General features: G+C 28.8%; 2 protein-coding genes across 2 annotated transcripts; one reads left to right on the forward strand and one right to left on the reverse strand.

Annotated features, from left to right (window-relative positions):
- The first annotated feature begins 12,005 nt into the window (after positions 1-12,005).
- Positions 12,006-109,128, forward strand: LOC123291118 (trissin receptor-like). Its single transcript, XM_044871583.1, has 6 exons — positions 12,006-12,195; positions 57,002-57,146; positions 67,559-67,718; positions 76,886-77,368; positions 91,515-91,761; positions 108,851-109,128. Exons 1-6 carry the CDS (start codon positions 12,006-12,008, stop codon positions 109,126-109,128), a joined length of 1,503 nt encoding a protein of 500 aa, XP_044727518.1.
- Positions 109,129-132,510: 23,382 nt separating this feature from the next.
- Positions 132,511-133,454, reverse strand: LOC123291126. The gene is made up of 3 exons (XM_044871595.1): positions 133,245-133,454; positions 132,954-133,185; positions 132,511-132,854 (listed from the first exon to the last, which is right to left on the reverse strand). Exons 1-3 carry the CDS (start codon positions 133,452-133,454, stop codon positions 132,511-132,513), a joined length of 786 nt encoding a protein of 261 aa, XP_044727530.1.
- Positions 133,455-144,179: the final 10,725 nt, after the last annotated feature.

Raw genomic sequence — 144,179 nt, forward strand, 5'->3', positions numbered from 1 at the left:
CCATACGTAGAGTCGGATATACAATCTTTAAATGAGAAATATTGGACCCATTCATCTTGAGAGCAATCTCGGTAACGAGGATTCGATGGCAGCTTCAATCGGTAACGAGGCTTGTATCACAGCTTGAACAGAATCCTACATTTTCATTTGCCAATAACAGAAATTCTTTCTTTCAGTTGATGGATTATTCTGCAAGAGGTGGTAGACGACTAACCTAGAAGTACTAGGACAAAAATTATTTCAGCCATCTTACGACGGCTGCGAACAAAAGACTGTCTCATTATTTTTTAAGGACACAGTATTTGTAAAATAAGCAATAACAATTTAAAAAAAAAAAAAAAAACAAGTGGTCATTAAACGCAAATTGTGAAGAAAACAATAATTATTCTCTACCAGGCATTTTCATATTTAGATTTTTATTATTTAAGCTTCAAGTGAGAGAGAACTTTTTAATTTTTTTTTTGTGGTAAAAATGTCTACATAAATGTTAATAATTTTTTTTTTAGTAAATTACTTCAATACAATATTGTATAATGAGAAGTGTATATTACGCGATTGAATCAGCAAGTCATTGAGATTTTTTCAACTTATATACTTATTTAATTATAATTACTTCTCTAACATTGTTAATTGTTTTCTGAACCATTTTGTCATTATCATAAATCAATATTTTCTCGATAAATGACGTAGCTACATTTAATATAGCATATTTTAATAAATGATTTCTATCAGAATTTTATTTTCGACTCTAACTGTACAAGTGAAAAATAAATTCATACAAAGTAATAATCATAAAGAAGTGTGCTGATTTCATATCCCCTATTGCAATTAACGAAGATTTATCTCGGATATAAGGTCACGTCCAATAAAAAAATTTTTAAAGACCCTTCTATTCGCTGTTTTCTTTATCTCTCTCATAGTTTCTTTCTCGTATTTAGTATACATCTGAATAGAGAGCACACTGTTCATTCTCTATGTCTTTGAGTCTATCTATTGTAAAAAGTATAAAACATTTATGGGGGTTGATTGACAAATCGTTATACACAGGATAGTAGAGATTAGATTGGCTTTAGAAATATAATATTAAACAAAGCTATAAATAAAATCAGAATTGTTTAATAAATTAATTTTTTTTATAGTTTACACAATCAAAAACAACTATTTAATCTTGGATTTCCGTCTATTATATTCCCATGTAGGCACTTTAAGGTTTTGGTACTTTTTATTTAAGATTAATTACGGTTTCCCACAAAATGCCAATGGAATAGCTGAAAAAAATTTTTTTAGGACGCTCAAAATGTTTGAAAACTATCAAAATTTTTGTCGATTTTAGTAATTTAAAAAAAAATTTACTTGAATTAAAAGTCCATTAATATTCATGTCCCTCAAAAACATGTCCTTAAAGTACTCGGAAATTTAAAAAAGTTCTGAGCAACCTTTAAATATCAAAATATCGACTTTTAGGGTCTTATTATTATTTTTAAAGGGCTCAATTATTTTTAATATTTTAAAGGTTTTCATTATTTTTATTGTACAAAAAATCTGTTTTCGACGATTTGTTTTCAAAAAATATTTCTTAAAATTTTGGAAGGGACTCTTAAAACATATATCCGTAGGAAAAACATATTTCCGTTGGAGAATCGAAAAAAAAATGTAAATGCAATGAAGCGAAAGTTTGTTGCAGTAAGTACAAAAAAAAAATTGTTCACTATTTTCTACTACGATTTTTTTCCTTCTACATATTTCACTTAACCGAAAGACAACGCATAGACTAAGCTGGTGGACGTAGAAACATACAATTTACACCAATTCCTGTGTGGAAATGAAAGGAAAGGCAGTATAGGAAGCATATATGTAATTTTAATTTCTGTATATATTCGTGAAGAGCTACCAATTTCAAATATTTCTTCGTTTAGAGCAATAACATACATTTTTTCCCTTATAAATAGTTATGTAAATGTATTTTTAATATAATATATATATATATATATATATATATATATATATATATATATATATATATATACATATATCTTGCAATTCGACCGAGCTTCTTCTTTTACGTAAGGGCAATATTCTAATGTAATATTCTAAATCTTTTAAAAACATACTCATTGGTGCGTCTGTATGTAATAGTGTAACTTTAGTGTAACTTTTGAACTATGAGGTCGAATTCTTATAATACATTTTTACGGGATGATGATTTTTACTACATTACACCACGCCCTTACTTAGTCCCTACTATACGTAGCGTGAAATTGAGGCTGAACTGAGCTCAGCTGCTGAAATCCGGAACCAGGCCGAAGGCAAAAGCCCTTTGACCCTTCTTTGGGGGAATATACGTACGTTGCATATTCCCATATTATTATATATTATGAGTGTATCTTAATGGGTGTGAGTACATAATTGCGAGGATGATATTTCTAAGGCTGAAATACCTTGAAATTACTTCTGCTTCCATTTTGCTCTCGGTTAAGGGTGACATATCAGTCTCCACTCTCTCAAAACGAAATAGTGAAAAGTATAACAAATCACTATTTTGTAGTAACTATTCACAATTTCCTAGTGAGAAGTATACCACCATGAAATGGTGATATTCTTTTCACTAGCGAATAGTCACTATTTTCACAATTCCAAACTTAAGAGAGAGAAAAAACTAAAGAGAGTATTACAGACTTTACTACATACTCTAAATACAGACTCTATTGCATACCGTATTGCAAGTGAAATGAGCCTGGATGTCGAAGATCGAAATCAGGTTGAAAAACCCATTTTATGTCTACGCCTTTTGAGAATCAAGGGGACTATGAAAAAAATTGGTGAGGATGTTTTTTTCCAGTGAAGTGAACGAATCGTTGCTAGTATATTTTAAATATATATAATGTATAGCTTATATTTGAAGAACCTAAGGGTACTTCTTTATCGTCACTTATTTACATATTATTAGATACTACAAATATTCTTGTTAAAAGCTATATATACCAGAAAACTTTCTCAACTACTAGGAAAACTTATACGAATCTTACTTGTATACTTATTTGAAAAAATCGAAATAATAATTATAAGAGGTTAAAAAACTAAATTGAATATTTAAAGAAGCAACCATAAGATTTTGATACTTAAGTACTAGCTATGTCGTTAAAAGTTAAGTAAGTATGCGTCGGGTGTTGATAAAAGCCTTAAAGATAAATTTATACTAGAAACTTGGAGTTCCATCACAGTTTCAGCGCTAAGATGTTACTCTTAATGCTAGTAGCTCTAGTGGGAAATAGGATAATTAATACGGAGGATTGTTCAATCTCCTAGTTCATCCAGACTCTATTGCATACCGTATTGCAAGTGAAATGAGCCTGGATGTCGAAGATCGAAATCAGGTTGAAAAACCCATTTTATGTCTACGCCTTTTGAGAATCAAGGGGACTATGAAAAAAATTGGTGAGGATGTTTTTTTCCAGTGAAGTGAACGAATCGTTGCTAGTATATTTTAAATATATATAATGTATAGCTTATATTTGAAGAACCTAAGGGTACTTCTTTATCGTCACTTATTTACATATTATTAGATACTACAAATATTCTTGTTAAAAGCTATATATACCAGAAAACTTTCTCAACTACTAGGAAAACTTATACGAATCTTACTTGTATACTTATTTGAAAAAATCGAAATAATAATTATAAGAGGTTAAAAAACTAAATTGAATATTTAAAGAAGCAACCATAAGATTTTGATACTTAAGTACTAGCTATGTCGTTAAAAGTTAAGTAAGTATGCGTCGGGTGTTGATAAAAGCCTTAAAGATAAATTTATACTAGAAACTTGGAGTTCCATCACAGTTTCAGCGCTAAGATGTTACTCTTAATGCTAGTAGCTCTAGTGGGAAATAGGATAATTAATACGGAGGATTGTTCAATCTCCTAGTTCATCTTGACTGTCAGATACACTTCAGAATATAAGAGATGAAAATTGCAATATTTTTAACTCTTTATCAAAAAATTTGACTATCGATATAAATATCGAGAGTGTTATGGTTTTGAATTGAATGTAGTTTAATGCCATCTAAGTTGTAGTTAATTTGAATGTATTCTGATTTGCTAATCTTAACAAGGGACAGAACTAAGAACGTCATTAAAGAATTCGAAAACGTATCTGATCTTCAAAGCATAAAGAAAATATTCAATGTATATATTATAAAACCAGATCAGGAAATTTTTTTACCCCAATTTACCATTATAGCGGAACGATAATAGTAGTGATAGTAGAAAATAAATAGCAATTGGGGTAACGGCTTGACTAATTTGTTTAAATTCAATTGACTTTAAAAAAAATTGATTTTCAGAACAAAGATCAAGACAGGAAAAAATTCTATTGTCAAAAAACAAAATGATATATCTATTAATCTATAATAATCTGGAATATCTTCTAGGTACTATACTTCTACTACATTCATAGAGAGAGTAAGATTCATGGCCGCAGAGAGACTATAAAATATATTATAGAAGCTACGTATATGTTATTTTATCAAAATAAAATAGAATTATCGCTAAATCCAGTAGAAACAACACGTTTGTTATTATTAAAAAAAAAATTCAAAATGTTATCACATGAGATTTAAAAAATTTTTGTTTACTTTTTACATGGATTATCACAAAGAGCGTTCATTACAAAGCCACAGCTCATATACCATCATAAAAATATGTGTTATTAAAACATACACATTTTTATTCAATTGGAAATTAAATGTTTTTCGTGTTGTTTTCATAGTTCAGTAGACATAAAACTATCATAAAACATTGATTATTAAATTAAAAAATTAATAATATAATTTTACAAATAATAAAATCCAACTTCAAAAAATTATAAAATCATTTATCATAGAAGATTTATGTATATTTCAAAATTCTACTTTTTTATTAATTTTTTCAACCTTTATTCTTTTTTGAGTTTTTATTTTGCACTAAGTAATGTAAGCACATCTTTGTGAGTCTTAATGAAAATGTCCTCTTATACGTAGCCCTCTTATAGGTATGACTCTTTGTTCGAATTGAAATAAGGACACTATGAAAACCTACCCCCACAGAAATACAGTAGAAGAAATACAGTAGAAATAAATAAAATAAATAATTTTAAAAAAATCGAAAACTCAACTGCGTTAAATAAAATCTGAAAATGAAAGCAACCAGTCAAGCAGTTTACTTAATATTTTAATAGTTTCGACCCATTTTTTGGAAGAATTGAGCCTATCCAGATTTTAATGGGCACAGTCTGTTAAAGTCGCTATGTAAACTATAATGGGTTTGGTTTTTTCTTTTCAGATTTTATTTAATGCAGTTGGGCTTCTGATTTTTTTAATTATTTATTTTATTTTAGGCTTATTATACTAAATTGAAACCTTTTATACCAAATTATTATTCCTAATTAAAGTTAGGCTTATAACTTATATATTTTTGTAATCCCCTTTTAATTTCCTTTATTTGATACCCTACTCGATAGGTTTGGTTAAATTTTTTTATAAACATATTTCTATTTCGCCCAAAAATCTGACATTTTGTCTTTTTTTCAAACAACTACCTAACGACACTTGAGTTTTTAAGACGAATATATCACGATATCTTAACTGTCGAAATCCATCGAGCCGTTTGGAATATACGAGATATTAAAGAAATTTAATAGTCGAATTGATAAATTTCTTTTTGAGTTTTTCGTTAATTTATATAGAAGACTGCTTGAAATTTTAATTGTTTGTAATCCAAAATCATAAATGATCGGATAACTTCATTTTAATTTTTTATCTATGTCCTATTAGTACGGGAAGGTAGTCTAATACCCAGAATCAACACGAAATATTTTTATCGAGAGTTAAAAATATTTAACTCTTGATGTAGAGGTGTGAACCATGGTATATGAAGTACGACCTGCTCTATTCAACATGTAATTTAACTTTGAAACCCTACACCATTCTCTTTCAGGCAGTCACGCTTGTAAGCATCCGTAGACTTATTTGTATAAGTAATACTTCGCTTACCTAATTTTTGGTAGCCCATTAAAAACAAGAACATTGTAGTAGTACTATGGTATGATGTATCAATGGTACATTATGTTATTAGATTCAATATACAACACGTATTTGAAACTTTACCCTTAAAATTTATCCTGTTTTTCAAAACTAGAATAAGATAACAGCTTACTCCAATATATAACCAATATTCAATGTTTTTTAGATATAAAGATATATTTTGGGTGCATCATTTTTCAGTTTTTATCTTAAAGCGAGATAAAAACGTATCTCATTTTTGGTCAAAATGTGATACTTTCTGACCTTTTTTTAGGCTTCGTGATAAACACTTTCATATTCATACTTTCAATTAGCTTTTAAGGTGCAGAGATGTCCTCAATATGTTTGTTATTGTGACACATTTGTGTTTCGTTTGAAAACTCAAGTATCTATGTTGAATTCAATTAGTGTATATGGCTGAGTAGAAAAAAGCGTAGCTATTTCGAAAATAGAAAGTAAATTGAAAATAAAATCTTATATTTGAAACTTCCTCTCTTTCAAGCCAAAACTGATATTGTTTTGAGCCTTCTACGAGGCTGAAGTGTGACAATAAGGCACGCTGGCCTGTTATTCTGTTAGGCTATCCAAATTTTTTTGCTGACTTTGACTTAAAGACAATCGTGAATTTTTATAATTTCAAGATTTTTGGTATTAAGGATACATACACGGACCAGAAAACTATTTTGTCTATCAAGCTATAACAGTACTTTAACCTACTGATCTGAATAAGAAATGTATATAATTACTTCCTGTTTTTTACTTAATTCATTCCAAGAAATTTGTTAATTATTTCCATTATTATCCGAAAAAATGAAATATATATCAGTATTGTCATGCTGTGTTTATCATTGATTCTGAGTAAAATCGATAGTCATTATTACAATTCATACAATACCATACCATTCATTATTACATTAAGAATATTATTTTCTATAAAATGTAAACTTTACAAAACACGATAATTGAAATTATTCAATAAAGCTCTATGTCTCTAACAACATATCAACATACCTACAGTAAGCAGCTGTGAGAGTAAATATAATATAACTCTCAATTGAGTTTTTTTTAATTTCTAAATAAACAAATGATTTGTGATATTCTACTATTGAGTGGCTGTAGAATAGTTTGAGATAGTACCGAAGTATTGAAAAATATCCAAAGTTTGCGTAAACGAAAATTAAGGGTTAATTATATATTAAAAATAATATATATAATAACTAGCAAATATCACGTTCTAACCCCCACTTATCCTCCCTTTTTTGCCCATGATACACTCGCTGACACTGTTACTTTCTATGGATCTAATCATTAAATTAACCTGATTTTGATACTTTTTGGATCAAAATTACCCCATTCACCGAATTTCATCAAATTCTAAAATAAATTGCAAAAAATCGAGAAATTTTTTTTATCTCCAATTTTGATAAAACTCAGTATATAAAGTAATTTTGACCCAAAATTACTGACTAAAATCGACCCAAATATTGCGATATCTTTGAAACTCGGCATCCAATCATTAAATTAACCTTAGTTTTATACTTTTTGAATCAAAATTATCTGATCCACTGAGTTTCATCAAATTCAAAACAAAATTTTTTGACTCGGGTTTCTATGATAGCCCATATTATAAAAAAAAGATGTATTCAATGACTAGTTCATTTCATTTATCGTGTGTATGTTAAAAACACACGATATCGTGTGTATGTTAGTAATCATAGACAAAGAGGAATCACACCTATACACAAATATGCCTCCATTTTAACGTTGGGGGTTAGTTTTCGGTGGCATATCAAACATAGAGGTCCTGATCCTAATTGGTTACTTACTAAAAACAAAGAAGACGTAATTAGTGTGAGATGATTTAATTTGCACTTGCTGTTGACAGTTATAAAAGAGATTGATATAGACATAATAACATTCATTGCCTTTTTATTTTTATTCTCTTATCATAAAAAAATAATATTTTACTCAATAAAAGACAATGATGTTAATAAAAAAATTGTATTTTGTAATGCCTAGAAAATCACCAAAATAAATCCGTATACAGATTTGTTATAAATAATGTCTAATAGATGGAATTTTAAATCGAATAAATTATGCCATTTACTTTTTAAAATAACATTGTGGAGTTTATAGGTTCCTGTTCGAAACTGCAGTTCTGTTATAAATGATCCAACAACATATTTAAAAAATATTTCAACCGAAATATTCAATAGTATCCTCTTATCAATCAGACATAAAAGTTTGCAAAATTTTATTAATATTACAAACCTTGGAACCGTAATATGGGACTGCATTGTAGAAGCCTTCATACAAATTGGATCAGATATTCGAAAGCTGAGAAATACTTACATAACACACTGCTTCAGATCAGACAAATTGCGAGTACTTTCTAAATCTAGGCAGCTATTATACCGACGCGACAGTCCTCTTAAGCCAAAAAGCAAGAATTAGAATTGATCTCTTAGCTAACAATGCATTATATCACGTCATTTATCAAAAGGTATAATCGCACGACTACCGCGATTATAAATACCAGCGAAATATTTCGTTAAAACTAACCTACTAAAATAAAACATATATTTTAATAAAATAAATAATTAAAACAATTAAAAACTCATCTACGTTATATAAAATCTGAAAAGAAAGAAAAAAAAGTCCAGTAGTTTACATAGCGACACATTGCGAAGATTTTAGTCGGTCTAGATTTTAATGGACTCCGACTGTTAAAGTTGCTATGTTAACTAAAAAAGTCGCTAAAAACTGGATTTGTTTTTTTGTTTTCAGATTTTATTTAATGCAGTTGGTTTTTAATTTTTAAAATATTTATTTCATTTTAGACTTTTGGCAGCCCATTTCAGTACACTAAAAAAACCCTCTTATTATAAAATATTAAAATATTTTTAAGAAATTCATTATTCCTTATTAAATTTAAACATATAACTGGTACATATGTCATATTTTTGTAATTCCTATTTAATTTTCTTTATTTTGATATCCTTCTCGATAGATTTGGTTAATTTTTTTCTAAATTAAGGTATTACTATTTCGCTCCCCAAATCCGCCATTTTTCTTCAAACACCCATCTAAGAACACTTGGGTTTTTGGGACAAATATAATGATGACTTAAATGTTGAAATCCATTGAGCCGTTTGGAAGATACGAGGTAATAAAGAAATTTGCAAACAAATATACATACACGTGCATATTTGATATGCGCGAAAAACATAACCGCCCTTTTACAGTCGGGTGAAACTATTATGACTTAGTTTTTCTAATTTTATTGTATTCGCGCAGTTGTGTCGCGGGATTACAATTTTGTTTTTTTTTAAATTTGTCTCTAAATTTGTAATTTCTATACCTTGCATAAATTAATATCCTTTGAGTCTTTGATTTTTGTATACAGAGGTTAAAATCTCATAATTATTGTACATAAATAGTACTTTATTAAGCATAAAAAACTTATAAAACTTAATAACGTTTGTTCAAATTATCTTACAATGTAGCCAGTCTTCCTTAAAAGATATAACATGTGTTTTTTATTTGAAACATTTAATTTTATCATCAAATCCTTTAATTTAATTTAATTTAATAATCAAAATTTAATTTAATCATCAAATGAGTTTAAATAAATAGGCTCTTGTTTTTGTTTTTTTTCGGCTATAAAAAAATTGAAATTATTTTTACATTAATTTTATACAAATACTGTCTTTGCAACAAAAACCCTGGTTGTTTCTATAAAATCGCATTAAGGAATATATAAAATAGCCATTCTTAGGTCCTTAAGTCCTGAAAAACAACTCCGATTTCGATGATATTTTTAAATTCGATGATAAAAAGTTTTTGGTCTGAAGGTCATACTGTAACCCTTTGCGAAACAAAAGCTTGCCCAATTTATTTTTCCCTGCAAAGAGTGTTTAAAGAGAGGAGAAAAATCATTTTTTACTTTGGTAAAACAAATATATATTTCTACGAAGCAAGTGTTTTCAAAATTTAAAACATATAGAGGAGATATTCCTACCTTTTAAAATACTGATTCTTGGAATTGTCTAGTGAAGCCAAGTCGTAGCTCTGCTTTTTTCAATACTACTCGTAAGATCGTGCTTTTTCGATTAGTGGGAAATTATTTGGAATTCGAAATGTTAATTTTTTTAATTGTCTTTCTGTATTTCACAAGAATTATTTTAAATAATTTTTTCTTCTACAACCTGGTTGATTATAAAAAAATTGTCATTTTACCGTTGGGAAAATTACCTCAGAGATCAATCAGTCCATAAAACAGACATAAACAGGTGAAATAATTATAAAAAAAACAGCAGTGGTTAATGGTATAACTAGAACCTGAAAAGAGTGGGCGTTGTTGACAACTATATTCACCGATTCATTTGGACACCCAATGATTTCTTAAAAAATCAACGCAATTCCATTTACGTGAGACCAAAAATTACTCCCAAATTGGTTCTAGCTGGGCTCTTAGGACGTTTGGAACGCTCGGTAGATTTTACTAATAGACGTAAACCTAATTATAATTAGACAGCTAAGAATAATTTTGTATTTCAAGAATCTTTTGATTGGGCTTTTCATAATTCTAGAAAAAAGTTTCCTAGGTTAAGTTTAAGTTCCCATTTTTATTATCTAAATCAAAAACACAATGATAAGCGTAATTTTTTTGTATTCTTTATAAGATTGTGAGTTCATCCTTCGCTCTATTGAATTTTAAAAAGCTTTGATACAGAAAAAATACGAAGAAAATCAAGTACCTATAGGTCGTTGTTTTTCTTTTGTTAAATATTTATTCTTCAAGCATTATCTCGTACGCTGTGGAATGAATAAAAACATTTAAGAAAAAGAAGGTAAATGCTTTTAAGATAATTTATATATGCATGACGTCATAAATAGCTTTGCCTTATATAAACTCATAAAATATTCACAATTTTTTGTGATCCATTGTATCCATGCAATAAATGGGATTGGAAATTTTATTAAAGGTCATTTAAAGCAGCGTTTGAATAAAAAGCTCATTTAAGTTTTTTATGTTACTACAAAATTTAATCAATCAAAATTTTATGTGCAGACAAAAAAACCATATAGAAAACTACCTGTCACTGCATACGATTAGATGTATGAGATATTCAATTGAAAACTGTAATCGATAAATACTATGTCGTAATTATACTTTTTACGAATTGAAAATATTTTGTGGGAGTTCCTTTATTTTGTAAATTTCGTCATTCAGCCAACCTAAATTAATCCTGCTAAAATCTACCCAAGCTGAGCTATTAGTGATTTAACAATGATTAGTTAAGCTGCAAGTTCTATATGTGAATCAAATTACCTTGGGTTGATATTTTGCAGATAAGCATAGAAAAGTTTGATTTATTTGATATACATGGTGGCTTTTTTTAAGTTGACATGTTGACTTTTGAAATTTGTTCTTTATGGTCCGTTTTGATCAAATAGATGCTTAACATATGTGATATTCGCACGAGTGATTTTGTACAAAACTTAATTTACAAAGAAAGGGATATCAATAAAACTTGATTTATATGTGTTAGTTTTTATAATAGTATGAATAGCCTAATAGATTTTTTGTTTGTAGTTATTTTGCATTAAGACACTTCTTCCACTATGATAAAACACATCCACTCTCTAAGTAGTGTTTTATTGGAATTTGATTTGAGGAATGTATTTTTTATTAATTCATTAATTAATTAGTAAGAGTGGTATAATTATCTCGTAAATTGGGCCTCAGATCCAAATTTGGTACAGAAAGTTCTGCAGTCAATAATAGAACACCCTATATTTCATGCTGTCAAATTACCTACTGAAAAGAGGCAACTGAGTTCACTTTAGTAGTTTTGATTTATGAACGAACAGAATAAAATAGACTATAATATTTTTTTTTTCAGATTCAACCAGTAGTGACCACACAAGCGCAACAGTGGAATTATGGATGATGGTACCAGATTAAATTTATCATTTAGTTTTACAAATGAGACGCAATACATTTTTCATGATGACGATCTAACAGGGCTAGATGGTGATGGTTCCGAAGAAGAAGATTATATATTTGATCGTACTGGAATACGTGTTTTATTCATTACATTGTATTCGTTAGTATTTTGTTGCTGTTTTTTCGGTAAGTTAAGAATAAACAAGAATTGCATTTCTATTTAAAAAGACATCTGAATGTAGTGTCGGCCATTTGTTATGGAGTTTTTAAATTACAAATATAACACTAGTTTTATTTTCTCTCATAAAGAAGTATTTTCTCTCATACTGTGTGAAGGTATTGCTAGATTTTGGTTAAATTTGATTTAAAAAAAGATTATGAAACACTTAACAAGGTCATTTAATGTACTTCGACCTTAAATTCTTTCAAAAATGACAAAACAAAATGGTAACAATGATATAAATGTTTCCTCATAAAAATTTTGAAATTGTGTCTTCTTGGCTTAAGCAAGGCTTTCTTAATCACAAACTTTTGATTTCCAAATAATTAATAATGCGTTTAAACTTAATTTCGCTTAAATATTTTAAAACGTAAAAATTTAAAGAAATAAATAAATAGATTGCTTTCCTTTAGTAAATTCAATTTTTCCAAGATCAAGGAAAAAGTAACTTTTTCTGAGTTATTCTTATGTTTCCATTTTTCTACATTCCATTTATATTAATAATTTATTTGTATACACATTTTTATTCGATTATTATTTTTCAAAGCATTGTGTAGTTCAAATGAAAATCGTTATTACCTTGACACATGAAAACCTTTATTTCCAACACATAAAATGGGTTTGACATTGACACAGGACTAAGTGCTCTACAGCTGCTTACTGTCTGATCTCTGATGAAAAATATAAAAAATCTGGTAAAAAATATTGAAAACATTAAATTCATTTTTTTATTTGTCTCTGTCTCTTCTAGGGGTGGCTTTTAGGGTGGCTTGGAACTACATTTAGTTGCTTCTTGCCCTCAAATTCATTATCAAGGACTTAAAAAACCGCAGAGAGACAATTTCTGAGGTAAAAATCAGAATTTTGGAAATTTTTTATCGTCGAAACCTCTAGGGGTAGTTTTAATGGGGTTGAAACCATCCTCAATTGCTTTTTGACCTTGAATTTTTGAACAGCGAACCTGAAGCTCCTCAAGAGACGATTTCTGAGGCAAAATCTTGAATTTAATAAAGTTTTTGTCTATCACTTCCAGGGGTAGTTTTAATGGGCTTGCAACCGTATTCAGTTGCTTTTTCCCCTTGAATTCATGATCTGTGACCTCAAAAACACTCGGGAGATATCTTTCGAGGTGAAAGATTGATTTATTTTCACTTTTACTATTTAGAGTGCTTTGGGGGTGGAAAAACTACCCTAATTTTCTCAGTTTTTTTTTTTTGTAATGCCAAGATTAGTGCGGCTGAATGTTCCTAAAGGTCTAAGGAACACGTACACAAAAAATTTTTGAAATCGGAGCTGTTCCACCACTTTTCCACCTTTGATGTTATTTTCCGGCTTATTTATTGCACTTTATTTTCTACCCAGTGGACACAGAATGAATCTAACATGTCTCATTATTTTTTGGTTTTTTTAAAAATATGTATTTAACAATTCTTAGCATCAACAAATTTTTGGAAAACTCCTGCCCGATTAACACTTCTGTCCGATTTTATTTATTATTTCATCTGCAAAATGCTACATTATCAGCACGTAGTATGGGCTGTATTTTATTTTCAAAAATTTAGGTTCTTTACCAAAAAATTTATGTATATAATTTATATATAAGCTGTTTTATAACTAGTGTACTATGGAATGTAAAACTATTAGTAATTTATTAAATATTTCAAATATTTCCTAAATTATGAATAAAGTTATGTATTCAAATAAACTTACAAAAAAATTACCAATTCGAAAAATTCATGTCACACATACATAACTGATATTCCCATATAATACAATTTACGATTTACGAAAAAATAAACAACAGTTGGTTATTTTTTTATAAGAAATATTTTTTACTTTTAAACTTTTGTTCTATCTCTAACGGTTTACAAGATGGGTCCTACGGACCCAAGACCCAATTGACCTATGTTGCTCATTTACGAACTCGTTCTACTTTTTACATCCAGAGTACGCTGTAAAAATTTCAGCTTGATATCTTTTTTCATTTTTGATTTATCGATTTGACAGACGGGCGGACGGACGAACATTCGAAAATAAACTAATTAGGTAATTTTATGAACACCTATACCAAAATTTTGTTCTTAACATCAATATTTTTAAGCGTTACACACTTGGGACTAAACTTAGTATACCTTGCATATTACATATATGCATGGTATAATAACGATAATATGATAGTATCTACATCTTAAATGCGATACTCTGTATTAACTACACGAACAATATTAACGATTTCGCCCTATCTATCTAATGTTATAGACTATTTTGGTTCTAAAGTCCAGAATCATAATCTGATCTAAGCCAATTTAAAATTAACTATTATTACATTTAGCATCTCAATTTGGCTATTCAACTATTTGAATCAGAAATTCCCGCAATAAAATAGAGTAGAACATGATAGTATAAAATCGAAATAAATGTAGCGTTAGGTGATCAACCTGGTATAAAAGATTCACAAATGTATGTCAATATCTTTCTAAAGTTAACATACAGATGATATGAATTTATCTATACAACATATATACCTAATACACTGGTATAGTATTCTATATGTACCTAAGTAAATTGATTTGAAAACTTTTGGCATGATGTCTTTCATAATACTTTTTCATCTGCAAGATGAGGATTTCATCGAACCATTTCATAAAAAAAAAAGTAATCTTAAATATGTTTCATTTTTTTTCTTAATTTCAAATTCCAATACAATTTTTCACAACAATCTATCATGTATGTAAATAAAATATGTAGAAACTTATAACGGGTGATTAAATAAAAAATAAATAGGGTCATTCAAATTGAGTTCACCTTATATGTAATTTCGTGTGTTATTTGATAGCACATAAAATCGACCTCCTATCGGACGTAGTTTCAAGTCCTAACTCATAATTGGATGTGATTTTTAAATCAGATAGATATTTGAAAAAAAATTATCTTTCGTTTATCTTTTTACAAATTTTTCATTTAGGGAAATCTTTTCATTTAGGGAATTTAATTCCCTAAATGCGACTTGCAACATCAAATTCTATTAGTAGGCAACATGAAATCCTAGTTCAACTATCGAGTTGAGTTAGGGGTTGATAGAACACTAAACATTATTTGTTAGGCGAATTCGGCTTGTAAAAAAAAGGACATTTACAAATAATCTTTAAGGTGGGTGGTACAGCTGGTTTCAATGTCCCTATAAATTTTTTATTTGAAATAAAAACAAAACATTATGATATAGTATGTTGTTTTTTAATTCCCGAGCGCTCTCTTTTTATATTTTTCCTCACAAATAACATATGTATGTTTTGACATGTTCTTCTTCAGTAGGTACTAGCTTCTTATTGGCAATTTGCTATGTGTACCCTCTACAAGTTTTTCTGTAACATATGGTAAGCTTTATATTGATGAAAATGAAATCGCGGAAAAGACTACTCCCGCTAGACGTCCTTCTTGGTTTAAGGATTTCGATGATAAATTACGAAGATCAGCGATATATATGCGAGTGTGCCATCATGCCGTTATGCAATAAGCCATGCTTGGGGTGTTGCGAGTCAAAATTTCAATTTATCTCAGAAACCGTTTAGGTAATATTCCATATATATATATTGCGGGAGGGAACGTATCTTTTATGATGTATCTAGAATATACATGCTGTCAATAATTTTTTGAGAAATTTTCATTATTTTGACGTTATCTACCAGTTGATGAAATCCTTCCGCTGTTTTAACTTGAATCATTCTGTATAAGTTAGTATAAAAAGTTATATCTTAACAATTTCATGATATTTTTGTCGATTATTATAATGTTTGTACGCGAATATTTGCTGGTCATAAAAAGCCGTACTTTAAAAAAATATTTTAATAATAATGGCATTCAGGAACATAAAAATTCATACGAAAAGAAGTTTTAAATGAAAAATGTTTATTAAAAGGAAAATATTTTTCCACTGAATAAGTCTTTAAAGTTTTAAAACTTTATGTTACATGATAAAATGAGCGTTAACAGATTAACTCTTGACGCCGATGAAGAAAAAAGAAACATTGGTTTTTGTAATAAAAATCGTAATGTATAAGGAAACTAACCAGTTTGTACAGTTTGAAATATTCGTTGATTTAAATGTATAATAGCTGTCTATAAAATCACCGCTGTTTTAACTTGAATCATCTTGTATAAGTTAGTATAAAAAGTTATATCATTACAATTTCATGATATTTTTTTCGATTATTATGTTTGTACGCGAATATTGGCTGGTCATAAAAAGCCGTACTTAAAAATATTTTAATAATAATGGCATTCAGGAACATAAAATTTCATACGAAAAGAAGTTTTAATTGAAAAGATAAACTCTTGACGCCGTTGAGGAAAAAAGAAACATTGGTTTTCGTAATAAAAATCGTAATGCATAAGGAAACAAACCAGTTTGTTCAGTTTGAAATATTCCGAACGCTCGCATTGATTTGAATGTATAATAGCTGTCTATAAAATCATGAAGGCAATATTGAATATATAACTGAATTTTATAGAATCTATCACCGAATTTGAGAATTTTGGGAACTTTTACCATCTATCAAATGTATCGTGAAATTAGTATATTAGTAAAGAGAATATTTGGAGTACTACAACGATTCAAGAGAGAAAAAATCAACCAAAAACACAGACTAACAATTTTGTTTATTATTTGTATATGTCTTTAGCCATATATTACCATAAAATTTGTGTTGCATCATTGATAAGATAAAATGCATACAAACTTCCATTGAAAAGTTGAAAAACAGATACATGGATCGGCCGCGTAACGTTAGTAAAAGGTCAGAAAAACCGTTGCGCATTGGACCAACCCTAATATAAGTTCCCGATGGGCCGCTTACCGTCCGTACGCCCCTGTTAGCCATACACGTCAGTTCACGCTGACTACTATGAATTATTTCATATTTGAAAATATGTTTGGTTTAAATGTGAACAAATGAGACGATAGTGAGTCGATTGTTTTTTTTTCTACGCTACAAGGCAGCGGTAGTAAAAGTTATTTACGGGAGATTTCAATTATTCATTCGGTTAACGTATTTTTATTTTTTTATGAGAAATGGGACTATAATGCGTCAATTGTCGTCAAGGTCAGACTTTTGCTATAGTCGAGGTTGATCCATCAATTTTCCACGCCACAAGAAAGTCATAGCTTGAAACTTTTAACAAAGAATTTTGTAATAAACGACTGGGTTGAGTGGCTCATTGTAAATTCACTGAATGCCATTTTGTTCAAAAAGCACGTTGAGAGGCAATACGAGGTCGTAAAATTACCTTTATATATAATTTATTTTTATCATTATCTCGAGTAATAAGTCTGAATAATAAAACACAAAAAATCATCAAAATTATTTCTTTCCTTCAGTTCACTCCATATATTTTACCTTCTGTATATGTGCCTACCTACCCTCATTCTCAAAACAATAATTTAAAAAAACAAAAAATGAATTAGATTTTTTATTTAAAACGTTTTTTTTTGTATCTATTCATTAAAATTTTTATGATTTTTTTTATAAATAAAAACTCATACAAATTAAATTTGATTTAAAATAAATTTGATTTAAATTTGATTTAGTATAGGCATGGCCTTTATGCTTTACATTACTACCAAGCTTTGCGGAAGTTCCAGAAATATTAATTTTGTTACAGTTTAGAGAAAACTTTGAGACAAACACATTAACGGCCATGGAAAATTATGGTATACATAGTAAAATATTATGGTTTGAATGTTAAAAACTAATGGAATTGGAAGTACACCAACACCAGCTGGTATCTGGTACGATTTTCTGTGTCCAGAAAATATTTATACAAATGCGTGTATCATCAAACACACATAATATACGCAGTCCACAGTCTAGAAAGAAGCCATGGTATACATGACCTTGAAGGGAAACGGGAAAATAATTCGGATAAAGAATAGATCCGGGATACTGCTCTGAACAAGAAATATATATTCCGATACGCATGAATTACTTAGCAGCGAAATGTTCAACAATATCAATTTTTTATAAGATATTCCACGTCTGTATTTCCAATATAGAGATAGTAGAATTAGCTCTAAGATCATAAATGTTTTGGTAACTTCAAAAATCGAAAAAACGTTCAGATGAATATAAGTGAGTGAAAAAATACTTACTATCTACAATCGGCTAGGTTTTAAAAACACAAAAATTGAATTTGGTTCGAAAAACAAAATCAATTTCCAAGCCCTATCTTTGTAAAAAAGCACGCAAAATTGTACGATCACTGAAAATAGTACCTACAAAAGAGTACCTAAAACTTTTTTCAGGGATAGACGGATGCATAGGAACATATGTAATTGGTAAGAGAGGAATCGGTATACCAAACCAGTGACTATCACAGCTCGTGCCAATACTTATAAATAAACCATAACAATTTTCAATTGACGGTAATTCAAGAAGACAGTTTGTTGTGGTCGTACTCTTTGTCTGTATGACTATTTTCTACCATGAAGATATCCCGACTAGAAATTTTCACGTGCTCCCACTTGGGACCCAGCTTGGTTGCCCAATTGGGAACCCAAATTGGGCTGTAACGCAGAAACTTATTTGGGGCCCGTTGGGGCATTCCCTATTGGTTCCCGATTGGGCAGTCCCTATAGGTTCCCGAATGTGCAAGCCCTATGGGTTCCCAATCGAATAATCCCGGTCTGTTCCGGCTTAATTTACCTTATTGTAAATCATTTGCCCCTTGTTAATCAATACAATCATGATGTAGCCTATAGCTTCAAATTAAAAATATACTGGAAATTATTAAGCAAATTTTTTTATTTATAAATTTATAAAAATACAATAGATCCAGTCAATAGAATGATCATTTTTTTAAACGAAGAAGACGATGGCCATCCCAATCTCGAGCACCTTGTATCACTGCTGTCATTGCCTTCAAAATTTCTTTATCGTCTAGTGGGTTTTCGGGACTGGAAGCTAGTTTTTTAATAAAGACATCTGTAATAATTTAAAAAAAAAATTATTAATGAAAGAACTATTTTTTTTAATAATTACAATATAACTTGTGATCGAAATTTTTACCTTGTATACTTGAATAAAAACTAGTGCGGAGTTGTTTCACATCTTCTGGTTCGTAGACGACCAAGTTCACATTTTACATAACCTCAAAATGTTCCTTACACATATGTCAAAATAATAAAATTCAATTAAACGTAAATGCACTTAAAAAATTTTATGATATAGTATGATGCTGAATTTTTATAAATTAAAATAACAAAAAAAAATTATAAAAAATCACTTATTTTCGATTCATACTCGATCATTTGTTAATCACAGTGTTTTATTATGTCAAATAAAAAACTTCTCGTAGCGCCATCTGGTGAAATGTTTTAAATAAATAAAACGCGGAAAATTCAAAAATGAACAACTGATACTTTTGATGCAAATAGAAGGGAAATAGGAATAACAGAATAATATTAAGAGAAAAAAATAGATTATGTAAAAAACGAAAAGTTTATAAATACTCAAAGTACAGAGTTAAAAGTGAAGTAAAGCGTTTTGAATTAAAACTTTTTTAGGGAAATTATATTTTTTTAAATTCATAACTATTTACTTACTATAAAAAAATAACTTAAACAAAAAAAATTAATTGAAAAATTATGATTGTTTTTAATAAAGTAGGAAATTTTTTAGATCAATTAACTGTACTAAGATTAAGAACATATATATTTGCTTTATTCAAAGCAATCAAATTTTTCAAAATCCGGTAAAAATAGAGTAAAGATTATTTAATTTTTACATCGGGCTATCCCAACGTGTTCCCAACCAGGTCCCACTCAAACAATTAAACCGTTGTGTTTATCATTTAATTTAATTTGGGCTTTCCCAATAAGTTACCAAATAGGCCCCAGTTGGGAAAAACTATTTAAAATCGCCTATTTTTACATTGGGCTATCCCAAAAGGTTCCCAATTGGATCCCAATTGGGATAGATCTATTTTAATTTAATTTGGGCTTTCCCAATAAGTTACCAAATAGGCCCCAGTTGGGAAAAACTATTATAAAATCACCTATTTTTACATTGGGCTATCCCAAAAGGTTCCCAATCGGATCCCAATTGGGATAGACCTATTGGGCCATGCCCCAACAAATCCCAAGCGGGCCCCAATATAAGTACTGGGACAATTTCTAGTCGGGATATTAGTTTTGTGATTGTAGTAATTTTTCAATATCAAATACTTTTTGATTAGTCAGATATAATTACTTTTGGCTCTGACTGTGTGAGAATGAGTTAATTATTCATTTGAATAACAATTTTTTAATTTAATTGTTGAATGAAACCAAGTAGAAATTTAATTTTTGTGGTGGAATTTTATCACATAAAAAAAAAAAAAAAAAAAAATTTAAAAAATTATATGGTTCCATTGTTCTATCCCGACGAAAAATGTCATTGATTATATCAAATGAAGAATTTATTGATTGTATTTATATAATTTATATACATTCGAAGAGCGGTAGGAATATCTCAAGAATGTAAAACAATTTTTTTCCTTAGCGACAACATTTTGATATTCAGAATAATAGGGTACTTTCGGTTGTGAAAAATAAAAGTTCAAATTTATGTAAAAATATACTTAAATGTTCTTATTTCGAGGCATAAAAGCACATTTTTCTTTTATAATATTAAAATTAAAAATCGTAATTTTTAAATTGTATATCACGTGACCTAAAATGTGGGCAAGCCCTGATGTGATTTCATATCGGCATGAACCACAGACCATCAGTTAGTTCAGTGTAGATAGCTGGGTATAATATATCCATAGATAACAAATATTTATTTTTGTTATAATTAGTTGTCTTTGAATATATCTGTCAAACTTATCTGTTATTTCGTATAATGATACCGATATTACGTCACCAAATTGGATGCCCGCGTTTTTGATAATTTAAAAAAGATTTATAATTTAATTTAAGTTTTTAGCAAGAAAGCGTGTGTATTTTTCCAAAATAAATTTTTGCTGGCTTTTTATAAGCAAAATCAACATTTTGGAGTAGGTACTTTTTCAAATATAGTCGAATACCCTATTATAACCATTTCTATAGATTTTAAACCGGTGAACACGAAAATCTTAATTAAATTTTCATAAAGTAAAGCACTTCCCTCCCGCCATCTCCACCCTTCACTTTGTGGTAGTACTTTGTAATATGTATAACCCAAATTCAATTAAAGTTTCATGTTCAGAATGACTCGTTGAGAAACTGGTATTGTATACATATAGATGAGAGATATGAAAATTGAAATCTCTGCGTGAGTTACCTTTGCTTTAAGCAACAAAATCAGTTCATCGAATAATTTTTGCAGATCAAAAAGCTTCATGCGTTTTGAACAATTATACAATTATATGTTTGGGTATAAAAGAATCGAAATTTCGCAGTTACATACCCTCTTTCTAACTAACATGCCGAACTACAATACAAGTTTTCATGTTGATATTGATGGTTTGAGTAAAAAAATCAACGCATAGATAAACTTTTTCTTATGTAAAATGTCATTGCACAATTATTTTATGCAAAATACTCAAGAACTTTCAGAGGTATGGGTTAAAATCTTATGGAATACTTAATAAACTACATCATTCGTGGGAAATTTGATCGAAACTCTCTTAAAAAAATTTATTTAGATCGTTTCTTATTACACTGGATATCTTGGTAGCGGCTAGGCTGTTTCAATTAATAAAAACTATAACCATACTAACTTGAAAACTGTATCATTTTCTTCGAAATTCTATTTTTATATATTTAATATTATACCTGTTATCTTGGTATACCTTTTAACCTTTAATTTATAACAGTCAACCTCTCATCCTGTTAATTTAATTTAATAGCTTATAAAAAATTTAAGGAATTTATGATAAGCAAAATACAAAAATGAAAAGTCGTACCTAACTTGATAGTTGTATCAGCTTAGAGAATTTTTTTCAGCAAATGATACAACAATATTAGTAATAGTCATATAATTTCACTATTTACATATATTTCAATAATTTTATACAGGATGCTTTATGATTGACTGCAACCCACTTGACATCCTGAATTAGCTGAAAAAAAAAAGAAACAAAAAGCTCTTGACCAAATTTCGATCTGGTGAAAAATTTTTCTATTCACAGACTAATGAAAGTCAATAGGTTTAGTAAGTGTCACTTAATAATATGAACGAAAAGTATGGAAAAATGTAGCACAGCTGTATCCACAGTCGTAAGAAAACAAATACAGTAATTTGACTTATGCTAACCTGGAGTCTAGCTGTATATTTTAACGTAAAGTTTCGAGCAAAAACCGTGAGTAAAAATAACGGCCATTTGAAAAGGTAAGGTAAAACTGTGATATACACAGCTATCCACTGATTTTTTATGCGAATTTTGTAACCAAGAAAGATCTGACAAGCAAAATGTCGACGTAAGAGTGGAAACTCCAGGGTTATTGATACGATGATTGTTTTCAGTACGAAAGTTTCTTTGACGTGTAAGAAGTTATATTACCTTTTGGTGTCATTCCATCATCAGCTCAAAACACATAGCGTCGATTTTACGTTATGTTTCAGAAGAAATTCACTTAATATTACTAAAAATGTTAATTTAGTCTTGGGTACTACCAACTAAAACAGTGAATAAATGGTTTTTCATTTCATGAATGTACATAAACAGGCGACTAAATGTAAATCTTTCAGTTTATAGGTTTTTTAGGGACGCGTTACCATAAAGGTTACTATTTTTTTCTACTGTTTTAAACGAATTATTTTTTTATCACACAAGACAAACACATTTTTATGACATTAATTTATGAGTTTGTATGATAAGATAGAGCATAAACATTTACTCGCTATTATTTTTTTTTTTTTAAATTCGTCGTAACAAATTATTATCATTTTCATAGCGATACAAAAAATATAATTCGATGTATGTAGAAGTCATAGACTTTTTATTTTTTGTTATGATAATTCTTGTAAAAGTACAGAATGATTCTCTAACAGAGCATGCAAAGGTAAAATATGCAGAAAATCACGGGCGGCCTTCTTAAACAAATAATTTAATAAGATAATTTCCTGTTTGATATTTAACAGTTAGTCCTTGATGCATATTTATTCCAGTTTAATGATCTAACGATCGTAGATATGTCCAACTATAGCTTCAAATAATGGAATGGATTATAAAATACGATTTTAAGTTTTTTGTGTCCGAGTAAGGTTTAATTGTCAATATCTGGATGACCGAGCTTTGCTCGGTTATTCGCCAATAGATGTCAGCAAGAGTCATATTTTTCACTTTAGACTACTCAAACGCCTCCTTTTTGTTATGTTATAATTTGCATTGTATTTCATTAACTACGTTATACACCAATAGATGTCTGATGAATTTTTCATGAAAAGACGGATAAAATGACATTTCTGATAAATGAAACCTAGCTAGATCGACTTATCGCCCCAAAAAACCCCTACATACTCATTTTCATGAAAATCGTTGGAGCCATTTCCAAGATCCTTGATATATATATATATATATATATATATATATATATATATATATATATATATATATATACAAGAATTGCTCGTTTAAATATATAAGATAATAATATATGTCGATGACGAAGATATCAATTGAAGACGGAACAGCTTATAAGATCAGCAAATCAACTTTATTTTCTGGATTTTAGATCCAGTAATCTCCATTTAAAATATTTCATAAATCAAGCTGAAGTCATTTTTATCTCTTTCTACAATTTTCAACACCTCTCAGGTTTCTCAAAATTTCTAAATAATCGATTTTTCAAATAGCCTCCCGATATTTTACTTATCCTTAGGCATTTTTTTTATTATTTTCTACCTGTTTGGAAAAACCGCTAACAAGAAAATCCTCTGGAAACCTCCTGTTTTTTTTAAATTAACTCAACCAACTTTCGATTTCCAAGTTTTGTCTAAAAAAACTATTTCATTTTTGCTAGTTAATGTAAAATTCGACGTACTATTTTTTTAGCCAAAATTTTTATTAAAACTTATAAGGAAAATTTTTTGTCCACATATGAAATTTTTATTTACTGTAAAATTTGATTTAAGCAATACAATCAGTTTCAGCCATCCTTAGATTAAAGAACTTTTTAGCTTCCATATTCATGACAACATGGGACATTTTTATTTACAGGGACATTGCCTTCAATTTTTAATGTCTTCTAGAATATTTACTTTTTCTATTAATCCAGAAATCCTGAATATTTGCTTTTTCCACTGATTACCGTCACTTTTATATACTGATCTGGGTCATTGAAAATTAGTCCTGTTATTAGCACAATTTGACAATCACTGTTGTAAAAGTGGAAATTTACATACTGCGACAAAATTTCCTGGAAATTACACCAGAACAAAATAACGACGTTAAAATTCATATTTTTAATAAAAGAGTACTTCATAAAAGACTTCCTTCTAAGAGAAAAAATTTTGAGTACATTTTAAAGAAATAATTGTAAGTACTACCTACTGGAAAAACTTTATTATAAAGCTTATTGAACTAAATATATTGAGTTAAAAAAAAAGAGTGTGTGTACTTATGTACACGCGTTAGAAGTTATACTTCTTTGGCGTATGAAAAAAATTTAAAATAAGTCAAATGCAGTAGTAATCGACAATAAATATTAAAATCAATCAAAAAGATTTTGTTAAAGATTTGTCAAGTAATCTGTAATATAAATTAAAAAGAGATGATTAAAATTATTCGATTCGATTCACAAAATGATAAAATATTATTATCTAAAGTAATAAATAATAAATAATAAATAATTAAATTTTATTATTATTTGATTATTTGTTAGAAAAATAATAAGTTCTTTAGAAATATATCTATATATTATACTTACAAAATTAACCTCTAATATTTGAAAACACTGTAACTATACACTGTACTGTAACTATATTCAGTGTTGATATATTTTTTTATTATTTCAATTCTGTGGCTAACTTCATCATGTCGTTCGTGCGCGCGCAGCTCACAAATTCACTCTCATCCAAACGCGCCAAAAGAAGTATAACTTCAAAAATAAGCTACATATATTTTTAAAATTAATAACAAATTTCTATCACCAAACAAAACTAATTAAAGCTGTCTTTTATTATTTTCAACCCTAACTAATATAAAGACATTAATTTCTATACTTGAAAAAATTTAACGTAAGAAAAGTCATTCATATTAAACCTGAAAAATTATATTTTGAAAATAACGCGCCCACGTGGTAAAAGAAAATCTTTAGAAATATTTCTTTATTCATTTTCATTTGAGTTTTTTCTAAAAATAAATTATAATATAAAATTATAATTTTTTAAATTTATTTCATGAAGTCAGCACCTTCAAATATTTTAGTTATATCCCTATATATTATAAATGTGAAATTAAGAATGTTTGTTTGTTTGTTTGTTATGCTTTCACGCAAAAACTAGCGAATGAATTTGACTGTACATTAATAGAGCTCATACATCAAAATAACACATAAGCTATAATTCATAAAGATATAAAAAAAAAAATAATATTAATAATAATTAAATTTATTCTGACATTTTACTGCTCCATCTATGATCATCATAAATTAAAGATTTCTTTAACAATTAAAAATAGTAAATATAAAACATGTTCATTGCCATCTTTTCTGAAATATTCAATAAATTAAGTTTATTTTACACTTATAATAAAAATGGAAAACGTGCATATATTTTAGCTGTGGATAAGTGAGTTCAAGATAGGCGGAGGGTATGTTTTACACATTTAAGCCCAGTGAAGCGGGCGGGTATCAAGCTAGTAATTTATAAAATAAAGAGTTAGTTAAATATCATTTGAAAAGTTTTACTAAAATAATTTTAAACGAAAAGCGAAAGTGGTCAAGGTCTCTGTGGTATAAGTGGTCAATATATATTATGTGGTCGGCTTGAAAGGTATGGAAGTTTTTAGAAAACCTCAATGAGTTACGGTTACATTTATTACTGAAGAATACATGGTATGTGTTCCTTAGACTTAGACAGAGTACCAGTATTTTTAAGCGTTACAAACCTGGGACTAAACTTAGTATATCTTAGTATATTTCATATACATGGTATAAAAAAACAGATTACTTTTATACTTCACCTCTCCGAACACGAAAAAAAAACAATTGTTTTTTGCTTGGTACATATTTTTAAATTGTATCATTTGTTTTGTTCAAATATTTATACAACAAACAAATTGCTTACCTTTTGTTTTAATCAATCACAAAACTTTTCTTTTTATAATTTGAAACTTTTTTTTTTCTAAAAATGTTACCACCAGACCAACCACAGATAAATCTGTTTCTTTTTTTATCATTATTTATTATTCAAATGGTTGCGTGTAAAATTATAGGTAAACATGAAATTGAATATTTTCTTGTTTTTGGGTAATTTATATTTTGTAGAGGAGGGAGACATATTTATTATGATTGTACAATTCTCGTGGTTATGAAATATATTCTTGTTATAATCAATGTATTAAGGAATAGGGAATATTCATGTATTTTTTTATATTTTGAATTCATTGTTTACACCGTTATAACAATATAAAAAAATATAAATACTGCTTAAAATTGCTGTATTTAAGTGTAAAAAAGTATTTAAAATACATTATAATTATGAGATATTTAAACGCAGTTTTTTGGCGCTCTCTGTTGATGACGTGTAAGTACGTGATCTGTCAAATGGTGACAGTTCAATGTATAATTTACATTTAAAAAAATGAATTTACAACACAGAATTTACACTCGTTATTATTAAGTTTTCGAATAAAAAGCCGTAGAATAGTATAATTTAATGAAATACCATATAAACTGTAAGAAATTAATATCATATAGTATGTCAACAAATTTGACAAACCCGTACTTTGATGTCACGTCCGTATAAAAATTTGAATTTCCGTTTTAGAAATTTTTAAATGCCCTCACTGAATTTGTACTTTTATTAATTAATTTTTAGTAATTAAAAAGATATTAATTACTAAAACAATCGTTTAGTTGAAATGTCCAGTCATTATAATATTCCCTATTAAGTACATTAAAAAAATTCATAAAATAAATTGTGACTTACAATTATTACAAAAGATTACTGATCTTTAACTTCTCAGTATAGAAATGTTATTGTAATGAGTCCGAAAATAAAAATCGAAATTTTTAATATATTTTTGCCTTTCCTAGTCCTGAAAATGTATCAAGACCAAGTTTACCAATGTATCAAGACTACATGTTAATTATGAGGTATATGTGTTTTGAGACATTTTTTTATTCGCGATATCAATTCGTGAATGAAATATCATAGCGATCTCGATTTTGTATTAATCGTTGCGTAATGCGGCGCAGAAACTGAAAATTTTCTGTTAATATCAAGAGACTGGAAACTTTGATAATTAATAAAGTTGTAAAAAATTACTTAAATAAAAATTTATCCTCTGAACATTTAAAGAACTGAATTTTACAATCTTGTATAATTAAATCGTGTTGAATGTGTACGTGTACACTATAAGTGTCGCACTTACACGAAAAGCTTGTTTAAATAATTATTTTAATTTTGTCATTTTTTTAAATATAACTTGAGACTAACATCATGAATCTTGATTAATTTGAATTTTGTAACAACCATGAACGTATTTACAATTTTTTTTTAAACTTTTTTGTTCGTGTAGGTAATTATTGCAAATAAACACTGGGTATCATAACTTATCTTAATATATATATTTCTTGTGTGCGTGTGTATGTAATTGAACTCCTCCTAGACGGCTGAACCGATTTTGATGAAATTTTTTGTGTGTGTTCGTGGAGATTCGAGAATGGTTTAGATTTAGATTCAATTTGGTCCAGTACAACTGTTTTTGAGGGCTCCGTACCAAAAAAATGAAATTTCATTAAATGGTGGGAGCGCATATAAATCATATCACATTATGTATACTATGTGTACTATGTATTTTTAATAGTATTCAGGTATTGTCAATAGGCATTTATTAGAGCCATATGCGAGCGCAGCGAGCTCTACTATCAAAGGTCAGGCCAAAGGTCGAAGGTCAGGCCACTCCAATAAATAGGAGTTAAATTGGGGTTTAGCGGGATGGGTTTAGCGGACAGGCTAAACGTAGTATAGGTATTCATGAATTGGAGTTACGTTTTTACGGGACAACGTCCGTCGGGGCCGCTAGTTATTATATATATTTCTTGTGTATAAATGTTAATCACTGAACTCTTCCTAGTCGGATGGATCGATTTTGTTGAAATTTTGTACGTGTATAAAACTAATACCCGAGCTTATACGTAATGCAAAATGACTTAGAAAACAATTGAGTAATGAGTAAACAATTGCGGTTGCAAACAAATATGCTGAACTCTAAATAAATAAACAACTTACGACAATAGAAAAATATTTTAGGCAGCAAAACCTAAATAAAATAATTATAAAAAAGTAAATTAAGTTATGCCTATAAAAAAAAGGCCACAGTTTTCATTTGGTAAGGTTTTCATTTTTATTCATTTACTCGTTTTATTTTAACAAACTTAATTTTGACAAACTTTTATCTGACATTTATTTTCTTGTTGTTTATTTATAACCACTCATTTAATGTCATATAATTTGGAATGTTTTACATAGCCTCTAATCGTTGATCCGGTTCATTAATAGGGAAAGGTGGCCTTTAATGACCCCCCTAAGAAAGAATGTTAGGTTCCTTCGAAACCTAACGATTTTCGAAAAAATGTTTTTATTAATTAATGTTAGTTTTTTTATGAGGATCAATTTTCTAATTTAAAGTATTATTTGGCTCCAAACAGAGCAAGATGTCCCCCATCAAACTCGGCAACTTTTATTTTATTACAAAACGAGATATTAATCATAATAGATTTCGACATATGACAAAATGGTCCACCCTGTATATAAAAGTTTCTTTTTCATTCAAGGTTTCATTCATTTCAAGGTGAACATTACTTTCATTCACAATGCCAACAATGATAATTACTAAGCACAATTTATATATACGTGACTGTGTCATTTTATTTTAAGGATACGATGTAAATATGGTATTTAATACCACCAACAAGAGCTCAATTGAATTACTGAGAATAAAATTATATTTTATATTTATTCTGTTCATTTCAAATTCAATTTTTAAGCCCCTGCCATTAATAAGTTCGTGTATGACAAGAAAATATAATCACTGTTTGAGGGTTTTTGCCAAGTGGGTGTTAAATATTACATCAACCGAGCCTCGAACCATTCACTCAAATCTGTAACTGTTATGTCTAATGTTGAATTTTTGAATGAATACGAAGTCATTAAATTAATATTATAAGAACTCTTTGTCTTATAATTTACCGGTAATGAAAACCAAATACTTTATATTGCATTTGTGTTATATTGCATAAACTTATTGAAAACATGAATAACATGTAGCTGCAATTGCTTATATTTTTTGTAAGCAACTGTCAAACTTTAGTATTCGAATTTCATAAATGCAAGAACAATTAATTACAATGTATAATCATTTCAACCCTCAGAAACTTCAATGTATAAAATATTAAAAAAAAGTCATGGGGACTGAAGACGGAAGTAAAAACTTAATACTTTGGAAAAACTGTGTTTTTTTTTTAAAATTTTTTATTTAATCTATATATAAGTGGTACCCCTTTGAAAAAATCGAGAAAACGCAAACAAAATTTTGTTTTTTAAGGTGTATGGGGCAATTTTGATCCAAAAAGTATAAAAATCAAGTTAATTTAATGATTGGATGCAGAGTTTTTGGGATATCGCAATATTTGCATCGATTTTAGTCCGTATCTCAAAAACTATTAAACCAGTCATCAAATGCACCCGATTTTTGAAGTTTTTGGGTCAAAATTACCTTATATACTGAGTTTTATCGAAATTGGAGATAAAAAAATGTCTCGATTTTTTGGAATTTTTTTTAAGGGGTAATGAACTGGTATGTTAAAATATTAAACAATTGGATCGAAGATTATTTTACCTAACTTATTTTGCATATTAATAAATTTTAGCCGTATTGGTACGTTGGCTGCCTCGTGTATATGAAATTTTTTATATCTGGACTGTTTTTCAATATTTAAAAAATTCATCCCTCTGAAATAGGAAGAAACGTTAGTTTGTAACAGGATTTGAGAAACTAAGACAAGCATTGAAGAATTTTGGTCCTATATAAAAAAAGTAATATTTTTCCAAAATAAAAGAAAATGCGGTGGAAAGGTTAAACAAAAATTTTTCTTTAGAAACCATGACAATGTGACGTCCCACACTATAATTAAATATACCATCTGATAAAATGATAAAAATAGCTGTATTTTATCATAATTATTGTTTGCTTCGAAAATGTTATTGTTCACAATTAGGTAAATAATTTGTTTAAACAACCAAACCTTTATTATTTATTTATATAATTAGTGATAATTAATAATTTTATTTAATTTCATAAGTATATCTATTTAATTTGCATACTTATTTTGATATAATATTGCTGTACGTGTTATTGTGACATTGATGATACAAGGGTCATTTATTAAATTATTATTATTATTATGTGGTTTGTTTGTTATGCATTATCGTTATTATTCTGTTCAAAATGTTGATCTTCATAATGTTTGGGAATATTAAATAGATCCTGTGGGAGGAATTTAACATATAAAATCAATATAAGATTTGACCTTAAACATTTTTAATTAAAACATTATTTTACCGAAAAAGAACTATCGAAAAGTTAACATCAAAATAGATACATAAGTATCCAGGGCCAAAACGGGGGTACATAGCGCCATTAAATATATCGGGGTCGGCTCTAACAATTTTGATGAAAATTCGTATACTGATAATATTTAATATAAGAGTAAGTCAAAATTTTTTAAAACTCATTAGTCTCCCAGATGATACAGGCGTATTTCGCATAAGTAACTGATTAATCTCCAAAATCAACATTTTGCTCTATCACATTCAAATTTTATCCAATTTTGATAAACAAAGTATGTAATCCTACGAAATTTAGGTCATACTTGTCAAATTTGTCCTCAAAATTAACCTAGCTCTAATAGGTTTCAAGAACGTGGAGTCCTGGTTCCGCAAGTAGCCACATAAGTGGTAGCTATCACAGCTGAAAGGGATGACTTAATCAAAATCTTGTGTTATCAAAAATAACGAATTTTTTAACTTAATGACGTCATCAGAATCCAAAAAATTTACTTTTTCTCTATCACATCCAAATTTTACCCAATTTTCATAAACCAAGTATGCAATCCTACTAAATTTGGATCATACTTTTCAAATTTGTGATCAAAATTAACCTAGCTCTAATAGGCTTCAAGAATGTGGAGTCCTGGTACCGGAATTAGCCACATAAGTGATAGCTAGCGAAAAACTGACATCACAGCTGAAAAGAATGACCAAAAATTAGTGGGTTTTAAAAAAAATTCCATTAAGATCTAATCAAATTTGTCTGTGATATCAAAAAAATCGAATTGTTTAACTTATGTCGTCATCAGAATCCAAAAAATTAATTTTGTCCTATCACATACAAATTTTATCCAATTTTGATAAACGATATGGGATCCTACTACATTTGGGTTAAACTTTTTAAATTTGTGATCAAAATTAACCTAGCTCTAATAGGTTTCAAGAATGTACTGGAGTCCTGGTTCCGGAATGAAGCACAGTTGTGATAGCTTTTGAAAAACTGGTATATAAAAGAATGGCCCAAAATAAGGGGGTTCCAATAAAATCGGATAAAATTTGCCTGTGTTAACAAAAATATCGATTTTTTTAACTTATCGATGTCATCAGAATCAAACAAATTTAAATAAAAAAAATAAAATATATTTTGATGAAGACGATCGGTGTGAATTTTTCGTTTACTGGTACGACCGTCCGTTTCACTTCTGGTTAGACCTCAAACTGTATTTTACTAACCTGTATTATGCCAAAAAATTTCAATTTTATTTAATTAATCTAGATATTTTCGAAATTAAAAACAGGTAAGGATTAAGAATGCCTTATCTCGATATAGATACTGCGGATCGAACCAGTACTTTGCCAAACAGTACTTCTGAATATTGTATAGGTTTTACTTTTTTCCTGTTTCGTCGCCTATATTTGATGAAACATTACAATTTTACATATACTCTTCTTGAAATACAGCGTAAAAAATGCCTGGTCACTTTAATTAACAATAAATCAATATTTACATGCCGATAGGGCGTTATCATTGCTGAAAATGATGGTTATTTTTGTCAGAACAAAAGAAATTTAATATGACAGATGATTGAACTGTTTTTTTTTCCACAAAATTATAACAACGGCGCTCAGGAAATATAACCATGCCCATTTGATGATTAATACATCATACAGATGTATATCTTGACAATGTATCACGCATTCGTTATTTTAGTAAATAGTTGTAGAATAGAAACACTTTCAATAAATAGTACGACCAACGTTGATAAAAGTCTCTTACAGTGTCCTTCCACCTCACTGAAGTTAATCTTTTTTTAAAAAGATTTTCATTTACATATTTTTTTAAACAATAGTAAACAATACTTTTTGACTACTTACAAACTTTTTGTCCTTAGCAGTGAATGTCAGTCTCAAATAATCGCTCAATAATATAATATATTGTAAAATTAATTCTTAATGTATACTAAAGCAAAATATCAATAAACAATGAAAAATAAAGGTTCCACTAAAGGAAAGTTCCACATTACTCCGAAAAGTATACCCATTTGGCATGCCGGGAACAACATTATACGTATAATTCTTATGGAATGTTGAATGAATGTTCAAACCTTGATCCATAATTTTTATTTTTTTTCGGAACAGAATTCCTTATAGCACGTAGCAAGTTTGGCGAATGATTTGAGAAAAAATTTCATATTTGGCGAAAAATGTTCAATATTTATACTGCTACTTTTTTCAAATTCAAAATTTAATGGCGATTCAACTGGTAAAGACCCGGGATACATTATTATAGATATAATATATATTACATGGCTATTATTACCTTTACGTCAATGAATCAATTTATAACTGAGGATATGGTTGGCTTTTACTTCAAAAAGTAATTGCTCACAACGAATCTTTTTTTTTGGAATCAATAATAATAATTATTAAAGTAAATTAATATAGGATGAACTACTAATGGAATATCTCAATTCTTCGCCTTATCCAACTCCGCTGCGCAGTTGAGACAACTGAAAATCAATTTGAATCAAAAATACATTTTCCCAGTGAAGCAATTCAAAAGTATAATCCGATATTGTAAAAGTCTAGAATACTTTTAATGACTGACATAAACGCTCAGCCAATATTTCTGAAAATTCGGTACAATATCTACAAGTAATAGTATTCGTTTTTGATCCTATAGTTGTTCAAAATATTTCTAAATGTTTTAATTTATGCATGGGGCATTTTGGCCTAATAATATTACTAAAACATGTGTATCCGAGCACTTCTTCATAACTTTGGTATTAACTTCCAATTTGCTTAAATGGAAAATCAAGACAAGAGTTGTATCAAAAAACAACAATGACTATGGTTACTGTCAAATATAGTTTTGGTCTTGCTTTTGCAAATCACTACATTGAATAATCGGATATAGTTTGATTGGTTTTTGACTCGAAAACGTGCGGAAAGATAAAATGCGAACGTTTCATATTAAAAGCTTTTTACAATAAATTAATCATAGTAACCTCAATTAAATTAATACCAAATATAATTGATGTTAAAAATTCCAATTCAATTAGTCTTTTTCAATGTATTACACCTGTTTTTAATTGAAAATATAATACAATATTTATTAAATCATATTGGAAGCAATATTAATTATTCATTTCAACTATAAATAACAACATTCTAGATAAATTATGCCAATTACCACCTCGTTCATGTATGGTACCTGCTTCTTTCCACTTCCACCAGCTGTGCTCTTGATTGTATGTGTGATGTGGTAGCTCGCGATATTTTTCCCATTAATAAAATAACGATATAATTTAAACAATTCAACATTGTTTTAAATCCACATTATTCCTGCCTGTACCCATAATTATCGAGATCATGTTTATTTGTACGGTAAGAAATTCAATAATAATTTTTCTCAAAATTACACGTTAAAATTGGCCATTCGCAGAAAAATCATTCCAGTTCGGTCCAGTGTTTTTTATGAGTGACAAACTAGACTTGATACCATGACAAAATTTGAAAGTGAAACTAAAAATGATTAAAAAACGAAGAATTTAATTAGGAATTTTAAACGTTCATATATTGCATACTAGTAAATATTTTTAAAACCCATTTCACTTTTCAATTCGTGAAGTGAGAATTCTTCATCTGAAGTGATAAAAAAAATTTAGCCCGATCCCCTATTATTCCCTTTTATAAAATGGTTTCAAATTGGTATCTACTACACAGCTTGCTTGCTACGATGTTTATACTTCGCATGACATAAGTTTATCTTCAGGCAAAGTCCCGAGCAATGACCGGTAGCAACCGAGAATGGAATTTCCGCTAACAATATTATACCATGTAGAAAAGTAATATGATTTATTATAAGAGTATATTTCAATTCGCTATTTTCAAGCGAAGGATCTGAAAATTTAAAAAATACTACCGTATTTTTTCATATTAATTTCCCGGACTTGAAAAAATTACCCTGAACTTGAATTTGAAAGATATTCAATTATATAAGGTTTGAGTACCATAACTATGGTGCCATGATTTGATGATGGAATATTGTTGAATAAAGTACAATAAAACGAAAAATAAGAGTACCAATTTTGAACTTGGTTTTCGGGCAATTTATGACTAAAGTGAAATTTGAAACCATATATTACAAGACCATTTTATTGTTGAATCAGTTAGTTCACTTGGAAACCACAGGAACCAAATTTTTAATTTCAAACAACTATTCTTCTGCAAAAAATAATCAAATTTGAAAATTCGCAATACTAAAAAAATTTTATCATCCCTTGCTGCTTTGCACAGAGGGTTGAAACGTTATCCCTAAATTTTATATGAAGTTTAGAAGCATACCAAAATTATAAAAATTATTTTACTTACAACAAATTCGCTAAAGCCGCAGGAAAGTAACACAGACTTTAGCCATACGACTTATTTATAGTTACTTTAAGAACATGTTGATACAGTATCAATGTACCTATTGTAGATACTACTAGCAAAGACACCTCAGCAGTGATTTTTGAAAATCTTTCTGTAAAAATAAGGTTGCTAATAAAGATTTAAAAAAAGTATTTCGAACTTTAAGTTTATAGTATTGTTCAGGAAGCCTCTAAACTGCTTTATGCATTTTTAACCTTTTAACATCGTTATATTAGCTTCACCTGTATCTATCTATGTTTGTATGTTTGTATGTAACTCTCTAATATCATATCCATGCATAGGACATCATCAGTTTTATACATTTTTTATATCTACTACCAATAACCATACTATACATATATACTTAGAACAAGAAACAAGCGTGTTTTTAGTTTTTTAAATTTCATTTTTTAGAGTTGATTTTACTTTGATATAACTACTAGTACCTAATAGGGCATTCTACTATATTTGAAAAATTACATCAAAATTTAGATTTTGCAATAAAAAGCCACCAAAAATTTATTTCGGAAAAATACACACGCTTTCTTGCCAAAAACTTAAATTAAATTTTAAAGCGTTTTTAAACTGTCAAAAACGCGGGCATGCAATTAGGTGACGTAATATCGGTATCATTTTACGAAATAACACAGATAAGTATGACAGATATATTCATAGACAACTAATTATAATAAGTATAAATTTTTATTATCTATGGATATATTAAACCCAGCTGTCTACACTGAACTAACTGATGGTCTATGGTTCATACCGATATGACATCACATCAGGGCTTGTCCGCGTTTTAGGTCACGTGATATACAGTTTAAAAATTACGATTTTTAATTTTAATATTATAAAAGAAAAATGTGCTTTTATGACTCGAAATCAGAATATATATATATATTTATAATCAGAAAATATATATTTACATAAATTTTAACTTTTTTCCAATTTCATATCTTATTTTTCACTACCGAAAGTACCCTATTGTACTAAATTAATTCATACGACTATTAATTAAAAATATAGGATTATTTTACAATGTGACTATTTGTTCCAAAAATAAATGTTCTATTTTCTTTGTACTAACATAATTATTAATTATTGAAAATCATTCACCTTAGTTTGATGCTTATAAGTGTATAAATTTCCTTCAAGGCTTGTTACTTATATGTTAATATTTGCTTTTGTTGTACACATATCTTATGTATACCTACATTTATTGTGTAGGAATATTATTTAGTACATAGAATGTTAAACTCACTGATCTAAATGATTGACACTATGGTGATGACAGTAAACAAAAGCTTTTCATGTTTATTGTATTTAATAATTATTAATTCAATGTTTTAGCATTAACCAAATTTAATTGCGATTTTCAATTGTCTTACACATTCATATATATTTAATTTATTACTTATAAGGTAAATATTTAACGAATAGGTATATTAAAATTAAAAATATGTCTGTGTATACAATAAAAAGGTGTGAAAGATTTCATAGAATTACATAGAATTGAGATGAAGAATTCTGAAGAAGTAGGTTGTGGGAGACACTCTAAAAATTCAGATTTATGGCTATCATTTCAGCTACCAGATCAGTATGTAGTGTGTATCAAGTGATGACTATTAAGAAGTTTTTGGACCGATATTACTATATTTAGCGCTAAAATCACAGGGAAATTCTGCAGCCAATGAGCTTGCAAGGCTGTTAGATACCAGCATCAATAGTTATCCTCAAGTTTCCTTTGCAAGCTGCAAGCCGTTTCTGTACGTCCATATCTTATGCAAGGCCAATCTTAGATGGAGGGAGGAATGTACATGTGGTCCTGCAAGACAGTTATGATAGGAGCACGATCCTAGGCATTTCAAGGATTTTATCTCGCTTCAAAAGGCGTCTATAAGCAAAATTGCTACGGCTTTTATAGGACACTGACTAGGCGGCTGGATAGCTGAACGACTAGGTCCACCAGTGTATCATGATTATTGCCGGAACTGTAACAGTGGATAGGTCGGTAACTCATCTAGTCTATCACTGTCCAGGGCTTACCATAAAGGAAAAGATTTAAGTTAAGCTTTGTTTGGAATTCTAAACAACATGCATGGGAGTTGCAGAAAACTTTGAGAAATCATTTGTCGGCTTTGTCTTATTAATTTTGTTGTTGTTTTTCCTGATTCAAGGCACGAGTCGTCAAAATGTGTGTATGTTTTGCACCTTAGTGCTTTCATTAGTGACCAAGGACGTAAATAATATCTTATAATATTTTTTATTAGATAATATATATCATACAATTGCAAATATATATGTCAATAACGCAAAACTTATTTGTGTTACAGAAAAGTAACAGTAAGCGCAGAAAAAAATTAACAAGAAATTTTAAGACAAGTATATGTAAGGTTTAACACAATGAACTTGTAATGACTTGTTGATTCTTATCTCTCATTGATCTTATTCCACTAACGCTAACAGCCACTAACCTCAAAATATCGACTAGACTACATCATAAGTTGGTTGTTTATTTCATTCTTCGCTAGTCATCTTTTTAAACACGGACAAGCACTTACTAACTATTATTCGAAAAATATCAGCTTTTTTGAGACGTTTAAGGCAACATAAAACTTCTTAATGTTATCCTAAAGCCTCTTCATGTTATCCCTGATCATAAATTAATTAATACCTAAACCATATTTCTGAACTTTTTTATTTTAAATTATCGACCTTTTTAATGTCTAACTACAAAACCGAACAAATGAAGAAAATATAATTCATCTAAAACACATTTTTAGTTCATTTAAATTTTTGAATATGGGTTAGGCTTTTAATATTGACAATGTAGCTGTTGTTGGTATTGTAGCTAATTAATTATATTGATTCATAAATATGTAGTTTTATAGGCACTTATTATTAAATATTATTATAGGCACTTACTATTATTATTAATAAATATTTCATAATTAATATTAAATTATCTAATTTCCTGTTTCCATAAAATAACAAGAGTGATGGTTGATCACCTAGTTATTTAAAAGTTTGTAATTAAAATTATAAGCAGTAAGAAAACTGAGCAATTTTTGCCTACATTAAGATATCATAAACAAAATATTTAGAATTATCCTTGACGGGGATATATTAAAAAAAAAAAGCATATATGTATATAACTCAACCGGCAGAAATGCTTTTTTAAATTTGAATAAAATATTTAAGTTATTTTAATTAAAATAATTAAACATAAATTTAATTTTCTATTGTGAATGAGGAGATGGCACCTTAAATTCAAATAATACAAGCTTTTCATTTGATGGGTATATATCGGCAAGGTGAAAACTAAATGAATCAGTTTTAAAAGTCCCCAATTTTCCGACACGCATATTGAAAACTTTTCATTATTTATTAGTTTGTTGAACTGTTACTAATATGCAAAGCTATGGTCGTCTTTCCCATCTACCGTTCATATTGCTATTCATAAAAATTTATTAAAAAGTTCGATCTGGGTGGGAAATGAATGATTTTGTTCATAAGTGATGGAAACAAGAAATCAAAAATAAGGATCTGGTCTACATTTTTCTTTCACAAACTATCCACAGTGAAATAATATGTGCTTATTTTTTGATTTGGCAGACTTTGGAGTATTTGGCTGATTTTCTTCTTTGAAGCTGTAAATTTATTTTGAATACGTTGTTGATCAAAAAACTGCCTTATACTAATTAACATGGCCATTCAAAAGTTTTAAGTCAATAATAATTCAAATAATTCAAACTGAATATTTAACTCTTAATAGAAAATATTGGACACTTTAAATTTGTATACCCTGTATATATGAAATATATATCAAGAAACACTAAGTTTAGTTCCATGCTTGTAACGCTTTAAAAATATTGATGTTTCGAAAATTGCGGCATAGATGTTCATAAAATTGATTTCCGGTTTTCTATCCGTCCGTCCGTAATCACAATAACTCAAAAACGAAAAGAGATATCAAGCCGAAATATAATTATACCGTGCTAAGGACATAGAAAGTGAGTTTGAATTCGTAAATCAGTCACATAGGTCAATTTAGCCTTAGGTCCGTAGAATCCATCTTGTAAACTGTTAGAGATAGAACAAAAGTTTAAATGTAAAAAATGTTAGAAAGAACTAAACAACTTTTGTAACAACATTTTTTCATTCTTTAGCATTCTTGAGGAATAATGTTTCGATAAAAATAATTTTTGTTACTTTATAAAGATGTTGCCGATCGACCTCGAAATGCCATATAGAGTAAAAGGACGTTTGGTTGTATATTTTGATTAGGAAAGTACTTCACAAGAAAAAGCAACCCATGAGAAAACCACTCTCAGCAAAGTTTCATCACAATCTAATCAGTTACCTAATTCATGTATCAGTGCAGACATTAGTTTGTAAGACAATTTATAGCATTCTTAGCTACCGGCCTAAAAGCTTCTCGTGCATATAACTTTTGAAATATACAATTTGAAATTAATATTTGTATAGTGAATAATATGGGAACAATGAATTCGAGGAAATCACTTTTTTTGAAGACGTAGAACACTGTTCCAATACTTTTTCAATTTTTACCAATACTTTGTAAGTATTTGATATTAGACAAGACTGCATTTTAACACAATTACTTTAAATTCTTAACCTAATTTTTAGAACACGTAGTTGCCGAATTCATCGAAAATATTATTATCAAAATATTATTATATAGCCATTTTTTGATATCATGTAAAACTTTGAACTTGCCTATCATTAAGGGAAATATTTTATTAATATTTAATATCTATATTTCCAGGAAAATTTTGTTTATATAAATTATATTAATTTTAAAACAAAAAAAAGTTTTAATTACAGATGATAAAGTTTTATATTCAGCGAAGGTAAATTCTGTACGTGGTACATATTGTAACAACATAATTGAATTTTCAATTTCACTTAGGGTGATAATATGAATTGTTTCCATGGTGGATAATTAATTATTAATTAAAATGAATGATATTTAATTATATTTCTATATAAAGAATAAATGGGTAAAAAAGTAATAAAATTTTCCCAAAAACTATTAATATATATGATAGGAAGCAGTTTTTAAGTATTTTTAAAATGAAGGATACTCATCCAAAGTGTTAAAGGAACATTTTTTAGCCCAAAATTTTACCAAATTTTCAACCAACTGTATCTTTTAAAAAAATCATTGAATTGGAAACCGTAATAGCTCATTTGCTGTTTTGAGAGTTGGAAGGGTGAGAAATGTTATCAAAAAGCTTAGAAAATAATAGTAATCAGCTGATTTAAAAAAAATATCAAGTTTATTTTAATTTAGAATAGGTGACGGGGATGGTAGTAATAACTGTTTGCTTTAATAATACATTTCTAACGACTTTCACTTCATATTTATGTGTGAAAACTCATAAGAGCTCGACAAATATTTAACAGTTCTAGTGAGATAATGTACGTAGATTTCAGAAATAAGTTTCCTACACCAAACAGAGTATATTGTTACCCTATTATACCCTTGAAGATTGACATTTTTGTTTAGCAAGCATTTAGATAGAGGACATTATACGTAGAACTATTTTTTTAAACGTGAGAGAAGCAAATATATAATTCGTTCATATTCGTTGAATAATTTTTGCATTGTGCAGTCTTTGCGGATATATTTATTAAATATAGAGATTGATTCATGCGTCCGCTAAGCCAGCTTCGTCCTTTTAAGTATTGTTTCATTAAATTAATTTTGCAAGCATATTATCTACGGGCAAAGCCTATTTTAAGCTTAAACTATTATATAAAGGTAGGGAATACACACCCTAATCGAGTGGTTCCTACAAATCATGATAATGAATTAAAAGCTTATGGAAATAAATTTGTTATACGATATTCTATATAAAAATGAAGTATTAAGCTATAAAAAACATTGCAAAAAGTTCCTTTGTTCATGGGTCAGAAAACTTTTTTTATGTAGTATAAGGCGATAACTGAAGTATACATATACATTCAAATTCAATCAGAAATCAAAATTATGTAAATACCTATTCAGCCCATTTGGAATTCGTATGCATATCTTTACAATTTTTAAATAATGTACCACCATTTGAGTAATTTAATATGTGAACCACAAGGGTTGTTTTTTACAAGGATCGTTTTCAACCTCTCTCCCGTAACCCAAATAAAAACAAACTAACCAAAAAAGAAACAAATACACCAAAATCTTTAATGTTAGCACATTACAATAAAAATTCAAATTGTTCAAGGAATAATTTAATTTCTATTTTATCAATTTATTTAAGGGATTTATTTAATGACAAATACTAAATACTAGAATCAATATATTAGGATGTTTGTTCCATGACCTTAAAACATTTGTATATGTAGGCAACATAGTATACTATCTACATACAATCCGCATAAAAAATTTATTTCAAAGATAATTATTTACCTTTAAACATAAAACTGACGATGATGAAAGAAAATTAAATATTAGTATATGTTTTAATGTGTATGTATCATAAACTTGTAAAATCAATAAACACATTGCTAAAAAAGAAATAAAAAGCAATAGATAAATGCCACTAAAACAGATGTGTCTAATATTATCAAGTCACTTGAATCGTGACTTTTAATAATACTTACGTAGTTGTTATAAATAATACTGCGTAGAACTTTTTTTTCTTGTATGTTAATCTCATTGTTTTCATCAATTATGGCAAACCTTTTCCTTCCTACATTATTCAAAAAAGAGTCTGAAAAAGAAAGCTGTTTACATGAAAGAGCTATTTTTATATCTCTCAGGGGCTTCCAAATTGTTATACTTACAAGTACAAGTACGTTATTTCTTTTATATACCCTGCGCTATTTGATTGAGAACAGGGCAAACATATAAATAAACAAATAAATAAGAAACCCACAAATAAACATATTGAACAAAAATTATTATTTTTTTCATAAACGGGATGATAGTTTGTATATGGAAACACCATCTAAATAATTTTATAAACAAATATAGATCAACGTTTGCAATAATGTTAATAAGGTTTTCGTAATTTTATGTGGTATATAATGTTTAAAAAGGAGAAAGCTAGTTATTCGTCTCACAAGCAGTATATTATAAATGTTTCTTTAAAAGTCGAAAATCTGAAACTATATTATGTATAAGGGGCTAGGAGAAAGTCCGTTATATTAGCAGATATAAACGTGTTGATGGTAAATTAAAATTATTGTTACCTGTAACCTAGAAAAATTGGATTTTCATCAAAATTGATACAAAAATTACACTAATGTGATGATGAATAATCAGTAATTGCTTCCTATAGAACCATGTCCAATACAGCAAATAAAACAAGTGAAATTTACAAAATTCAAGTCAGTTTGTTAAAGTGTCACCAATTCCGTATGCGGCATTCCTAGGTAGTGGGTTTGACTCCCGCTTTAAAAGTAAAAAATAATTGCATTAATGGTTGTGATGAGCATCTCAAAATAATTAAGAATCTGACAAATGAAGTTATCAGCGGAAATGGTGAGGTAAAATACATATATGTGGTATCACAATGGGCTCTATCAAAATCGATTCAACCGCTTAGGAGCTACGATACCACAGGCTTACACACATAGTGATTAAATTATTTTTTTCTTCTTTTTTTGTTCGTGGCTTTAAATAAAGCATCACCTAAAAAATTGAAAAATCTGATCAATTTAAAAAAAAAAAATTAATTTACACTTACGCACTATTATGTTACAATTTACAATACCTAAAAAACGAACACATTGAAAAAATACGACTATTCGCGTCTCCAAGATACCCTAAATAGAACTGTAATGGTGGCTGAAAAGGGTGCAAACATTGTCTTAGAATATTTAATTAAATGGCAATAAAGAGAATTACTATTTACCAATTAACTTACGAACTAGAGTTATGAATAAATAAATAGATTATATGCTCTATGATTTTTTGTTTGTTTATACCATGGAGACAGATGTTTAAACATTCTTCAACTGCCTTTACAATTCAATCGATTGTACCCTAGAGTACTGAATAATTTATTGATTTTTATTTTTTATTTAGTGTTTGTTGGACAAACTTGTTAACCTTATATATACACAGTATTGAAACTTAACAACATATTTGAACAAATAAATTAGATGAATAGGTAATCATTGCATATCTATATCCATTGCAGATCGTAGCATACTACATTTATCGGTTTATGAAGATCGGTTTTCTTTTATGTATTTTATACTACATACTTACACATTCCAGATATGTCAATAATAAATATACAGGGGTTTTAAAAAGTATGGGAACAGCCCAAGAATTGAAGAGAAACCCTTTTTTTCTTTTTTTTTTTTTTTTTTTAAACGAAAAAACAAACACAGTTTTTTTTGCTGGGAACCCTATTTTTTTCTAAACTAATAGCAGCCTAGGTTACTCCCTATATAACATCCACAATCTGCCCATCCATTTTGGATTTTAAACGTTACAAGCAGAAAGACAGGCAGTAAAAGCTTTAAATTTGATTTTTTGGTGTAAGTACTGCATAAATATTCATGCTTTAAAGAAAAACCATTTTTTTTGTCATTACAGACATTTTAATTTTAATTAAATGTGTACATAAATTTATAAATAGAAATGTAAAAGATAAATAAAGAAGACATAAGATATATAATATGTTACTCTCATTGCTAAATTCATCGTTAAGGCTAGATTATTTTCACGGCATATTACTAAAAATAATAATTAAAAGAATACAAAACCATTAAAATTGTATCAGAATAAGAAGATGAGAAGTACGCTAGTAATACTTACCCGTTTTTAATTTGCTATTAAAAACTAAATTCAATTATATACAAAATTTTAAATATTATAATTTTTTTGAAGTTACAAATGGCTACATACAAAATGATACATTTTGCACAATTAGAATAAAATGAAAATAATGATACACGAAAAATTTAAAAGCACGGTTATGTCGTATTTAAATTTGTGAAATAAATTGCGTATAAAACGTTATCTTTAAATGCTTACCCAAACTACTTATAACAGAAGTTGGAAGAGTAAAGTACCTGGGTAGAATAATAGCCACTGATATGGAAAGTGCAGTGGAAATTAAACAATGAATTGGACAAGCTAAATCCATATTTCACAAATTAAGAACATTTTTAGTGAACAATAAATTAAACAAGTGTTTAAGAATCCAAATATTAAAATGCTACGTGTGGTCTGTGCTTTTATATTGTTGTGAGACTTGGTTGCTCAAAATCATCACAATAAGAATATTAAATGCTTTTGAAATGTGATGTTACCGCCGAATTCAGAAAGTAAAATGGACTGACAAAGTGAGAAATTAAGATGTGCTAAATAAATTAAAAGCCGAGAGATACTGGTCAGAACCATAAAAATAAGACAAACAGCTTATTTCGGGCATTTAATTCGTGGGAAAAATTACGAGCTACAAAGACTTATTTTATTGGGTCTAATGAGCGGCAACAAAGTAAGAGGTAAAAAACATTAAAGTGAGAGGCAAAAGTATGGATAAATTTAAATTTGGAAAAGGTAATTAGATATGCTAGTGATAGAAATAGAATAGGCACGTGAAAATTTTATATTTGAGTCAGTAATCCTTAATATAAAAATTACAATGAAGGTAATATTCATCCATTTTAAACGGACGAGCAATTAAAAGTTTTCACGCCCACTAAAATGTACGCTGGCGGTATACTTTTCTATACATGACTTTTAGTTTTTTCAATTTTAATGTTTGTTTAAAATTTTTAATTACTTTTTCTAATGAATTTATAAACGAATCATTTATCACTCTCGCAATATTACTTTCTGAAAAATTTTTTTAACGTTCTGTTTTGGTAGCTTATAAGAAAATTCTACCAAAATTGTCGCCCAAAAATATTTGTTTAAAATAAAATTATGAATGAAAAATGATATGAAGGATTGAGTTAGAATAATCTTGCAAGTTCATTATTATATTTTCCAATAAATAATTACCAACACACAAGAAGAAACTGTCTCACATTTTATAAAGCAATCAAGTGGAATATGGATTAAAGAATCTTATTTGAATTGGTATTGCAGATGTTGAAGCAATCTGTCTACTTATGGTGTTCATTTATAGGGAATTATCTACACACTTATTTACCTATAATCCTATTTTTAGTTATATTCTGTAATAAAAGTTAATAAATTCTATGTATAACTAAACTTGAAAAGTAAGAAAATTTTATAGACATTTTGTTAAAGTATTTAAAGTGAAATATAAGTGAACATAACAGCACGATTACATTTAAAAGCTTTTAAAGGTATATACAACACCCAGCCTTAAGGGAGTTTGTTAGTCAAATAACTTAAACTTAACCCTACATTTTTTATCGCATTTCTCACGAGATATAATTAATCAAAGTTATGCAAAAATGTATGGGGTCTTATGGATGTTCTTTTTTCTATAACTCCGAAAATAGAGGGTTTAAAGAAAATCGGTAAATTTGAGCTTCCCAAAAAACTTCTAAATAGATAGAACGAAATCTCAAACGTACATCACAATACATCAAAACGATTTACCGAATTTCTCTTTAATTAAATTTGTATAAATATTAATAATTTTTATCTGGCTTCTATTTCTGCTGTTTGTCGGAAACATTAAAACGCAGTGTCCGTGCAAATTTGAATTGTTAAAAATTTCTCAGATTATAGATATATAGAGCGTTTATGAATGGTTTTATAAATAAATGACAAATCCATAATGAATAAATATGAATATTATAAGTTTTAATTTATTCATTCTCAAAATATTGTTTATGAATTTTAAGTTTAATTTATTATTATTATAAGTTTGTATAATACAAGTGGGGCAGAAACAGTGCTCTTTTGTTAAATGATTAATACATACCCACATGAAACCTCGTGAGTGGTTTCCTTTTGACGAGCCCACCAAGCTTCTTCCTTATTTTTTCGAAAGTGCTGCTTTTTCAAATGAACATGATAACGGCATATTTAAGTTATCGGTTTGAAAAAACGCGGTATGGAACTCTATGACTACTTGATAACATTAATAATTAATTCAGCAAAAGTGAACTATGTATATATTGAAAAAAAAAACTAATTATTTAATTAAAACTGAATATAATTACTAAATATTATCAAGTGATAACTAATTTGATTTGATAACTAAAATGATTGCTAATTTGAATAAGTGATTTGACTAATAAACTACCTTAAGTGCTCTGAAATTAACATGTACGCAATGGTTTGTTTGTTTATAGAATTATTGTCTGGATCAAGTGAAAAGTTTCGATGAATTTCCATTTCATATATCAATTTGTTCAAGTGAAAAATACATTTGAAAGTTTATATATATATATTCAGGGTGTTATACAATTTACTTCAGGCTGACGAAAACTTCGGGCGGACGAAATAAGCTTATCAAAAGAAACAAAATGAGGCCTAATTTTTAAGGGACACACTATACCTACTCATAGACCTGAATACCCTGAAACCCAATATACGTGGTAGGTGTTCACTTCATATACTATGTCTATATATTTTCTGTCTTTCCAATCTCACTTTCTTAATAAATCTCTTCTTTCGAATAATAAATAAAGTAAATTACTAAAATTCTTAGAATCTTTTATTATAAATAAGCCATACCCTCATTAGAGTATTAGGTCACAGGTATTTGAGTTTGAAAATTGTCTACATTTTATTAACTAATTGAATTTGTGTCTTGTTCACAAAAGCTTATAGATTAATATTTCGGATGTTGCCCGAAGTCCTTTTGGTCCAATTTTTTAGATATCTACGCCTACACAGAAACATTCAAACGTCAATTGTTTGAAACAAGTAAGGCTATTCTTGGTTTTTAGGATAGTTCACGTATAAAACACCCATTGGAATTTTTTCCAAAAATTCATCGTTTTCGAGATATTAACATTTTAATTTTTGGACAAACTCCCAACCTTGTGGCGTAAAAAAGACATATACTTGTCAACTTTATTCGGTTCCAAAATTCCAAGAAACTGCGGCTCCAAGAAACTGTAAAGGACACATTAATGGCGTTGAAGAGGGTATAAATATCTATCACCAAAGTATAAACTATTAAAAAACCATAGAATATATAATCTATTTTATAAATCACAGCTCTAGACGGCAAATCAATTAGTAGAAATTTCCTCCTTATGCCATTTAATTATATGTTCAGTATTTTTGATTATATGTAATTCACATCTCAGCATCGCGATAGTAAAAAAATGAACCTTTTATTAGTTCACTCAGTTGATCATTATCATTGAATAAAAAGATTACAAAACGGGTACAGATGCGTTGACATCTTTATTAATTTTGTATTATTGTGTTAAGGTCTGCTTTTGACACCTGATTTCTCTTGTTATTTAAAAACATTGCTCTCCTGTCTTGTTGATAGTTGTAATTTTTGTTATTAAGTACTTTTCTTGTAAATTTTGTACTCTATCGTATTATCTTTTTCTTGTAAAATGGAAAATTCCTTTGCGCTTTTGGTTCTGTCATAGAAAATTCATGTAAAATAACATTTACTGAATTCCATTCAGTTACACAACAATATTGAAAGACAAAATGTCCAAATATAGCCAACCTAAATTAATTAATCGAAGCAGTAGGTTATTACTATAAATAAATAGAAAATAAATTACAATCATAATTATGGCGAAGCCGTACATCTGTATAACATTCTATGTCTATAAAATGACTTGTAATAAGGTTCCAATTAAATTTGGTAGATAGGGATTTCCTAAGCAGGGTTGCCGAATAAAAAATGACGCTGTGAACTGTGAACAATTAAAAAAAAAATATTAACTAGCATAAAAAAATATTAACTAGCATGAATCAATAATAATTTTCAATTTTTTATTTATTTTGATTTTATAACCTTCAAAGTATAGCATGATAAAAAATCGCAAAATCAAACGAATTCGATAAAAGTGATTTCGGTCAGATACAAAAATTTTTGTAAACAATATTAAATTTTACGACATTATGTCACTGAATTCTGAATTGAAAAACTCAATTGAAGTTGTCGAATAAAGTAATTTAGCAATTGTTACTTTCGTATTATGTAAATAAAAAATTCTTTAACGTAGCCTCATAATGAGGTAAAATGTAATGAAATTACATTCAACAGTAACCCAATTTTATTTTAGATTTAAAATCAAATTTTTCTTGTATATTATGACTACTGTGGATCTGAAAAGGGTTGTTGTAGGAAATGTGGTTTCACAACGAAACGTTTTTATAATTAAAATATTTAATATTTAGAAAAACACTTTTCACTCATAAATCCTTCAGTAATTTAATATCCATAAAAACTACAAAGGCATACCCACCGCATCATTTACAAGGATGTTATGAAAATTTGAGAGGAAGATATAATTTAATACAAAGAGAAATGCATCCCATAAATTCGATTAATTGGAATTAAACTCATGGTGCTTTTCACTATTCTAATATAGAGGCCCCTATTCAATAAAATTACAGATCTCTAAACGCAAACCATATACCTAATAAAGAGAGTTTTGGACCAGATAAAGATAACAGGAAAATTCGTTATGGTTCTCATTCTTAAATTAATTATCTAGCGATATTGTAAATTAAACTATTTGTATCCAAACCGGAAACAACAAATAATTACATTTATTTAAAAATAAAATTGCTGTATCGTTGGCCGTTGTTACGCAAACACTGTTACACAAAAATGGGCATTGTATGCTATCTTTAATACGTATTAATAAATTTTTATCACCCTTTGCCGAATTGGAAGATTGAAAGAGTGAGAATTGTTATCCCTAAATTTTATTTAAAATTTAGCAACGTACCAAAATTAAAAAAATTATTTTTCAACAATTTTACTAAGACCAATCAAAAATAATATATTTTTTTTTTTTTTTGAAAAGGAGAAAACTCAAGTTTTTAAATGAGCATGATAAGATTTTAGATAACGTTTTCTGAAATAAAATTGCGGCCAGGTGAAAAAACTTTTAAAATATGGAAAAATTATATTTTTTGATGTTTTTAAAACGAAAAGTGAAGAAAAGTTTAGAGAAACAATTTACAAAGTCTTAAAAGAAGGCAGTTTTAGTTTCCAAATGATATGAAAAAATTTGCAGTGCGATGATTATTTAGGATGATACAGTATTTTAAATCAAGAAGGGTTAATTTTTTACACATTTTCAAGCAAAATGAACAAGCTTTTGGCTATTCCTTAAAAATTTGTTGTAAAATAATTTTTAAAATTTGGTTTCGCTTCTAATGGATAATCTTATGTATACATTATTATTATACTCATAGAGAAACGATAAAATCTAAAGATAATATATCGCAAGATAAAATATCGATGTTAATATATTCAAAAGTCTCTGTAGTGAATAACCGTTCTGTTAATAGCAGGTAAGCAATACATTATTTAATATGTAAATCTCAGTACAATTTATTGTTTAATATGTTAAAGGTATGTTTGCTTAAGTATTAGCATCAACATTTATACATATACATATTGCAAAGTATATTGGATAACACTGAGGTAGCTCATGTGTTTGTTTAATCATACATTAAATCATAATATATATACCTCTTGTATAACAGCTTACAACCTGCAGGACAACATATATCCTTGAATTAATTTTAAAATAATATAGACTAGATTTACATTTATGTATTCGTATCTAAAATCCAATATAGATGCCAGTTTCTTAAATTCTATACGGAATTATCACGGTCCTATCATAAATACCTAAGCAATCATTTTAGTAGTAAGAACAGGAAGTCTACTTTTTTAAAAATGGTAAAAACTAAATATAATCGGTTCTTATAGATGATTTATAGATGTATTCCATTGCTGTATTACTCTACTGTCGTTTGAAACATATTATTTCAGTAATATCGCACTTTCAAGACAAGGTATACTTTCGGATACAGAGTTTGTTCTGTAGAACTCAATAAAAAAGTTAACAAAACTAACGTGAGCTACACAAAAAAATTTTGAACCCTTTATGTGGAAAATAAATTTAATTGCAAATGTCCTAAAAACTACTGAAATTTAAAACAAAGCCGTATTATTATTGATTAAAAGTACCTACTTTAAATTGTTTATAAAAAACGTCAAAATGGTCATATTTTTCACAGGAATCGAGAAGAAAATAGTTTATAAAACCGCTCAGAAAATCGTATGGAAATAAAAGAAAAATCAAATTCAGAAAAAAAGCAAGGTTTCCTTGTGAACAAGGGTCAAATATTTGATTTCTTGCTACAGAATAGCTTGTCTAGTTTAAGTGGTACCGATTTAGAACAGAAATAATAGATAATAATAATAGAAACTTTGATTTTTGCAAAATGAAAACTATTTTTGATTCCGAAGATACATGATAGTTTAATTTGAACTTCATTGTTTTTTATTATTTCTGAGTCTATTCACGATTATTAACTACAGTAAATGCAATGATTGCATAAATGTGATAGACCACATTCGTTTATTTTTTATAACAATAAATTGAATCACAAATTCAAAAAAAAAAAAAAAAAAAACGTGGTTAGGGTCTGGCGCGCCCCTTGCGATCCACACGAATAAGTCTGAGCGTAATAAATATTTATAAAAAACTAGACTAGACCGAATATAGTGAAATTTTTTTCGGATCATATTGCCGTTCATACGCTTTGATTAACACCTCATCGAAGATATCATACCTCTTCTCCAAATTGGTGTTACTATCTTGTCCTGACCATAAAACGTAAAGATATGTTGGAAATTTGGATTTCAAAGTCGGGCCAATGCAATATTAACTTCCTATACAGGGAAGTTAAAAAATTAAGAGAATTGACATTTTCATTGTTCAAAATTTTCGTTGTGTTATTAATCATTTTTAAAAATATTCTTCGAAACAATTTTTTTCTCGATAAAAAGTTCAGATCAGTAACAGTAAAATTAATTTTTTTCTGTAGCAAGAAATATAAATTGCTCAACAAAGATATATTCTTGATATAGCTTTGCTTTTTTTCTTGATTTTTATTAATTTTTCATTCCAGTGTATGAAAGTTGTGTATGAAAAAAATCTGAAAGTTTTCAAGTCATGATGTTAAATGTGTCTTTAATTAACTAATGATAATAATAATAAAAATGTTCAATTCAAGCTCCAAGTTCCTAAGAATCTCAAAAATAAATGAAAATTTCGATTAATTTCAATAATTTAAAAATAGTATTGTAATAAACTAAATTTTAGCCCCCCCCCCCCACGAAAACTTTTTTTTTTTTTTTGGGTATCCTCCTATTCTATTATCAGTTACTAAACGAACTATAAAAAGGTATGGATACCATGAACGGTAACTACCCACTGATAGTCACCTAACCAAGTTTATAGTTTGCATACTAGAATTAAAATTATTTACGTAAATCTAAATCTTAAATCTAGAACACTTTGTATATTTAGCCTATTTACTCTTTCACTATTGTCTAAGAGACTGATTACTTCAGCTTTTGGGTGCCTTACAAGGCGAGTTAAGTAATTTTCACTGAACCGCGTAATTTCTTCACGCACTGTGGTAACTTCGAGACTACGCTGAATGTCTTAATTACGCACATACCAGGGAGATTCACTAATTGCTCGTAACACTTTTGATTCAAACCGTTGAATAATTTCGAGGTTGTATTGTCTAATGATAACTTAAATTTATGGCCTAACAACCAGACAAGTTTTGAAATTTAATTGTTTTCTCTTAGACCAGATGTGTTTGTGCCAAGTTAGCCTTCTGTCTAAGTGAATTCCCAGGTATTTCACTTAAAGTAAATTTTAACACTGTATATTTGTAAAATAAAAATAAAAAATTTATGAGTAATTTACTGCGTAATTGATATAAACCACAGAAATAAATGATTGATACGATATTTATTTATTTTTCTATCAAAAAAACATATCAAATATTAAAATATTTAGGTAGTAACAAATCATAAAAGTATGTGTGAGTGAATATGTAAATAAAACAAATTTTATAATTTATGATAGATACTAGAGTGATACCCACCCGCTTCGCTGGGTTTAAAAGTAAAGATTGATAAAGATTGCTCTCGCTTATCCACTTTCTATAACACTCGAAGTTAAGGTAAGGATTGTTTTACACAGGTAAAATATATGTATGGTTTTCTAGTTTTTTAAACGTATAATAGTTGTAATTATTCATTGAGTATATTAGAAAAGAAAGCTGTGAAATAATTTATATTGGCTATTTTTACAGAAATCTGTAATTTATGGTAATGTCAAATGACTAATTTTACATAACTCTATAGTTTATGGTAATGTCAAATTAAAATAATTTTAATTTTTTTTTATTAATATATCTTTATAAATTATATCTCATGTGTTATTCTGAAGTATTTATATTATTTGCCGTACAGTTTCATTAAATACCATTCGTTAGTTTTAGCGTGAAAGCGTAACAAACAAACAAACAAACAAATAAACATGCTTACTTTCGCATTTATAATATATAGAGATAGAGAAGAGATATCTCAATTTGTGAAAATGTGATTTTTCAAATGATATTAAATTTGTGGATTTAGTTTATTTTTCATTCAAAGAAAAAAAAAATACTTTAACATTATTTTATATTTATCTGGTAAATATTTACTTTATTGAAAATTAATTTTTTATGTTCATCGAAGGACAACTTCAGCTATAGGTTTTCCAATTTAACTTCATATAATATGTTTTTTTTTTCATTAGTTAGCTTGATGAAAGTATTTTTTGAGTTCTTCGACCATTATTATACTTTATGGGCATCGTGTTTGTTGCAACATTGTTGGGATTACTTAAATAAATAAAAAATTTCATACTTATGCCCATGCCGCTGAGTTGAAAAACCTGTATTCTCGAAGAACGATATCATAAGTTTACGGCTTTTTTAATTGTATGGGAAGGTGCTGTATCTTTCCCTTATAATAAATGGAAATAGATTATCATTCTTTTCTTTGGTTGCCTTCTAACAATTAAATTTTGTCTTCATATAATTGCTATCTCATAGACAGCAATATCTGCTTAGAAGTTAGAAAATAAACTAAAGTAAATTTTAATTTTGGCACTTTATATAAGCTTATTAATCCTGTTTCTTTTTAATTGTACTATAATCACGATTTCTTGAAAGGCATTTGCAAAAAGGTTTAGATCAAAATGGATCGATTTAGCCAAATATTTTATATGACTTAAATGAAAAACGGAATCCACAATGATAAAATTTTGTAAATAATCTATTCAATTAATTAAACAACCGAATCCCAAATTTCTACGGGAGTAGTTGCGTGAAGCGTAACAAACACACTTAGGTTAGGTTAAATTGACTGTCCACGAAGGACACCCTTAGGCTATAGAGCCCATTGTGATACCATATGTGTTTTACAACCTTTCCGCTGATAATTTCATTTATCAGCTCCTCAATTTCAGAGGCTGATTGCACCTCTTTCATGCATATACCATGCACTACACCAGGCCATCACAACTATTAATAAAATTAATTTTGGTTCGACGGCGGGAATCGAACCCGCTACCCTACGCCTATCGCGGACGGAATTGGTTACGCTTTAACCACCTGAGCTAACTATAAAATTACAACAAACACACTTACTATAAAATATTTGACTTAAAAAAATTTTTTAAATAAAATCTAATAAACAATAAAATTTATTATCATGATAGAGAGATGAAAATTTTCAACAACCTAAGGCTACAGCCATTTTATCATTATAGTTAATCCCGCCCTGGATACAACGATGATCAGAAATATAAAAATGTCTCTTTATTTTATTAAAATTTTACAATAAATGTAGTTTGGAATTTAATTTTGAAAATATTTTAAATATTAAAGAAAATATTAATTTTTCATATTTATTTAAGTGGATCTTTATATTTAATGAGATGTATTAAAAAACCTCACAATAAATACAAACAAAAACCATGCTGAGACCCATTAATTTCTGACAGAGAGAATTCTTATAGGGAAAAGACCATTAATTCCTGAATAACTTTATCGTTATATTTTTCGATTATCAAAGCAGTTGTATTCATTATCTACAACTTTGCAAAACACTTATTATAAACATTTCAAACTGATTTTCTTATCATAATTTTTCACATCCCCCTTTCCTTATTTCTGTTAACTCCTCTTTCTCCGCCGGTTGACATAAAAACAATTGGGTTGACATAAAGGCAATTGCCTTATGACAAAATTTCAAATGCAGAAACACACAAGTACAAGTATATTCAACATTATTTATTGGATTATATCAACACGTTAGTCGCCCTATTAGCTCAGTTGGTTAAGGCGTAACCAATTCCGTCCACGGTATGCTTAGTGTAGTTGGTTCGATTCCCGCCGTCGGAACAAAATTAATTTAATTAATAGTTGTGATGGGCTGGTGTAGTGCATGGTATATATATATGGTATACATATGGTATAATGAAATTATCAGCGGAAAGGTGGTTAAACACATATGGTATCATAATGGGCTCTATAACCTAAGTGTGTCCTTCGTGGACAGTTAATATAACCTAACCAAACCATTAACACGTTATTATAATAATATTATGACTTTTTTAATTTTCGAGTTGAATACAATAATTTCCTATTTGAAAATTCGTAACGAAAACACTATACTTATAATCATATATTCTACGGAAATTTGACTTTAAATGCTAATAACAGTTAGTATTAGATTATTGATTAGTAAACAGAGAAATATTTTTTTGTTTCTGTTTAACGAAGTTTTTTCCCAGAAAATGTCTTTGATTTTACGAAAAATCTAATTATTGTAAATAGGTACTTTCAGCTATATTCATGTATTTAGTACAATAGATAAATTGAAAATATTGACATCTGACAAAATGGGGAACTGCCATTAATAACTCGATCTGTAATAACTTCGGTTGCGTTGACCCTGTAATTGTGTTTATTCACTGATCCAAGAGTTTACCATGCCTTTAATTAGGGGTCAACTTAACACGGCTCTGCAGGTTTTTTGATTTTGCGTTACCAAGTGATTGTGTTCATTCATTGATCAACTGGTTGGTCATGCTCCGGTTTGCATTATTCCGAGTTTTTTTTCCGGATTCGCTTGGTGCCGAAGTGTTTCTATACCGAGTTGTTTTGTCCGAAGTTGATATTGTTTGAGTTGTAGGTATATCTTATAATTTAATTCACTTAAAAACAACAAATTGCTTAATTTCAGTTTGTATTATTTATCTTTATCATAAGCATTACTCGAAGAAAAAAATCCAACCCTTTATGAATTGTACTAACGTAGATTTGATATTTCAAGAAAACGCAAACATACACATAGGCGACACATTTCTCAGAATAGATACTGTTCTATTATAATAAATTATAATGATGGTATTATCGAAAGGTGGGACTTATAATATATTTGTCGTTTTTGTTTATAAAATCAATTTATGCTAGAACGGAAACAATCAAATAGTTAGTGTTGATACTTGAAATTGGTTTTAATGAAGTTGGCAACTACTAACTATATTGTTAAAACAATGATCTTAATCGAATTATGTTCGTAATATTTGTTGAATAATATAGTTAGAAATGTATTAGAAATGAAATTATTCGATTAGTGCAGTCACTTCTATAGTTGTAAACAACGGCGGGGCAAAATTTTTACCGTATATTTATGATTTTTTAAAATTTTTTCATAATTCAGCTTCTATCTCGGTTGTCTATTGGAAATATTAAAAAGCATCATCACATAGAAAGACAGTCCCTTTTTCAGTCTCTTTTTAACAGTCAATAATTCACATATTGCGTTTTCCAGGCTTTTAAGTCTCTATGTTATATATAATAACCTCTTTGTATAAGACGCATTCATGAATGGTATCATTAAATGCTATCAAATATTAAGTTTTATTTTACAGACACTTTAATTAGTCTACTGATTTTTGAAAAATGCTCTTATGATTTATAGGTAATTATTGTTATTCAGTTTGATCAATAAAATAGTATTTTGTTTTATTTTAATTTATTATATTTCTTTTTTTTTTTTTTTTGAATCATTTATTGTAAAAAACCATTCACAAATTATTGCCGATTTAACTAAACTGGTTTCCGTCTGATACTGCTATGTCCCAAAATGACAAACCAAATCAGTTGTTAAATAAACGTTGCGTAATAAACCATTGACTTCATTCTGCCCCAAAAAAATTATTTAGCTCCAAAAATACAAATTAAATATTGGTTATAGACGGTAGAACGTGGTGAGCGTTTAAGAGATCCAGAAACAAAACTTTATATGAACTCTTTACAATTTTTGTTTATTTCACTTAGCTTTAATAGGACCTCGCAATTTTGACGCCCTGTATATCAAAATAACGATAGTTAAAAGACGAATCGAATTCAGAAAGATTCAGTTATTATTTTTAGAAAATTTTGAAAAACAAGTTTCAATTCATAAATTTACAAAATCTCTATTACATAAGAGATTTAAGGAATACTTCGAAATACAGTTATCATTTAATAATATTTTTGAAAATTAACTATTGAATCCTTTCCCCAAATGAATAACTATTGAACTTTTGAAAATAATAATTAACACTTGTTTTCTTTTTGTTGCAGGAAATTTACTTGTGATACTGGTTGTAACATTAAGTCGAAGATTACGCTCAATAACAAATTTCTTTCTGGCAAATTTAGCCGTGGCTGATTTTTGTGTTGGCGTATTTTGTGTTTTTCAAAATTTATCTATTTATTTAATACCAAGGTAAGTTAAATTAATCATTAATAAATTTACTAAATAATTTTAGATCGTTAAAAGAGGGCAAATAAAAATATAAGAGCTAGATCAAAGATAACGCTTAAATGTAAAGGAAGGTAGCGAGTCAAACTAAATGGAAACATATGTAACCGTTGGAAAGACCTTCATTACAAAACATTTTAACCCCTAATGTAAGAAAATCAGTTGTAAAAGGACTTGTAAACTTACTTTTAAAAGTCCTTTTTTGAGTATTTTTTCCTTTGTATTTCAAAAAAAAAAAAAAAATGAAAATCAAATTCAGGACAAAATGTGCTTTGCATAAAAAGTTAAAAGGGTTATTTCACTTGCCGTTTTTTTCAAAGAATTTTATTGATACCATATAAACTACTGTGGAACTAAATAACGGAGCTTAATATAATATGCAGCAAAGTTAAAAAAAAAATGATCCGAACTAAATACCTTATGTACACATACACAATTGATGTGCATTGAAGTAATTAAGCATCCTTTTGTTACTGTGATAATAATAAGCTCAATTCTTTTCTCTTATAGAAAAAAACTATTATAAATCTCTGATCCGAGCGTATACATTTTACAATTAATGCATATCAAACAAACAAAACTTTTTACGTAAGTGATTGAATATATAATTATTGTTTGTTTGTTTGAAATCAGTATTTTTTTTCAATTCATATCTGTTCTACGTAAACAATTTCAAATTGTGATAAAAACTTTGTGCTCAATTGAAAATCGAATCAAGTTGATTGAGTATTTTATTAGTGATTATAAAATACAAAAAGAGCTGCGCTCATTTATGTATTATTTTGTACACATTGCATTTAGCATTTATTGTAGAATATCATATTACTTCCATGAAATAAAATACATTCAACGTTTATAAGCACAGAACGTTTTTTTTCTTCAAATCAATACCATTGTGTGAATATTGTTTTTCCCTTTTTATGATAAAATAACAGCCAGGCCTAATAAACCAAACTATAACATGAGAACCGGACGTTTCGGAATCATTTCTACTGTTTGTAAATCATAGCATTTAATATCTTATATCATTATAAAAGTATCCCTGCTTAATTACCTATTTTTAGATAGGATATGCGGTGTCCAGGGCCATATAATACTTGTTTTAGTACTAAATCTAGGGTACTCAAGTAGAATTTATTCTCAAGATAAAAACAAAAGAGCCCATAGCCGTAGTTGAGAATATTTCTAAATAACTACTTTAGTCATTGAAAACAGATTATAACACTAGCCTCTCAACATTACCTTAACCAGGGTGTGGTAAAGGAGGACGGGTGCCATCAACACAAATTGAAGTGCATAACAAAAAGTTAGTAAAGAATCATGTAAAAGCGCTCATCAATTTACAATATTATAAATATCATAATTTAAAGAAAAAAATATTATACAGAATTCTCTGAACTCCGAAATAACTTTTTATACAAAATTATAAACATTAGAGTTTATATAAAAAAAAAAAAGTAAAAGCAAAGACTACTAGATAAGTGTACCTATGTCTATATAGAGTCAAAATAAGGTTGAAAGTTTACATGAAACTTTATCAATTTTGTAGTTAGAATTGCAAAAAATGATATATGAGCTGATGGTTCAAAAGAAAAGTCTACTGAATCTACTCTACTAAAATACTATTACAAGGTATTTTCAAAAAATTCATTGTTCAAGGGACTAAAATAGGAGGTGAAAGTTTATATGAAACTTTGTTATTTTTTAAGGTTGAATTGTACAAATTGACCTATGTGCTCATGGCTTTAGACAGAAGTATACTGTATCACACTTTTTTTCCTTCTTTAAAGGAGCACAGTGAATTACATCACCGAATGCCACCTAATTTTCCAACGGAATGTAAGTAAAGTGAACCTTTAGGGGGCGGACTAGACGAAGACTAAATGCTTGAAGGGTAGCATTTGGGTTTTCAAAGTTGATATTGTGTATATTTCAGTATATAGAGAGAATAAGTGAGGTAAAACATTTGATGCTACGCGACTTTAAATTGTTAGAAGTAAATTTTTGTGTAGCAAGATATTCAAAATTTTCAATACAATTACATGCATGGGAAAGTCTTGTTTTTCTTCTTGTACTTGATTTATATTTCATTTAAGTTTCAAGAGTAATTTTGTACACGATGATGGAACAATTTTTTTCTAAACTTTAAGGTGAGAGTAGTAATGTAAATCAGGAGGTAATATGCTGTATGCTGTACTCACCCTATCGTAGCCTGTTTATGCTGCACTAACCCTATATACTGAGACTTTTTTCATTCAATTCAATTTTACTGATCAAACTCAATAATGACCAAAAGTTTGACTTGTATGCAAAAAATGAGAGGTAAAAGCAATGATTGCACTAAAAAATCATTGTTGCAATAAAATGATCATACTCTAAACTGAAATACAGCTACGTCTATCAGACCATGATTTCAAAACCAGTTAGAAACATATTTTTGATACGTATATTGATTTATTAGAATTCTTTTCCGTAATGTATCTTGTCAGAAACTAAGTTAGTGCTTGAAAACGATTTTACTGTGTATTATCAGGAAACAGAATATTATTTACTTGTTATTTATGGCATCAAGACTGGCGACTCCAATATCATATAGGGAATAAAAACAAGAGGGTATTAAAATGAGGACAAAAGCTCACTTGACGCATAGTATATTTCCCATAGTATTATCTAGACTGTTATACATATAGAGTAGAATTGCATAAATACATACATATAATGCAGTAGGACAATAAACGTATATAGCGCAGGATGTTTTTATTATATTGAAGGTAGAGCTATTATTGTTCATTGATTTGTGAAATGATTAAGATATACTTGAAACATTGTGAGTGACTTTTTTTTGGTGAGTCTATCAAACTTGAGCATGATAATGGCATATTTTATCTATCGGTTTGAAAAAACGTGGCAGGAAGTTTGTTGAACAATATAACTAATTGACAACATTAATAATTATTTACATAATTCAGTAGAAATGAACTTCGTATGTATTGAAAAACAAAAATACTTAATAAACGCATGCTTGAGGTGGTAGAGCAGCTCATCAATGCAGTATTTTTGTCGGATTAAATATTTTATTGCTTAATAATTATGTTATAAAAAGTTTAAAGTATTCGGCAAATTCCCTGGTACGTTTTTTTAGAGCAATAGATTAAATATGACATTACCATGCTCATTTGAAAACGCAGAACTTTTGAAGAAGTGGTAGAGAGTAGAAAGTTTGGTAGGCTTGCCAAAAAGAAGCCACTCACGAAGTTTCAAGAATGAATTAATCGTTTAACAAAGCACCGTTTCTGCCAATTTTTCTGCTAAACACGACTAATTTTATTATTATGATAGCTTCATCCTCATAAGCTGGTTTCACTTCATAGAAGTGGACAGAGATTTCAAATTGTTTCGGATTTCATTCTACAATCATAATATTTTATATTTTTGAAAAATATTATACTAAATTCAATTAAGGAACGATCCCCCTTTATTATTTTGTGAACTTTCTTTACAATAATAATAATATTGCTGTTCTAAGGAGCCAATAATAAAACTTCTAGTAAGAGTAACATTGTTCCCATTATTTTATTTGAATATTTCAAGTACACAATAACATCTCTTAGGTTAAATCTTAGTGCACAAAATCTGCAAATACAGTTTCTATGGAGCATAACTGTAATGAAACATTTGATACCATATAAAATCTCTGTTTAAAATTAATAAAAATATCATTTAGGGACAGTGTTCAATGCATTGCTTTTTATTGAAAATTGTACTACAGGACAAAATAATCTTAATCTAAATTATTTCAATGATAATTTTGATTGTTTTATAGTATAGGTGTACCAATTTTGAGTTTCTATGCACGTACTTACATAATGTGTACGTGTATTCGAGTCAGGTTCTTCTCTATGTTGAAAACAAATTTAATTATTGAATCAATATCTATTGGAGTATCGTAATAAACTATTGAAGTATCGTTTAAAATAATAAAAACACTGCAATTACAGTAACGGATACAGAACAGGGAATATGAAACAAAATATTTTCTCTAATTTAAACAATGTACAGAATAGAACTTAGAAGTTAGCGATTTTACAAACGTTGGAAAATAAAAAACCATCATTTTTTTCATATTATTTTTTTTCCAAACTTAAAATACATCAAAATGCATATATAAGAAAATTACATAAATTATATTTTGAAGTTTTGAATTTTTGATATATTGAATTTTTTGCTAAATTAAGAAATTGTAGTTTTTACAACCCAAAGTAGTTCTATCCCAGGAGTTCAGTCAAAAATTATTGAGTGTTAGATTTCCGCCGTCGCAACAAAAATTCATTTAATTAATAGCTGTGATGGGCTGATGTTGTGCATGGTATATGCATGAAGGAGGTGCACTCTGCCTCTCAAAATAATTGAGAAGCTGATAAACGAATTCAAAAGCGAAAAAGGTGGTAAAACACATACAACGTGTTCTGTTATTTACTGCAGAAACCTAGCTTTCGAAAATAAGCTCATCAAGAGCAACAAAAAAACTATTTTCCAAATTTGGATCTGAGGCCTAATTTGCGAGATACGGATATGGCAATAATTGATACATTTGTTCATTCAATGACTGTCATTCGATAACCAGTAGCCAATACTAATCAGAACGCTGCTTTGCGGTACTCCAGATTGAATAGGAAACAAGTCAGATAACTCTTTTTGAACTTTGACCCTCTTCTAGATATGATTTCAAAATACAGAAATATGTACTTGGAATTTGTTGTTTTAATTTGTAGGGCAAGCCGGAGTGCCATACTTTATCGAACGTCTTGCTGATGTCAAGAAATGAAATTGTACAATTTTTTTTCTTGAATTCTTTTGTTAATTGTGTTAACTATTCGATGCACTTGTTCTTTAGTTGAATGTTTCTCTCGAAACCAAAATTGGTGGTCTGGTATGATCTGCGACTCATTCGGTATAATCTTAAATTTTTGTAGAAATAATTTTTCAAAGAGTTTAGATAGTGTTGGAAATAAACTGATAGGTCGATATGATTTGACTTCGTTGATTGCCTTTCCTGGTTTTGAAATTAGAATTATTTTTGATATTTGTGATAATATTAATTTCATTTTAATTACCTCAGTATTTAGAACACCATCTGTATAACATCATCAAAGGTCATTATATCCCAACACCCACATTTACTAATCTATGCACATATGAAGACCCCTTTCGTCCATGTGATCATGTTTTGTCATATGGAATAATAATATTATGATGGTGGTAACTGAAACTCATTAAAATATCGGCAATTTTCGATTTCAAAACCATTTGTTAACTGACTCGCACTTCGCATATCATATGAAGTTCAGGACAGGAGGAATTATACAGGAGTAATGCTTTTAATAGACTCAGTAAATTCAACTATTAATCTTTTTACCTATCTCTTATAATAATTGATTAAAGAGTAAAATGCTAAAGATTTAACTTTTAAATCTACAAATTTCCTACAACTTTTACACATTTTTTTTTTTAATATAATATTTTTGAAATCATTACGCGTTCAATGATGCATTATTACTGCATATTATAAAGAACGTCTTCCTGGATTTTTTTTTATAAAATAGGTAGTATTCACATAATGCATGCTAATTCAAAAAATTATTGGGAAGATGGAAAATGTAATTAACTACAATAAAGGTGATTACCATTACGGTTGTCTCGATATTGTCACTCAAATTGTCTTCTGTCTTAGATGTTTTTCTTTCTCAGGTCAGAAAGGCTTTTTTTTATTTAGAACATCTGCCTTTACAATAGAAAAGCCGTTTTGGTTCAAGACATATTTTTTTAACATTCGATCATGCACATTGGACATTCAACAAAATCATGTAAATGATGTACTTCAAGTTTATGTGGTTAATTACTGTGTTTTGATAATACTAATTGTTATGGACTTTGATAATTGATAATAGATTAATTATATTCATTGGTTCATTCATCCATGCTTTGACTAACTTTTTGTAATAGAAAGTCGAGAGGGTTTGACTTAACTTCAATCAATTATATTAAGTCGATGTATAATGTTGATACATTAGAGGCAGAAAGCATAAAACATTATCACAAAAATTACCCTAGGTGGAGGCATCCTATAAATTAATAATAAATAAATACCACGATACTGGAAATTTCATTTTGAGTCCTAAATCTCTGGTCAAAGTGAACAAAAAATTATTCTATTTAGGATTTTAGAAATAATGGATCATTAAAAGCATGAAATAGGGAGATGTATCAGCTAGATACAAAATATGAACTGAGCCAAAATTGCTTCAGGTCTAGTATGAGATTGTTGCGGATATTATGGCTGCAAATAAAACTGGCGCATTTTTGGTTTAATTCTGAATGATAACATCGTGCCAATCATACATATTACGATTGAATGGAAATGAAAATCAATGAAAAGTAAAAAATCGTGAAGATAATGATATAAAAATGCGATCCAATCGTCGAAAACATACAATACGAAAAGACACGATCCTAGTAGAACTCAAAGGCGGGGTAGTAAAATTACGCATACTAGGGTGGTTTCACGCTTCATCCCCTTTTTTCTTAGGGTGCGAAATTTTGATATATTAAAATATACGTATTTAATCAGTTTTAATCTAGTTTATTTAAAGCAAATTTTTTTTTTTGGTTCGTCGTCTTAAAAGATATAGCATCCAATTCGTTATTTTCAAACAAATCTACGCATTTTTGATAGACTTTAGCTCCTGTAAAAAAAAGAAAATTCTTGATTATTGGAGCTCACATACTTTTAAAATCTTAAGAAAAAAAAATTGCGACCCGTTTGAAAATCAATAATTGGATGCTGTATCTCCTGAGATGATGAATCAACAAATTTTTTTCTTTCAAAATAAACCAGATCTAAAATAATTAATTACGTAAACTTCGCACCCTAAACAAAAAGGAGGTGGAGCGTCAAAAACTGATCATCTGGTATCAAGAAATCGGCTTGACATGCGCTGCCCATTTATAAAGTACCTGAATTTCAAACTTACGATTGGCATGACATTTATTCCTGCATTACATCTAGTGTTTGTGGAGATTGTTCATCTAGTAATTCATAAAATTATAAAATATTATATGAATCTTTAAAGTGAAAATTACTTCTTTTTTAAAAAATTTTCCATAAAGTCAATTCAAATGAAAAATTCTTGTTTTGTACAAAGAACTTAATACTGTACTTTAAATGAATAAAACATGTATCTGACATTTTAAAATTGAATATTGGTTTTAAACACACGAAAACTTACGACAAAGAGAATTCTAAGAAATCAAAATGAAAACTATATTCTTGCTGTAAAACATATCTATTGTAAGTATTATTGTCGTGTGAAAATGAATTACCAGTAATACCACCTGTACAAGGTAGAAACAGTGAATTGTAATTAATTTTGTAATGTTTGACTGTAATCCATATCTTGATTTGTATTAGTATTAATGCGTAGCTTTATAAGAACAATATGGATTGCGTATAACGTAAAATTCTTTAATTCTTTTATCTACTCTTTCCAAAGTGCTACTACGACATACAACCACAATGACAACCATAAATCTTCAACAAAAGATATCATTGTAGCTTCTTCTTGGACTACATACAATTATGTAAATAATTAGAGGATGAACCATGAGCAATTGGCTCCGCCAAGATGGATGAGTAAATTGTCGAAATCCCTCTCGACATCACATAAACGGGTGGACACTATTTTAAATTTTAGAAGGAAAATCAAGTATTTAAGTTAATTTTGTTTTTTTTTTTAAAGAAAAATGAGCAAAAATATTAAAGAACCACTTAAAATATTCTAGCTGTAAAACCGAAAATCGTTCAAATCCATATAATTGCTGTTTTTTAATTTCTATATCTTTTCAAACGAACAAAGTTTTGGAAAAATTTCGAGAAAAAGTTGAAAACAATTTTTTACCTAAAACATACGCTTCTTTCACGCTTCGATTTTATGCTAAACTTGATGTAATCTATAATTTTACTATACTAACCGGTCTTCAGTTGAGGTCCCTACTATAAGTCTCATAATCGAAATTAAAGTATGTTTAATTAATGATAATAATGCTACAGAAGATAAACGCTACAGAACTATAAATGACCATGTTAACTAAATTCAGAATCATGCCTCTAAATAAAACCACATACTTAACCACTTCAAAAACTCAAAGTCATTATATATTACGTACATTACATACACACTTATATGTACATAAAACATATAACGTATCCAAAAGTTTCTGATGCGTCTTTGACAAATATAAACATGGGAGTACTGCAACTTTACCTTATTTAGACCACACTTTTTTAGAACTGCAAAGTCTAGGATGAATACCTAGACCAAAGTTTATCAAAAATTTTCTATCGGAACATAGAAAATGTCGGATGGAAAATAAAAAAAAGAGTTTTTTCCAAGTCTTGAAAACTTTGAAGTTTATCGCAAAAGAAAGTTTATTTGATATAAAAAGTTTGTCTATCTTTTATTTAAGATGGGGCTACGAAGATAAGAAGGGGACTAAGGATGGGAAGGGGATATGTAGGGCATGTTTTGCAAGCCTTTTTCCGAATCCATTAGGTTTTTAAAAAAATATATCCAAAAAGTTTTAGTAATTTTCCCATAAGGGAAATTTATTTGCTCGATATTTTCCTTTTTACTTATAAAATTGGGTAAATCCACCTATAGACGTATGTTAGTTCTTAACCATTCTTTATCATTTTAATAATTGCTATACAAATTTCCATGTGGGTATTTCATTTCATTTTCTCGAGATTTCAAATCAAAATATAGTTTTTCGTATGTTCGGCACCTTTAATTCGTTATGTTCCAACGGGTATAAACTTTGGAAAACGTTCGCCTGTGACTTAAAAATTTAACAGCTATTCCATTTTTAGAAGACTTTTTCAGGGAAAGTTGCAGTACCATAAACATAATACTGTAAACCTCACGTGTGGTAGTAGAGGTTCATAGTATGATAAAATGTGGTTTTTATTTATGTATGAAATATATTTGTATATATTTTAAATATTTTTAAATTTATATATGGGTTCGTTTGTAAACATTTGAGGATTTGTGAACACATTGGTTGTTATCTATATGTTTTTTTTTTCCGTGATATTATCTATCTCATGAAAGTTATTCCTGCGAATAAAGGATTTTCACACAAAATTCATTTGAATGGCAGGTTATCGACTACGATTATTGAAAGAAGATCTGAGTTAGGTTAACTAAGGCTAGTTGATATTGGCTGTCCACGAGGTACACACTTAATCCATAGATTAATTTATCAGCTCTATAATTTAATTTAATTTATCAGCTCTATATTATTTTGAGAGGCACTGAGTGCACCTCTTTCATGCGTATGCCATGCATTACACCAGCCCATCATAACAATTAATTTAATTTAATTTTGTTGTGAACCCACTACTCGACCACAAGCCCATCCTGGAATTTTTCGGGTGACATGATCCTCTAGGATATATATTGAAAAATATGCTCCTATATGTAAAAGTAAGTTTAAGCACATTGGCGTACATATTTGATGGTGCAAAGGTGATATACCAAGAGATGTGATGTCCATATTTTCACCTGTACTCACCTGTACCGCGCAAAACTAACGCCATGGTGCTTAAAGTTACTTTTACATATGGGAGAATCTTTTCCAACATGATTTCTGGTCATTTCACTCGAAAATTTATGCATGGGATTGTGGTCTATAGGGGTTACACTAACCGAGCTACTAGCGATGATTGATCTATGTTAACATATTTGAATTGAAGAAATAGTAAAAGCTGAACTGAAAATGTTCAAAACTTTTTTTTAAAAAGAAGAGAGATAGAAAATACGTTTTATTTGCATATGAAATAAAAAATATATAGATAATAGTTTTATCTTATTGTAAAATTCAACGCTTTGGGTTAATGGTCTTTTGGATCATTTTTATTAATCCACAAACAAGGGTTTCCTGTAAATATTTATGAATTTTCATTCAGGGCGATTCTTAAAACAAGGGCTGGAAATTGTCCATTATCCACGGAAACGAAGTTACCTACCTATTCTTCTTTTTTACACATGTATGACGTAATCTAACTTTGTGCATTATATTCTTTTCAACGATATTAAACTGAGTTTTTCTAAGAAAGTTAATTTTGAACAGACAATGGACCATTAGGCCATTAAGTATTTTTGGAACAGAAAACGGAACTAATGGCGACTTGTTATCCCACATGATTAAAAAAAGTTACTAAATGATTGAAATAAACATGTCACTGTTTATATATATGATGATTGATACAACAGAAACAATTTTAATTAATTACTCAAATTATTATTTTTTTGTTACAGCTGGGTGTTTGGTAATTTTTTATGTAAAATGTATCAATTTATTCATTCACTGAGTTACACCGCCTCCATATTTATACTGGTTGTCATATGTATGGAACGATATTTCGCAATTATTCATCCAATCACATGTAAACAAATTTTGACACCACGACGACTAAGGGTGAGTTTTATATTTTGTTATATATGTATAGTTTTATATATAGTTTTTTTCTTATGTAAATATTTAGATCGTTAAACAGCAGTAAGTTTGCATAACCAGCTTAAAATTAAAAATTTTCGTTTGTGTTAAGACCGAAATCAATTGAAATAAACTTTTGTCTGATAGCCAGCTTAAGTGACTACGGCCATTCTTTTTTGTGAGATATCTAAAAAAATGATTTGAGCATTTGTTTACACCCGATTGTCAAGTAGTGGCTATGTATGTTTCAATGTTGATTTATTCGATATAGTTAAGGGATCGTTATATTTTCGTCTTAACAACCCAAGTATCCTTATTTAGGTGTTTGGTAAAACAAAAAAAAAACAAAATGGCGAATTTTTGGCTCGCAATATTCAGAATAAAAGGAATTATCAAACCTACCGAGTAGTGTATCAAAATAAAGTAAATTAAGGAGATTGAAAAAATATACATAAGTTAAATGTATTTTAATTAGGAATTATCAATTAGCTTGAAATGTTTTAATATATAGTATATTAAGAATGAGCCAGTATACTAAAAAGTTAAAAATAAAATAAATAACTAACAAAATTGAAAATCCAACTACGTTTAATAAAATCTAAAAAAAAAAAGAGTCTAGTAGTTTGCATAGCGACAACAACAGTCGGAACTTATTTAAATCTAGACTGGCTCAAATCTTCCCAATAATGCGTTCCGGTTGTTAAAGTTGCATGTAAACTACTGAACTTGTGTTTTTCTTTCCAGATTTTACTTAACACAATCGGATTTTTTATTTTTTTATTATAAATATCTATTCGTTTAGCAGATCCCCATTGATATTTATAGCATACAAAATACACATTAACATTGGCTGCATATATTAGCACCTAGCAAGACCGGCATTGTCCGACCTAAAATATAAGTTACAAGATTGATACCCGCCCGCTTCACTAGACTTAAAAGTAAAAACCACCGCTTTATAGCCCCCACCTCTCTTGATCTTTCCTACCCTCCTTCCATAACACTCGAAGGGATTGTTTTACACAGCTAAAATAAATGCACACTTTTCAATTTTTTAAAGTGTATAATAGTCATAAGTCATTGAGAATATCAGAAAAGATGGCCATGAATTGTTTTACATTTATAATTTAAATTTTTACAGAAGTTTTTAATTTATGGTTCGAAATGATGATCATAGATGAAGCAGTAAAATGTCAGATTAAATTCTATTTTTTCTTTTAAACAAAACTTTATAAATTATAGCTCATGTGTTCCTTCAAATTCCGTTTTATTCAAATCCATGGAGTAATTTTTGGGTGAAAGCGTAACAAACAAACATCCTTACTTTCACATTGATAATATATATTGATATATAAAATAATTTTTCTCAAAAATTTACTATAATTCATAAATAATACATATTTTAGAAGCAGTATGCAAAGCTAAACTTATATTCAACTGGGCTAAAATTATGAATAAGCAAGCAGCTTACAGCTATTATCGCTTATCAAAATATTATCTATAATAGTTTTATACCAAAACAATTAACGAAAATTTCTCATCAGCTCATGTCCAGAACTTAAAAAGGAGTTTCTTTCTACTGAATGGGGTATATTATTCCATGTGCTTTTTATGCTTTCAAGAGCTTGTTTCTCTTTATTGGTTTATTGGTTGGTAGTTGGGTTAGGAACTGGTCTCATAATCTGGCCGAGATTAACCATTCTTACCCTAATAAATTGTTCATTTCTATAGATAGAATGCGAAAATTTGTTAATTCATTTTTTATTCGTATTCAATAGTAGAAAATATTTACTTATTATTACCAAGAAAACATTTGAAAAGTATTTAATATTGTAATTAAATTATCGAATTACATACAAACATTTTAGACCGATTTTTCCCTTTTCGAAAAAAAAATTGTTATTAAGAGTTTCTTTGATCTTTTTACTTTTCTTAATGTTTTTCTCTATATTCTATATAAAATAAGAAGAAAAAACTGAGAAAAATTAAATTGAAAATAATCATTTCTTTCATGAATTTTACATATATTTAATACATGAATGAAAAGTTTTGTGATTTTATTTATTTTTTAATGATGATTTTTTGCTTTGAAGTGAGTACATGTCGTCAGCATTTAAATTTATTAATTTGTGATGAATGAAATAAATTGTATGAATGATACGTTTGTCTAATCATATTTGTGCTACAAATTTAAATTCCTTCCTACAATCGTATAAAGTGACAATCTCAAACAGAAATTTTCATTTTGTAGAGAAAAATTTTGAAATAAAATTTTGCTCGGCAGAGGAAAAATGAGCAATGTGTGTATCGCAGATGAATTGCTTAATTTTCAGTTACATAACCGCTCGCTGTTTCAAACAAAAAACATTTCAAAACATCTTCAATGTAAACTAGCTGAAATATGTTCAATCAACTTATTTTTGAATTTTTTTCTTAAATTCAATTAAAAGAATTTGGTACAAAAACCTTCAGAATCAAACCCGAGCCTATTAGAAGCATGGGCAACATTAGAAACGTTTTTAAGTAAAATTAATGCCTGTGGTATCTACACGAGATGTATTTCATGAACCTACCATACACAGTTTCTGAAAGAAAGCAGGGCTGTCGTTTTTAAGACCAGTAAGAAATCAACTCATAACTGACAAGAGATAGAAAAATACTTTAAATTAGAAAAACTGAAGAGATCCGACAGAGAAATTAAAAGAAAAATTGTACCATAACTCGTTTTGAAATTAGTTATTAAATAATCTAGATGTAATAGATTACAAGCATTTGCCAATAGAGCTTTTTGCCGATCGCCTTCGATTTTACCGTGTGGGAAAACTAAAACAAGCATGTATGTATGAATTTGCAAAAGATGCAGTCTAAAATGCAGTTATAATTATTTTTTCGAAGTCGAAAATTTATACTTAACCAAATAACTACTTGCCTATAATAATATTTTTTTTTTTTATAATACATTTTTTTTTTTTCTTATTCCTTCTTTTTATAAGTTACAAATTAAACATATTCACTTTTATTTTGAAAACGGCTTAATTAAATGTAAAAAAAATCCAAATGGGTAAAGGTAACATTTTACCATTAAAATTGTTTTACCGTATTATTAACCTTGAGGGAAAATGTGTAAATATTTTTTTTGTGTGTTAACCATTTTTTTTCTTTCACACGCAATCATTTTAAATTAATGACTTCCTATGTAAATATTGACAATGAAAAATTTGTTCTCCTGATGTTAAAGATTAAAGATAAAATTAGTTTTTTTGTAGCTGGTATTCTTAAAATAATATTGAAAAGTGGTTCGATGTAAAACGAATAAAACAGATAATGTCGTTTCAATAATTTCCAAAATCTAATAAATTTTTCTATATGAAATTCAATATCGATACACAAGATAAAATACGATCTCCTCCTTTTTCTTGAATGAATCAGAGATGTATTTCAATTTATATTACCAGGTAAAATGTAATTTTCGATTTGAAGTAGTCATATATTTATCACAAAATAATATGAAAATATAACTTGAATAAAAACATGACAGACTTTAAAAGATTTAAAATTCCTGTGTTTGTCGTTTTGTTTGAAGCTAGCCCATCATTTTTTTAATTATTTGAACCAAGTGTGTTTAATAAAATGAATAAAGCTGAAATTTTCTACAACTGCTTTTAATGCTGCACTTTAGTTCAATATTACGTACAAAAAAGTAAAACACAATTTATAGGAATTAAAATTGATGCTAATTTCAGTCAAATGGGAAAAATAAACAACTTTTGTACAAAACTGTATATTCTCAGACCAGGTTCAACAGTAATTTCATTGGATTTATTGACATGAGCCAACCTGAATGCATTTCCGATGCGAGACAGCTTGTATTTGAATCCGCTCCGCTGAAAATTCGTAGCCCAGGCTCACTCGCTGTTACCATTTACTCTCGGACAGATTTGCAGACCGGTCAACTTTTCCGGATGCTAATTTAAACTGTTAATTCAAGGCCTAGCTAGTGAAATACACACATATTAAATTTGTGTATGAAGATTCAAAGAAACAGATCCATGTAGTCCGTGAATCTATAATGAAGAGAAATTTTGCCGAACTTTTTTCTGCCTTTATGAAGATTGATGAATGCGAGTTTGATAATAAAGATCGTAGAGGACCGTATGTCAAGATGATTATAAAGGTTACATCAAGACAACAAAATAAGAAAAATAAGGAAACCAAAATGGGAACACGTTATAATAAAATAAATAAATAAGAAACTAAAAAATCCGACTGCGATAAATAAAATCTGAAAAGGAAGAAACATACCCAGTAACATAGTGATCTTAACAGTCGGGGCCCATTATTGGAAAGATTTGAGTTAGTCTAGATTTTAAAAATGCTCCATCGTGTTTTGTTTTTTCAAAAACCTATCTAAGACTACTTGAAATTTTGAGAGAAATATAATGATGCCTCATGTGAATCCATTGAGACTTTTGGCAGATGCGAGGTAATAAAGAAAACAAACAAATATACATACAAACATACAAGATACACGCGAAAAACATAACCGCTCCTTGATAGTCGGGTAAAAAAGAAATTTTAATCACTATCACACTCATTAAAATGGTATTCCAAACCTTGTTGGCAGTATAAAATTCGTTGGTTGGTTTGTTGGTAGTATGAAATCTACCAAATTTATTAAACATATTTCTTAAAGATGTTTGTCACTGAACTCCTCTTAAACGGATGGACTACAACTGCTTTTGAGAATTCCGTACCAAAAAAAAGGTAAATTTCGTTCAATGGTGGGAGCGCATATAAATAATATAATTAATTATTATTACAACTTACTATGTACTACGTATTTTTAATAGTATTGAGGTATTATTTATTATAATTAAAGTATTGTGAATAGATATTTATCAGAGCTATATGTGAGGGGCGGGACATAGCGTAATGGATAGGAGACAATATATATAAGTAAAATTTGGGTTTGGCAGGATGGGATGGGGTTTAGTAGGATGAGCTTAGCGGGCCTGAAGGGATTGGCTCGCAGGTGGGCTTAATGGGCTTAGCGGACGGGCTTAGCATAGTATAAGTATTGATGAATTGGAGTTACTTTTCCACAGGACAATGTCTGTCGGGTCCTCTTGTACACTATAATGAATCAAAATCAGCGATAGTAATGAATTTAATTAAATATTATTTTTTACATACCATGGTTATTTTGTTCGTATACTTTAAACTGTCTATTAATACAGAAATCTACGATTCAACGATCAGTGTCATCTGCTTCTTTGTTTGATGTGCTTCCACTAAATATGGCATTCCGCTTATTGTTCGGATTGAAAAGCTGGTTAAAATAAATATTATATTTAATTTTAAATTTAAGAAGTAAATAGAACCATGGAAATAACGCTTCCTGGTTGCCTTACGATCTAATAGCACTGCAATTTTTCTGTTTTTTTTTTTTTTTTTTTTTTTTATTGTGATATTGTTCTAGAGCCACAGTATATACCAACCAAAAGAACAATGCGATTAAAACAGAAAAACGCTTTTGATTAATTCTTGTGTAAAATACCGAATGGCAGAAAAAATTTGAATGGCTTGAATTTGATAATACTTAGTGAAAATGATTATTGAATATAGCAGAGGGCTGGGCTAACTTTATTCACTCACTTACTTTTGTTGGCATTTTACAGGATTCCTTTTATAATTTAAATTTTGTAGAACATTCAATGAAATAATTATTATTTTCAATACAAAATGTTCTTTGTATCCGTAGCATAATACACGTTCATTAAAAGTGTGTTATAATCAATAAAAACCATCAATTTTTACATTTCTAAGTAAGAGAGATTGTGTTTGACAATATGAGATGTAGTTTAACAATAACAATAATAATATTTTTATTTCTGTTCGTACATTGTTCATGGAAAAGGTCAAAATTTACAAATGTGGTTGTTATTCAACAAATTCTCCTATTCAGCATATAATGATTTCTGTTTAACAGTAATTAAAATTAATTTTTATACCATGTATATATGAAATATACATAGTAAATAAAGTTTAGTCCCAAGTTTGTAACGCTACAAAATATCGATGATACGAAAAAAAATTTGGCAAAGGTGTTCATAGAATCATCTAATTAGTCCTTTTGCAGTTGTCCGTCCGCCCATGAACACGATAACTCAAAAACTTAAAAAGATATGAAGCTGAAAGGACGGAAAAAGTGAGGTCGATTTCGTCAATGAGCAACATAGGTCCATTGGGTCTTGGGTCCGTAGGAGATAGAACAAAAGTTTAAACGTAAAAAATGTTCCTAATAAAAAAATGAACAACTAAGATTGAAACATTTTTTTAAACATCACTGTTTACTAGGTTTACTAGTTGAGTATGTGTAATGTGATAGAGTAATCAACACTCTCTATACATGGTATTTCAATAATTAACTCAGTCAATTGTTTGTTTTCACTTGTTTTATTTCGATTTTAAATCTTTTTATATGTAAAGCTTTTTTTTTTATATATATACTTGTATAGTAAAATTCCAAGCTCAATAAAAGCTTTACATATAAAAAGATTTAAAATCGAAATAAAACAAGTGAAAACAAACAATTGACTGAGTTAATTCTTGAAATACCATGTATAGAGAGTGTTGATTACTCTATCACATTACACATACTCAACTAGTAAACCTATATACATATGATGCGAAAGTAAGCATGGTTGTTTAAAATCTGTAATTTATGCTTCAAAATGATCATTTTGAAGCATAAATTAAAGAATTCTGTAAAAATTTAAAATAGTAAATTTCAAACCATTCATGGCCAAATTTTCGAATATACTCAATGAATTATGACTATTTTACATTTGACAAAATTGAAAACTGTACACATCAAAAGAGGTGGAGGCTGTAAAGTTGTGTTTTTTACTTTTAAGCCCAGTCAAACGGGCGAGTTTCAATTAGTAAATAATATTATTCTTGTTACTATTGTGTAACCATCAATCATAAAATTTAAAAAATCAGGTTTTGCATTTAGCATCCTTTCGGAATATTTATCAATGAACCATAATGTACGATAATAAAAGAATACCATAAAATGACAAATCCGAACATATTTTGTACTTAATACAGTTAAAGATGTTATAAATGAAGGAAAATGAAAGAAACCGCTCGCACTTTGCTAAAACTTCATGGAATGTTGTCCATAGGTGACAAAAATCATAACAATTAACATTTAAGTCATACAAGTTGCCTAATTACTAATTTTTTAGGTAATTTTTGGTAATTTTATTGAATTAAAATTTATTTTTATTAACAAATAGAAACATTGGCACCACTAACTCATGCGTTACTAATGACATTTGACACCTCAGAAACACATTCCATGAGGTTTTTGCAAAATGCGAGCGGTTTCTTTCATTTTCCTATATTAGCTGATTTTTGTAACATCTATTACTGCACTAACTATTCAATCACTTAAAAGAATATTTTCTTTTTCATACAGACGAGTGTGAACAAAAATATGATAAAGAATTTATATTTTGCGTTAAGTGTGGAAAGTATTCTTGAATATAACCAATCAATTCTAAATGATTTTCGATACTTTAACAGTAAGAAACATCATCATCAAAACAATTTTTTTTTCTTGTTCATACATTTGTGTTTTTTTTTCATGAACAATGTAAGCCTGTCACGTATTGGTGTCTTTTTAGTTTTTCATGATAATAAATTTTTATGCTGACAGAGTGCTATAATCGTTAAGAAAATGGACAAATAAATATAGGGCTGATCATAACAAAAGGTTGTAAAATAATACTCTTCTATCCCCGAAACCCTTTTCTGAATATTTTTTCGTTTATTAGGTATTTCTATAATTTGGTTGAAAATTCCATGGATTTCCGTGAAAATAGACTACTTTAGTTTGTATTTCAAGATTAAAAATTTTTACCATTTCCATCTCTATATATTATAAATGCGAAAGTAAGCATGTTGGTTTGTTTGTTACGCTTTCACACTAAAACTAGCGAATGTTTTTTAATGAAACTGTACAGAAATATAGCTCATACTTCAGAATAACACATGAGGTATAATTTATAAAGATATATTAATAAAAAAAAGTAATTAAAAATTGATTTAATTTTACATTACCATAAATTACAGATTTCTGTAAAAATAGTCAATATAATATATTTCACGGCCATCTTTTCTGATATACTCAATGAATAATTACGACTATTATACATTTAAAAAAAGAAAGAAAACCATACATATATTTTACCTGTATATAACAATCCTTTCCATTATTTCGAGTGTTATAGAAAGGGGATAAGCTAGAGCAATCTTTATAAATTTTTGTACCCAGCGAAGCGGATGGGTATCACTCTAGTATATTATAGTTTTTTTACGGATTTAAATGAGCTGCTATTTTTGTATATGACGCTGACTTTTAAAAATACTGTATAATTTAAATATTTAAAAAAAATCTATTTTTCTTATGAAATACAGACATGAAAGTGTATTTTCTACAACATACTACTTACAATGCAATACCCACCCCATCAGTAATTATATCTAATAATAAACAGTAACTTCAAGTGATCTTACACACAAAATGTGACATAATGCTCGTGTTGATTTCTTTTTTACATTTTTTACACTTACAGCGAGTATAAAAGTGTAAAAGCTGTATGAAATGTAAGCGAAAAGAACATTCCTATTAAGTTTTCCATTATTTTTAATAGTATGGATGAAAGTGAAACAATTTGAGCTAGACACGGAAGCCTTAGATCCAAAGTCATATTTTAACACAAATATTTTAACAGAAAAACAACTTTTTTAGAGCTCATATTTAAGAATTCATATTTATTATTTACAGTTACGAAAAAAGACTTGTTAATGAGATAATATTTTTTATCATTTTTCTGAAAATGAAAAAAATTTCTTTAAGAGCTCTTAATTAAGAATTCTTAAAAATGATGTCTTAAAGAGAAAATTGTTGAAACTTTATAATGAACTCTTACTAAAAACAGATTCATGTGTTTGCTGGGTGGGAGGTTTAAATTGTTGGGTTCTAGTTACATATTGTTATTCGTGTTATGCGTGATGCTTTGACTGTAATCTGAAATTTTTATATTTTAATTATTTAAACAATTTTTGTTTTGTTACAGTTGGTGATGTTATTGGTATGGATAACAAGTGCATTATACAGTGCACCAAAGTTTATGTACATCGAAACAATAACAATAAATACTACAAATGGTGCTGATGAGACAATATGTATTGCACATCGTAAAAAATACAATTCAAAAATATACGATTTACTAAATTTTGGTTTATTATATTTACTTCCATTATTTATTATGACAATATTATATACACGTATTGCTATTGGACTATGTGAAAGTTCACGACGATTAAAATGTCATTTAAATGCATCAACAACAACAACTGGTGCAACATCACACAGTCATAATATTAATATGACAACGATACCAATGACGGGAACAATTGGTACAACAGGACAACCAACAAATGTATCAAATATTATGCAAACTGAGTTTTGTACAAATCAACAATGTAGTGCATACGTGGATAAACAAAATGATTCAAACGGACGAAATCAAATGAATAATGTATCGGGGGATGCTAAGGTAAGTAGTTTATTTTTTAAAACCATTAATGTTATAGTGGACGTACAATTGAAGGCAGGTAATAAGAATATTCTTCCAAAGTTAATATCTTCTAAATTTGCAGAAAGTTTGACGGAAAATAATTTTTTTTATAGTCTAAGTGGCGATCTTATATTTGGATATTAGATGAATATTAAACCATCTATAACGTGTCCAACTTTTTTTAGTATGATTTGTTGTTTTTTTTAGGAAAAAAACCCTTATAACTTACAATTTTTTATTATGCGACAGAGTTTTCACTAGAAAAATATAAACCTTACCATCATTGTCATCCAAATTAAGCATACATGCAAAATTTGAGCTCAATCGGTTGACGCTAACTGCTTCAAAATTGAATGGCAAGATTCCACCCGGACAAACTAGAAAAAAAGCTTGTAAAAAAATTTTGTAAAATTGAAGTTTATTTTACCAAAAATTTTCACATAAATTAAGAAACTTTAATTAATCATTTTTTCCCATTTTTTAGTACATAAAAACTAAATTTCTGGAATAGTTAATTTAATTTCATTGAAATGTTCTCCTACAAAAGATTTCATTGAAAACGAAGCTGAGGACAATGACTAACATTATATACATAGACAATTCATAGACAATAATAATATATTGTTTGATTAAGGAATTTATAAAGACTCGCATATACCAAAGAATACAAAAACATTCAATCTTTTATTTTATTTACTCAGACACCGTAGACAAAAAAAATACTATCTTTTACATTAAAACGTAATTAAAATTATCCAATTGGAAATTTATTCGGAAGTTTTTTCATGAGAAATAATTTTTGTTGAATGTGACACTAATTAACTGTTGTGAATATGTACAGAATCTGTTATAGTTCACATGCGCAATAATTTTTTTTAAATATTGTAAAAGAAAGGTTTTATGTAATTTTTCATTAGAATTGCATTAATGACTAATTAATTACTTAATTTAATTTTTATGTAAAAAAAAATTAAAATTTTATTTATAAATTGACCGCCGAGTAAAATACTTTTAAAAACTCAATATGTTTCGAAGTTTTATACACAAAGACAAAAATATCTTTAGTTATTTTTTTAAGTACAAAAAACAGAAATTCAAAAATTTAAGACTTGTTATATGTAGGTACCTTGAATTACTTACTTTTTGTTTTTTTAAATTTTTAATTTAATATTTAAGAACTTTTCAAATGTTTCTTATAACTGTAACGTTTCGCGTTTTTTGAAAACAGTTTCAAAATGTATTTTTCCTTTTTTCTCCAATAATTAACTAAATCACTTATCAATAATAACAATAATAAAGCAAATATTTGTAAAATATTAAATTATAATTTTATCTAAAAATAAAAAGATTGTATTTGTGTATAAAGCAAAAAGCACGTCAATCCATCTAAATGTAATAAATAATAAGGAACAGTTAATTTGTATCTATTAATTGAGATACGAATTTCAATAGTTTAAGGAACGAAAGGGTGATAGGGACTCTGGTCACCTATAGCCTTCTATAACTACTCCACTGGTGCTTGTGTGTTATGAATATCCTTCTCTTCTTACACTAAATGTAGCTAAAAAAATTAATCTGTTCAAACTTTATTTCGACAGTTTGAGAATGAATTTTATTATAGCTATAATTAATCAAAACTTTTTATATTTAAATAATTGACACCTTTTTTAAATTTCAACGATTGAAACGCAGTTTTTAAATGATGCATTTTTTAGATTGCCGCAGTTTTCTTGAACGGGAACATACATGATAATACTATTCGATGCCATTATGTTTAATCATATATCTAATTTATAAAAATCTCGTGTCATGGTGTTTGTATTCAAACTCCTCCGAAACGGCTTGACTGATTTGTTAGATGGTGAAAAAAGGATTGATAGTTTGATTATGGAAATTATTTATTTACAAAAGAGAATTCTAGTTATTCTTCTCACAAGCAGTATAGTAGCAAAGTAGTTAAGTAGGAGAGGGTGTGTTAGCTGGTGGATAATTCAGACGGATTAAGGATAGTATTAGTCATTAATGAATAATTTAAGCTACAGGTGTTAATTTAGATTAATAATCGCTTATCAAAGGTTCAGGGGTCAACGAAGTTCACGAGGTCAGCTAGCATAAGTATTATAAAAATACTATAATCTTTGTATTTAAAAGAACAATATATAATTCTTCTAAATGAAAATTCATCATATTGTCCCTTTGTTGTTTATGTAAACAAAATCATCTATGTTGTTTCTTTCCTATTTTCTTTGAAAAAGTAATAAAATTGAAATATTATTTTGAATAAGGTATAAAACTATTTTATTATTGAATTATTTATTGACACTATCAAAAGAACAATGAGGGCTTAGTATTATCGCCCATTCTGTATAATCCCTATTTGTGCACAAAAAGCAATTTTTTACATATTTTATATTGACCTTACTTAATTTTGGTTCATGACCTTTTTCTAAAGCCTTGACCAAGCTTATAATTTCTTATACGATCAAAAATTTATTTAACTTGGACGGAGTGAGACATCGCTTTTAGTTAAAGTTTTAAAAAAAATCTCATCTGGTAAACATTTGGTCAAGGCGTTTCGATTCGGTCAAGTGTTTCAATTCTATCGAGTTTTTAGTTATTATTATATTTTATAAATCTTTACTCTATTACTTTATAGCTACTATACTGGGAAGTTATTCGTGTGGACCTCAAGGGTTGCACAAGACCCAATCCACGGCTTGTTGATGATTTCCGGTTATTCTATAAACTAGTTACTTTAATACTTTTTCCTGTTACAGAATTTTTTGTTTTATCAGCCGACAATAGTCATTCAAGTTTTCTATTCATGTTTATTACCGAGAAAAAAAGTTAAAATTAAACATTTTAATTTGAAATACAATTTTATATATACGTCCAAACATCATAATTAATTATAATCCTAATTACATAAAATTATGTTAAATAAATTATTAAAATTTATGGGATACACCAATATATATCTAAAAAATTACAGAACAGTAAACCCAACAAGCGCGGAGCCAAAAAAAATTTTTGAGGAACTTTGATGAATAATTAGCAATTTCACACCAAAGCGTTATTTGAATGATTAATAATTTTATACTTTTCTTGTCCTCACATTTGGCTATTTGGTGCGTAGTAAGTGTTCCTTTTGTTTAGTTCCTTTCGACGTATCGGGCTTTACGTACGATTTTGTGGAACACCTCATTTAGACATTTCAAATCGTCAAATGGACCTCAGATTTCTATATTTTGAAAGGATACCACTTGAAAATATTGAGAAAATCGCATAATAGTTTCGTTTTCAAATTCTTCGATTTACAATTGGATAAGTAGTTTTGAAATACATTTACTGATAAAGAAAATTGAGGTTTTAACCGTGGTTTCTATGTCAAATTTATGGAAATTTAGAATTTTTATATTTTCGTGTTTAAAAAATTTTTGTTCTCTACTATATGTTATGAGATAACTACAGATAGCACTGTATGTGAAAAAGTCAGTAGTTATTTCGCATCTGTTCCAATGGTTGAAAAGTTTTTTACAATTGCATTCCATTTTTCTTTTCGTCTTTTGTAACTGTTTGCTAAGTTGACTTGACTTCCATTAATTCGACACGACCCACGGCTTAAACTCATTCATGTTGCTTTATTGAAAAACCAACGTTTTCCTATTATCAAAAAGACAGAAAAAAAAATAGTTATGGAAATATAATTGCTTCATTATGCGCTCATTGTTTTATTGTCGATATACTGTGTACCCATATAATTAGAGTAATTAGATTAAAGTTAATAAATGCAATGAAAATATAAATGAAATATAATTAGCAAATCTATTTCAACAACTATATTTTATCAAATATGATTTACAAGTCGCAAAATACAGACCAACAAAAATTATCGTTTATTTAAAGAGCCATTATGCAATTGATCAATTAAGGTTATAGGTTACCTAATTTTTTATTACATATATATTTTTTATTAATATAATATAAAATATTTGAAAAAAAAAAATTTTTTTTAATTGATTGTATGTGCATAGTACTTTTTTATAAAAAAACTAACGGCATTCGACTTGGTTTTGATTAACGTATTACCTACCTGTCCAAACATGTTCATTATTTATTGTGAATTGGCGAATATTAATTAAACACGATAATCAAATAAGTCCTAGATTAACTTGCCAAGTGGTCATGGACATATTTTGAGGGCGGTATACATAAAAATTGCATTTTTTGAAATTTTATTTTAAGCTTATAAAATTCAAAATGTTCTTGTATATGACTTACAGAGTTAAGGAAGAGGCTACGTTTTTATGAATAAAATTTTATATGAAATGAATGCTTATTTGAAGAAAACATCAATTTTTAACAGAATAACTTCATTTAATTAAAAATTTAACATCCTTTTTATATCGCCGTAACTATTCGGAAAATAATAGCGATTTCAGACTTACAACTATCAAATATATCCTTTTGGAATTAATTAGATAATCAATTTTAGTGCCTTTTGCCTAATATTAGAGGAAGTTACACTTTTCTTTGTATTTGGATGTTGCTTAATTTCAATTTTAAAAATATAATTTTTTTTTTTTGTTTTTTTTTTGTTTTTTTTTTTTTTTAAATATTCACTACGAAAAATATTTTAGAGGTCCATAGTATATCGTCAGGTCACAAAGAAGTACATGTATCCCAAAATTGATCATTTATTTTGCTACGGCTACATTCATGGTTTTATAATTTAAAGATTCAGATGTGGGCATCGTATTATCATCTTGCGCTTATAATGTTGCCAAAATGGATCTAGGTAGACTGAAAATAGATACATCTGCTTTTATTGAAATATGAAAATCGAAGATTAGATTGGCTGTCCTGGAGTTTCACACATATAGCCCGTAGAGTGGCTATTCCTAAAAGTTGACCTATCCCCGGCCAGTACTCCATGAACTATTTGAAGTTGTTTCCGGACATAAAAAGTGTTTTGACGTGAACGAAATTCAGGTGAGAGAGGTCTTCAAAGAAAGGCTGAATCAAGTGAGTCCATCTCTTCAGGGCAATAGCTCTACAGTGTCATAGCTCTACAATTGCTACAATGCACAGATAAGCCCAGTCGTTCTGCGTGCCTGTCGCCTTATCAATGTCCTTTAATAGCCCCAACACTTCGGGCAATAGAGATCTTTTGAAGCGAGATACAAATATGTACCTCCCTCCATCTACGTTACATTATTTACAATATTTCTGGTGACGTTTTAGGAACCAATTTAACTTACAAAAGAGTTAACGATAATCGTAAATCGATTTTATAATTGAATGATTCTAAGTAGGCAGTTTTATACCATTTTGTTATTAATATTAGCGATATTGTGAAAGTTATGTGTAAAACTTGCAAATAACTGGAATTAACCTATAATTTAAATGTAAATGACATACATTAAGTTATATTTTTATGATAGAGCTATGTAAAAACTGTTCAGAGTACCTCACTTAAATATAAAAATGAAAAAGCTTTAAAAGCTTTTTTTCATTCGATAAACAAAATAAGCACACACAGCTCATAAAATAAAAGATAAATGTTTGCATTATACGAAAAATTCGATAAAGATAATTATTATTTTGTGCCATAAAAGTTAGAATAATAGAAATATTAAAAATAATGCACCGCTACAGTGAAATAGATTTTATTACAAGTGTTGTGATTTTTTAGTATTCCGTTTCGTACATAATTTTCGATTTTGAGATTTCAATAGAATTATCAAGAAGTATCTATTTTCACTCTCTGTAACTCCATTTTGATAACATTGTAAGCGACAGAAGTGGGTTAGTTCGTGTACCTAATTAGTATTTAAATTGTAATAGAAATTTTGTATTAAGGTAGTACCAGCATGAAATCACTTTTCGACAGATTTGGCCGAATTTTTTTTCTCGGGTTTATAATAGCTTTATTTATGAATTCCTAAAATTTCATAATTTTTGACCGTTACCGTTACTGTAAATCTATCTAATTTCAAAGATAATAGGCAGCAATATTGTTGAATGCAATTCTGAATATTTTGACAAAAATTACAAGTCTACACATACAATTAAATACTTACATACATATAAAAATTTGCTTTTATATTTAATATTCAATTAACAAAATTAAAAAATTAAAGAGAATTGAAAAAATAAATAATATGATGTTATTTTTAATGGTTTTGATGTTATTATTCTTGCTGAAAACTGACATATACAAGAACTCGTTGTAAGCATTGAGAGCGTCATCAAACTTCTTTTGTATGGCTTAATAAGTAAAAAAAAAGAAAATCACATTTAGTTAATCCAATTGTTTAAAAAAAAAAAACCCTTTAAGTCAAAGTATATGATAGCAATAAGAGAGGACGAAGTTGAAGGTGAAATTCTTTAAAATTTGTATAGGAAGATTTTTTATAAGAAAAATTAAATAGAAATGTACTAAAGTTAAAGCCTTTCTAATTTATGAATTATGATCTTCTTAGGTCTTGTCTTCTGTTTAATTCTGTTAGATACTTAAAACGAATTAAACAAGTCGAAATAAACAAAAATAATATTTTAGCAAATATTAAAGAACAAAACAATAAAGTTTAAGCAAAAATGATAAGATGCTTTTTTTTTTAGTAAATACACTTTTTTGTATGAAGTACGCACTTAAAGCACGTAATCAGAGTGTTTATGATATTTGTTTTGGCGTCTGTATATTATGTAATTTGTCCTCTACGCACGGGAGAAAAACGGTATGAACTATAAATTTTAATCCTGAATGTAGACGAAGCAGTGACAAAAGAAAACATAACAATAAGAATTTTTTTACGTTGACAAAGGTCGTATTTAATGATTGTTTGTTAATAAAAAATTTTATTGTAACAACTGTTCCTTTTAGTCACTTGATCTATTTATAGTTCTTTTAAGAACTGATAATAGAAAATTAGGAATTATTAAAAAAAAAAAAAAAAAATTGTAACAACATTTAAAAATACGCCCGGCAAAAACGGATTTTTCTTCGGATCTTCTCTAAACTTAACACCGATTTTCTTAATAACAAAGAACCCTCTCGATTAAACTACCTTTCAAACAAAAAAACAATAATCGAAATCATTTCAACCGCTTAAGAGAGTCGATGTCACAGAGAGACAGGCAAACAAACTTAGCGGTCAAAATACACCTATCTTTTTGTGACGTAGGTTAAAAATTCATTAAGTTATTGTTAAAAGTTTTAAGAAAATCATTTTCCAAGATGAAATAAAATAAATTTCGATTATCGAAAGCCGATCATAAGATAATCGAAGATTTTTTTATTTCAATCCTAATTGGACTGCTAGTTTTACTCGACTGAACAAAATTAGTGATGTTTCCTTTTTTGGTACTCTTTCTATTTTTTTGAAAGTAATGAATTGAAATAAATACAACCAATAACTTTCTAACTCAATCTCATTTTCTAAACAATAAATGTTTCAATGAATTTCGAAAAGTAATAGCATTGTCGATCTACTTTTTTTATACCATGTATATATGAATTATACATAAAAGGTATATTAAGTTAGTCCCATGTTACGATTAAAAATATTTTACGAATTCGTTCGAAGAGATGCCACAGATGTTGGCAGACATACAGGGTCAGTTTCATAAATAAATTTTGTGTCTAAACACTTAAGATTATTGACATTAACATAATTATTCTTAAATTAAAAAATTCCTAAAACTTAGAACTTAACCGTTCAAGTTTGATTATAAGGTGACAGCATAATGATTTTTAAATATTGGTATACGTAGCGACAATGGGGAAAAATTATTTGGTGTAGAGGATCAAATTATTCCAATGTCAGATTCACAACAATGTTCCCTTTCAAGTATATATAGATGGATTTTGAGTTTTTGGAGTTAAAATGATTGGCTGTTGCTTCGATAGACAATCGAATTTCTTACTGATGATGGACTTATATAAGTGGATAATGTCATGTCGCTCACATCGGAGTCAATCACCAAGGATGTGCAACTAAAATTTTATGATAACAGGAGTAGCTGAAAAGAATTTCGTCACTGTTGTCAAAATAGACGTGTTCATTCCCAGATGTTTTTAAAAATTCACTATTCGGAATAAAGTAGGAAGTAGCAACCATAGCTTAAAGCATTGTTGATTGGAATCCTTCGAGAGCCGTGGGATGTGATGGTTCTACTCATAAATAATGTACTTTTCTTATTTGTAGATCAATCAGCAGCATAAAAAATAATATTATCTACATTTTGAAGAACCAATTTTCTACACTTATTGTTACTTGTCATCATATCTCTATATCTAATATTGACTAATCATTTTCAATTAACGATTTGCAATTAAAAATTTATAAAATATTTTACTTTTTAACTTCCCGCTAAGAAAATAGGGAAGTTATTGTTTTCACCCCGTTTTGCCAAAATCGAGTTTTCATCAGATCTCGACGTTTTAAGGTGTCAGGAAGCTTCCCTGACTACTTCCGCGAGGGTGTCTGTATGGCTGTATGTATGTATGAGTGTGTGTGTGTGTGTGTGTGTATGTAAACCTCTCATAACTTTTGAACGGCTTGCCCGACTGGATCCGTGTTGGTGCCATTCGAAAGGGCTTGACCAAACTTAGATTTTGGTCAAGCCCTTTCGAATGGCACCTATTTGGACCGATTCGAACCGATAGCTTTCGAGAAATCTCAAAAAAACTGCAAAAAAAAATTTTTTAAGTGGTTTTTTTTAATAACTTTTAAACGGATGTATCGATCAATTCCAAAAACTAATCAGCTCTCAACATCAAAAAACCACGTCGATCACCACCAGTCCGGTCAAATTCGGTTGATTCGTTCGTGAGTTATCGTTGACCTCAAAATTTTTTGTTCTATCAATTGAAACTTAAAGATTCTTCATGAAGCTTCAAAAACTGCGTCGAATGCCACCAACCGCGTGAAAATCGGTTTATTCATTCTAAAGTTATCGCGATTTGAAAATTTAAAAAATAGTGTTTTATCAAACACTAAGATCACATCTAATTACAATAAAATGCGAGCGGATGTAACATCAGAATAGATAAAATTTTTTACACGTTATGAGTCAATACTTAGCGGGAAGTTACAGGGATGACCTGCAGGGTCAACCGTTTTCCAAATTTTTTTTTCTGTTTTGTTTTGTTTTGTTTTTTGAAGTGAAAAAATTTTTAGCCGCGTTGATCGATTTTATTTTAATAGTTTTTTGGCATGGGCTTAAAACTTTAGCTTAGTGGTCACCATGATTTAAATTACCACCTCGAAAGAATAAGAAGGGTACTAGTTTTTCAATTATTATTGCTGCATAGTGTGCATTGTTTTGTATAAAGACAACATTTTTGGTAAGTTGATTGATCATCTTTATACAAAAAAATTTGCGTCAAAAAGTTGCGATTTGGTTTGATCAATCTGCATGGAAATAAGTAATATTTAAACAAAAAGTCTTTATGAAATGTAAATGCTTTGCATTATATTTTAGCAAGTTTGAACATTTTTTATTAACAACACTGTAACAAAAATTACTTCATGTACTTTTTTTTTCCTTAAAATTATACAATATAAGGCCCCCAAGGATAAAATCATGCAATTAAAAAACATGATATATTAAAAGATAATTAACTTTATAAATAAACCACTAATTGTTTTATTTTTTGCTAAATTTAAAGCAAAAAGCTCCTTTTTTGAGGGATATTAAATGGAAATAATTAAAATAATGAATTTTTTAATCTTTAAAGCTTTTTATATATATTAAATTATAAAATATTTTTCCCATGATCTTAATGATATTAAATAAAAAAAAAAGCATTATTTATTCAATCGCTAGAGGATAATTATATTAAACTTTATCTCACGGGAATGAAAATTCATTGTCGTGTGTTAAACTAAGGTATAGTTAGTACGTATAAAATAAATTGCAAGAATATAAATCAATATTTATAAAAGAAAACTTTGAAAAACGGATAGTTTTTACAGAAATTTATTCAAAAATCCACCTTTTTGGGTAATTTCACATTCAAACATTTTTTAAGGCTGTTTGTTTTAAAATAAGATTATCTACAGATTGGCAGGAAAATTTACACTAAGACTTAGAGCGACGTTTATTATAGCGCCAGTTCACAAAATTATTTTTTCTACTTTTAATAAATCGATGCGATGATTTACAAACAAACCATCCTCATTTTAAATGCAATTAATTCCTATTTAAGCAGCGATTTTCGACGAAGTAAAATTAATAAGAAAACATGAATTTAAAAATTGACGTCATAAAAATGAATTTTGTAACTATGTTGTCAATAGGTTCACAATCTACTAATCTTATCCGGTAATACATAAAGCGTTAAGGGAGAAAGGGCGTTTTTTTTACAGATAAGAAAATGAAAAAAAAAATATGATAAAATATTATTAAAATTTCACTCGATGAAATTTTTTTTTATATAGATCGTAGTGGCAAAGAAGCTCCGTACATTTAGCATTGAATGTTTCCCCCTCGCCCCTCTTCCTTAAGTGCATAGCCTTACTCCCTTAATACACTCAAAATTTAATATCCGTTAAAAAAAGCTGAATTTTATGAAATTTTTCAATCAAAAGTTCAGAAAAATCTTATTTTAAATGTCGTTGGTCACAGTTACAGTCATAGTACTCGTTTGTTATTAGGCAGACATCTTATGCGTGTTGTTTAATGTTGGTTACACAGTAATAAAAAATACATGTCAATAACTTTTTATTTGCATTGTAACAGGTAGTTATAATGTTATATTGGGTACACCTTCTGTGTTTTTTGTTTTCATTTTTTATTGCACGTAATGTACGCACCTATTATAGTGACAAAATATGCGACACCTTTCCAATTTATTTTAATTTCCCTTTTCATAGCACGTACAACACATATTTCATCTTACAAAAGCCAATGATATTTCTTCTAAAATATATTCTAAGAAAAGCCATCTTCGAAAAATTTATATTTTAACATAAAATCAGTTTTTGTGTGTATCTAAAATTTCTCCCTGAATCAACTTTTTTTAAACCCAACAAATATGTGCAAACAGTTTTAAGAGTAAGAGTAAGAGTAAGTAAACTTACAATGAAATCTTTGTTTAAAACGCTATTTGTAACTGAAAATTTAAATCCATTGGTAGAAACTTGAATATTTGATTATAATTTTAAATTATGGAAAAAAAAGTTTGGCTATGGGGACTGCCGTCAGAAATGAATTCTTTGGAATAACTGTGTTTTTTTAAATTTCAATATTAATAAAACCATGAGTAATTAAAACTTAAAATTGAAATTATTAACATACTTTAGCTTAACCACGCGTTTCTGTGGATTTGTCAGATATTAAATAATAGGGGAGTAAATCAAAGTTGTCTGGAAACGAATTTGAAATTTATAGGCATATTTCCACCCCTTTTTATACCATGTATATATGAAATATATCAAGGTAAGTATTCTAAGTTTAGTCGTAAGTTTGTAACGTTTAAAAATATTGATCCTACATTCAAAATTTTGTCATAGCTGTTCATAAAATCACTTAATTAGTCCATTTCCGGTTGTCTGTGTGTCTGTCTGTCAGGAAACACGATAACTCAAAAAGAGAAACAAATAGAGATATCAAGCTGAAATGATATCAAGCGAGAGTCAAAGCTTAAGAAAATCAAGACCGGCTCAAATCTTAAAAATAATGGGCCTCGATTGTTAAAGTCGATATGTAAACTTTTGTTCTTATTTCTTTCTTTCATCTTTTCTTCTTAATTTTTTATAATTAAAGTACTTTATTTTTGCGAAAACAATTAAATCTGTTGGTAGCTAACAACCTCTCTGTATTTGCATTATTTATTCACACAAACAAGATTTTTGTATAACGTTTGGATAAAAAACAAAAATTTCCATATTCTATAGCATTACTAAAATTTGAATTGATTGTTGCTTCTAAAAAAAAAAAAAAAAATAACAAAATGCAAAAACCTCGAAATAAAATAGTTTTCTCTGACCATTTATATACATTATGTGGTATTCTTCATAAATGTTGTTTTGGATGAATGGGTTGAATAAAATAAGATACTAATCTACATAAGTTTTGGATATCGATATAATATAATTTGATATGGGTCATACAAAAAGTGTAAGATATTATCATCGCTAGAATACTAACCGTGTCTGTTTTCTAAAGCCTATATTTGAATAAAAATACATTTTTTTTTTATGTTTATAAATACAAATTCAAAAAATGTGCTGAAAAATAAAGTTAAATGGAATACGGAATGGAATGCCAAGTCTATAATGCGGCAAAAAATTCAACATTAAAATCCATTAACTCGCTCAAAACTACTTAGAATTGTTTCTAGTGCTTACAAAACTTACCCCGATAAAATCAATCTACAGTGAATCAGGAGAGCATACACCATCAGTAAGAAGAAAATACCTGACATTTAAATTCGACATCATTGCAATAGAAAAACAGAAGCATATCATAACGCAAAAACTATTGCCAATAAAAAATATTGCCAAATTCAACCAAACCTATCGTAAAATCATAATTTCAAATATTTTTATACTAAGTAAAGAATTAATTGGACACATTTAATGGCCTGCTGTCACGAAAATAGACATAAAACTATCTTTATCTGAACAACGAAAGCCGCTGATACGGAAAAATTCTACTTGATTTCGTACTTGATCAGGGTATGATATGTTTATCAGCTCGACAAAATGTTTTGCCTAGCAACGTTTTGCTGCCTTAGTGTGAATCAGCCTTAAAATGTAGGTACTGTTGGAATTATCTGTTTGCATTAAGCTCAAACAAAACCCACTCAAGAACATCCATATACGCTTCCAATATTATTATCTTGCCTGTATTTAAGACTATCTTTAAACATCCTTATGAATCCTTAAACTTATTATTTCACGTACAAACTGAACATACCTTTGAGTACTATGGAATGAAAAGACAATGATTATAATCCTGGTTTGTGCATAAAATAAAAAAATACTGAATGGATTTGTTTATAGACTTTCAAAAGCATATCTATTCATATATATTCAAACTATTTAAACGCTTTTTACATAAATGCACGACTTTTTGACACTCGTTGGGGTCTTTAAACAAATAAATGCTATTATTATTATTATTATTCCTTCTAAAAAATTTGTCTTTCTGAACACGAAACAACTATTGTATTACCTACTAGGAATATTGAATCACTGAAATTAGTTTTGCCAGGTAAAAAAGCCGATATCGCCCAGTCGTAAAAACAAGAAAATTTATGTAATAAACGTTAAAGCTGCAATATTTTACCGTTAAAGATTACTTACTAATAACTGGGCGTTGAAAATTAAAATCGACCACGCAAAAGATTAAAAAAAGCATTATATATATAGTAAATACTATTTCTATTTGAATATGTTTTTATCAAAAAGAAGAACCACCCGCTTCGCTGGGCATCTCAATTTTAAATACAAACATTATTGTGTTACTACCTTCACTTCATACGCCGTCACTTATCCTCCTTTTAGTCACAATTTCGTCAATTTTATTATTTTGGTACGGGATCCTAATTTTTTCAGCCCATGTTACTCACTGATTATTTATAAAAATTTTAAGATATAAGTAACTTTAAATAGATAATAAATAGGTAAATATTAACAAGATATAAACAAAAAATATAACAGAGATATTTTTTTAAGATAGCTATTGGATAATATCGAAAAAGGTCGAATAGAAGTTTGTTTGGTCGTTTAGTAAAGTTAGACTTCCTCCCTTATGCTTGTATATCTCAATAGCTTTCCATAGATTTAATACTTGACCCTTTTGGGCAACATGTAAAAATTTTCATTTGTTGGTCAGGAATATGTCCTTCTTCTATTAGGTGACTCCCAAATGCTGATTCACCTGTTTTCATCTTCCAGTATCACCAATGTTCACCATCCTAATTTTGAAACTTCTCCCGGATTGACCAATGTACCTACAACTCAGCACAGTCTTTACACTTTAATATTGATCCCCGATTGATTCAATTTGTCCGGTTATTTTCAGACAAAAGATCATATTTGTTCGAATTATAAATGTAATAAAATTTTTAATAATTATTTTTAATTTTTTTGTTTTCTTTCATTTTCAGTTTACTTCATCATCAACTTGGAAGTCACGAGTACCAAACACAATATCAGCATCATCACAAAATGTATTAAAAGCACGCCAACGTGTTATTAAAATGTTAATAATTGTTGTGTTAACGTTTGCATTATGTAATTTACCATTTCATGCACGGAAAATGTGGCAATATTGGTCGGATGATTACAAAGGCAATAGTAATTTTAGTACACTACTTACACCAACAACATTTTTACTGACATATTTCAATTCTGGTAAGTTATTTTTGATTTTCTTGGAAGGTTTTGTTAATAGAACGTGGGACACCACGATTTTTTTATAACTGATGAATATATACTTCACACTTCGTGAATGGCTTCCTTTTGACGAGTCTTCCAAACGTTTCTCTACGATTACTATCGAAAAGGCTGCGTTTTCAAATGAGCATGATGATGTCATATTTGACACTCTGACCACTTGATAACATTAATAACATTCATTTGAAAACGCAGCCTTTTCGAAAAAAATTGTAGGGAAAGTTTGATAGACCCCGGCTAGAAATTTCAGTTAGGGATTTATTATGTTCGAATGAGACATTCCGAATTCCTTGTTTGGTACGAGTTAGGCGTCTGCCATGAGGCGCGAATGGTAAACGTAACGCACTTCCAACGGATCCACTCTGAACGGATCCACATTAGGCTTGCCTAACGTATGCCACTGTAAAAGTTGCAGCTCACTTTGTCTTATTTTAACCCCCGAACCAAAAAATGGGTGTTATAAGTTTGATCACTATGTGTTTCTGCCTGCCTATGAGTCTGTTTGTGGCATCGCAGCGCCTAAGTGGATGAATCAATTTGGATTTTTTTGTTTATTTTGAAGAGTAATTTAGTAGGAAGTGTTCTTAGCTATGTTTCAAGGGCGAATTTGGCGAATTTAAGGTTCCGTATCCGAAACAACTAAAACATTGGCGATATGATTCTCAAAATTGGTTCAAAATTCATGGAGAGTTTTCTTAGATTCGTTTCAGGTGCGAGTTACAGGTTCCGTATCCGAAAAATTTTCGAAGATTTTTTTTAATTTTGTAAATTTTACTTGTCGAGTTTTTATGTAGAAATTCAAACTCTTTTTATGTGAGAATTTTAAAATATGTATGTAAAAAGAAACAGCGGTTGTTAATCAATTATGAGTATGAATAATAACGTCGTAAAATGTCAACCAAATGATAAAAAGGAACTGTGGTTAACGATTTTTTTCTTGTTCTCCTCTTGTATCTGATTTAACAAGGCTGTACATTTGCACCTTCAATGCCTGATGGTGTTAGAGACAGCATTCATATACTCTTGTCATTGACTTTATAGTTTTATATAGACTAAGCACCGCCTATCTTTCGGTACAGTGAGAAGCATGCCAATATCTGAGATAATTGCTTAAGTCAACTAGGGATATTTATTAAAAAAAATACATTTATCAAAAGAATATAGGGATATTTATCAAAAAAATATATCTTGAATATAGGGTCATTTATCAATAAAATATACATTGATACTAATATTGTTATTTCACTAAACTTTCTCGCTTGTTGACTTAAAAAAATACTTATCCCGTATCACTTTACATTTTATCGTACGAATCTACAATGGATTTTACCTAAGCAATTACCTCAGATGTTGACACGTTTACAATCGTTTGACACTCAGTCTATGTAACTCTAACGTCAATGACTCTTGTTTAATTTACAACACAAACGTCTCCTACATAACAATAAATATAATTAACAGATATAAAGTTTATAATAAATCACAATAATTTTGTAAAGTTTCATATACATCTTGTACAGTTTAAAACCACATAAATTTTCATGAAATATTATTGGTACTAGGGTATATACATTGAATTGTCAATAGTTTGTAGTAAATAACAATTCTATTTACTATAGTCAACAATTTTTGACAAATTTTCAAACACAAAACTTTAAATTATTTAGGTTAAAGGACTTTCACGATAACAATGAAAATTAAATTTTGTTTGAACTAATTTTTGAAAGCGATAAAATATTTATTTTGACATATATAAAATTTATTGTAACGGAATTGTTCGCCATAATAATTTTAAAATAGATTTTGCCAAAACCAAAATGTTGATATACGAAAAACTTCATACGTTTCAGAACCGTGGCCTGGTTAAATTAAAAAATTTATTTTGTAGTTCAATGATCCTTGATCAAATATCTGCAAACTTAACCACATGGTGTTGAGCATGAGATAAAAAATTAATACATAATTTAATAAAAAGGTAAGAACCCGACTGCTTTAAATAAAATCTGAAAAGAACGAAACAAGCCCAGTAGTTTACATATCGATTTACATAGTTTACAAAGTCCAGTAGGTAACAGTCGGGGCCTATTATCGGGAAGATTTGAGAAGGTATAATTTTCACGGGCCCTGACTGTAACTCGCTGTATAAACTACTGGACTTGCTTCTTTGTTTTCAGATTTTATTTAACGTAGTCGGATTTTTTACCCTCTTATCTTATATATGATTACTTTAGCAAGTTTTTTTCTGTCCTAATTTTATCTCCATTATTCCTTTATCAAATTCCATGATTTACCCCTCATTTTCAAACCTAATATTTACAGAAATAATTAGGCTAATTGGTTTTAAGTTCTACGCTCCGGGAATTTGATCCCAATACTTTTTGCATTAAAGCGTATGCTCATCATCAGATGAGTACATTTTCTGAAATTCTGTTAAATACTTATTAACTGGTTAAAGTTGTTTGCATAGTTATCGATATTATTTTTGAGTAATATCGATTTATATTTTCCATATATTCTCATGTTAAGCCTTGCTTTTTGTCAGCTTAACATTCAAAGAAATTAATTCAATAGAATTTTTTTTAAATTATTCAAAATATTTTAAACTGATAATTAATCGTTATTTTTTTTAATCTGTCTTTTTAAAAATTATCATGAATACACGTCCTTAAATCATTATATTTTCTTATGCAAGACTTTATGATATCTATTTTTTTATTTTGAGAAATTCTATCCACGTTCATCTCATACTAATATTTGAGAAACATATTTAGATTTTCCTTTGTATTGTGGATTTTTTACAAAAGGATATGTAGTGTCAACATATTTTGTTAACGTCATATGACAATTTACTTAACTTGACTTGACTTGGCTTGAAACAAATGCTCCACTCTGATAATGTAATAAATTTTCTGTATTAAATATTATGTAATCATTTGAGCTTATAAAAATTACTCACCCATGTTAGTGATACATATTTTATGAAACCAGGATGATATAGTTCGATGTATAAATCCATTGATGCTTCGAACAATATTGAATTTATAGGTAAACACATGCAAACAAACAGAAAATGATTCAAAACAATGCATGATAGTGTATGTATACACTAATTTGCATACACTAGAAAATATATTTGAATATATTTATCAAAACTTTGAGCTGCAGATTAAACTGTTTTTTAAACAGTTCTTATCCAACATCTTTTTAAACATTATTTGTACATTTAAATGTATATATTTTCTCTAAAAACATACTATGTAATAAATTACCATTCGTAAAATACAGGTTGTTCCAAAAGTCCTGATAGCAAAGGAAGTATTAATTAATTTTTTGCTAACATGAACAAGGTATTTTTCATTATATCTTAGCATGCAAACAAACGTCTCAAGGAATTTCGTTTATTGAGAACTTGAATCATTTTCGAATATTTTAATAATCATCGCCTCGTTGCAATTGACAATGAGACTTGCAACACCTTAAAATGTGTAAAATGAAAGTCTAAGATCTGAATGTCAAATTGTAGCAAGAGAAAGGGCCTTCCTTATAAAGAGGAATGTACGTGTAAAGGTGGCACAAAATTGTGATTTCCATTATACTTTAAAGAAAAGTATAACTGGTACCAGTTTAACACTAACTTTTTTCTAATTTTTTAAGATTTGGATTTATTAGGTTTATTAAAGAAATAATGTATTGCCGTTACTACATAGTTATAACAACGTTAGGTTAGGCTAGGTCAGGTTAGAGTGGCTGTCCTGGGGTGGGACACACTAAGACCATATTGTCCGTTGTGATACCGTAATGGGTTGGCCCATCCCCGGCCACTATTGCATAAACCATTTGGAGCTGTTTAAGAACAGCAGGAAGGTTTGACGTCTACTGACTTTAGGTCGTCAATAGAGGCTTTTTAAGCCTGAAGGCTCAAGGTCCTTAGGCCTATGTGAGCTAAGCCATTTTCAACTAGTTTAAGTTACTTTTGTAAGGACTGAGATAGGTGGAATAGCAGAGAAATTACTTTTAGATTTTAAGAGCCGGTTTTATAATTCTATTTTAATGATTTTTGTAGTCTTAGTTTATTGTTTTGAATGCTTGGAATACATGGGCCGCTATGCTTAAACCATTGTTTGCTGAAAATGAAAACCTACTATTATGGTAACGTAAAAATTCAAAAAAATTTAATATAGAGATTTTTAACAGTTTAAAAAAAATGAAATAGCGATTTAGGTACTTACATCAAAAGTTGTTTATAAAAAAAAATAATTTAATTTATAATACTTCATATTGTTATAATGAACAAAAGCTTCTCAAACCATTAAAACTACGGGACGAAATAGAACATACTACTTAGTACCTCTATATGAAGATAATAACAAAAAGCCACATTTTAAAACATATTCAGATTATATAAACAGAGTATTTATTAATTTCTTTACCTTACTAACCTGATATTTAATTAATAAACTGCTGTAAGCTCCAGACTTAATATTCCAGTAAACTTTCATTTTTTAAACAATAAAGGAAATGGCAATGTAAAGCTGAATGAGAAATTGCCAAGCACACTTATAAAAAGAGGTATCTTTTAATATACCAGCACTGCTGTGAGCCATCAATATGTAAATTATATTAATTTAAGATGAGATTATTCTCCGAAAGCGAGTAAATAACATGGTAAATCGCGGTAATATCCCCTACCAATCTCCGGCAAAATATTCCTGAAAGAATTTCTCATTGACAATACGCACGACAAATCATTCCCGTATAAAATTTATCCTGTTTTTACAAAATATTTTTTAAACAAAATATCAAATAAAAATCAAAAAATGAACGCGAGAAAACAACTTGCAGACTTTGGTGCCTTTCCACATGTCTTTATTGGGGTTGAATTAGCGCGGGTTAGCAGTTTTATTTTTAACCTTTGTTTTCACTCTATGATGACGCCCACCATGGGATCCATGGGTTGGCCATGAGTCTTATGGGTTCATGTTAGCATGGACGTTCTCCTTGTGATTGTTTATTTATTAATGTAAAAACACTAAAAGAAAGCACGGTAAATACATTTATGTATAACCATATAAGTATAAACATTAAATAATCTTTATTTTTTGCTAATATTTGTATACATTTTATTTAGAGATATTTTGTCTTGAGAGTATTTCGTCCTAGAGTTATTTGTTCCGGAGATAAATTAACGCAAGCGCAAGGTTTCTTCTTTTTATAACCTTATTTTGAGCTATTTCATAATTGTTGGAGCTTTGCGCGTTACATACAATAACAAATGTACTCATCCTTTAGTTTAAAAAGAAAAAAAATGAAGTAAGTAGATATATGCTGGTTAAAATGAAAAATGAAAACCAAAATATAGACTTTAAGCATATGAATAACTGTCCACTTTTTATAGTGTATACTGAAGTCAAAATCAATATAGGTTAATTAGAAGAAACATTTATATTTTTCAAGTTCTATAAACGTATTTATTTGATTTATATTATCATCAATCTTTAATGTAAAGGGTTCCCCATTAAGAGTGTCATTTTATTGTTATCCTTACCCCTTTACAATTTATTATTTATGGAAAAGTAATGATGTTTGTTTGGTGTCAAACTTATAGCACACTTTTTTCTTAGTTCGGTGGTTAAAAAACAAAAAAAACACGCATTTGTAACTAGCTGAACTAAAAGGTAATAATTTCTTTAGATTTAACACGTTGATGATGTACTGGTGACTACTCTACTAACTAGGCCAATTTCCTCTAAATTCATAAGAATAAAAATAAATTAATAATCATAAATTTGCTGTTCGCATCGGCACTATATTCTGATCTAATACACCATCAATTCTACTAGTCATCGAAAAATGTTCTTTTTATAGAAACAAAACATTTATTTAATAGCGCCCTTAACAGGATGAAAAATAAAAATGCTCTAAAATAGATTAAATAGATTTTCATAATTCGTAAAACACAGATATCGTTTTATTTACTAACCATTTCATAATATGTGTAACGAAACCATGAGAAGAGTACACAGCCCCCGTGAGCTGCAGGCTGGAATTTTTGTTTAATATGAATATAAATTTTTTCTGAACGCTCAATATACAACGCAGTTTATATTTTTTCTTGTTCAATTATGGTAGTTTTCAATTGCATCACAAAATTCAAGCAAATGTTATCGCAAAAAAGTATGAGGGAAAAAGTTTTCACACTCTCTATGAATTAAAACAAATTATAAGATACCCCTTGTCTGCCGCTGTGAACCTCTTTAATGTACAAGTAGTTCATGATGTTCAATTAGTGAAAAATAACTAAGTTTTATAAAATAAGCTACCAAATAATTTTTATCTCTGACAAATATTAACTTATAAACTTTTTTAAATTAGTTATTTCTTCAAAATTACAAGAATATATTTTTATAGTTTTTATAATAGTTTTTATTTTAATAATGTTTATAAAATATTCTTTCAACTTCTTTCACATTTCGTTCTTCATTTTCAGATTTATTTAAAAAAATATAAAAAAAAACGATGCGAACTTATTGACACTCTTAATGGAAAATTCTGTAAATAGTAAAGCAATAGCATCGTAAAAAGCTATAGATTGCGTCAGAAACGTATATAGTTAATTATGTATTGAAATATAAAATCACTTTGATACAGAACAGGATTTGAAGAGTACCTTTTGTCTACATTTATTATTCAGATAAATAATAGACATATTGTTTTAGATAAATTAATGATATTATTTATGTTTTGATTCTACTAAAGGCAATATCTATTCGAATTTTCTCGAACAGATTATTATTTTAAATTTATGTATATGTATGTATACAAAATACAGTTAGAGAGTTTGTTGCAATGTGATGCTGGGTTAATTAATGTAATAGGTATTTTCGATACAAGTGGGATAAAAGCATTTTCAACGTACGCCTGCGAAATTTGAACAACAAAAGTTATCACACGTATATCGTACAAAACTTTATATATGCCTCTAAAACGATAATTATTATTAAAAATTTGTTATTCATTCCCACCCTTGTGCGAGAATGAATTCAATATCACACTAGGGTGGTATTGAACTATTCTTCCCACGCATACTGAGTGAGAAAAGTACTCCTTTCTCACGAGATAGGTAAAAAAATTTAATTTACCCAGCAGAAACCGCGTAGTTGAAAACTAACAAAGAAAAATAGGGTTGCTACTGTCATATACAGTTTTTTCCAAAGCCCAATAGTCAAAACACTATTGAATTTATACAATAAAGTATAGACATTCTTAAGTAAAGTAGTTTAATGTTTTATTAATTAAAAGTTTTTCTTCGTACACTATTAGTACTATTTTCGACCATATTATTACTAATTTTTTCGCCATGAAGCTCTTGCAGAGTCGGAGGGCTCTCGAGCTGCATGGAATGTTCTGTATAAGCTTTACGAAAATTACCTTTTATCTGCTCAATGATGAAGCACATTTAAGAACACTTGTTGTTTTAAGAATTCTTCGATTAGAAAACCGCCGCTGATATTCCCAAACTGACGCTCTTAAATTTCCGTAACAATATCCGTTAATAAACTGAATATTGGTATATTTTTGATTTATAAACGTAGCTATTAAATTAATCATATTAATCAACTTGAGATTTGATTTTGTTGGTTAAAAGTTATTATTTTCTGGATTGAAACTATTGAAGCATTTGTTTGTACAAGCCTTAAGAAATAATATTATGCTTTGATATATTCTATAACAAACCGCATTGAAAGATATATTATTATATTAATATTATCATCTTCGAAATACCATCAATGACTAGAGGCTTGACTAGACTTCATTAATTATTAATATAATTTTGATTTCCGTCCCGATATTCCAAAGTAAAAATATTTATTTTATCTATTTTGAAAGTAGAACATATTCAAGACATAGGTTCTTAATCTAATATTATAAACTAGCGATTCGTCTCGGCTTCGCACGGGTGCAATGCTAATGCCTGTAAACGGGGAATAAAATTGACTATGTTAAAATGTAAGAAAATCACTTTTTTAATGATTGGCAACTTTTTGTACACATCAACATTATGTAGATAGTGAAAATATTTAAAAACAGGCTACCCTGCTTTTCGTAGCAAACGAAAGGTTACTCATTTACTCGCTGACAGAATAGTTAAATAAAATTTGCATTGCAATCGCAGGGACCTCTCTGATTAAAAAGGGTCCAGAACGGTCTCGGAATAGCAATTTTTTGGCAGAGAAATTTTAATTTTTTGTATCAAAATACATCAAAGCAGTGTTTGATTAATATCATAGAAAATGATCGTAAGATCGATCACTCAAATTGAAATTAATAGATTGATTAGTTCAAGAAATATTTAGATAATGGACCTATTAAAATTCAGATTTGGTTAAAATTACTTAAAAATAGTATCTTCAGCCAGTATGTCTTCTTCACTGTCAAAGTTGCTGTCTTTTTTGTAGAAATGTCAAAATGCTGATTAACACTTAATGGTTAAATCAAGATCTGTTGATTCTTCTCATTGGTAAATGAGTCACCAAGAATTACGATTAGGTAATTGTAGTCGAAATACGTATATAAAACAAAAAATTGATCTAGGCATTGGGGTGGATTTGAAATTTTTTATAGCACTCGGTTTTATAGAAACAAACTGTTACTTGTTAGAATGATTCAAATTACGACTAATGTCGTTAAATCTTCTATTGATAAGAAAAATGTCACATGATAAATTAATTATAAAAAATTATAAAAAGTGCCTGTATCCATCTTATTGAAGGAAAAATTTCAAGTTATACGCCTTAATTGGATTGCAAATTGGACGACGACTTGTCGGTCGTTATCGCGTGACCGCAATGTTGTACAAAATCAGATACACAAAGCGTTATATTCTTTTTATGAATAATAAATGGTATAAGAGCGAATATCCGAAAATGTAAGATACCATAAAATATATTTATTTCTATTTTCGAAGTGATGACTTTCATTTAATTAGTTAATAAATGGCTCGGTTAATGAAATACTGTAGGTACATAAGCAATCAACGGGCAGTTTAAATAATTTTATCTGCATATATTCCAGGGTGTTTTCTTTATTATACGCATAAACAAAAGAATTTAAATAAGTTTTAATGCAGTTTATATACTTATAGCGCAAAGTAATATTTATTCAATTATATTTTGCTTGTCAGTCTGAATACAAAGCCAAAGTAAAGTACCTGTCCTTTTAAAAACATTCTCTAAAATATTAAAATATTCCAAAAACAATTCTTTCTATAAATCTTTTGAATGAATAACATAGTTTTTGGTGTTGCATAAAATATATGAACTATTTCAATACTTTTCTGTAGAAAAATGTACAGTGATATTAAAAACTTGAAGTAATTATATACCCAACATTACCTAATAATATTCATGCTTGGTTCTAAGGTAATTTTTTTATTTTTACTTCCAAAATACAGTATATTCGCCGATAGAGATACTTTTTTTTTTTAATGAATATTCCTGCTTGTTAAAAAAGTAAGGTTGTGAAATACAAACAAAACTTTGATAAGGTGTGCAGTAATTAATAAACAACGAAAAACATCGTTTAAATTCTACAATATCCATTTGTTGAAAAAATAACATACAATTCGCTGATCGAACAATCGATTTTATTTGAAAATAGAAATCGAAATCGATTAAAGAGAGAGCTAATTGATACTTTCTTTATTTATTAATTTAGTTTGGTTATTTACAAAAAATGTGTTAAATTAAAAAAATTTGTTTGGTCCTTTTTCAGTCAATTGCTGGACCTAAAAATCACTTTAACAAAAAAATATGCCTCGAATAGTATCATTCCAAAACTGGTAAAGAGGAATGAAGCTTGAGAAATTGTAATTTACTTTATTGTAATTACAAAATATAAAAATGGGATCAATATTTAATAAAAATTTTCCGATATTCAACCGTGCTCCTGAAACGATCAAAAGTACTGATTTTGTTCACCATATGAGGGAGTTAGATACATAAATTCTATACTGTAATTACTATGATATCAATAATCTTACATATGCCAAATTTTAATTTTTCACTGAAGTAACTTAAGTCCATGCCGGCAAAGTGGGTGGCGTATACTTATTTTATACAAGTAATAGGACGACGTAAGGATCTTTTATATTTTCACTATAAGATTTCTCGTCTGCTTAAGAAAACAACCCTTCAAGATCAATTTATATCAAAAACGGAACTAAAAAGACAATTATACCCACCAAACTGGGTACCTTTCTACTTAATGAAAGAGCTATAGAATAAACGAACCTACTACTTCAAACGAGAACGAGTAATTAGAAAAGTTTTCTTTGGAGACTTGTTATTTCATGAATCTAGTATATGGTGTTTGTTTAATCGAACTAACCTCTTTATTTATGAAATCTGGCACTTGATCCACAATCACGCGGAGTATGCTGGATGAGTATACTAAGTGCTCGTACTCGAGAGTATACCACTCTCTTTTCTAACTTTACAACTATCCCATTTCTATGGCTGATATCGATGTGGCAAATGCTGTTGCGGCTACTCCCTGTGCGTATAGCTACTACCACTATCATCACGTTTATTAGAATAAAATTAACAGCAATAATTATTTTGTTTGTTTAAAAGAAAATTAATACAAAACAAACCGTTATCAAAAACAAGAACTATTGTATCTTGTATAACAAGATACAGTAGCTACCGAACTCCACAAGTAATCACGAGAATCTTGAGATGAAGCTCGCGTGTACTAGTCTGAGTTCCTCGTGTTGTCCCTAAACCGGGACAACGAATTTTTTGCAAATTCGGACAAGGAAATGACAGGTGACACATCACAAGTATTACATGCATATTATCATGCCTGGCTTGATTTCGTGCTACTTTGCGAGAGTGTGGGGAATACGTGGGGTGCACTGCGAAATGTTGCCCCATCTAACTGTTGGTATAAATGAAAATACCTTGAGTTTTTTGTTCCACGGTATGTATATTCATATGCGGAACGTAATGTTTCTCAACCTTAAATCTTTCATGTATTTCATAAATTTATTTTCATTTATTTTTCATGAACTGACAGTTCAGTATAAGTCGATAAAAAGTTCTCCATAAGTCCAACTAAATCTTTTTTTAAAATTTTACATTTTATTTAAATAAATAAAAAATTTGTTTTGTTATTAGCAATTGTTTCTGGAAAAGTTTCCAGTTTCCCTCTAAATTAAATGAAAATATATTTTGTTTTTTATTTTATATGTCAAAAAAAATGTAATTTTATTTCTCACATTAAATGACAAGGCTAAATAAAGCTAAGTAAAAGTGTGTTTACGATTACATAGCACCGGATAAAATGAAACGCTTATAATGTTAACCTTGTTTGTTTGATTGCACGTAGCTGACTCTGCATTTCAAATAAATTTATGCAGTCCTGTATTCTATGAAACATTTCGCTGCCATACATTCGATAAATCCTTAAATTTTGACAAATATAAGGATGTCGGTTTGGGAAATATAAAGGGTGAAATAGCGATGAAGGACGTATCTATCATTTGGCAATAAAATACATAGGCCACTCAATATTTTTCAAAAATTTACGAGCTAATTGTTAGAAAGGGTTGTAGGCATAAGCCTATGATGTATATTTTTAACAAAGCTGCATCATCAAACCAGGTTATTTTGAAGCCACACACAAAACTGCTCTTTTCAATCAGTAAGAAGATATATTTAGTCTGAGTTAGGGTCGATTATTGAATTTTACTGTGCACAAACTTAGAAAAAGGCTACTTGCCTTTGATTTTCTCTCAATATAGACTTTATACTAAGAGAAGATTTTCGATTAAAGAAGGGCTAATGTTCAAAGACTGTAAGATGTTTTTAGGCTCAGATGTTTTCTTATTTTCCCTTTAGTGACGTTTACAAGAACAAAGATTATTATTTTACATGATATCGGAAAAAATTGGGTAAATAAATTAGTATTTTATACACGAAATGTAAAAAATTAAGAATTTTGCCCGCGAATAATTTGAAAAGATGTAAAACTTTTAGACGCATCAATATTGCATTTTTTCTTTCTAAAATAATCAATTTAATGTAGGTACAAGTTTCAAGAAAACCACGGTCAGCTAGTTACTACATACGTAAAAATTTTGTTCCGTTATTAAAGGAATGTCTCTTTGTTTTTTTTTTTTTTTGTTTTTTTTTTTGTTTTTTTTTTTTTGTTTTTTTTTTTTTTTGTATTAGATTCATATTCTTACTGTCTTATTATCTTTTTGTTTTTTTGTAATAGATTCATAGTCTTCTCCATAAAATTTCGATTTATATGCCTCCACCATAGGTTTGAAAATTTTTAAATAAAATAAATTACAAAAAAAAAAAACACTTTTTATCCTTTCAATGGATTTACAAATATTTTGAAAAATGATTATATTTGGCATATGACTTTATATGGCAATAAATATGCAAAAAAGTTCATGAAACTTTTGATTGTAAAATAACAAGAACCATATGGCGTTTACACTTGAAAATATTATAAAATATGTTCAATCCAGACTAAATGTAAAAACATATTATTTTTTTCTAAGAAATATTATTAAATTTTGGTACCCCTGAATGAATAATAATAATTTTATAATAATTTTTTTACTAGGATTCCGTATATAGACAGTTGGTCCGTGCGGCAGCCACCTAAATGTTTTAAATACCTTAACTAATAAGCAACGTAATTAATTATTATAAAGGGTGATCAATTCAGAGGTATAGGATTTTAAATTGAATTATAACAACGAAAATTCAAATTGATAGGGCAATCTTTTTTATTTTTGTGTAGAACCATTCACGACATTTATTTTTTAAAGATAACCTCTTTCAAATGTTGGCCACAACTGCGCTTTAATTCGTCCATCCGTAAACACCAATTTTGAATGACTCGCTCAAGGACTTCGGCCGATGTCTCGCTAATAACTTCAGTAATGTTGGCTTCCAATGCCTCAATAGTAGCTGGTTTATCCACAAAAATTTAGACTTGACATACCCCCACAAATATAAGTCCAAAGGTGCGATATCATACGATCTTGGAAGCCAATCCACCGGTCCGAAACGGGAGATAAATTGCTCACCGAAACAACGACTGAAATTATGACGTTTTGGACGGTCAGCCAGCTTCAATTCTTGGAAAAGCTGTATTTTGTAAGCTTTCAAACCAAGCTCTTTGCGTAAAATCGCCCAAGTAGTGCTATAAGATAGGTCAAATTGTTGAGATCAACGCCGAATTGATTTTTCCGGGTCTTCGGCAAAACTCACATTTACAGCCGCAATATTCTCTACAGTTCGGCCTGTACGTGGTCTAATCGGTCGAGTATCATTCAATAATATTAAATTATTCGCGAGTTTGAGGATGGTATGCGAATAGTACGTTCGGTAGGACGATTATGTGCATCATAAATTAACCTAAGCGCGGGGTAAACGCTTTTCACAGAGCGTCCTTTTTCGTAATATAATTGTACGTTTTGCAAACGATGTTGAGGCGTAAGTCTTTCATTGATGAAATGTCAATGAAAACTGAATAATATTATATATTAAGTTTGACCTTAGTCACACGTGACATGTCAATAAAACCCTATTGGAAAAAGTACCTCCAATTTGATCACACTGTATAATTATAAAAAAATCGAAATCATGCATAAGTAAAATGTTATTTACAATTTTGTCTGCCAGACGAGAATGCAACAATTACCACACTAGGAGGGACATTTGTAACAGCATTTATAGTCAAATTTTAACAGTACCTGTCCTAGAGTCACACATCAAGTGTGACTCTAACAGTTGTTACATTAGAATTGACAACTGTAACATTATACAGAGTTAAATGTTACACTTCCAATGTGACTGTAACATTTGCCACATTAGACGAGAAAATTGTAATACTACACTCAGAGCATGTAATGTAATCAGAAATAATAAATATTGAAATAATATTCCAAATTTCCCTTATTAAAATAAATTTAAATAAAAAATATAATTTTGTTTTTCATAAATGTTAATAAATTATTTTTGTTGGTTGGTAAGCATGTTGATGCTTAGGCATATATTGATGGTTACCCTATTCAAAAGTACAAATGGCTTCATATTTGCATGAATTGTTTTACATAGCATTTGTTTTCTGGTTTTACTTGTGTAATCTTTTAAAAGAGATTCCTTCTCTGGACTGTCCGAATAAATTGCCGTTTTCGCTTTTTTCCTTCATTTATCAACTCTAGACTTACCTTTCAATTGTGCTTTGGGTAGAGGACGTATATTTTCAATTTATTGATGGTTTGTTTGAGATTAATTTACTGATTCATTGGAAATGTCTGACTGAAAAACTGACACAGGAGAAAAATAATTTTCATCAAAAGTTTGCTTATATTTAAAGGAATTATTACCAATTCCGGCAAATCATATATATTCATACGTTGCCTAAAATGATATGTGAATTGTCATCCCGAAATCTGCAAGAGATTTTCATTACCATTAAATTTTGATTTAAATTGTCGAAAATTAAAATTGATCTGTCCAACAGCAGAAGCTTATGTGACGTATGTGTAGGGAAGGATAATATAGTGTTGATATTGTTCCTGTAAAAATTAACATGAAGACTAATTTGAGAGCTACGATTGCCTAATTTTACCAGTAAACGATTTTGATGAATTTAGATGAAAAGTAAGAACAACATTTTTCGATATTTGGTTTAAATACATAGAGAAGAATTAAATCGAAATTTCCAATCTTCGATATTTTGAAAACTAAGATATCGAGAAATTTTTATTTTACTTATCATCTAATTTTACTTATATAGACAAATATAATGGATAAAATTAGATGATAAGGAAGATTAAAATTTTTCCATATCTTGGTTTTCAAAATATCAAAGATTGGAAATTTCAATTTAATTCTTCGCTATTAATTTAAGCCAAATATCGAAAAATTGTATTCTTACTTTTCATCTAAATTCATCAAAATAATTACCACATTATTTATCATTACAAGTTAAAAATTTCGTTAATAACGCTGCTAACTTAACTTAACAAGCTCGTACTTCTTTATAACAGTTAATTGATCATATAAGCTGCTTTGTCATAAGATCAATGTTAAATATGAATGGGCCAAAATTCCACAAATTTGAACCACATATAAACGGTCCGAAACATCGGACCAGACTTTATTATATTAGAAATTTATTATATACCTACAAAATTGCTATATTATTCTTGTAATATTAACCTCAGGTATTTATTGGATTTAATATAATATATAGAAAAAGGCATTTTAAATAATATTTGATCAATTTTGGGTAGTGTTGATTTGACCACTTTTGACGATTTCATCCCCTCCAGCTCCACGGCTCCAGGGGGAGGGGTCCTAGAGGGGAGCTATGTCAAACCTAGGACTTTGTTGATATTAACCCAGATACGAAGTTTCACTGCTGTCCCCTCTGCCTCTACCTAGAAAATCCCATTTTCCTGTATTTATAAAGGTTTTCCTTAGGTAATGGGCCTTCTCGAATTTTACTGGATATGTGGCTTATAACAATCCTAGGAACACCTTAAGGTCTAGCCTTGTACCAAGTTAAATCGAAATCGTTACAGCCGTTTTTGAGAAAACTCCAAAAATCCTGTTTTGGCCTAGAGGGAAGTACTCTTGAAAAAAGGCCTTGGCAAAAAATGAAAAAATCATCTGGAATTATGACCAAACTGAACCTGTGTACCGAGTTTGAGAAAATCAGTTGAAAATTGAAGGCTCCAGCTTGGTAATAGACATACCGACATACCGACATACCGACGGACGCAGTTTTTTTTAAAAACCACTTTTTTGGCATCAAGGACCCTCAAAACGTGTATTTCCGTTCAAACCCCGATATCGATTTTTTTTTCGATCACAATACTTTATTATATTTATAATATATAATAAAGTAGAAAAAAAAATATTAGCCCTTTTACTGAAAGTTGCTCTCATGATCGTACCTCTTTAATTATGAACTCGAACTGGTATCCTCTTTGTTTCAAACACATAAATAGCCATGCTATTTATAAATTAAAACAGTTAAAAATTTCAAAGACATTCAATACGGGACTATTATATTTCATACAATATTTGTAGTCTATTGTGTATACAGAGGTAAACATATTTTTTTATTATTGAATATTCAATGATATATTCTCGTGAGGTATGTCCCAAATTATTTAAATGAATTCATTATTAAACTTTCATTTATACAGTGTGTCGCATTTAAGATGAAGACCCCCGACTCGCTACTACCATTTTCGTTATTTATAAGAAAATAGATTTGAAATTTTACACAGTCACACTGGGGAAATGTGAATTTAGAATGAATTTAGAATATAAGTTAAAAATAAATAACAACAGGTGAAAACAAGTAAAAACAAATAATTGACTGAGTTTATTGTTGAAATACCATGTATAGACAGTGTTGATTACCAGCCATAAATACATATCATAGATACATGACTGATATTTCCAGATAATACATACTATACAATATTCGAATTTGCGCCCTCATGGGTATACAGTGATATCTTCGAAAAAATTATTCAAACAAAAGTTGTTAATTTTTACTTTTAAACTTTTGTTCGATCTCTTTGCAAGAAGGGTTCGAACGGTTTGCAAGAAGGGTTCTGCAGACTCAAGACTATTGATTTATGTTGCTCGTTTACAAACTCGACCTTCCTTTTTACGACCTGAACACGCTGTAAAAATTTCAACTTGATATCTGTTTTCTTTTTGAGTTATCGTGATGACAGACGGACAGACAGACAGACAACCAGGATGAACTTATTAGGTGATTTTATGACAACCTATACCAAAATTTTATTCATAGTATCAATATTTTTAAGCGTTACAACCTTGGGACTAAACTTAGTATACCTTGATATATTTCATATGCATGGTATATTAAAGGCGTGGCTCGATCAATTTTATGAAAATAAAGTTTTGTGGATTTTCTATAAATATTTGACAAAAACCAACTTATACTAACTTTTATTCTTCTTTTGTTACAGGTATTAATCCAATGTTATACGCATTTCTGTCTCGGAAATTTCGCAAAGGAATGCAAGAGCTTCTGTTGTGTTCGGTCCGCGGCGTAAAGAAACATAAAATTAATCGGCGCATCTTAGAACGTCATCTATCTGAAAATCATCCAATGTCACAAACATCAATGTTACATGTCGGCTCAGTCAAATCGACCAAATACACATTTTCATCGTTTTTCAATGGTAAATTGGATACATCAGAATATAATAATCCAGAAAGTAGTACGGATGGTTGTAGTGTATGAAATCTAATTAATATTCTATGTAAGTGTTGTAAAAAAGTGTGCCAATAATAATTCTTTAATTAAACATGTTAAGTATTTATTTAAAAAAAAATGAGGCTGTTCGAAGTTAGCACCCCAAATGCGAATTTATCCAAGGTGCTCTTCAACATTGTTCAAATTGTTACAAATAATGGTAACACATTAGTTTATTCTGGGCATTTTTTCGTTTCTTTCGTTTCTTTTGGTCGGAATTTGATGATTTACAACGAAGCCCTAATTATTTATTTTTATTTTCTAAAGTTAAATTAAAACAGAAAGTCCTCTTGATAACTCGATAGGTGGAAATACTGTATTAATAGTGAATATGCTAGGCATTGATCATCCCATTGGTATAAGTGATAAAAAATATATGTTTAAATAAAAATTTTGGAAAATTAATTGTGTGGGTGCTAAATCAATACGGTTTAAAATAGAAAGTAAAAAAAAGTTTCTTATTTGTGGAAATAATGAAAAACTACACATTTTCTTAAAAAATATACCCGCTTAATTTATTAAAATTGAGAAATATTAAATGCTTTATAAAAAAATGTTAAATGATTATTAAAATTATGTGCGTTTGAAGTTTTCTCAGGTGTAGTGTTTAAAATCATAAAATGTCATCCCGAAAAATTTAGGAAAATGTTATCTTAAAAATAATTTAAACGGTTGAGAAAAAAATGTGTTAATTTTTATACAAATTAACAAATTATCTTTGCTTTACAAATATTAAATTAATACCTACTCAATACATGTTATTATTTTTTTTTTTTATTATACCTAAGCTTAAAAGTCCTCAAATGAATACGCCTTTTTTAAAATTTATGGAAAAAATAAGACTTTACAACTTCGATTGGTGCAGACATGAAAAATTGAGAAAAAACAAGAAAATTCTTGAATATAAAAAAAAAAGAAAAGATAATTCATTTGCTGATCAAGATATGAGTGACTGTCTAGCAGAGTATCTAGTAGAGTGGTTACAAATAGAATAAAATTCTAAAAAGAACTTTTTTCACATTCTTTTGGACCGGCCGAATTATTTTGTAGAGGGCATAGTAAAATCTGGTTTGTAACTTTCAGGATAGCACCAATAATAATGGAGTAAAGTTTTATAGCACACAATTACTACACAAAATAAGTCTCTGTCGAACTAGGCATAGTTAACTTCTACCTAGGAAAAGTATGTTTAGTGTTTACTATTTGAATCAACTCTAAATGATGTTTTTAGTAGGTGGTTACTCTGCCTTTTAGTCTGCCTAGGCAGAGTCAACTTTTACTAACAATCAACTATAAAATGCTTTGTCTATAAAATGCTGAATGATTGACTGACTAAAATCCATAAAATTTTGAACAAAAGAATTGCCCAGCAAAGCAGACGTGTATCTGCTAGTATATAATAGATTACAAATATATAAAAAATTTTAAATTTTGAATTTTAGAGTAAAGATAATAAAAATAAACGATAATAAGTTTATAGTAGACATATATTTTTCAATTTTTTGTATTTTATGAAACTGGTATTCACAAAGTTAAAAAATATAATAACACTATCCCGCACTTTTTAATGAAACATAGTATCCGCAAATTGCAATGAAACTTTCAACTATGAATGGCATCTTTTGTGTCAAATTAGTCTTCTAGTGGTTTTTGGTTTTTTCGGTGATTTATATCGAGTGTTATGTTCTTAAGATAAAAATCAACACATTTTTTTCAATATTTTGACAACAATCAATAATTAATTCAGAAATCATATCAATCCTAATTTTAAATTTAATTAATATACCAACAAAAATAAATTGAATTTATAAAAAAACAATTTGTATCTAATAATAAAATTTTCTAAGAAACTTTCATAGTCTGGTAATAATTAAAAAGTATTAAAATTAATTATTGATAAAATTAAATGCCTGTATCATTTTTATACAGAATAATCTAATAGAATATTTGATTTCTTATTTTAATATTATCTAAATTAACTTTAATTGGCTACATATTGCTGTCTCCAATTAATGCATAATGTTTACTTAAGCTTTAAAAAATGGTGCAATTACTAGAACCATTTTTGAAAGAAAATATTTAAGTTGGCATTTACATTTTTTTTAAATTTTATTAATTTCAATTAACTTCAGAAATGGGTATGTACCAACTTTTGTTTGAAGATATAATTTTTAGAAAATTTAAATTAATAATTTTCACTCCACAAAAATTGAACTTTTTTTTGTATAACAAGGTGTCGCAAAGACTGTGTGACATTGCTATTATATAATATAATCCTGTTTCTTTCGAAACACACTCCGTCAATTTATTAAGGGAACAAAATTTTTACATTAAATTTTACCTAAATTTCAAAAAGCTGTAATTCCGCGAAAAATGATCGAATTGGGAACTTCAATGGCTCATTTGAAAATTTGTACTTTTTAGGATTGGCTTCTATTGGTCAAAAATTTGTATCACCCTTTGCCGCTTTGCACGGAGGACTGAAAGGGTCAGAATTTTTTTCTCTAAATTTTATATAAAGTTTAGAAGCGTAACAAAATTTTAAAAATTATTTTACAATAAATTTGTTTAAAGAACTGGTAAGCTTGTTTATTTTTCTTGAAAATGAGCTACAAAAAAATTAGGGTACAGGCTTTTTGGGCCAACATATTTGCTTGCCATGCAAAATTGACACTTCTGGGTTTAAAATCCTCCATCTTTTGAAATAATCATCGCACTGAAATTTGATTCATATCGTTCAAAAACTTAAACTACCTCCTGTTAAGCCCTGGCATATTGTTTTGAAAAAAACTTGTAAAACTCTCCAAATTTTCGTTTTTAAAACATGCAAAAAACAGAATTATTCCATATTTTAGGCGTTTTTTTACCTGGCCACCATTTTATAAGAAAGGCTTTATCTAAAATATTATCAGCTCATTAGAAAACTTGTACTTTCTAGTTATGGAATCTTTTGCTCAAAAATTGTTATCATCCCGTGGCGCTTTTTACGGAGGGAAGAAATGAAAAAAATACAAGTTTGTTTAATAACTTCCCACTATAGTAAATTATTGTAATAGGTCCGATTTTCAATATTTTCAACATACCTTTACGTTTCATGGCTAAGGCAAGGGACACCCTAACTTTAACACCCATTTGAAGAAGAAGTATGAGTGGGTGTGTGTGTGTACTTGTGACTTTGTTAGCGTGTCGATCGAGGCGTAAATTAACAAAAATATGATCCGAAAGGAATTTCATAACATTCGGTCGAGTCTTTTCGAGTCGGGGCTGATAAAACTGAAACAAAAATTGTTCTCTTAATAAATTGGCCTAGTGTATTACACAATACTTTCGACAATTTTATCCAGTTGAAAAACAAATTATGGCCCAACTGTTTCTATGATTACACACTATATAAAATTTCTTGCTGAAACTAAAACAAAAATCGAAATTCATCGGAAATTTTGAAACCATTGTCGTTATTTTGTCAGTAATTAAAAAATAATATAGTAAAGTAAAAAATATTATTGGTAGTGTATTTTTCATGGCTTTTCATCCCATAAACTTCCTCAAATCTCAAATTTCTGTCATTATAACGTCGTTTATACAATAATCAATTTAAGTACCATTCACCGAATATTTTAGTTTTTTCTGTACAGAGTGATGTATCATGTTTAACTAAACTTATCATAAGGTTTACATATCTTTTTTTATCAAAACTAACTAAAAAATATAAGGCGTAGCAGTTCTAATCGACACACCAATTTTTTCGCGTTATTACAGGGTCTTTTTTATCGAATAATGGCTACTATTTTGGGCATGATTTAAGATTTGATAAAACAAATTGTTTTATTTAAACGGACAAAGACATGTTGATAATGTATTTCACTACTACTTCGATGATATAAGGAAGAAATGCCAAAACGATCATATTCAACGACAGGGAAGAAACTGCTTTAAAACATTTTTGCCGACAATTAATTCTTATAAACATTGCTAAATTATTACGTAGTTTTTTATGAGAATTTTCCAAGTTATTTACATAAAAATACTAGCTTGATATCCACCCGCTTCTCTGAGCTTAAAAGTAAAAACCATCGCTTTATAGCCTCCTTTGAATATACCTTTATGAATTGTTGCCCATGTGTTATTCTGATGTATGAGCTACATTATTGTTCAGTTTCATTCAAATTCATTAATTAGTTTTTACGTGAAAGCGAAACAAACAAACAAACATTTATCGGATCTAGCGTGATACAAGTCCGCTTCACTGGCCTTAAAAGTAAAAACCACCGCTTAATAGCCTCCGCCTCTTTTGATCTCACTCATTCTTCTTCCATAACACTGGCTGAGATTGTATTGTTTTACACAGCTTAAGTATATGCAGAGTCAATCAGAAAAAAAATGACCATGAATTGTTTGACATTTACTATTTTAAATTTTTAGAGAAATCTTTTATTCATGGTTCAAAGTCATGATCATAGATGGAGCAGTAAAATATTAGAGCTCAAAAAATATTAAAGCTTCAATTTAAAATAAGTTCGCCTTAAATACTGTTAAAAATTAAACTGCCATAAAACATATTATATTCTATTACAACCACGATAAATCACTCTGTTAAAAGGAAAAACCTAATACGGTTCATAATTAAAATGTTTAAAAATATTTAACAATTGAATAAATAATAAGAGTTTTGTATAATGTATGAAAGGGATTCTTTTTTTGTAATTCATTTCATGTTTTTATAATAAAAAAAGGCAGAACTCATATTCATATTACTGTGATGAAAAAATAATATTTAATCAATTTGAAAAAAATCCTTAATAAAATCTGAAATGTGTATAATTTTCTTCAAGAAATCAAGTATAGAAATTAACAAAAAATTATTAATTAATTTTTAGTACATAAAATGTTTGAATTGAAAAAAAAAAAAAAAAAACAAGAGAACGATTTTTGACAATTTGAATTTGCAATTCTGACTTTTATAAAAAAAGAAGTATTTTTTATAAAAAAGAAGTATTAAAAAAGGAAAATATTATTTAATGAATGAGATTTATCTGTCTACAAAATGACTCTGGCTATTTATGTGGGACTAAAAATGATTTGACCAATGTAAAAGATGATTCCACTCTTAGAAAGGTCTCTAATGGATAAAATGAAAACCCTTTTAATAACTAAATTTCTTCGGTTATACAGTAACAAATACTCAGAACAAAACCAAAATTTTGTGTGTGTAATGATTAGTAGCATAAGTAATCTAACAAAAAATAAGAATTTTGGATTCCAGTATGTAATTGTATACGGATATACTAGCCTAACCCGAGAAGAATTCTGCAGTGCGGTACCCGTCGCTAAAAACAGGCTAGAAAAATAATATATAAGTGAATAATTTACTTTGTTTTTATTTATAGGCAATTTTATTACAGATATGATATACAAATTACAAAATGAACAAAATTAAATCTAATATTATTTCCCGAGGCTGTTCTTTCCTTAGCGAAAAATTTGTAGCCAATTTGTCATTAGATCTCTAGCCAGTACATTAAGCTTTAAAATGAGATAGGATAAATCATGGAATTGGATAAAGGAAAAAGAAGATTTTGAGAGGACATTAAAACACAAACTAGACAAATAATATATTACATTTTAATTAGAGCAAAGTTTCTTTACTAAAAACATTGGTTGTAATTAGTAGCACTTGGTGCATGCAAAAGAGATCATGATCAGAGATCATGCAAATTAACATTACAGTTAATCCACGATAATTGGACAAGCGAGACGGTGGCGAATAATTGAAAAAAAGTCATTAACGAATCCAATTATTACAATATAATATTCAGTGATATAATAATAAATTGTTAAAAAAAAGTATATATGAGACTTAATTTTAACATAAAAAAATTAAATGCAGAAAGTAGCCTGGCCTTTGAGATTTTAATGTCACACATGAAATTTTGCGGTCTTAGGTGTTCTAATAAAAATTGCCAGTTTTTAGTCACCTGCATTCACTAGTTAAAGCCTCATTTACCTACAGTTTTTTTATTTGACGTTACTTAATATCAATGTCCCGTTTTCATCCAAGTTATAACAATATGTATAAGTATAACATGAATACAAATGTATCACGTTGTATTTACATTATTTTTGTAAATAATTTCAAGTAAAAAAGTAAAAAATTTGTAAATATGTTGTGTGAATATTTTTTATATAAATAAAGACCTAAAGTATACTACTTAATTTAATTATTATTGTCTTTTTTTTTTTTTTAATTTCTCTTTATTTTATTATTCTTATTTCACATTAATTCCACACGATTTGCGTTCAAATCTTCCTTTTTTCAGTCAATTTCAGATATAAATTATTTATTCTAAAGCTATATGTACAAGGATTGCTTAGTCGAAAATAAAGCAGTAAGTATAATTTTTTTATGTATTTTCCTATAATTATCGAAATTTTGCATGAAAATTGGTCATTTTTGAATTCACTACTTTGCCGATGTTAAAAATTCTTTCGATTAAATTTACTAAACGTTTATTGATTCTGTGAAGATTCTGAGCCAGTTTGTCGGGCCTGATAATTTTGTATAACTGCAACAGAAAAAGATGATAATAGCAATTGAGACCCGGACTCCAATAATTCTACAATAATATAACCAACCAATCTCAGTTATAAAACCAATTGTAAGCCCGTCTGTTTTTATCTCCAATACAGCCGATTCAATGCTTATGGTAAAGTAAAAGACTAATATGTTTTATTTAAATATATGAGCTACAAATTAATTCTAAAAATAAGTGAATTTTTAGTAACTTTCGGTCTTTTTATAATAAAGCTTTTATTCCTAATAGTACTTATTACTATTTTACATTTGATTGACTTTCAACAATTTCATAAATTTTTCATTTTGAGATGATATAAAAAAAGTTATTTGCATAATAACGTACAATTGACTATTATTAACTATGATTTGTTTTTATTGCTTCTTTTCAGGCCCGTGCGCAGGAATTATCCAAGGGAGGGGTTCAAATTTTTGTTCAAATGTTAGTAGGAGAACATTTTATTAGGCCAAAATGAAATATTCAGTCACCATTTTCCAATTAGTAATTCATCTTTATTGGAAATATGGAGTGCTTCCTTCGTGTGAATTTTTGACTGATATGTCTGGTTCTTTGACTCAGATGTCTTGTAGACTCAGATATCTAGTTCGAATAGTCTAGTTCAAAAAGAATTTCAAGCATGCCATTTCATCAAAATATTTCATTTTGTTGGAAAAGAGAAAAGCAAAATTTGATTAAATACTGCAATGGTTTAAAAATCGATCTGTAATCTTCAGCTAAAGGCGTCCATACATTCGACCGCGGAGTGAGTGACGCGAACCTTAGCTTCCGAAATTTTATGTTGTATTCATCGCAGATATGGCACAGAATTTTCAAAAATTTTCTTAATTCTTACCCAACCTTTCCGGTTCTTTCAATCAAAGTTTGTTGCGCTGTATCACAGCTAGTTCGATAGCCTCGCCAGGAACCAGGTTTTTTGTTTGAAGTATTAGACGAAATGGGGGCGTCGCATAAATGGGTGCATTTACAGGTCTATATTATTAATTATAATTTATGTGAACAAATTCTCAATGGTAGGGGTTTTGACCAACCCCTCCCGTGCGTACGGCCTCCTTCTTTTAGAACTTTTTCTAATTAATTTTAAAAAGAACACTAATTTTTGTGATAAAACCTAAAATAGTCCGTTAAATTTGAAGAAGTTGGAGCTTGGTTCTAACTTGTCACCAAGCACTAAATTGTTAAAAGTTCCTACAAAGCGATTGCTTGGAGCTACTATGGCAGTACAGAGTAGGTATCTATAGATTATTCTAAATTGAAAGCCTAAGAGCCAGAACTATCAATTAAATGGACATAAAGATATTCACTTTATATTCTATGTTATCTGAGGTGGAGTCCCAGATTGTGGTTAGGAAATGCTCTAAATTATAAATGTGTTCAATACATATTCTGGAAACCATTCAAAAGTTTTCTCCTTCTTTGTGGGTCAGAGCCACTATCTCCAAAATAAATTAATGAAAATTCCAAAATCTGGTTTTAAAATAAATCTAGAATCAAATCCAATCTGCCTTTATGGAAAATTTTTTGCTAAACTTAATTTAAGGCTCATTCTACAACCAGATACTCCTAATAGTTTTACTTATTATATTTCAAAGAAAATGCAAAATTAAAAAAGCGCAAATTTATTTGAGTCTTATTTTTTAAAAACATTTGAATCAAAACTAAATAATTTTTCGAAACTAAATTTTTGTCTCAATCTTCCTACTACCAAAGGTTAAAATTGCAAATTTTGAGTAAACCATGACTATAATCGATGTTTATGAAGAGCTCCTTTTTTTAGTAAACAGTTAACTTCATCTAAATTCCATACTTAAAATCTTTTACCGTAATGGGCGTAAAAATTTAAGGAATTTTCGCTGCCCAAAATTTTACGCTTGTGAATTGATTATTTACCGATTACATTAAGGTTGATATGAGTTTTTTGTATGAAAAACAGTGTCACCACATCAAAATTATTAAAATCGCGCTATCCTTTCTAAAGTTATGGAAGAAAAACGATTTCAAAATTACAACTTCAAGAGCGTATAGCGCCAAATGGAGGAAATTTTAATAGGGCATATTTCGCTAAATCGATTTATTTTGAGCTAAGTTATGTGTTGTAGAGTATCTACATAGTATAAAACAAAGTCGCTTCCCGTTGTCTGTCCCTATGTCACTATGTATGCTTAGATCTTTAAAACTGCTCGACGGATTTTGGCTTACAATCAGTTGGCTTACTAATACATATATATTTTTTTATACATCAAAATTTTTTACACAAAATGTCAATCAAATATGCATTACGTTTATAAAAAACATCATTTCATGTTTATAAAAATATTAAACGAAGAATCATGTACAAATTAATTATATTTTCGTGTTCTTATCAAACAAACAAAAGAAAAATTTACTTTTTTTATTTGTTAATGTCAAAGTTTTATTTATTTATTTTAGATAAAAATAATTCAGAGGTAAGCAGAAAAAAGCAGATATAAAGAAGTGGGTGTCGTTGTATATTGTAAATATATATAATCCTAAATTATTTATAGCGATAGGTTTCAAACATAGTAAATGATAATTAAATGTCAATAATGTTCGTATTTACATATCATTATTAATTGGAAAGGAGTTGCATAAATGTTCAATCTTTATGATAAGAGCGTTTGTTGTTGAAAAAAATCAAATGCAAACATAAACGGGTTGGGCTATTCATTTCTATAAATATTCATTAGTAGCCACATGTTGCTTAATATGGTGTTCCACAAAACTACCATACAAGAACAACAAACGAAACAAAGGATGAGGTTAAGGATGATTCTGGCCTGAAAGTTCCTCTACAGTTTTTGGGTGCAAAATAGCACTAAGGAGATAGAGGGTTGATTATCGAAGATATTTACTTTGGATTTATAACGGATAATGTTTTTGTTTTCGTTTAAAGCCCTAAAATAAAAATTTAATAAATTTTTTTTTCTAAAATTTTTCTACAACATAAATTAACAGGAACGTCACCCTGTCTTTTCCCCGTTCCCGTTTCGATTTTTTAAATAATTAAAAAGACAAAACATTTCTTTTTTATTTACATGATTATTATTTTGTCGTTGGGTATTTTGCATTGCATATTAAAAGTATTTTTTAGCTGGATTTTTCAATTGGATGATATAGGTTCTAGTAGTCTACAGCTAAGAGGAATCACTTTGGATTTTGAGTTCAAGCAATAGAATTTGGTACATATACTCACTAAGTTTTTTTTTGTCGATTTAAGAAATTTTGCCACTGTGAGGATGATGATGGCCCCCGCGTTTTTGGGAATTCTCTTCCGCAGAAGCATGGCTCGCCCGTTTCTTGCAGTTTGCATTTCTAAATTGATGTGTTCTTGAAAATCAAGAAATTGTTTTCAAGATTACGCCGTTAAAACGCTCTACTAAGGCTCAAAAGTGATGTGCTCTTGAAATTCAAGAAATTGTTTTCAATATTACGCCGTTAAAACGCTCTACTAAGACCCATAGCTGGAAATAATTGAGCTGCGAAAAAGGCCGTACTGGAATTTTTCACTTTTCTCACATCTCATCTCAAAAGTACTCACTCGAGGAAGACTTCCCTACGGGCTTGCTTACCCAAGCAGGGATAGAAAGCAAAAAACTTTAAATTAAGCTTTTATAAGTTGTTTTTTATTTGTATGTTTATGCAGCCAATCCGCAGTAATAGGCAGTCTCGCCCTCTATGAAATAATTTTATTGAAATCAGTGGAGTGAAAATCCTCTATACAGCCTTCTTTCGGCAGCTCAATTATTTCAAGTTTGAAGGGTTTCACTTTAGAGTGTGATACGGTGTTTTTAACAATGCTATATTGAAATCAAGTGAGGCGGTCATAATGTGTTTTCAAATAGTTTAATTACATGTTCTCAATAATCTTGAGATACATGGCGCAATAAACGAGCGTGAAACAAGCCTTAACCCCGTCGTTTTTTTTTCCGTGAAAGCAAGCAAAAACCATAATTTTCTTAATTAAATTATCTTTTCCCTGATACCAAAATCGATTGGTTAATAGATCGTTGAACATTTGTTGATACCAAATGAACAGGTGTAAGTCAATATAGGCAACTACATCGATCTATTAACCAATCCAAATTGATATAAGAAAAAAGATAATTTAATTACGAAAATAATGGTATAGGCTTGCTTGCCTAAAAAAAACCATTCATGGAAAAAATTGCTTAAAATTAATTTCATTAAAAATAGCCATGAAGCCAACACTTCTCGTTGAAGATCGACCTTATACAGCCCCCGTCTCTGGAATAAAACTGAAGTGATTGATTTGGATTTTTTGATTAGTGTGTATTTATTTTTATGAATAGAAATTGGATACCAATTTCAACACTTAAAATATGAATAGGAACATAGTTTTCATGAAAGGAGAGAAAATATTTAGTAGATATTTTATAGAAACGTTACTCTATTAGTAGTTCTGTATTAAATATTCTTTCTAAGATTTTTGATGATTTTGTTACAAAATAAATCTATTATTCTATTTTTCCATTAGAAATAATTCAAATTTCTATCTTCAATAGTTTTGCGCTCGAGTTTTTCTGCTGGCTAAAACCTCAAATATACAGCAGTATAATCATCGTTTCAAATATTTCGTACAACGATAAAATAAATTTTTCAAACTTTGAGTTTATAAATCCAAACATTCCAACATACCGCTTGTAAGAAGAAAAATTTAAATTCCCTGTAAATATATTTAAACCACATGAATTTAAAAAAAACTGTAGTAACATGATAAAGTAAGAGCCAGCGCCTGTCAGACATACGTTAAAGTATAAAAGCTGAATTTTTTTTTGCGTATTCTCACTGGTGTAGGGACCAATCTTTGGGGGCTACTAACCTTGACTAACGGTTCCTTCGGTAGGTAGCAGGTAATCAGGGGCGCAGTACCCGAGCTCTCTCACGTTAAAGTATAAAAGCTGAAATTCACACAGAGTGTTCAAATGACCATTTTAAGTCAATATTGAAAAAGACAAATCAATCCATCCAACTAACATTAGAAGTTATATCGGTCAAATATTCAATAAGTAAATCGTCATAGTTGTATAAGTCATAAACGGTTAGTGATACAAAAAAAATTAGTTTACAAAAAAGTAGGTAATTTAACTATCTACAATAAAAGTTATTACCATTTTTGGTCTAAAGCGCACGGCTAGGGAGATATAGCCTAAAACGGTTTTCCTTAAAATGGAGGCACTTCCCCCGCTTATTTTGTAAGGATTTTGTGCTTTTACATTCAGTACGTGATACTGAACATATTTAAATAATAAAATAACTCTTGCAGTGAAATAAGTTCATAATCATGGAAGAAAATGTAGATAATTGTGTATTTTTGCATTTGCCCTTCTACCACGTCTGGGGGAGTGTTAGCCCCTTCGGATTGATCTGTCTTTTTCAATATTGACTTAAAATGGTCATTTGAACACTCTGTGTGAATTTCAGCTTTTATACTTTAACGTGAGAGAGCTCGGGTACTGCGCCCCTGATTACCTGCTACCTACCGAAGGAACCGTTAGTCAAGGTTAGTAGCCCCCAAAGATTGGTCCCTACACCAGTGAGAACACGCAAAAATTTCAGCTTTTATACTTTAACGTATGTCTGGCAGGCGCTGGCTCTTAGCCCATGACAAACATGCATACGTCGATCTATGTTTGTCTATAAAATTATTAACATGGGTTTTCCATATACAAAATTCGTATCTCCTTTTTACCCTCTTAGGGGGTGAATTTTGGAAAATCGTTTCTTATCGGATGCCTACGTCATACAATGAAAATACTCTCCAAGTTTCAGGTCTCTGCGATTAGTGTTTTAGGCTGTGCAATGATCCGTCAGTCATTCAAGACAAAGAATTTTATAGATATAGATTTTACATCTGTATCATCTTTTACGTTTGAAAGGAAGTACGTATTTTTGAGGAATTTTTAAGAAAATGAATAAATTAGTAGATTTGGATATAAAATAATTGACAAATACCTGTGTAGGTTGTATTTAAAAAAAAAAAGTAAGTATTGGGAGATGGATTACCCCAATCTGAACTGTTTATGAAACCGGATTCTGAAATATTTATAATTTTTGCATCTTTTATTTGTATACACAGGAAGATACTTTTTTCAAATGAAAAGTTCGTTTTTCTAGATATACATATATACCTACTTTAGTCGATACCAAGTGTGTCATGAGTATACATCGAAAAAAAATGTTTAATACCAACTGTAATGAGGTTTTTTCAACCTCATCGCGAGATCAAATATGGTGATTGGTGACACGAATGCTATACAATTAGCGTACGAGGTTGAGTGGTGAAGTTGATACAAACGCATGAGTTGTTTATATTAAAGTAATATACTGCCCAACAAATTTAAAATATTGTTGCTTTGAAATGCAACATAGTTTTAAACAATCTTTTTTTGATTGGTTCTATCATTTTACTAAAACAAAATATTTATGAGCTTGTCACAACTACATGAGCAGATATAAACCATTTATTTAAAAAATAAATAAATGGTTTATACTTGCTAATAGGTATATTTAAAAGAAAATTAGATTTCATCGAGTCGGATTTGAACCAGCAACACTTGGATTACCATTGATTTTGGAGTCCTAAATCTTACGCTTAACCATAAAATGGGTAACTTCAGGATGAGGTTGTCATTATTTTAAATTTTTCAGTGTGAAACTCTTGTGAAATATCCCCCTGAATTTATGTATGCAATTTGAACTGTGCGGTAGCCCGAACTTCTTTACTTACTCTGTTCTGTGACGGATTAATATGCGTGTAGGTACGAAATGTCACTTTTAGACTTTGTTAAAGGACAAGCGCATTCATTAATCAAAAAAATAGGGCATCATTAGATAGAGCATTATTCTAAATTAGAAAATTCTTCTTTATAAAATAGCTATAAACTCTTCGAATATTTCTTTTCTCAAAATATTATATATATGGCAAATCGACTACACAAAATTGTTTGAGAATATATTTTAAATTCTTTTAACTTCTAATTTTTTGTTTGTTTTCCAAAACAACGTTTCCTACAAAATTTTGTAGTTTCATTAGGAATAGGCTTACAATTTAACCGCAAGATAAATACATGTGAAATCAATTTTAAGAACATGGACCATTTATTTTCAAGTTTAATATTCAATGACGTATTTTGATTTTTAGGTCAATAACCGAGACCCTCATTAATACACCCGGTATAATACATATTTAAATATTTATGCCTAGTTAATTTTAAATTAGCGAGGCTGAGTTTATTCATAAAATGGGAATGAAAAACTTTTATTATATTATTGGCAGGGTTTTTCGTAAATTTTCTGTATCAAATATGGAATTTAATTATCCATGTAATCATACATACCTATTTATTTTCACAGAAAACTTTTCAAATAATAAATTCTCTAAAATAATACAATTTACGCGTGGGCGAGTTATTTTAAGTCAAAGCCCCCATTGTTATGAGTTTATTGCGTGCCATAAAGTTTATTGTGTGTCTCTTTATGCAAGTCCGTATTTTAATAGATGAGGAAACGCGACAGGTATACGACTCTTCTACCTATCTCAGTTTCTCTAAAAGTAATGAGATAGGTAGAAAAAAATGTTGTCTCTCTGTCTTACTCGTATTATTGGTTGACACTGGTTAGGCTATCACTGCCTTATTCGTATGTTAGATACAGAAGTCTGAGTGGCTTCTCTAAGCCACGTTTGCCCATGGATGTACTACATACATTGAATAATGACCTACAAAAATAAATAAACCATTTTAATATAGAAATGGAACCTACATAAAAATCGATTAAAATTAGGTTAATATAATGACTGTGTGTATACATTTAGGTGGTGTATCTACTTTATTTTATTTTAGTTGATATTATTTTTAATAGACAAGAAAAGAAAGGTTCAATAATCCTTCTTTATACGTATAAAGTAATTTATAGTTACATATTATACCAGAATTTTATACACATGTAATATTTTCATTCTTATATATATCTATACGAAATCTTGGGTACACGCTTATTTAACAAATTGACACGGTTAGAGGACTATACAGATCCTCAAGAAATCACAAACGAGAATAAAGATTAAAATTGCAACCCTGATTCCTAAATAAGCATGAATATTTAAATTGGATTAATTAATTTCAAGGTCAAGTTTTCAAGAAGAAAAACAACAAAATCTAAGTCAACCCAAACTCTGTTAACCTAAGAAACTTGACTGAAATACATAATTTTTAATAATAAATAATTAAAATAATAAAAAATAATTTTATTATTAGTGTATGATTACATTCTCAAGAAATCCCATCTAATTTTTGAATAAAAAAAAAAAAAATTAGATTTAAAAAAAATTAGATTGAATCTCTTGAGAATGAACACAAGTTCGAAAAATTTTGAAATCAAATAAAAAACTTGTAGTCATTTATATTATTTTAATTATTTATTATAATATAGTATGTACTACCAAAAACCTAATATAAATTCAATTAACATAATTTTTTCCTTTGAAAGAAATGTATGTTTTGGGAAAAGTGCACGTTAGATCAATAAAAAGCTATCCACAGTTTTTGTGCTTTTTATTGTACTCTGAATTCATTTTGGCTGGCTTAGGCATGGTGTCTTTACGTATCAAACTCCACAAACGTATAGTCGAAAAGTGAAATTTTGTATTTAGAATAGATTTTGTATTATGGCATATGGTGCCCACGTAATCACATTCTTACCGTTTTCGTTTGTAAAAGGGCCAATTTCCCAGGTCATGGGTCTCAAGTAAACTTCTCTCGTTCAACTCCTAAAATAAGATTTATTAATATATTATTTTCCATAGCATTTTCTTCAAATCGTTTTATGCCACAGTTATTATGTCAGAAGTTCAGTTTCTTGGTCCCACATACCGGGGAACACTTTTGTATATTATTTTCAGTCTTTTATAATAAAATTAAACAAATACAAGTTACCTGTTTTTAAGATTATTTTTTAGTTAATATCGTTGTTTTCTTTTCTTTTATCAAGTTTTTTTAATCTTGTGTGTACACAAAATGTATAAAAGGGTAATTTTATTTCAAAATATACTTTCGACCCATATTAAAATAATACTACGAATATTTGAAATACTTCTGTCAACATACGTATTTGCAATATTTATTTTATAACGTTCTATATGTAGCGACAATGTCAAGACCATTAAACATAAAATAAAATAGACTAAATAAAGGATAATGGCTCATTATAGGCTAGCCGCTGATTCGTCCACTTCTTTGGACAATTTAAACTCTATAAAAAATATTACCGCAAAATATTATCCCTTCTGGAAGAATAAGCATAAAAAACACCATGATTTTAAGGAGGCACTTTAATTTTTTCCAACGTGCCCATACGTATCTCATTGCTACTCCAGTTTAATTCTTGGAGAAACATCAAAACTTTGAGCCTATTCACGGCTGCTTTCTATCGATGGTATTTACAATCAGAATCATCTGCGAAATTCGTTCGTAAACTTTCATAAAAAGTAAACATGGCTCTTTCATGCCTACCTTTCCCTATTCTCTTGACAAGCATAATGATTCCTTGATCTGTTTTATTTTTTGAGAGAGAGTTTAGATTTCTGTGCATATACAAGGTGTTCTATAATTGACTGCAGAACTCTTGACAGATGAACGACAAAGCTTTTGACCAAATTTCGATCTGTGGTATAAGTTCCGAGATAATTGACCGAATCAATTCATAAATTTATCCAATGGCAGAGCACTTACAAAAAGAAAGATGTCTTTATCGTCATTGGGTGGAGTTAAATACAAATTTAAGAAAGTAAGATAGACAATTTGATAATTAAATACAACGATAAAGACAACAGTAATAAGACAACTTGTTGCTATACCATGGTAATTATTGCTGTTTATCGTTGCATTTCATTATCAAATTATCAATCTCACTTTTAAATTTTTATTAAAACCCATCCCGAAATTATCATGGAATGTAATAATTCACATACGTTACTCGGTTTGTTTTAAGTGAAATTAAAAAAAGTGAGGTAGATAATATGATAACTAAATGCAACGATAAAACATGCTTATATTCCAAAGTACTATTGGATAAATATATTAATTGATTTAGTGAATTATCTCGGAAATTGGGCCTCTGATCGAAATTTAGGAAGTCAATTAATGAACACCTTCTGTATATGTACACATGCAGATAAGGCCTTAACATAGCAATGATATTTCGTCTTGGCGAAATAATATGTATATTGTGTTAATTTGGCCTAAACCGATCAAGTCATTCAGAAGGTACACAATCACAAACGGGCGCACCAACGATTATATATATGTGGCTTTCAAACATAGGTTTGACGCATAGGTACGTACGTTACTGTATTTCAGAATTAGCTTCTACTTTTAATATAACAAAAAATCTATTTATGACCTTTCTTTTTACTTTTTTGGCATTACTGAGGCTTATAATCACCAATTTCAGTGTTTCTTATTGTTTAACAAAAATCCTTTCTAGATATACTAATTGTTCTAAAGCTCTTAATGGAGACGTTAAACACATTACTTTTCCTTAATTAATAACATGTCGTTTAAGTTTATTGATAATGGCATTATAACTTAAATTATCCTCCATGGTTGAAGCTGCTCAAATATTAAAAATCAAAAACTTTATTACGTGGATATTTGTTTCACTTAAACAAATACCTCAAAAATAGTTTGTCGAGATAATTGTGTATAATGAAGCCCGACTAGAAATTGGCCCAAAGTACACATTCCAATCCAATCCAGGAATCTAATTGAGTTCTGATGGGGAATGTTGGCCATTCCCAGTTGCAACATGGACGGGAATCTACTGGGATGACCCTTTCTATAAATAAACAAGTGAAAACAAACAATTGACTGAGTTAATTGTTGAAATACCATGTAAAGGCAGTGTTGATAACTCTGTCACATTTCACATACATACATATCTGACATATTTAACTGAATAACGTCAGAATAACGTTCATATCTTGCATACTAGTAAACATTTTCACTTGTCCATTCGTAAAGTGAGAATTCTTCATCTGAAATGATAAAAAAAATTTAGTCCGATCCCCTATTTAGTAAAATTTTCAGAGGTATCAATTTTCCTCTAAATTTCCATAACATTCTACAATATTCCGCTTTCTTCGTACTTTTCAATTTTCAATGAATTTTTTTCTAATAAATACAGAATATTCTGTAATATTTTCTTAGTCAAGAGTGTCATTTGTATTCCAAAATTTCCTCTGTAAAAGAGAATCGTTAAAAAAAATTTTGTATCCATTTCCACACTACCATTGAGGTAGGATACATCAGCGCGTTTTTTTTTTACGTGGTATCCCCTATAGGCCTAATCCACGATCTTTTCCTTCTGTTTAAGTGCATCCGGTTACTTTTAAACAGAAGAAAAAGATAAATAATCATCCAATTTGTCGTGACCGGAACATGACAAATTGGATAACATTATCGCAATTCCTAAAAAAAAAAATTACAGGACAGGTATTCCTAAAATATAAGAAAGAGATAAAAAAACATAAATATCCCTGGAAAAAAATTCAATTATTTCAAAAAGAAAAGGAATAAATAAAAATTGCTTAATTTACAATAACCTTTATGCATAAATATTTCTGAAGGTCCATTTGACTTAACCATATCAACCTAGTTATAAGTAGACTTACCCCAGAATGAAACCAATCCAATATATCACAGGCTATAACACAGGCGAAAAATCCATGCAATCAAGATCATTTTTTCCGTACATTATCTGTCTAGATATACCTAACTCACTTTAAGTGATGACTGCGCACGTTGCAAGTTCCGTCTCAACGTCATCATGAGTTGATACAATCCCCTATCGAGGCGCTTGGCTTATAGACAGACATAACGAGAAAAAATTGATTTTTGACTACACAATTTCTCATAGTGTTATAACACATGCAACAAATCGAACGAGTTTTTCCTGAGAAACATCATACTAACCTTAGTTAGTCAACGTCGCTTCTCAGGATATAGGGCAGACCGATTTTACAAATTTAAATTAATGAACTGATATTTAGAGTAAAATAAATTGAAAAAAAACAAAAATATCTCTGGGCATAAAAGTTAAAAATTGCTTAATTTGCAATAATATTTATGCATAAACAATTAAAGATGGCTCATTTAATCTTAATTTACCTTTATTAACATAAACTTACTTAGAAACAAACCCAAAAATGAAATTTAAGATTTGGAATTCAAATGAAGGGAATAGATAAATGTCAAATAAATAAGCTATTCATAGTGAATAGTAAAACACACACTCAAATTAATTATATTACTAAGAATAAATTATCACATGAGATTTAGAAAATAAAAATAAAAATTTTACTTACCTGGATTTTGAACTCCATACCTGTGTAAGAGGAGTAGGACTCACTATACTCTCTGCCACACGACTTGATGTAAAACTGGACCAACCTAATGAATAAATATATTTTAGTGATAAATAATTAAAATAATTAAAAATAATTTTATTATTAGTGTATGTACAAATATCAGCCAATTGATTCTCTGTAGGTATATGTTCAATTTTTAAATTATCTTTTTTTAATTCTGATCGAATGAAATGGTATTTAATGCCAATATGTTTACTTCTTTTACTTTCCCAATTCTTAACTTATTGAATACTTGATTGATTATCCTCAAAAATTACTGGTTTAACGATAATATTAAAACATTCATTTTACAAACCGCAGCTAGCTAATGCAGCAATATTCTGTTTTTTAGTTTTCAAAATATATTATTTCCAAATAATTGAAGGGCGTACATGCGTCAACGATAATAGTAGAGAAATAAAAAACAATATGGTAATGCGATAGTTTAAATGATTTTCTATGATTTAAGACAAGAAAAAAAACCTGTTATCGAATTATTTTCATTGAATTTTAAGTTTAAAAAATTGACTAAAAGTAAGATTTAATATGGGACTAAATGGAAAATATAAATACGATATTTTTCTAAAATTATATCGATACCAATACTTTTTTTTACAAGCTTTTACCAGGTAATAATTATTTAAACTTTTAATAGAATTTCAAAAAAATTTCTATTAATTTAAAATTCTTTAAAAGTTACATACTGTTTCCCTATGAACGCACGTAGCAAAACAGGTTCACGCATGTACGTGAACTTAAATAACATTTTATTCGATCAGAATTTAAAAAAAAATGTATTATATACCTACAAAAAATGAACTGGCTGATATTTGTACCAAAGGTTTATCAAATCAAAAATTTCACAAATTTGCTAAGTCCATAGGAATCTGTTTTGTTTGAATTGAGCGGAGAGTTGAAATCAATTGAATACAAGTTTAGTTTTATTTATTATTTTGATAGAATTTTTTTCGATATTTAGTAACGGAGTTGTTGATGAAAACAATAATATTAAAACATTTCATTAATATTATGAATGTTCAAGTGATTGTAGAGATATTTAGTTATTCATTTAAGGACGTACATTCATGAGACTTGTAAGTAGACAAATAAAAATAATTATGATGATAAAAAAGTTTAAATGATTTAAGAAAGAAAAAATATACAATTATATAAATTAATCGAAACGTAATTAATGTTAAATTTTAAATTCAAAAAGTGACAAAAATTAATCTTTAACATAGGTTTAAATGGAAAATATAAATCGATATTTCTCAAAAATTATATCGATAACTATACTTGAAACTTTTATCAGTTAGTAATTATTAAAAATTTTAATAAAATTTCAAAAAAAATTTCAAAATTATTTCTTAAGTTGATGAATGAACGTTCTTAAATAAAAATTATAATTATTAATATTAAAACTGTGTGTTTATTAGTAAACTCTACATCTAAAATAACACTAACGTCAAAAAATTTTATGAAACCATAGTACATATTCATTTTGTTATATTTATTATAAATAAATTTTGTATAAATTAGATTGAATCTCTTGGGAATAAATGTAAGCTCGAAAAATAATGAAATCAAATAAAAAAACTTGTAGTCGTACACTAATAATAAAACAACTAATTCTAGAATGTGATTTCAATTGGAAAAAATAAACAAGTGACTCAAACATAATTTTTGTGTAAAAAAGTATTTAGACAAAATATGAAACAAATTAAATATATTATAGAATTTTACAATGTACAAAAAAAGAATTAGAAAAATGTAAATTAAAACAAAAACTTACTCAGAAACAAATTCGAAAATGAAATTTGACGTTTGGAAGTCAAATGAAGGTGAAACACAAAGCACAAATGTAACCAACTAACCACTATGAACGATGAAACACTACTGACCTAATGAATAATTTTGATTGACCACACCCGAAAAAAGCGCGGAAATTTAACACGCATTTAAATTAATGAAATTAATTTGAATAAATCAGAACATGAAATGTAGAGAAAAAATTTAAAATTTTTATTTGCCCGAGCTTTGAACCATAGACCTTCGATCTACGAGTCGCACTCGCTTAACACCGAGCTGCGACACCTCTTATTTGATGAAACAATATCAAGAGACATTATCGGTGATAAAGCTGTACAAACCTAATGAAAAACTTTGAGTGACTAAAACACCTGTGGGATTGTTACACAAACTTAAATTAATAACGTAGGGAAAAAAAAAATTTTGTACTTTAGTGGGTTTCGAACCCACGATCTTAGTACTACGAGTCGGACTCGCTTACCACTTCGCCATATGACCCGATATATATACATACAATTTAAAAAGCTAATATCAGTGAGAAAATTATATTAACCTAATGAATAAATAAATTTAACTTATTCCAAAATAAATGCGTATTCAAATTAATTTAATTGATTTGCAAAAAATCATATTGATAAATTCATTAAAAAAAAATTAAAGTTTATACTTATCCGGGATTTGAGTGAGAAAACCGAATAAGTATAAACCGACAACACATCCTTCTAAACCGAAACACATTAAGTCATTCGGATACAGTGTAGTAATAACTATTCATAGACCCTATTTATTAAGAATTTTTTGCTTCTATTATAAAATGTTCTATTACAAATATCAGGTTTTTCCTCGGTTTTACTACATTTATGTTGTTGTAAAACTGTCTCTTGTATGAAAAGTTTTCTTACAGATTTCACATGATTAATAATTTTTTTTTTCTACTATAAATGATTAATAAAATGATTATCATTACATGTGATGAGTGTTTATGTGACTTAGATGTGTTGTAATTGTTGCGATTTTAACGAAATCAAGTATATATTAATAATATACTCAGATAAAAATTTTAATCGTTTTCCTTAAAATGTGGTTTGATAAAACAGTTCCTACGATTCTGAAAAAACCATATTTACTCAAAGAGTTGTTTTTGAAATTATAAATAGTAAAATAGGAAAATGAATCTAATTTCGCCTTAAACCTTGGTTAAATTGTTTTTTTTGACGTCACGTAAATAACAAAAGATATTCACTTTGATATTCCTATATTAATACATACTATAAAATTTGCACCTAATTAACGCCCTCGTGGGTAAACAGTGATGTTTACAAAAAAATGTTTCAAACAAAAGTTTTTTATTTTTTTATAAGCAACATTTTTTACATTTAAATTTTTGTTCTATCTCTAACGGTTTACAAGATGGGTCCTACGGCCCCAAGACCCAATTGACCTATGATGCTCATTTACGAACTTGACCTGACTTTTTACGTCCTAAGTACGCTGTAAAAATTTCAAATCGATATCTTTTTTCGTTTTTGAGTTATCGTGTCCACAGACGGACGGACGGACGGACAACCGGAAATGGATTAATTAGGTGATTCTATGAACACCTATACCAAAATTTTGTTCGTGGCATCAATATTTTTAAGCGTTACAAACTTGGGACGAAACTTAATATACTATGTATATTTCATATATACATGGTATAAAAAGCTAGATATTGGGCTTGCCAGAAAAATCAAACGAAGTTTGATTATCGAAAAGTAGGCTTACTTTGACATCCCCAAATTACTTGAACACAACACATACGTCTTTATTTCGGTGTCTCAAATGAGAGTCTTATCAAAAGACTCACCGCAAAATCTCTTTAACTGCCTTAGGCAACGTAAATATGGAATATGGATGTTGCTTGGCAGGAATACGAGATCCGTTATCCATCCGGTTGTTTAAAGATAGTGTGAGATATAGTTGATTTCTGAGAGCTAAGCTGTTTTAGCAATTTTTAGCCCATTGATAAAAGCTGAAATTTGAAGGATGGTAGAAAAATAATGCACAAAAAAAGCAGTCAAGTCAATGTCTGCAAGGATCACCCCAGATCGAATCAATCGTTTTTACAACCAAAAATTACCTATCCGTCAGAATTGAATAAAACTCGATCGACCCAAATATGCTTTTCTAATAATAATGTTTCAGTTACATTTAACAAAGAAACTTGAGCATCCAAGACATAGATAATACTTATAATTTTTCAAAAAGTATTATCGCATTTAAATTGTTTATGAAAATTATTGAATACAAATTTTTTATTTCAAAAATATTTTCAATTACTTGAAGCCTTGCACGTTACCAACGTATTTTATTGACTTTTTAATGATTGAGAGATTCGGCATAAGTATTAAAAGAAAAAATATTGAATGAGTTTAGATAAATTATTTATTTAAAAATAAATTAAAAATAATATTTGGTATCATACAACAATAAATTAATTTAAAAAAGTTCCTAAGTGTGTTTCGCATAAAAAAACGTGTCTAAATTTTAATTGTATGCAGCATATGCCATACTTTGTGCATCAACATTACTGACTGGAATTTCCATAGCGGGTTGACTTTCGAATGCACGTGCTTGATAATACTGTTGAGCGGCGGCATCCCATCCATGAGCGGCAATGGTTGGTGGATGTGCATTATCGGCAGCAATTTTCTTACATAATTGGAAAATAGCCAATGCAACGGATACAACGAATGAGAAGAAAGATAATTGAAGTGCGTTCCATGCTTTAAGACCCAAGACTCCTAATGCGAGAGGTACAACTGTTAAAGCTTTCAATAAAACGAAGACTAGGATTGGTACAATGATTTTCTTCAATTTGGAACGACGAGCTGTAACAAATAATTTGAATTATTAACATTCCTTAAATGTTTTGTTAAAAACTTTGAAGACAGACACAGTTTTTTTTGCGTAACTTGTACCTGTAACACCGGCACCTTTGGCTTCATCAGCAGAATCATTTAATTTGACATTCACATTGAATTCATCTTGATCTAAATTACGTGGTTGTACAGTGACTTCACCACCGACAATTGGTAGTTTGAAAGACACATCGTGACTACGAATATAAGATTCAATTGTATCTAAGAAATCACCATCACTACGGCCCGAAACTTCATTTACTGGAGCGGCGTTGCGAACCACAGAAATGTCTTCGGTCAACTAAAATGGAATACATATTTTAATTTCATTTTGAAGAAAATTAAAAAAATTTTTATCACCTGGTATGAATCTTTTTTGAAAACTGTATCCAACAAGGACATCACTTTATATTTCATACAAGCAATTTCATCATTATTCGCACAGTCTGATCGCATTGATTCCACGGCTGTGTCTAACGGTGTACCCTTCCAGAAACTTGGTTTTGCAGGTGATGCAACACTGAATGCGGCTAAACCAAATAATAAAAATACTATTTTACACTTTGCCATTTTTTTTAATAATTAAATTTAAAACAATAATTTAAATTATTAATTAATATGAAGGTACGAAGGACGACTGTGATTTGATAATAAATTTTGTTGCTTTTATACTAAGGGATTGGCAAGTGAACATTTGGTAGAGGAAGACATTATTTTTTGTTATTGTAAGGGGGATTTTGTTAAAACTTTTTTCTTATTAAAAAAATGTAGTTCCGTTTTGTTTGTGAGTTGAAAATAAAAAACGTACTTGGAATACGTAATTGATTTGATTCAATTGTTTTCAAAAGTATTTGTTCTCGATTTACGTTTTAGTTAGTTTTAATTTAAATTTGTTTTCAATATTTGTATGTGTGAGCGTTAATAAGGTCGTCGTGCATTTGCCATACATATTTTAAAATACTTTTTAAATATCTTTAAATCAAATTTTTCTATTTTGAATTCTGAATGTGCGAAGTTCTTTACGTGACTTGATCACTTTTTTTTCTTTAAATTATTGAAGAAAGTGTTAAGTCAGAAATTTTTAATAATATCTTAAATCATGGAAAATTTATTTTTTAACGAGCCTTTAATGTTTGAAAGTAAATTTTTTCATTTTATATCAAATGTAATAGTTTGTTTTGGTGGGCTATTATTTGTCTCGCGTTGGCTCTTGATTTTGGTTGATATCGATGATGAACTGGAAAATGTAGTGGAATACATTTAATTTTTTACTATTACTAACTATGGGAATGGTTTTCTCGGGAATGAAGGACACAAATAAGTGTATTTTACTTTAAATTTTTTATTTTCCGACGTTTCGACCTCAATTGGGTCTTTTTCAAGGCTCTATAATAGAAATTCCCGAGAAAACCATTCCCATTATTTTCAAGGACAGAGATTACGTTGTTCATTACTAACTATTTTCATATAATCTATAAGGTTCCTCAAATGATTTTGTGCAGAAGCAAATCTGTAAATCAATCAGGTATACTTATATTTAATTGACGTGAATATGGGATATATTCAAAAAATTCTTTTTGTCGTCATTTTATTTCGTAAATCTGCCATAAATGAGGACTTACTTTTTAAACTTCTGCAGAGTTTACCGTCGTAATTGTTGGCTTTGCAACTGCTTAGTAATCCTGAGGGCTAATGGCTCCTATACCACTGAATACTTGTTTATTTATCTATTTGTTTATTGTGATTTTCGTAGATGCTTAAGATCAATGGATGAATAAGCATTAATCGCATAGAAAATTTCTCTAACATCCCAAACTGCTTCTTCATTATACTGCTTGTTCTTATTAATTAATTATTTTAATATTTTAGTAAAAAGTATTTGTAATTTGTTGTTGATTAACACTTTTGAACTTAAATCGATACACATTTGGCGATAGAATCGAGTCTTGGCCAGCATTGATGTGCCAATTCTTGCATCTGCGCTGGCAGATGCTTAATCAAGTGTGGCAAGCTTTTCATAAAGTTGGATCAGGAACAGTCAGCTCACCCTTCATGCACCAGTTCTTACTCAAATATGTTATTGATTTATGTTTATGTTTTCTATAGTTATGATAATACATGAAAGGGCTTGATTTTCGAATACAAGTTAGCCTTTAATAAATATACATACATCATATTTATAAACTTAGAAATTATGAACACACTTGAATACTGCATTCAAGTAAAAAGCAATAAGGACACTAATATCCATAACAAACATAATTTTCAATTTCAACTAGGTTTGCGTAAAGTCCAGAAATGACGCTTTGTCCAATATTTGGCTTGATTTTCAAGCTTAACCCAATGCTCAAGCAATATCCTGCGAGTTTTCAAGAAAAAAAAACGATGGCTCTCCCCGTATCGTATCATATACCAATAATATTTTGCCAATTATAATTTTTTAGTTGAAGGTACAGTAAAAATTGAAAAACGATACACTTAATGTAGTTTCATATTTCATAATGTCATTCCATGTAGACAACTTTCTTAGACTTTAATACATACATTTTTTTTCTTCAAGCTTACGAACTTTTGAGGGGGGTTGACTTCTATTAATAAATGAAACGTTAGCATTAAAGTACCTACCTAATAACTTTGTTTTCCTAAACTACCTTGAACTCTCTAGACAATACATTTCTTTTTAAAAGGCATGTATTATTAATTTGGTGTGTATATTAATCCTATACACACAATAAAAAAGAAAAATAGACTTTTATAGGAAAGGTAAAGGAGCACGACTCATTATTTTTATGAAAAGGTAATTTAATCAGAAAATTCAATAATAACAAGTGAAAATTGACTGAGTTAATTATTGAAATACCATGTACAGATAGTGTTATGAAGCAATTGTTTCTTTTTAGACGACACGAGAGTAAAGAAAGATATCCACTTTTAGATGGCGTTCATAACTGATATGACCATAAAATACTTACTATAAAATTTACATCTAATTTGCGCCCTCATGGGTAAACAGTGATATAAACAAAAAAATGTTTCAAACAAAACTTGTTAATATTTTTGTAAGGAACATTTTCTACTTTTGAACTTTTGTTCTATCTCTAATGGTTTACCAGATGGGTCCCAAGTTCCAATTGACCTATGTTGCTCATTTACGAACTCGACCTCACTTTTTACGTCCTTAGCACGATGTAAAAATTTCAGTTTGATTTTCTATTTTAAGTAATTGTGATGACAGACGGACAGACGACAGACAGACAATACCAAAATTTTGTTCGTAGCATCAATATTTTTAAGCGAACAAACTTGGTACTTAACTTAGTATACCTTGATATACCTATTTCATATACATGGTATAATAATTCGAAGTAAATTGTCTCATTTTTGACTAATTTGTACAAAATTTCAGGTACTTGCAGATTGGAACATCGTTTAATCTATTATGGCTAGCTCGTTTTGCAATTAATCAATCGAAAATTACTATAACAAAAGTTCATAGTTTGATAGGGAGCCTCATGATTAAATGATTAACTAGTTATCTTTTTGCGGATACACGAACGCGCAGACCAACAGCTTTAAAGATAATCCGTAAAAAAATATAATTTTTTCATAATGTTGTTTTTAGGCTGTGCTGGGAGTTTCAGAGTGGAGAATGAGAAATAATTTCAGGCATACAAAACTGATCCTGTGTCTGCCGAGTCAAACCCTATCTCCATTTTTAAACGTACGCTTTGCTTCCAAAAATTTTTATGGAAAATAAATTTGCCCCTTTCATGTACCTAATAAGATTTTATTAAAAAGGTTAACACATATAACTAGCAAATTTTCTTTGATAGTAACATAATTAAAAAATATCGAACCAGAGTCTGTAAAAGCTAATTCTTAATTGTGGAAGCAGCTGGTACTACTATTTAAATAAAACAACTTTTTACCAAAAGGTTTTAAAAAATGTTGCAATTCGATACTGCTTCATTTTCTTTGATAGTCCGTAACTTGATCATGAAAGCTCATACAAGAATGTTTAGAAAAAGAGCCGACAGGCAAATGCATGCATTAAATGCAATAAATTTTTTCCAAACAAAACGATGAGTATGATAAAAAAGCCTTTCTTCTTCTAATATACTAACTTACCTTTGTTTCTTATTGTTAGCGCAGACAACGGGACCCTTACAGTTTAAACGTTTTTGATACTCACTTGGTCAATTTTCTATATTTTATTTTTGAGGACAAAAAAAGATAAACAAACAAAATTGATATATGAAATTATTTTTCAAAATTATTTACTTACGCTACTATACCTACGTACCATAAAAAATTAATTAATTAATACAAAGTGTTCCAACATATTTCGTTACCCAATTCTCCATGTCATTATTTATTCAATTTTCATTTCCAATGCATCATACTGTACAAACACATATAATCGTATATTAAAATACTTAGCCTAATTTTCTAACATAGATACCATAATTTAATTTCCCTTTAATATAAACAAAAAGTATTACAAATTTATTATATTGTTATGTGTACATTGCTGTACAGTTTTGTCTAATGGCTTGTTCAGAGTACTGTAAATAATTAATACAGAGTATCTACTGAAACTATTTCTGTAAACTATAATATCGGGAGTTAAAACAATAGGGATTTTAATTTTTTTTTTTAATTAAAAACAATATACATATACCAGGAATCTAATCTGAGTCTCCTCAATTCATGTCCAGGGTCCTACCAACTGAACCATACATTATGTTATTTGATTTGAAAAGTAATTTAATGGAGAGTGCTCTTAGATATGTTTCAGGTGCAAGTTTAGGGTTCCGTAACCGAAAAATATGTCGGGAGTTTTTTTTAATTTTGTAAATTCACTTGTCCGAATAACTTGATGATCTATTTAATTTAAGCCGCTTTTTATAGATTTAGGCTTGTTTGAGAATATAGAGGGACTCGCAGACAGTGCTCCTGATTATTAAATATAATTTTGATGTTATTTGACAGACCTACGATTCTTTTTTGCTGTTGGAGGCTCTCGCATTTCATTAATTTTCGTTAGAGTTTTTTTTTGTAAGATATAGTCAGTTTGTAAAAAAAAATATTGTTCGGGCAACCAAACTCTCCTCAGTTTGACTTATCAGTAGTTTCGTGGCTTAACATTTTCAAATCGTGGGTTAAAACTTACCTTCATTGCTGTTAAGTACTAATTTTTCCCTAAAATGCATATTTTTTTAGTAAATTGTGGGAAAGTGCGGACGAATCCGGAAACTGAAGTATGTTAAAATAACCGTCCAGGATAAGTTCGAATGTGGCACGAATGAGTTTGAAAATCTAATGACTTAAAATACGACAGCATCAATTACAAAGGCAATATTGAATTATGTGTGACACTATATTTTTTGACTAAAGTATTTTACAGTAAACACTGGGTAAAATTCTCGGTACATATGTTCTCCATAAATTTTCAGTCAGTTACCAATATAAACAAAAATATGATTGTTTTTGTATGAATATAAAGTTCAATTTGAATTGAATATATTAGTCGGGTTTGGTATACAGACATATAGATATGTTACGTCTGTTTTAAATAATAATTTATTATTATTTCTCTCTAAAATATTCTGTTCATCCGATTTTATTGTCGCTTTCATTTTCACGAGTTAACGTTGGGAATATTTCTCGGAAAATACATATTTTCTCTATAAATTTCCAGTCAGTTACAAATATAAACAAAAATATGATTACCTTTGTATACTATATAATATAATTATAGTGTTTTTGTATATATATGCTGTTGAACTTAATTGAACATATCAGTCGGGTTTGGTACAACGCCACATAATTATGTGCCTGTTTTGAATAATAATTTATTATTATTTATCTATAAAGTATTCTGTTTATTGTCGCTTCATTTTAACGTCTCATACAAAATAAAAATATTAAATTGCGTGCGTAAAACAAAATTTATAGGAATAGTTACACAATAGTTTAACTAAAGATGTTTTTACACGATGTCTGTGAAAAAATGTACAGAACGATAGGTACTGTTAACCATGATACAATAAGACAAGGAATGCTCTTGCGCAGGCAAGGGTAGGGTGGGGGCATTCTCTCACTCTCTGTAATCTCTCTCGCACGGTACCTAGTCACCGCCATATTGATTATTTGTTGATATTTTGATAATAACCCCAGATACCGAAAAATTTTATTCTTACTTTTCGTCTTATATTGCCAAGTTATAAAAACATAATTCACCATCAAAATTGAAAATATACATAACTGACTTAATTAGTCGAGTACAACGGTTTTTTTTCTTCAATGATTTATTCAGATTTTAACATTAATTTAAATAGTTTTTTTAATTTCCAGCGAATAGTTTTGGAGAAATACAGACACTAGTTGGCAGTTAAATATAGTTAAAAACCATCTTCGAAGCAGGTGTTATATTGTCTAAAAATTAGAGGTCCATCGATGGAGAAATTTTTGAGTCCATAAGCAATCACAAACGAACATGACATTATATATATAATATATTTGATAGATCGATAGATATCATCAATCTGCCGTATTCCCATAAGACCAATGCTACATATGCCTTCTTTTGAAGATTTATTTAAATAAACAAACCCTCCCAGAATAGATTTACACTTAGTCCAACGTCATATAAAAAAAATCAAGCCTTTTATTCAAAATTTCCCTACCGCTTGTACATCCTTAAGTAACGTAGGTATAAATAATATTGATTACAACAACGTGCAAATAAACGTGAAAAATTTTTTTTTGTTTTTGTTTATATATTTTTATATTTTGTGATATTTTCTGTAGTCTGGATCGATATATTATAATGACAAAATTAAATTACATAACGCTGCTAACATTGAAAAATAACACAGTCAATTAACTTTATATTTGAAAGCTTTCTTACTTTATAATAATAGGACAAGTTGTGGTTTCAAAGTTAATAATACTTAGAGAAAGAAGCAAGAAAATATTCTAACCACGCAATGCATGTGGGGAAATGTGTGAAGACGTCTTGCCGATATATTTTACAAAAAATATTTAATTATATAACATTATTAGTTAATTTTCATTTTAAAATCAATAATTACAACTCATTAATATTATTGGTTGTTGAACCAATTAATTTTTAACGATAAGAATTAAACGATCCATATTCTAATGCTCTTTAATATAAATTTCAACCCATTATTTGGATTGTTTGAATGTTGTTTAAGAGTAACCGAACTTACACTGTATATTAAATCATAATTTGAATATTTATTATTATTAAACTACATTAATATATACAATTAACTTTATGATGTGGGTGGAGTCGGTTGCTTCGTTCTTATCGCCGTGTCTTCTATCTTATATATATTTAAACGAGCAATATATATATATTTATATATATATCAACGATCTTGGAAATGGCTCTAACGATTTTCATGAAAATGAGTATGCAGGGGTTTTTTAGGGCGAAAATTCGATCTAGCTAGGTTTCATTTTTTTAAAATGTGTCGTTGTTTTATCCGTCTTTTCATGAAAAACTGAAACACACACTGCAAAATATGACTCTCCATGACATCTATTGGTGTATATCGTAATTAAACGAATAAAGTACATTACCGGGACATTAAAATTGGTATTTATATGGAGTTTTAAACGATTCTTATGTTAGTGATAAAATTTGTGTCTTTTTAACTAAAACAAAAACCATACATTAATATATCACAAGTGTCCAAAGTTTTCCATTATTAAAATAATATGTTCAATTAAACATAACAGTTTGTTAGAATAATGTCGAATATATTTTATTTTATAATAATAATTTACAATTTAACTGAATAACTTAGATATTTATAAAAAATTCGTATCACAGAAGCTGCGTTAGCTAAGCGAATTCCCTCAAAGATTGAAAAATAACACATTTCTCTTGAAATCGAATATTGCATTTTTAATTTATTAAGGATTTTAGATGCGAAAACGTTTCTTATCTACAACACTTTTCGAGGATTTTCTGAAAAGTCATTTATTATTATTATTTATTTATTTATTTATTTTTATTTTGTTCTTTAAATTCGCTTCAATAATTGAGTCATTAGCGACCATATATACTATTTAACTATTTACAACTAAAACTTTACACAAGAAAACTTACAAAAGAAACACTATCACATATGATTTTGTATCAAATTGCTGCGATCAACTTCGTCAACAATTTTCTTTATTATTTGTTTATGAAAAAAATTATCAATCATAAATTTGTGTGTCTAGACAATACTTGAAAACCTATATGAAATAAGATTTTCATTTCTAATATAATCCTCTGAAAATAATGATACCTACTCCAATTAAATTAAAACTAAGAATAATTTAAATTTTCTATTCGTTTAAAATTCCAAAGATTCTAAAAATTAATGAAACAAGTGAAAACAAACAATTGACTGAGTTAATTGTTGAAATACCATGCATAGACAGTTTTGATTACTCTATCACATTACACATACATACATGTCACACATACATAACTGATATTCCCATATAATACATACTATACAATTTACGCCTAATTTGCGCCCTCACGGGTAAACAGTCATATTTACGAAAAAAAGGTTCAAACATAAGTTGGTTATTTTTTTATAAGAAATATTTTTTACATTTAAACTTTTGTCCTATCTCTAACAGTTTACAAGATGGGTCCCGCGGACCCAAGACCCAATTGACCTTATTGCTCATTTAAATTATCGTGTTGGCAGACAGACGGACAGACGGGCAGGCAACCGGAAATGGACTAATTAGGTGATTCTACTACCTATATCAAAATTTTGTGCGTAGATTCAATATTTCTAAGCGTTACAAACTGGGGACTAAACTTAGAGGTAGAATAGCTGATAATGAATAAAAGTATGAAAAATTCATTTAATATTTGTTGACATGAAAATTGTTGCGAATAAAATGGGCTAACGTTAACGTTGAATGTTAAAAAAACATCGAGTTCTATTTGTTTTATTGCTGTTTACCTTCAGTAGTTCTTTAAACATACGAAATTATTCATTGTCGCATGGAGATTATCTTTGCGTTAAAATATAAAGAATAAATTACAATTTCGTATGTGATAAATACTATATTCCATTACCAACCATTTAAAAGTAATTATTAAAAGGTTAGTTTGATTAATAGTCTAATGTAATTAGATTTTGAGAGTAATAAAATTATTTACAGGTAGCGGCTAGGTTAGTTTGAGTTGTAACATAGTAAATGGGCGTTGATTTTAGAGGTTGAAAAAGTTTTGCGATTTAGGGCGAACAATGACCCCCTCGCGGCAAATGTTCAGCAGGCAAGTTCTTGATAATAATAAATTGGACTTTTGTACGGAACTTTTTTCAACATTACCTCAAATTCCATGAGAAAATCGCGAAAAACTGTTTTATTGGATTTCTATCGTGTTAAAGACTTCAATTTTCATGAAACTTGGTGAAAGTATTTCTTTTTGCTACAGAACAAGCATGAATTTTTATGAAACCGAAAAACAAATTTTTTTTTTTTATGGTTTGTTTTATACTGTATGTTTAACTAATAATGTCATATATACAGTGTGAGAAGGTTAAAGAGAAGGTTAAATCACTTGTTGAACTTGTTGAAAGGTTAAATCAAAATTTTTATTTGTGATTTGTCCAATTTCCTGTTAAAATTTCCGTTTTTTCAACGACAAATTCTCTTGATGCCTGGGCTCATTTTAATCATTGATTGCTATTTTAAAATGGTCTATCTAAGTAAATTTTTCATTAAACCACTTAAAGTTCAGAAAAAACAAAAAAAAAAAAGATTTTTCGCGTTTACGCAAAAACGAAAATAGATATCATATCATATCTAAAATTTATAGCGTGTATAGGGCGTAAAAAGTGAGTTAGAGTTCGTAGGACCCATCTTGGAAACCTTTAGAGTTAGAGTAAAGGTTTTAATGTAAAAAGTGTTTCTCATAAAAAAAATAAACCACGCAAAAAAACGGTTTCAACCCACAAAATCAACACCCGTTTCAAAATTTTCAAGGGTTTCGAAATTAATTGATTTTTAATATGTTACTTACACCCCAAAATAATATTTCCATCAAGTCGGTGTCTGTTAATAATTTTTTGAATGTGGACGAAAAAAAATCTTAATTACACTACACTATAATTTATACGAATATTTTCAGTTTTATAAATCTTTTTTATAAATAAAACAAATTAAATACATAATTAATATTAAACAAAAAGGCAGGATAATATCACAGGTATATATTTTATTTTTTGAAGGGCCTTCAAGGGCGATTAAGATAAGAGTTATATCTTGTGCTTACCAACGTAAACTACCTACTGTATCTTGTAATATGAAGTATAACGTAGTATGGAATCAAGACAGATTGGCCAGCAAGTTTAAAGCCAACTTATAATTAATTTATTAAATTAAAGATTACATAAGCATTTCGGTGAGACGAGTCACTGAATTCTAGGGATTATCTTGTACGTATTCGCATAGATCACATTGCCCCAAAATGACGTTTCAAAAAATGTTTGAAAATTCTTAGAAAGTGTAAATATTGCAGTATAACAATAATTTCTTAAACCTGAACGAAAATAGTGGACCAAACCTCAAAGTCAGTCTAACTTTAGATCAACGCTACATTATTCTTGTGTTTTAACAACAAATTTCATTGGTGGCTCATAGGTTTGTGAAAATTAGTCTGAGTGGGCTGAGACTTACACCCCAACTACTTAAATTCAATAACCTGCATTACTATCTTCGTCCATTATCATCGTTTGGAAATGATAGAATAAAATAAGCAATTTTTCAAATTTCTGTTTAATACTTAACACACTTCTATGTTATCGGAACCCTAAAGGTATAAATATTTGTTCATGTTTGTTTATTTTCTAAAAAATTTATAATTACAAAAGTTTATTTTATTTTTATTGGAGTTTTGATAACAGCATTCAAAAACTGTAATAAAACATTTTTCTCTGAATTGTAATAATAATTTAATAAACAAAACGAATTAAAAATACCACCTATGAAAAACTTGTTTAACAGGCTAATTTTCAATAATAAATATTAAACAGATTTTATTTTTTGAAAGTTTCTATGTTTATTTATAATTTATAAACTCAAGAACTTAATCGATTTACCAAAAATTATTTCTGAAAAAAAAAATATTCCTGCGAAAATTTCAATAGTGTAGCACATGATATAATAAATTTGCCTATTAAAGTTATTATTTGGCGTGCGCCAGAAAAATTATGGATGTCTTTCAGTTTCGCTGGATAATTT

Source organism: Chrysoperla carnea, chromosome 1 (assembly GCF_905475395.1).
Source record: "Chrysoperla carnea chromosome 1, inChrCarn1.1, whole genome shotgun sequence".
Lineage (NCBI taxonomy): Eukaryota > Metazoa > Arthropoda > Insecta > Neuroptera > Chrysopidae > Chrysoperla > Chrysoperla carnea.

Bases quoted from the DNA above. Each gene is read 5' to 3' on its own strand.
- LOC123291126 (XM_044871595.1), bottom strand. From the start codon at position 133,454: ATGGCAAAGTGTAAAATAGTATTTTTATTATTTGGTTTAGCCGCATTC. The intron at 133,186-133,244 runs GTGATAAAAATT...ATTCCATTTTAG, and splicing joins TCAAAAAAGATTCATACCAG to TTGACCGAAGACATTTCTGT. The intron at 132,855-132,953 runs GTGTTACAGGTA...TATTTGTTACAG, and splicing joins TGATGAAGCCAAAGGTGCCG to CTCGTCGTTCCAAATTGAAG.
- LOC123291118 (XM_044871583.1), top strand. From the start codon at position 12,006: ATGGATGATGGTACCAGATTAAATTTATCATTTAGTTTTACAAATGAG. The intron at 12,196-57,001 runs GTAAGTTAAGAA...TTTTTGTTGCAG, and splicing joins ATTTTGTTGCTGTTTTTTCG to GAAATTTACTTGTGATACTG. The intron at 91,762-108,850 runs GTAAGTTATTTT...CTTTTGTTACAG, and splicing joins ACTGACATATTTCAATTCTG to GTATTAATCCAATGTTATAC.